Raw genomic sequence first — 143,039 nt, forward strand, 5'->3', positions numbered from 1 at the left:
TCCATCCCGGCATGCAGGCCAGCGTGGGCCCGAGGCTCGCCCGCTCCGCGTGCGCTGGGCTGCGACCCTCTCTTTCCCCCCAAATAAACCCTTTTCTGGGAGGAAACGGCCAGTCGCTATTTTTCCGTGGACAGTTCCGTAAGGACAACGCCGGCGTCACGTGCGGTGGCGGAGCGACCCCGAGGACGGCGCTAGGCACGTGGCAGGCGACACGCGCTCGTTTGTAATGAACGAGCGAACAAGCCCCGCTGCACGTGCCCTTCTGGGGCTTGATTTTTTGGGGGGCGGGGGGAGTGAGACGACTCGGGTCCTCTGGAGGAGAGCGCCGAGGTGGGGGGCGGGCGGCCGACGGTGCCCCGCGATGGGCCCGGTTTCCTGTCCCGGGCGGGGGCTCCTCGTGACACTCTCGGCGGCGGCGGCCCCGCGGGCGCAGGGCGCTGGGCGCCGGGTCGTCGCGGCGCGGGCGGCCGGACCCTCCGCGACGGCGCGGCCGGCGCCGCCCGACGTCACTTCCGACCGGAGCCAAGATGGCGGCGGCGCGGCCGCGGGCGCCGGGGCGGGCGCAGCGGCGGCGGCGGCGCTCGGCGCTCTGAGGCCGGGGGGCGACGGGCGCAGGTGAGCGGCGGCCGGGGCGGGCGGCTCCGGGGCGGCTCCGGGGCGGCGGCGGCGGCGGGCGCGGCGCCGGGACGCCGCTCGCTGCCCACGAGGAGCGCGGCTGGCGGCGGCGGCGGCGGGCGCGCCGGGGCGCGGGAGCGAGGGGCCGGCCAGGCGGACGCGCCCCCTCCGGAGTCCCGGCGCCCGGCGCCGCGGGGGCGCCCCCGGGACGGGCCGCGGCCCCTGCGGCGGCCCGGGGGCCCGCCCCGCGGCGCCCGAGCAGCCCTGCGCGGCCCGGGGCCCGCCGCCGCGCACTCGCGGGCGCCGCTTTGTCGCCGTTGGGGCGCCGCGCGCGGGGCACGCGTGACGGCTGCGGCGCGGCCGCCCGGCCGTCCCCGGGCTGCGGCGGCCCCCGCGGGCTCCCGGCGCCGTTCCGGCGCCCGGCCGCTCGGAGCCTTTTGTGTGCGGACCGAACGCGGCTGCCACCCTCGCCCCCGTAATTTGTGTCCTGCGTCTTTGTGTTTCCCAAGTAGTTTCCGTGCGGTTCCAGCGTGGAAAGCGTCGCCCTCGGTGTTCCTGTCACAGCCCCGCCGGTGCTTTCCGTTTCTGACAGACGTGCGGTTACAGATTGTTTTGCTCCTAAAGAGAGGCGCGAACCAGTTTTTTGATGGTGGTAGCGAGTGAGACACGAAGTAGCCCTGAACAGGTCAGTGTTTATTCCCAGACCGCCACGGTTCCCTCCGACCCGCTCGGGGACCACCGAACCCCTGACCCACGAGTGGCCACGCGTTCTGCCGGGCGGCGACCTGCGGGAGCGAAGCCCACGTTCCCTTCACTGCGCAGAATTTGCCCCCCGAGAGGAGGTTCACGCTGGCCCCTCGTTCTTCATTCCGTGTTGTATGGAGGTTCTGGTTTCATTTCAGAAGTGGAACGCTTTTCGGTGAATCTCACTAGGTCCTTAGACCCCCTTAATCAGACGCTCAACCAGTAGTACCTAGAATGCAACTAAAATATGTCTTTGAAGTGTTGTTTACTACAGGTTTATTGTTAAAAGGAAGCACAGCGTTTCACAGCAAAGAGGAAGCTTTCAGTGATTCTTTTACCTATGATACCAGACTTCGTATCAGTTGGATCCCTTGGTCCAAGTATTGGGAAAATGTAGGCCTTAAAATTTTTTTTACATGTTATGAAATTTGCTGTACAAACATTGAGGAGGAAGTGAGACATATTATCATATGTTCTTCTTCAGCACGGTTCTGTTTTTTGAAATGGCATGCAGCCGCCCCGTTCTCTAGAAGCTTCCTTACAAACACTTTCTTGACTATATTCTTTGATGTATAGAATCTTAGGGTAGCCTCCGAGAGGACATTTAAAGATCATCTTAGTAAAACCTCATTTCAAGCTGTGGAAACTGAGATTGAAATTCACAGTGGGACTAACATTTGTTCACAGCTTCTGGTATTCCAGAGCTTCTTACAAATCTTTTTTTTTTTTTGGTTTGATTTTAATAGTACATTTGAAGTGCTTAGAGAAGTGCCAGGCACATAATAATAACGCTCAGTAAAGGTTCGCTTTTTTTTTTTTTGATTCAGAAGGTGGTTTCTTTAATTGAAAAGTTGGTATGTTCAGATATTTTTTCTCATTTTGTGAACAGTTCCTGAAATAATACATTTTAAATTTGTAACAGTGCATTAGTTTTGTAAGTACATAACATCGCGAGAGATTGTCACTATGGAACAATTAGAAAACAGAGAAAAGCACAGAGAAAGAGTAGAAATCGCCCGTAACCTTCCCACTGCTCAGAGAAACACTGTGATTTGGCAGAAATCCTCCTCGTGTCTCTCATGTGCATGTATTATGTATTTATTCACTTGTATATATTTATATTTTATGCAGGATTGATATATTGTGTATGTTGTTTGTAACCTGTCTACTCTTACAATGTAACCTGTCTTCTCTTAGGATATTGCGAGCATATATCCATGCCGTTAAAATTTCTTCAATATGATTTTAATGGCTACCTTATATGTGAGTGGGCCACAATTTTTATCAATTCCGTGTTGATCAGTAAGGTTTCTATAGCCTGAGATTTTCTTTTCGTTAAGATTTGTTTAAACGGTTCTTCTATTTCGAATTTTAAAGTTCTGTAATTTTTAAGATGTACGGGCATGTAAATGTGTGCCTTCCCTGCCGACGCAGTTATGAGAAGCAGCGCTGAGTTTCAGCTCCCTTTTCTTCGCTTCTCCCTCAGCTGGATCTGTGCGTCGCTTACCTACATCTGCACCATGTTCTTTTGATGATGATTTTAGTTAGAGGTTTCATTTATTCATGGCACTGTTTCTTTAAGCTGCTGATCTCTTTTCAAGTTCCAGATCTGATTTACAAACCTTTTAAGTCTTGTTAAATCACAGACTTTCCGGGATGGAAAGCACCTCAGGTTATTTACTATTTTCATGTCTTCTGACTTGCTTTATATGCTATTTTTAATACACATGCAGGAAAAAAAAAAAAAAAAAAAGCCTGGACTGCCACTTGAAAACAGCACAGTGAGGAGCAGAAAGGGAGTAGGCGGACAGTGGGGGGGGGGGGGGCGGGGCGGGCTGTGAAGCTTGCATGGCGGCGGTATGGGGGGTTTCCAGGTGATGCGGACGTGGCCACTGGTGTTGCTGGCGCGGGCCCAGTGTCCTGCAGATTGCCCGGTGCCCTCAGCTGTTTGGTTAGAGGTCTGGGATAGTATCCTGGCTCTCTCTTTTTGAAGTTAGAAGTTTATAGTTAGAGCCATAAAAATCATCTTTACAGAGTGATCGGAAGATGTGGACTCCATTACTGAAAGCAATACTTAGTTTCTGAGAAAGCAGGGTTTCTTAACCTCGGCGCTATTGACATTTGGGTCTGGGTAGTTCCTTTTCGGGCTCTGTCCTGTACCCAGAATGCTGCTGTTTGTTTAGCAGCATCCCTGGACCGTACCCACGAGATGCCAGTAGCACCTCCCCTGCGTCAGGACGAGTGATTATGTCTCCAGACATTGCCACATATCCCTTTGCGGGGAGGTGGAGGGGGGCAGACAAAATCACCCCCGTTCTCAACCTCTGCATCAAAAGTAGGCTCATCTGACTGTACGGTTGAATCATTGAAACAATTTATGGAATTTCTTTAGTCAAAGAACTTAAGAATTGACTGGTTTACATGAAGTCCATCTTGAAGCTGGGTAAAGTTCCTCCCTGCTTTGGTCTTATAACTTTATTGGTCACTTTCAGCAGTTCTGCTTTGGCGTCCCTTATGTGGCAAGGGATGAAGCAATGTGAGGCAACCTAGGGACTAAAGATGTTTTCATGACACGGGGTCAGCATCCCAAACGTGTTGGTTATATTATGAAATTTAAGTGGATAGAGTCGACGCGCGGCGAATCATTTAAGCTTGTGGTCTAGTATGCTGAATAGCGCAGAAACAACTGTCTTTTCTCCTAGAAAATGAGTCTGTTGAAGCACACCCTTGAAGATTGATCGTAGAAGCCGAACTAGTTTTTCTAATAAAATATCTATCTCCGTGTCTGTGTCTGTGTCTGTCTGTCTGTCTGTCTGTCTCTTTCTCAACAACCAGTTCACAGGCACCAAAAGTGATGACTTTATCTTGAAGAGATAAGACTTACTTATGAAGTGCTGATGTAACTCTAGCTTACTGTTTTATGATGTAAAGATAGCTTATTGAGCTTCGTGACAAACATGCATCACCTTTTCCTGGGTGAAAAAAGTATAAATTGTTACATCTTATTTTTTTGTAAATCTTAAAAGTATAGATAGTTCAGATTGAATTTTAATGTGGCATAAGTACTCTTTAATAAGAACTTACTGACAAATGAAACAAGGAAAGGGGTGTGCTGTTGGACCATTTGGTCATGGGGGTAGCTTTCCGAAGTATAGAATATATATCTGCATAATTTCGCTGGAAGGAATGCATTCATCATTAAATTTGTTTTTTTTTTTTAAAGAGAGTGCCTTTCATTCCCCACCCCCACATCCTTGACATGACACATGAATTAAAGTTATTGTAAGAAGTCAATCTGATTCATTCGGGGTGAATATACTTGTAATGTTTTTCTCAGAACTGTATAGTATTTATTCTTAAGTGTTGGTTCACGTCATGCCGATACTGTGTTTTCATTTATCAGTCCTCTGGAACGTGCAATAAAGGAGGTTTCACTGCATACTTCCATGTTCGCTAGCCATTTTGGTGAAAAGAGCATTTTTTAGCTCTTGCAATAACTCATACGGTAGGCTTTGCTTTGGAAGAGCCCAGTCATGTCTTGGCGCAGGGTGCTTGGCGTGTAGGAGGCAAAGAGCAACTGTTAGTTGGATCCCGGTGGGCCGCCTGTCTGGGAACCGGCAAAGCCTACGGCTTTGACGTGTGCTTCTGAGTAGTTCTACCAAGACTACGTTAAACTCTGGTGGGGGAATTCTGTGGCATTTTCAAATAGTTTAAATGGTGCCATCAGACTCTGAGAAGAATTTTGAGATTCACCAGACATTTCTGCGCTTCATTCAGTATGAATCCTGCATGTAACCCAAGACCTTACAAGACAATATAAATTCAATGTAATTTGGAGTATGAGTATAAAAACGACATTCAGATGTTTCTCAGTTTGTGAAGCTTATTTTAGGGGCTTCGCCGTAACTCTGAAAGACCTAGTTTTAAAGTCCATCTGAAGGCAGGAGTTTTAAAAAGGAGGGCTCTTGGGATGAATCTACATTCTTAATGGTGAAGCTCTGTCACCACTTGTCCGAGGTGGCGGAGCGGGTCCGTTCACCTGTTTATGGAGAGGTGTACTGGGTGGGTAGAATCCGCTGGTAATTCTGCTGAGCCTGACCTGAATGTATGAATAAGCTGTCACAGATCAGCGCGGGGGTAGGTCAGTGATCCTCTGTGCCTCTTCCTGTGCATTAATCGTGGACAGTGATCACTTCTTTCCTTCACTGAGATGTTTTGAGAATGGACAAAAAATGTGCCAACGATTTGAGATACTTCAGATTTTTCAAAAACATTAATAGCCTTTTTTCTTCGGTATTTCTCATAATAGGCATTGAGGGATATTGTTCAGAGACCCTCCCAGGTCACCTCTGGATTCTTAAGGTTTTTGGTCTCCTGCCCCTGCTGAACATGGCGAAGAGCATGACTTTTTTTCTGGTCCCTTCCATGCCTTTCCCAAAGCCAAATCCTTTATTTTCTACTCTTCTCTCTGGCTATTTCTTCCCTTGGTGATTTCCTCCATCCCTAGGCACCTTCTTGAGGCTGAAGACCTCTAAATTTCCATCCCCAGCCTTGGGGGCAGTCTGTGCTCTGGGACCTTTTTTCCCTGTTTGACGGAAGCAGCTTTCCATGTGGATGTCTGGCCTCCCCTCAATGTCTCTGAAATGGACTTCACCACCTTCCATTTAAACACCATCCCTACCTCTGGCTGCTCTACCTTTAAAATATTTTCATTCCTCCAGCCAGTCACATTCCATGTTTCGGGCTCATCTTCACCATCTCCTTTTACCTCCTGCTCAGTTAGTAAACACATTCTGGCCATTCTTCCTCTGCAGTGCTGGTCATGTTTTTGTTTCCTTTGAGACATCATCTGTGGTTCAAGCCCTTACTGCTGTGATTGCAGATTCTGAACTGGCTTGTCTGGCTCTAGCCTTTCTGGTTGCCCCCTCGCCACCTACGTCCTCATTCTTCCCTGTCACTTTGACCTTCCTAAATGTTAGACATTGCTTCGTTTTTGTGGCTCTGTCAGTCTGAAACTCCTTGGGGGTCCGTGTTGCTCATCCCAGGCACCTGCCCGATGGGCAGTCACGAAACCAGGTCTTGCCCTGGCCTTCCGCCCTGTGTGTGTTCGTGGGCTGTGCCTTGAGCTCCTCTTCCGTCTTTCTCTAAAGGCCTAATGGGCTTCTAGAGTGGGTCACAGGGAGGACGGGCGGGGTAATAACTCCCCATACAGCATCTCCTACTCATGGGTTTAAGTTCACATTTTTAACCTGGAACTTAACCCTTTGCTCAGGACTATCCAACTAGTCCCTACTGCTCTGCATAGACCCGCACTTGAATCACACCGGTTTGCCATAGCCAGTAACCAAGAGAGGCTGTCATTTTTTTATCGTAAATGGGGAGGCGTTTGTCTTCACCTTGAAACAAGAACTACAAATAATTTATTTTGAGGAAACGTACTTTCCATTAAAAAATAGAAACTCGTGTATGTACGAGAGCTTCTTAAACTGTAGAGAAATACACCAGCATCGCTCTGCAAACGGAAAGCATTGCTATTTTTAAGTGCGTTTGAGAACAGAAGTAGTGACATATTTAGAGGGTAGACTCCAAAGCTCAGATTTTATTTGAGGGGGAACAGTTGCTCCCTACCAAAATAGCCAATACCTTAATAAACTTGGGAGAAGTCCTATGGAACCTTGAAGTGATGTACATGCCCGGCACCTTAACCAAATACAGTGAGTTGTCACTTTGTCTGGTACAACTTCCAGTTTTGCCTTACGTTGTTCACTTACACATTCAGGAAGCCTCCTGATTGTTTATATGTAGGTTTGTGCAACATGAGTTTTCCTGTGTATTTTATTGTGTAGGAAAAGCCCAGAAAGCTATGAGCAGCCACCTGTAAGGTGGCTATATTAATGCTTAGACAGGCTTTATGTGAGGAAATAAATACCTGAAAGTCAGGATTGTGTGTGATGTTGCTGAAACTTTCATCCCCTTTTTTGGGAAATTCAGAAGTATTTTGCAGGGTTCCTGAATGTCTCTCAATTTTTAATGTTTAATCACAACCGTAACATCTTTATTGGCAGTTCCAGTGGAAAAGCAATAACCAAAGGGTTAACTGAGAATTTATTTTATTTGGGGAATTGTGAAATGTGGCATCTTGCTTTATAAATTTTGTGTTTGAGTTGAAAGCTAGGCATTTGAGCGTTAGGAAAGAATCAATTTAATTTTCCTTTTCTAATGATTTAAAAATTTTACCCACCTAACACATAGGGAAGTGTTAGAAAAGTATTATTTTATAGGAACTTCTTTGATTTTATTGCAATTTTGCAGAATATGCATGAACAGTTGGATGAGTTGTACTTTTCCTAGGAGAAATGGGATTTGTAAGAATAATCCTGAATCTGTAGCACAGTTCTCATCAGAGAGCAAGGAAAGTAAAGCATTTGTATTCCTAACCATTCACCTTTTCATGTGGACTTTTATATCTATATTTTTTTGGCAAATTAGTCTTGAAAATAAGGAAAGGAAATTAACTTTTTGTTTTAATTCAAGAGTATTTTGATCAGATGGAGTTATTTCATCCAGGAAAATTGACAATGATTTTTTTTTGTTTTTAGTACCATGGGAATATCCTAATGTTAGTAAGAATAATGTGCTTTAATTTCTGTAGCGAAACTAGGTATTTCTAATTGTGGGGTTAGACGGAATTATTGTAGAAACTTTATAAACAGAACCTGAAATTAGTGATGTAGTAAATTATATGTTCAGTGCAACATAATGACACAGATGTATAAATTTAATCAAAAGAATAAGGGAGAGCATGTATTAATAGTTATTGATAACATCGGTCAGGTGAATGATAAATAATCAGTGGTTGCTACACATTTATTGCTAAGCTAGCTCTTCATTCATGGATGCTTGGAGCAGTATTTTTTGAAAAATTTCTCTTTAATTTTTTTTTTTTTCCTCAAGTACAGGAGAGATTCTAGGAGAGGAAAAACCCCTAGAATGCTGTAATCTAAATTTAGATTTTTAGTACTTGCCTAGCATATCGATAGCTTTCTTATTTAACATTTTGCCATGGAGTGTAACTTCCACATTTTAACAAAAGCTCTAATCAGCCTCAGTTTTTCATTGGAGCTCTGCAGCTCTAAAGCCATTCATAACAGCACACCCTCTGTTTTTCCCAGTATCGACTTGGAAACTGTCCTCTGCATCTAATTCTCTCACCTCCAGTAAAGTCGCTAAACCCTGCTTCCTTATTTAGGGTTTGTAAGGAAGGGCACTGAATCAGGCCCCAGGGATAAGGAAATTCGGGATTGAAATGGGAGGAATGACTGGTTTATTTGTAAGCTTTCTATTCTCTGTCTCTCCTATCTATACTTTTTAGGTGGGGAAATTCCTCCCTGTTATTCTCTGTTAAACCATTCATTGCCTTTTTGCCTAGGGTTGAGATTGTTCTAGAGGGCAAGACACATGAGCAACCAGTTTGCAGCAGTGAGTTCCCACCCTCTGATTCATCAACTTATTATGGAATCTTTGCTGTATTCTTAGTCTGTCTTTCTCTTTATGCGCATACACACAAACACGCATACATTCACACACACGTGTGATCTCTTTAGTCTTAGAATGATAAACATCAGATTTGATTTTTTGCTTTAGCTTATTCAATGTGGTAATATAGTCTGTCTTTTGAAAGGAAAGCTGGGGCTATATTTTTTAGTGTGAAACTAGATGTTCTAGATGATTACTGAAATCATGTTCGTTACTTTAGAAAAGGAAAATGAATTATTTTTTTATTTAGCAAATTCCTGGCAGATTCAATATTTATGAATTATGTGCTTTTGCTTAATCCAATGAGTAGGTGCTAACTTTTTATATTGATATCTAGAATTTATAGTTTGTAATTTGGTGATTCTATTCTTCTGTTAGGAATTATGTGAGTTTTTTTTTTTTTATAATGAGCACATTAGCTGTGTTCATAAATTAATAAAAACTGCTTTTGAGAAATTGGCATAGTTTAGATTTTTTTTTTTTTTAGACTTTTCAGATAATTCCTCTAGAAGTTTCTGGGTTGCAAGAATCTTTTGATCAGAGTAAGTTCGGTGTTAAACATTGTAAATCTACTTCACTATAATTGTAATCATCTCTATTTTTGTCACAATGCTATTTACCATGAAAGATTTACTTTATGTAGTTTTAGAATATTTATCTGCTATAGGCCATAAATTTTCCAAGACTCCTTCCACAAAATGGTTTTTTTAAAAACTTTTTTCTTTTGCATCTAGTCAATGTTTTCAATGCATTTATGATCTTTTAAATTTTGACACAACCATGTTAGTTCTCTTATTTCTGTTTTACTATTTCTTCATAAGCTATATGTTGCTTCCTGAGTCTGAAAAGTTAGTTTCTTCCGAGTCTTGTGGAGTTTTTTTGAAACTTAAGAAAGCAATTATAAAATAATTAATATTAGTGACCTGTAAATGAATGTTTCAAATTTAGTTATTTTGCCAATAGCCACAGAAGATCTAAACTGATCCAAAAGAATAATTGTAAAATAATATCAGTGACTTATAGGTGAATATGCAAGTTAAATCAAATAATTATTTTCCTAATTCTCACCCCGTCCCTCTCAGACTTAAACTAATCTTAAAGAACCTGCTGTTGCTTTTACTTTGCTTTCATATAGTTTTACACTTTTTACAAGTCTACAAAGGGCAGACATGACAATTCAACCTGTTATATGTGTTAATGTTACTTGGTGTTTGTCTTCAGTTTAATCTACCTTATCGCAGGGGGCAGGTGATAGAGATATGGCTGGGGCTGCAGACTAGTCTGTCCAAGGGCTGGGGTGTCCTGCATATCTCTGTATTTTCTGGTCTCTGGTCCTTCATGTCATCAGATGACAGCAGTTTAACAGTTTTTGAGGTTGTCTTGACACTTTAAAAGACCAATATTTGATTAAAGACCCTGATAATTTTATTGCTGATGTATTCATACTGATCATGTATAATCAAATCATCTTTATGATATTATTTGTAGGGATGATTTGTCTTAGAATTTGGAAACAATATCGTGAAAAGTTAAGTACATCTATATTATTAAAACCTTGGATATGTAAAATTGAGATCAAGCTCTCATTTTTCTAGGAGTATATGCTGTTAGTAAGGAATAGTTGGTGATACAAATTTACATGCTCTGTATTCGTGTACCTGTCTAATGTACTTTATCTGATAAATGTCAACAAGGTGGAATAGGAGGGATATGTAGAAATATTCAGGAAGGTTCGATCAGTCATAGAAATCCAAAAAGGAAACTAAGGCATAAGCCAGGGTCAGAACAGTCCTAGGGATTTTAAGATTTTCAGTATTAACCTTTGGAAAATGAGAGGCACTTAATTAACATTAAAAAAAAATTAGATAGAATTAAGTTTCAGTGATGTGTATAGGAAGATTCTTCTCTGTCTCTACAATGATAGATAGAATTGATAGTTCAAGTTCTCACCTTTGCTCTTGAAGTGTCTGTATTAGTTCATTGGGTATGTAAAAACAGTGCTATTGAAGTCCACACTGAACGTGAAAGTTCCGCGGGATTGCCATGACACTCCCACTGGGGTTTGGCAGTGCTGGAGGAATTTTAATAAGGAAGTTCCATAACTACTTTTAGGGTCTAGAGTTAAGAGGTTCTCAGCTGGGAGGATATTGGGGGAGGGGTGTAGGTATGTTTGCTTGTCACATGTTCAAGATTCATTGAAATAATGAATGGCAGAATAAAATGTTTTCAGTACATTCAGCGCTCTGCATCTGTGAGTTTCCCGCATCTGCGGGTTTCCCACATCTGCACCTGTGATTGAACAGCCGTAGATGAAAGAGATTAAAATAAAAGTCAGGACATGTACTGTGTAGTTAGGTTGTGGCTGACATGTACTGTGTAGTTAGGCTTACGATGATTGCGTCTGTGCTGAACATTCACAGACCTGCTTTTCTTGCCATTATTCCCTAAACAATACAGGATGACAATTATTTGTATAACGTTTACATTGTATTAGGTATTATAATTAATCTAAGGATTTAAAGGATAAGGAGGGATGTGTGTAGGTTCTATGTGACTACACCATTTTACTTATGGGCTTGAGCATCTGTGGATTTTGGTATCTGTAGGGACTCTGTGTGTGTGTGTGTGTCCTGGAACCAATCCTTTGGGAATACAGGGGGATTACTATACTTTAATATTTTTGACATTGGGTTTCAAATGTCAGGGTATCTCAGTTGTTTGAATTGTGCCTGTAAGCTAGCAGCCGCAACTGGGAAGGAAAAGCGAGGGAGAAAAGTGTTAAATAAGAGGGGAAAACAAACGAAAAGCACATGAGAAGAAGAAGGCAGCATCTCAGAAATGGCAGCTCCACCCTTCCGTGTCCTTGAGATAAAAACCCTGGCGTCATCCCTGCCTTCCTCTCATTTTTTTCATACCCAGCATCTCACATGGTCCCAAATCTTGGGGCTCTATTTTTAAAATATATCCAGGACCCAGTTACTTCTCACATCTCTTCTTCCTGGGGCAAGCCACCATCATCTCTTGGAGAGAATGGGGACTTAGCCTCCTAAGACATCCGCTTACCTCCACCCTGCTCCCTTACTGTTTTTTTTTTTTTTTTTTTTTTTTTTTTTTTTTTTTTAACCAAAAAAACCCTAAGTCACATAAGGTCTCTTCTGCCACCTTCAGCCCCCCAGTGGTTTTCTGTCTCTGGATGCAAAAGCAAATAGATATTCTGGTGAACAGTGCTTACCTTGCAAAGCCCTTGTGTATTAACTTGAACATTTGTAAGGACGACTTGTCCTAGAATTTGGAAGCAATATCTTGAAAAGTGCATGTATATTATTAAGTCCTCAGATTTGTAAAGTCAAGATCAAGCTCTTATTTTTCTTAATATCTTAATTTTCTTAATTTGTTAATCTGCCTCCCCCAATTCCCACTCCCACCGTCACACCTTTCCGACATGACCTCTTCCCCTCTCCCTCTCCCTCTCTGTGTGGCCGCCACACTGGTGTCCTTGCCCTTCCTCGGATACCCAGGCGTGCTGGCATTAAGGGTTTCTTTTCTTACTCCATGTCCCCGCTTCCTTCTGATGCTCCTTCCCCATACCGTCCAGGCTTATCGCTCTCCTGACTGTTGTTAGGCAGATGGCCCTTTCCCAAGGAGGCTTTCTCTGACCATGCTGTTGGCTGACAGGCAGACAGAGGGAAAGGCATTGGAACCCCAACTCCTCCCTATCTCCAAAGCGCTTTCACTTTCCACATGCTATACATTTTACTTATTTGTTTATTGCGGGTCTTCTCCCCTAGAGGGCGGGAATCTACCCACTCACTGCTCAGAAACAGTGCTTGACACATAGTAGGTGCTCAGGTGGAGGCAGGAGGAAAAAGTTGGTGAAATACGATTAAGCAGCCATAGCAGAAACCAAAATGATGAGACCATGACCGGGTTACGTTAACCTCCGTGAATTGTGTCTGGTTGGTTGAGGATGCTGGTACTTGCCTTTGTGAAGATTAACTGAGCAGATTTATGCGAAGGTAGCACAATGCGTGCGGGTCTTAGGAGGAGCTGCATTAAAGAGAGTTCCGATGCTGCTGCTGCTGGTTCTCGTGAGAAGAAAACGACAGACCAAAGGAAATGGTAACGCTTTGCAGCTCTTTCCAAAGATCTTTCCTTCCAACATTTGCATTTTACAGCAAGATTTTCTGTTCCGTCCCTCAGAGAGAACTCCCCGTGGTCAGTGTTAGTTAATCCACATACAAAAGCTCAGTGAGAGGCAGGCGAAGGCCCTGACTTTTTATTCACTCGGGGCCTCACACAAGATCCTTCTAGTGGAAGTGTTTGGCAGTCAGAAGGCTTTTGTGGTGGCAGGGTTCAGGTGTGCACACCTCTGGGGCCACCAACCTTGTCGCGGTTTGACACCCAGTTATACATTTGTAGCTTCCTAACGATCTTGAGTTTCATAGAAAAGGATCGATTATGTTCAGTCTAGGATGTATACTAAGGGAAGAACGTACATGTTAAATATATATGAGAAGGAAGCTCAGTGTTAAAATGGAAAGGAACGGATTTCATGGATCGACCTCCAGTTACATGAAATTGTATTTACTTACAAAGAGTTTATATCGGTCTGGCTGGACTGCGCTCTCTAACAAGATGCAAGTTATGGAATACATTCCCTGTGCTGGTTATGAATGAAAGCTAGTTCAGATGACCAGGCCCTAACTTAAATATAACACCGTTGCTAAAGGTGATCAGGTGAGTGTGGTTAAATAGTTCAAGGAAAACTATCGAATGAATTGGAGTAAAATGTCAAAGCACTATTCTTTGTGACATATTGTAGTATGAAGCCTGTCATTAAATTACACATTCCTTGGTTTATGAACAATTAGATCATAAAGTCACAAGATGAGCAGTGTCTTGGGGGTCTCGGAAGGAGAGAACTATTATAAGTTAATGAAAAAATAGGAGAATTATGTTTAATGGTGTGTGTGTGTGTATACATGCTGAAAACATTTAAAATGTTACAGTAGAAGTGCTACATAAAGTCGCATGATTTTCATTTATTATGAATGACTCTACATGGCTGCTAGGATCTATGTTGCAGAAAGATTATCATCTAGAAACAAATATGTCATATGCGCTATAAGAAATGATTTTGTCTTGTTATTTTATTATACTATGAAATTTTAAAGGATTAATTATAGTTTCTTTGAAACAGCTTTTATTAAAACATTTGTATTTTACTACAGGGTTTTTGTTCTGTTCCTCAAAGAGAATTCCCCATGAAAATGTCATTAAATTCACCTGTCTACTTCAGGAACTTGGAAAACAAGATAATATAAAGAGGTCCGATTGGGTTTGTTTTCAACACAGAGTTGATATAAGTTAAAAGGACAATTACATTGCATAATAAGCTGCTCAGCAATGCTTTGTGTTTCTGTGAACAAAGCTAATTTATTTCTTAGGAATGATGCAATTCCAAAGCAAAAATTTGATGTCATTCTAATGAGTCTGTTTTTAATTATAGAGTACAGTGAAGCCCTGGTAAAGATTAGTAGGAAATCTATTTTGTTTAGATAATAAATCTGCGAAGTAAGCTCTTAGTGTAGATTGAAGTTGATCTGGCATGGAGTTTCTTTAGGAATAGCCCTATGAGCAAACTCGACAGTTCTGTATGTGGTTTTAAATCACTGTAAATGTGTAGGCAGGTACATATTACAATTGTCTGTTTTTCTTTTTAGGGCTCATGTAATCAAAGAAGTTTCTTTGTTGTGTGTGTCTTTTCAGAACACAACAGGAATTGAAAATGAATCAGGTGAGTTAAAAAATAAGAATTTATACAAATACATTACTTAGATGTTAGACCAGTTCTTGATTTTTAAAAGGTAGTAACATACACATTCATTCCTCCCAGATTTTCCTTCCTGTTTCTTAATGCCGTTAATGAGTTCATTGCTTTCACAGGGTGCGTTTCGTGAAATGTGCATTTTTTGGTGTGGGTTGGCGCTTCTGTAGGGCCCTGAGTAGAGGGCTCATCTTAGGGACCCTCGTTCAGACTTTTTTTTACCTCTCCCTTGCCACACTCTAGTGTTAATTTTTAATTTTTGTTTCGAAGCTTATTTAGCTTTTATTTTTAATACTTTTTATTTTGTAACTACCCATTGGTTGAACAGAGAAGATTGAAAGTTACTTTAGAGACTGAAACTGATCAAATGGGAAACTTTAAGCATTCTGACCTTAAAAAACCTGTTGATGAAATAGAAACAAGAGGGCAGATATTGAAATGTAAGATACGCTTCTCCTTACAGAAGGGTGTGTATGGGATTACCTGGAGATTAAACCGTTCTGCCATGGGTATTTCTATGGCTCAAGGTGTTCTGAGAAGTAGAACCAGTTATGTGGATTGAACATATTCTAAAGTAGGATTCTTATTTTCTGTTCTTACTATCATTCACTTGCTGTATAGAAATTTATGGGTGTCAAAAACATTCTCTTTTGAAATCTTCAAACACATTTTTAAAAAAATGTGAAGGACAAAACTTAAAAATGTGAAGTCTATAATTTTTAGTGCTTAGCTTAAAGCTACCGGACTTGAAAATATTTTGAATCCCTCATCAACTGAAACCTTGGACACCTTTTTATCATTTACAGGTGCCTCTAATCGAGATCACAAGGCCAGTTTTATTAGGTGGCCAAGTTTAATAAATTCAGTCCTGTGTTGCATTGAGATGTGAAATTTTTGGAATGGATTCTTTGATTTCTTTTCATTACTTCTTTATCAAAAATATGTTTATTTTAACACAGAGGACCGTACGTCATAAAAAAAATGAGTCTGGCGAACACATGGAGCACATGGTTTCTATTTTAAAACTTGCAGATTTACTGACATGCTTTTGAAGGCAAATTATTTTTTAAAATGGTAAAACGGGGGAGGGAAAAGAGAACAATGAATTTTCGTAGTCATTGCTCATCAAAGCCGTGTGAAGATATTTGTCACAGATTTCATTTATTTTCCTACTTTAAGACCGATTCTTAATGCGGACCCAAAGGAACTTGGTTTTCCACTGCTTGAGAACTGTCATTAGAACGGTTGGTCTTGGATCGGCACGATCGCGAACGCTTCCAGAGCAGAATCTGGGTATCGGCGTTGCTGTTACGTCAGTGTTCAGCAGTCGTTTATGTCAGTGGCCACAGCTTCAACCTTGTGCTTAATAATGCTTTAATTCTTATATGGTATTAGGCTAGTAGAATTTTTTTAAAAAATGTACTTAGACCTCTTTGCTGCCTCACACTTTTGCTTTAATATTTTATTTATATCAGACAAACTGGTGTTTAAAGAAAGTCCACATGCCATTCAAAAGAGTTGTGACCATTTTTTGTTTTTGGCTCTTTTACAATTTCATTTTGCTTTTGACATGTTTTAATATCAGATCTGCAGAGGACTGCCTTTGATGCCAAATGCCAAGTATCAATGGAAAAGTGTCCTCTTATATTTTTAATGGTTAGCACATTTCTGATTTGGGTATAATTTAAATGGTCTGGTACTAACGAAACTTTTATTTGTATTATAAAAATTGTCTACTTTTTATGAGTAAAATTTTCAGCATCATTAGTTATATTTTCATTAATTGAGGAATATTGGTTGCATATTTAATCTTGATTATTATGTCGTAACATAAAATCTATGAGTGTTTTTCAGTAGTTGTCCCAGTAATTTTTAAAAATTAATTGTTTCAGGACGTTTTATGTTTTTCTTCGTATTTATTCTTCTCATTTGCACCCAGTGAAAATGAGCAATAAGTACTTGAAAAACTTCAAAATAATTACACAGAATTTAGATTTTTAATTAAATCCCAATGGAGAGTTTAGGGTTAGATTTTTCCCTCTAGGGAACGATCAACACTGCCTTGATGAATTTTAGCTGTCAGATCTGTGTCTTATGATGGGTGTGGTCTCTGCAACAATAGCACAGAATTATTCATTCATGTATACCTGACAGTTGAGTTTTAGGGACTGAGGGATCCTAGGAGTGAGCATACCATGTTGTTCACCAGCTAGCCCTGTAGAGGAAACAAGAGTCCGAAGCCCAAGGCCTCCTGGTATTTTAAGCACTGACTGTTAGGGCAGCATCCTGAACTGCTCGGTGTCGGCAGTGTCTGTCAGGGCTTTCCCTCTAGCCCCAGTCCTGGGCCAGGGAGTCCCCAGGCCCACGTGTTCTTCGTCCTCCTTTCTCTTCCAGTCTGTTCTCCACTCAGCACTTACCCCTTTCTTACTATCTCTTGTCTCCCCAGGTTAGGGCCCCGCTTACTCTGCAGGGGAGCCTTTGCTCCTCCAGCTGAGCCCAGGCCTGGCTGGCAGGCCTCCGCTTCCTCCCCTCACTCTCCATTTTCCTCTTCTCTTCATTTGCAAATCGTAGGTATTCTGTATAAGAAACTGTATATGCAGTAATTCTACATCCATCCTAATTAGCTTTTAAGATGTTCCACTCTCCTTTTTTTCCTAGATTTACTTAGGAGAATCCGGAGCTTTATAAAGGGCTGCCCCATTGAATAAAGGGTTTAGAATGCCTTACGGCAGCTCCTCAGCGTCCTTGCGCTCAGGGACCTCTCATGACAGTGTTGATGGGATGCTTGCTGTAGGAACTTAACTCTTGTTTCCATCAATTAACCTCTGGTAGAATTGATTTTGTTACATGTCGTTTTACGTAAATTGTAGAACCTATTGGTGACATTAGAGAGACTTATACTGTACTTCACAGAACATCCAAGGTGAGCAAAGTTCCATCACATGCTCATAGTAGCTTAAAGTCGGTACGCTAGAGTTTAATGCCACTTCCTTTCTATTGAGTGTTTAAAACAACATGCCAGGCACTTAGTTAAGTATCACAAATACATTTTCTTATTAATTCGGTCTTTCCATCCACTTTAGGAAGTGTAGGTTTTATAACCATTTTATGGAACAAGACATTAAGGCACAGTGTGGTGGCCATGGCTTGTCTCAGTACATACCAGTGTGCGTCTGCTGTTGTATTTGCTCAAGAACCAAGGATGATGGTGGCTTTGTCTCAACTCCCATCACGTCTGTTTGCATTTAATTGGCCAAAGTTAGTCTGTGGCCACATCCTACTTAAAACTTGGGTGGAAGGAGCAGCGTAATCCATAAGGTGCCTGGGAGAAGAGGAGAACTGTAATATTTGGGTACAGCTCCAGCAATTTATTTTCCAGCCTTATGAAATATGATTAACATAACGTGTAAGGCTTACCCTTAATGATGTAATAATTAAGTGGCCTTGATTACTGATTTACCAAGTCACACTTAATTTTTTAAAAAGAATCTTTGTATAACTCAAAAAATGTGACTAACACCTGAAATTTTCTGTTGGTATAGCTGCTTATGATTGCAGCATCTCTACATCCCTAGCAGAAATCTATGGTATTTCTAGTAACAAGTAGCAAAGCAGCTTTGCAATTTAGCCTTCTAAATGTGGTTTACAGTTTTACATGGTAAAATAGCAAAGACAGCTTTTAATCACTTGTTGCAGATTCGACCCTGAGAATTGTGGTCAGCCATCCGCAGTGCCATTATCCTAACTGTTCTCATCCATGCGGCATAGACTGCATCCCAGTGTGTTGTGGATTCTGCAGTGAACCACACAGGCCAGGGCTGTGCTCTGTAACCTACATACTCATAGACTAGACAGTTAAAAAGCGGGAAGGTGTGTATGGCCACGCCACCCTGAACGACCCCGATCCCGTCTGATCTCCAAAGCTGAGCAGAGTCAGGCCTGGTTAGTACTTGGATGGCAGACCACCTAGGAAAACCAGGTGCTTCACGTGTAAAAAACACAAAAATAAGGGGTCGTTAGCTGACAAGGCCCTTGTGATCAGTGAGGTTGACCAAGGGTTGCCTCACCTAAAAAAAAAAAAAAAAAAAAGCAGGAAGGTAATTTCAGATAGTGAAAAGTGCTGTGAGGACAGTGTAACAAGGGAACAGGATAAAGAATGATGGATGAAGGTCGAGGGGCAGGGAGGTTCCCTGGATTATGTGGTCAGAGAAGGCTGATCTAAGGTGATTAATAATATAATAATAGATTAATAATAGAGTTGTTATTAGTAATAATTAATAATGGACTCAAGAAATAACCAAGACCCAGATATATGAGGATCTGGGGAAAGAAAATTCTAGGCAGAGTGAACAAACAGTAAGTGCAGAGACCTTGAGGTGGGGATGAGCTTGCTGGTTCGAGGAACAGAGAGCATGCCCCAGCTGCAGCTTGGCGGATATCCGGGGCTCTGGGACCAGACGAAGTTGGCATGAGAGGCAAGGGCTAGATTTAAAAGTCTTTAAAGGCCCGGGGAAGAAGTTTATGCTTTATCCTAAGTTCAGCGGGAAGCCATTGGACAGTGACATACTTCAATTTCCATTTTAAAAAAGTCACATGCACTGCATCATGGAGACTCTTGAGGGGGCAAGAGCACGGTCATATGTTCACTCCTGAGTCTACATAGTGTATTAGGGCAGTTTCTTGGCTCAGACAGCTTGACGGGCCTGCCAGCTTACTTTTTAATGTGTTTTAGAACTCCTTGACCGCTGCTATTTTCCAGAGACGGCGGGTAAGATTTCCTTGTTCTGCGTCCCCATGTGTTTATTGTTATTGCTGCCTTACTCATTTCTTAACCAAATACAATTTAATGCCATTTCAGTAACAATTTAATGCTATTGAAGGTTGTTTGATTACCCCCACCATTGTTTGCCCCAAGGATAGTACAGAGCCTCGATTGCAAGTTTAAATAAAGAGTCGTTTGTAGAATTTGAGTATTTTAATATTTTTAAATTCTTGGACGTCTTTTGCTGTTAAAAACGATTACTTCAAGACTATTAGTCTTTTGTAGAAATACTATGTATCTTATTTTGACTATACTGTGATATATTCTTAATATTAAGTGGTGTTGCTCGCCAATGTTTGGATTAAATTGGTATTTAAGAAACTAGGCGCTTTAATTAAATCGATGAAATCTGATATAATAATTTATGGTCGTTCTCTGGGCAGAGTGTGTGAAAGTCTATAAATTTAAACAGAATCCCAGGAAAGCTTGTTTGTTCATATAACGAAACAGTAGAAACATCCGTGCGTGCTGCCTGTGTCGGGTGGCGCGTGCTGCCTGACGCGGCGGTGGCCAGTGCGAGCGTTGTGCAGCGTCCGCCGCGCGTCCCCGTGCGGTTCGTCCGCGTGCCTGGGGCAGAGCGGAGGGAGCAGAGCGGGCGGGGAGCTGCGGGGCTCGCTCCGTGCTCATCGTGAGGGCCAGAGCGGACTGCCCGGGCAGACGGGAAACTGTTGGTGGGTTTTGAGCAGAGGAATGTTTGAGTTGAGTTAAAACAAATCGTGATTTAAAAAATAAACCTTTATCCTATGGCGTTGGTATTTTTGTTTTTTTTTTATTTTCTTGCAGCATTAAAGTTTCATTTTAACATGGTTTAAAGAGATGAGTGTAGGATTTATTTTCTTATTTTACTTTCAAAATCAACTTTGAGGTATAATTTGCTTATAGTAAAATGTAGCCATTTGAAGTGTACAGTTCTGAGTTTTGACAAATACCTACACATGTAGCTACCAGCACTGTCAAGATATAGGATATTTCCATCCCCCCAGAAAGCTCTGTCTTGCTGCTCCGCAGTTAATTCTCCCCCAGCCTCTGCCTGAGGCACCCAGAGTGGTTTTCTGTCCCTGTGGCTTGGTTTTTCCTACTCTAGAATTTCACCTAAATGGACCCATATAGTACGTGCTCTTTTGTGTTTGTCTGCTTTTGTTCAGCATAGCGTTTTTGAGATTTATCCATGTTGTTGTGTGTATCGGTAGTTTATTCCTTTTACAGAAAATATTTTATGGGCAATTATCTGACCATCTAGAGAAACCCGTTTATATTTCTAAAGATTTGGTGAAACCCTGGGGCGGATTTCTGTCTTTTATTTTAGATGGCTCCTTCACTTGCTTTCTAATTCTAAAACATCTGTAGTGTAACAAGTCAAAACCACTTCTGCTGTTTTAGCGTGTTAACATAGAATTATAAATATAAATTTGATTTTTCAGACTTAAAAAAGTCTTCCAAGTAAGGTGATTTCCGTTAGGACTTAAACTTCAATTGATAAGTATACTTTAGGAAATTAACATGTTTAATAATGACGCCACCTAAATCTCATTTTGAATCATATATTCTACTAGGTAAATCTGAGACATTGTCTTTCTGAATGAAAATATTAGATTATTTCTGCAATTTGAAAAAAAATATTAGGAACTCGCCTAGCATTTTCTTACATACAGAAGGAACTCTGGCAAGAAGGCTTGCGTTGTCTGTTGCCCTGATGTTGGTGCTTTGGTAGAGAAGAAGGTTGCAGGGTTGTTTAGCTCCGCCTCACTTTTGCTGTCTTGTGATTCACATTCCACCTTCAGTCCTGGCTTTGTCATTCCGGCTCTGTCACCTAGGGCAAGTCACTTGACTTCTTGGTATTTGGTTTTTTCCCTGTTAAATAGGGATACCCACGGTGCCCACTCCATGCGGTTATAGTCAAGAACAAATGAGTTGATAATTGCAAAGCACTAAGGCTAGTGCCTGATACATAGGAAACCCTGTGTGCTGTTGTTATTATATCATCGTTGTTATTTTCAGCCAGTAACTAAGTCTTCATTCTTCCCTATAAAATACCGTTTTACCACTAGACCCACCATCCCTTGTTGGGACTGTTGTAGAAACCTCCTAATTGCTTGCCTCACCAACAGTCTCTCTCTCTCCCCCATCAAACCATTTTCTACATGCCTGGAGTATGGTACTTTGAAAATATGAGGCTGACCATACAGGAAACCAGAAAAGTGGACAGTCATCACGAGTTGTTTGGAATGTCTTCATGGATGAACTGAAGGATTTGAACTTGACCTGGTAGAATGTAGAGGATATCGACTGGCAGAGGAATTGAAGACCAGAAGGACTAGTGGCCTGGGGTTGTTATTAGTTGGAAGCGTGACTCGTGACTGGCCCAGAGGAGTAAGAAGACCTAGTTTAGTGAAGGGAAGTTGAACCAGAGGGTGGTGCCTCTAGGGACCAGGGAGGAACTGTTATGAGTGATATGGGGATTTTTTTTTTGTGATTTCTTCCAGTAGAATTTGTATTTAAAGTAAAGCTGTGGGTAGAACAGAGAACTCCATCTGACTTAAAAGTCTGTAGCTCCACAGCTTGCTGCCTTGGATGAAGATAGTTTGAGATGTTGCAACTCAATTTCACCAATAACAGACTTAGTAGGAGACAGCAAAAATCTCCTTCTCCTGCTCACCCTTACCCCATTTCCACCCTCTATCAGAATCTTCTAGAAAGGGAAAAGGGGTATGGTCAGGCTGAAAGAGCTCTTAGGTATTTAGTTTTCTCTGCTCCCCTTGAAAGTCTCTAAAACTAGTAGAGGAATGACTGGGTCTTATTTAGAAAGTTTTTAAAAAGGGTTTTGAAGCAGATACTTTATAGGAAGATTAATCAGGAAGACGAGGGGTTTGTAGAGTTCGAATATGGAGTAGACCGGGAGCCAGAAAACCTCACCCCACCTTGTCATTCCTCTGCCCCAAGCCTTCTAGTGCTGTCCCGCTGCTCCCCAAAGGCAGTTCAGTCTCTACCTCGGCCTTCGGGGTTCTGCGGGTTCTGGCGGCGCTGCCTCTGCTCTCTCCCTGACCCGGCCACACTGGCGCCTTGAGGTTCCTGAGCACGTCAAGCCCTTTGCCTCCTCAGGCTACGTCTCCAGAATGCCCCTTCTGACCTTTCAGTCCAGATCTCTGTGCTGTCATCTCCAGGACGCTCCCGCCCACCTGCGGAGCTGCCCTGATTACGCGGTGTCTCTTCATCTCTGTGCAGCACGCGCTTTGTGTCACTGGTCTCTGTGGGAACGCCCCGTAAGTCTCCTGCGTTAACCTGAGGCTGCAGGCCGGGCCCTTGGTTGATGCTTTCCTGGGGTAGCTAGCACAGGGGACACTTGTTGGGCATTTATAGGACGAGTGGAGATTGCTGTGTTGTTTCCGGTTTGAAGGACGATGGTGGCAGTGGGAGTTGGAGAAAGGCACCAGGTACAGCAGAGTCGGAACGCCCACCAGCAGCGTTAGACGCGCGACCACTCTGCCGTCCTCGAGCCTTTTCGCAGCCTTTTCGACACGTGCTCCTGGTGCCCTTTCTTCGTGATCATGTCTTCTAGGCCTCGTGCTGCTCCTTTTCTTTCACTCGTAGATAAAAGCATCCTGAGGGCTTTGTCCCAGCTCTTCTCTCAGGCTCTGCTCTCTAGTCCCCTCCGTCCCTTGGACTCAATTACCAGTTGAGGCCATGCACTCTCGCGGCCGTCTGTGCTCCCGCACCTCTTGGCAGTTGACTGCGGGACCCTCGTTTCCTTGTTTGTTCAAAGCGACCACTGCTCTGCGCTAGGCATCCCGTGCCAGGCACCAGGTACTGTGGCGAGTGAAACGACCTGCCCTGCGTGTCTGCGACCTAATCCGGCCAGCCAGGAAGCGCTTCAGAGAGCAGTGCCATGAGATGCAGAGGGAAGTCCACGAGGAGGACCGTGGGGACAGGCTTCCTCTGCGCAGGGCGGAGGCCTGGAACAGAACTGCGCATCGTCCCCTTAGGGTCGCAGCCCCACCGTCCTGAGGCTTAAAAGCTAAGGACGGGAACTATTCTGCTTTTCTTTCTCACCCCCGTAGGAGGCTAGCTGGACGTTGTCGATAAGTTGTTGCCTTTACTATTTTGAAGCCACATATCCCAGTTTATTCTGCCTTATTTTGTTTGTTCTCCTTCAGTGATTATCAGTGAGGTACTTAAAATAAATGATAGTATACCTTTGCGCCTGTTTGAGGGGAGCAGCGCCCGCAGTTGTTCTCACGAAGCAGGGGGTGGGGCGTGAAGGTGAGGCTCCAGCCCTCCTTCCTCGTGCTCCGGGTCGCCTCACCAGTCAGTCTGTCACTAAGAGTCTTGCTTGCTCTCTGCTCCTCAGCCCTGAGATCGGAGGGTAGTCTCTTCGAGTGTAGCAGTTCTCAAGCTTTTTGTTTATGTGGATTGTCTCTTTGGATATTTCCCATATTTACCATGTTAGATAGTGAAAGAAAAATTTTCAACTTTTTTGTCTGGGGATGGGGGTGGGGAAGTAATTGTAGATTCACAAGAAGTTATAATAATAGTACAGAGTCAGGTGTACGCTTCTTCACTCAGCTGTCCCCTGTGGTCACTGTCAAAGCCAGGAAATTGACTTGGTACAGTAGTTAGTTATACCACAGGCCGCCTTCATGAGTCAGGATCTTGAAGCCTAATAGTAAACAATCACACATTCCATGAGCCAGCAGAATGATGGCATCAGAGATCATAGCCTCCCCAAAACTCTCCTTTCTACACCTAAGAGTGAAAATGGCAAATAACATCTTAGCGTTATTACACAAAATAGCTCCGATCTTGCGGACCCCCGAAAGGGACTTCCCAGGTGTCCCTGGACTACAGTGTGAGACCCCACTGGTTTGGTGGTGAAAATGTGGGCTCTGGAGCCTGCCCATGTGGTGTCGTCTTGGCTCCACTGCTTTAAAAGCACGCCTCTGGGGGAAGTGACTGGGCAGGGCTCCTCCGTAGCTTGGGGTTTGAACACCCAGACCAGGAAGTGTGACGATCTGGGTTTGAATCCTGGCTCTGCCACTTGCTAGCTGCGACTGCGGGTCGGTTTCTGTTTCATCTGTATGAAAGGGTCATAAATCACTCAGAGCCAGAGTGGTAGGGATGAAGTGAGGCGGTGCAGGGACAGAGCTGGGAATAGTGTCGGGGTGGCACCCTGCGCTGCCTGCCTTGAGGTGATGCATGGGGAGTGCCTAGCGCAGCTCTTGGCCCACAGGGAGGAACAAATGTCACACTCCCAAAGTTCCCTCCACCCCCAACATGGGAAAGTCATCGTGGGCCAAAGGAAAGGTGTTAGGGGAAGGCAGTTTAAGGATCTCTGAGAGGCTCAGTGGCAAGGTCAAAATTGAAGAATCAAAATACCCCTAAGTGGGCGGGTTGTTAGGCAGCAGGAAAAGGACAGTTCCTCTAGCCAGGGAGCTTCGTGAGGCGGGCCTGGGATCAGCGTTATTAACCAGTGCGTCTTCTCCACCCAGCACAGTGCCAGCCCCAGCGGGCATCAGCATATTAATGATCGAGTGATGGACTGAATGAAGGAGAGACACTTGTGGCCACTTATTGGGGAAAGGAGGGAATATTGACTTTCTTTGTGTGTGAGGCAGGCAGTTGGAGACATGAAATTAATGAGATCAATTAACAGTTAATAACTAAGTAACTTATTAACTTAACTTAAATTTAATACATGCCGTTCCAGATCAGCTCATCGATAAATATTTGGAGACTGCACTTCATTAAGCAGAAATAAAGAGTTCTTATGTTTCCTATTACGTAGTAGGGGAGCATGAAGTCCTTTAACTTCCTTCATACATACTAACTGTGATCAGAGTTTGAAAGCCTTAAAATGGGAGTGTGCCTTTATTCTGGGACAGCAAGGATGGGGCCCTGGGAGAAGGAGCAGCTGGGGTCTGGCCCTGGTGGGTTGCCTTCCACTCGTGTTCTGTGTGGGTCAGCACAGGGTGAAACGTGGCTCGTGAGGCATCACCCCTGCCTCCCTCCGCTTGCCTGCTGTAGACACATTGGTCTTTTTCTCCTGTCTGGCCTCTGAGCGCAGCATGCTTATTCCTCACTCAGCCAGGGTCCTTGCTGCTTCCCTTTCCTGGCACGTTCTCGCTCCATATTGCCATATGATTCTGTTCCCACGCGTGCAGAGGTCTTCCCTGAGCACCCGTCTAAAAGTAGCGCTCTACACCATCTCCATCGCTGTGTCTCCTTCTTGTGCTTGATTTCTTCAAGGCATCAGTAACCACCAGGCATTGTTTACATTTTGTTGGGTTTTGTCTGCCTTCCTCACTGGAGTGACTGACACATCTTTAAGGCAAATGTGATGCCCAAATCATTGTTTGGCCCATAGAAGGGACCCAGAAATATTTTAATAAATTGAGTAGATTTTGCAATTTATCTTAGATAAAATCAATCTAGGAAACATTTTCAGGATCAAATTGTGATTCTTTAGTAAGAACCAAGATGATCCTGTTTAGAATATGATATATTTAATACTATCAGGATATATATAAAAAAGAGATTGTAGTTTATGTGAGAGAGAGAATTTTCTTTTTAAGCATTCTTTTGTTCCAAAGATTTACTTGTAAATTTGTTGAATTGAAAGCACATCATATCTTAAAAAAAAAAAAATACGATTCTTAGTATTGACAAGAAATTTAGGCACACGTGGAAAAATACTTCCTGATATGATATATGATCCTGCTGTTGTTTTATTTGTTTCTATCCCTCCATTTTTCTAAAAAAGATTTAAGTTAGCTTTTAAGAATCATTTATTCAAGTATTTAAGAGAGAAGAAACATGTTATGTGTCCCACTAAGCACTGGGAATGAAACATTGAATAAGGTAGACGCCATCTGCCTTCACTGCAGGCTGACGGGAGGTACATGAAACTCATAATTATACAAATAATTACTTAAAATCGTGATAAGAGCTGTGAAGGAAAGATAAGGAAGAGGGGAGAGCGGTTCTGTGTAGGCAAGCCATTCCACCTTCTCCGTCAAAATGACCGATTTTCTAAAGACGTTCCAGGCAATTTCCAGCCGTGGACGTCGCAGCAGAGACCGCAGCAGGCAGACAGCCGGCGAGTGTCTGGACGGCTTTGTGTGGACTGAGGTCCTCCTAGTTTGGTTGAGTCCTGTTGTAGTGTGAAGGATGCTAAAATGGAAAAGATGCTTTGCTCAGCCAGGTAAATGAGCCCAAATTAAAACGAACGGGTTAGTCGAAAGCAGGTAAGTCAGTGTGTAGGAATTTTCCTTAGTGCCTTTTCCTGTGGCAGCTCTGCTCAGGTCCTTGATATTCACAGATTTTTCACAAATTTTAATACACCTAGTCTCCATCTGATGCTCAAGTTAGAAATTTTCTGTGCAAATGGCCATTTTTGCCTTAGGTACCATCTCCTGCTAACGTTCTGGACGTTTGGAGGTTTGAGGGCAGAGGTTCTTAGATTATATTCCAGCAGAATTTTTTTCAACATGATTGAGATATAATTGACAAATAAAATTAAGGTATTTAAAGTGTATATTGTGGTGGAAATTTGTTACATGTGTACATTGTGAAAGGGTTTCCGCCACACAGTTAATTAACACATCCATCACTCTCTTACTTATTTGGTGAGAACATTTAAGTTCTACTCTCTTAGCAGATTTCGTTTCTGTAATACAGTGTTATCAGCTATAGTCACCATGTTTTACACGCGATCCTCAGGCCTTACCCAGCAGGCTCTTAAGTGGAAACACTACAGTGGTTACAAACTTGGCTCTGGGGTCAGACAGAAAAAGGTTCAAAATGTGGCCGTGAGCACCACTGACAACTTGCTAAGCTTCACTTTACTCCCTTGTGTGCGTGCGTGCGTGTGTGTGCATGTGTGTGCGTGTTGAGGGGGGAGTTTGGGGGCTGTCTGGGTGGAGGCACCCACAGTCCCTGCCTCTTGGTCTGTTCAGAGTGAACTGTCATGCGTGTAAGATGCTTGGTTAGCACAGCGCCTTGCAAGGAGGCCCTGAAGAGGTTCTCTCGGTGCGGCCTGGCTTATGGTTAGTACCGCAACAGTGCCTGAAAGTGTCCCTGTAGGTTAGCTGACATGCCGTGTTTCCACAGCTCCTGGGGAGGCCAAACGGTGTCAAATCCTTTAAAATCTCTGTCTACGTTCCTGTCTGAAAAATGGGGAAAAAACGCCCTCTTATTGTGATAAGTCGCTGAGTGTTGATAGGACTCACAACTCTGGCTGGTACTTGTTAATATTGCTGAATTTATCAGTGTCAAATAATTTATAGCCTAAGGTACCCACTACCAATTTAATACTTTTCCCCCTTTTGGAAAAAAATGTGTTCACATTTCAGATTTCTAGTTTATAGATTAAACTTTAAAAAATGAGGGCACTATATTTAGGAGTGAGAAATTTTCACACTTTAGCTAATTAGAAATACCAGAAGACCATATTCTGGGGCAGTTTTGTTAGTCCCACGTTTTGGGAGGCATGTAACTTGTGCTTGGTGATCTTGTTGGGACCAAGCAAATCAAGTAGGATTGAAGCATTTGTGCTTCAGAAGCATACATTATCTCAGCTTTGCCCTGTCCGGGAAATGAACCCAAATCTTCAGATGCCCCTTTCACACGCTCCAACACAAGGCAGGCCAGGGAGAGCTTCGGGGTGACTTGCTTGTTGCTGTGGGGTTTATTTCTCTTGAAGCAGCCTATTGATATTTAAAAAAATTTTGAAATGCTCTGAGTACTCAAGTTTGGATGATATTCTTTTCTTGGCACAAAGTGTTCTTAAAAACGACAAGAGTTTCATCGTTTTAAGAAAATTAATCTTTTTTAGCTTAGAGTTTACTTTTTTGCCCACATTGGTGTCTTTGAATGTCCTTGAGAAATGTTTCCCTTTGCAGTGAAATAAAATACACTCAGACTACAAAACCCATCATTCTTAGCGGTATCATGTTATATTAGGTCTTAAGGGTGTACGTGGTACTAATTAATAGACACTTGGTTTTCTTTTGATTTAAAAGTTATTTTGAAAATAACAGTCATGCTTTACCAGTTGGTTCAAATCTCCCCTTTTTATTCCCTTTTATACATATCTAATAATAATCTTATTTGTTAAGATGACAGTGAATTTTAGCTAAACTTTGGTTAGTAATTATATAAAATTCTCTGTTACTTAGAGAGTTTGTAATACTGTGGTGACTTTGCTATTTAATTACTTGGTAGACAGTGGCAAATTGCTGTTTCCTGGAAAGGTCGCACTTCCATTGAAGTTCCAGAACAAATAGTGTTCATGGTTGGAATTTTCAAGCCCCTGTCAAGGGGTGTCATTGCTAAAGAATGAAAGCACAGACTGGATGGAGTCCAGTTGGCCGGCATGGCCCTTACAGTATGTGCTGAAAGAGTTCATTTAAGTAGGGAGTGTCGACTTTAAGTTTTTAAGTGTTTTAAAATGCCGATGGTAGCCTTTGACTTAAAAGTAAGCTTAAGCTATGTTTTACTGCCAGATTCTCTGGGAGTTTAAAGCAATATGGTGCCAGGGATTTACATATTTTGCAAATGGCTACAGGTGGCAGGAACAAAATAGATTAACACAAACATGCTTGAAGGTTGCAGTGGTTTCCTTTGGAGACTCATAAACAAGCATCAAAGCGACTCCCGAAATGCTTGACATCACCGTCTTGGTCCGCCTTGCCGGTTTCAGTTTTCAGTTATATTTTTGCATACTTGCTTATTGGACCAGGGAAAAAACAAAACTCTAACTGGTTTTCTTCCTTTTGCTGTGGCCCTTCTGTTTCTTGACTTGCAGAACACTACTGAGTCTGGGGCAGCTGCTGAGACCCTGGCCGAGGTACCGGAACACGTGCTTCGAGGACTTCCGGAGGAAGTGAGGCTTTTCCCATCTGCTGTTGACAAGTCTCGGATTGGTGAGTATTAGGGTTACAGAAGAGACAGGGAAGGGAGAGCAGGCTGCAGCCAGGCTTCCTTTGGGACATTTAAGGTAGGAAGCTCACTATAAAAGCAACAGAGGTACACTCTGACTTAGAAGATTATGTGATATTTATGCCATTTCTAGTCAAGAATCCAGGATGGACAGATTGCGAAGTTAAACCAGAAACATGGGCACACCCACCAGCCATCGTGACTCAGCCTCGACTCAGCCTAAGCGTCCCCCTTCCTGCACATTTCCCCAGGGCTATGCTTCTCACAGAATGCATTGCTGCCTCGCCTCTGATTTCTCTATGACTTGAGTGGGATTATGCTATTACACTTATTTCGTTATTTTGTTCTTTTTTTCACATCTGTCCCTTCCATTGCTCGTGAAGACTTTCATTCTTATTTATCTCTGTGTCCTCAGGACCTGCCATTTTTTGGATCTCAGTAGATATTCTAATGAGTGATTCCTTAAGTGTATCTGAATGCTTTAGGCTGGGATTTCTTGGTGAGCACAAGCCAAGTTTTTGTGTATTTGGTCTTGTTTTTGTGTTCTAATCTTTAGTCAGAGGCTAAGGAAGTAAATTATAAAAATTTAGGCAAGGTACAGTCTTGGAATATATCATGTTTGTGTCCTGTTTCTATTTTTTAAGATGTACTGCAGATATTCCAGTTTATGTGTATATGCGTGTGAATAAATCTTTAAGTGCTTTCTTTTCATTCTCGTTGAAAATTATTCAGTGAGCAATTTGAGTGTGTCAGTTGTATCGTTCACATGAAAGTGGTTTATTTTATAGGCCCACTAGTTGCTATTAGCTGCGTTGTCAAACCAGATTCAGAGCGGACTGACAGAAAAGCGGGATTCTTGCATCCTGGCCTGACAGGACTGGCTGAGGTGCCACGCTCTTTCTGTACTCGAGGAAGCGAGGCCAGAAAATGAGGGAACCTGTCCAGGGGAGTCGTCACTGAGTCACTGCGGGGCACTGGTTCCCTTGACTCGGGGTGGTCTCCTGCCATTCTAGCCACTGCCGCTTCATCTTGTCTGTTTGCCTTATGGTCAGTGCAGAGGAAATAGGAATACCCCTAAGAATACCACAGAGTAGCGTATATCTTGGCTCTTTGAAACTCGGAAAAGTGAGTTGTTTCTGTAGCTAAATTTTCAGGAAACTTAGCAAGAGAGGGAAGGTTTTCACTTTGAGCAAACTTCAAAAATATTTATTTATAAAACTATATTTCTAACTTTTTATAAAAGCAACTCTGTTCATTTGAGACAATTTGAAATGTGTAGGAAAGTAGAAAGAGGAGTTTAAAAGTTATTTATACTTTCGCTACATTCTGGCATTTTTCTTTTTAATCGTGATTGTGCTATTCTCCAAATATTTGTGATTGTATTGTCTGGGTAATTTTACATGTAAAAATTTTAAAAGAGCAAATATAAAACATTCTTTCCTGCTATAAAAAAATAGGTTCTTTACAGGCTATTTGGAAAGTACAGAAGAATATAAAGAGGAAGGAAAAAATCACCACTGAAGACTTAATTTGATTTCACTTAATTTTAGTCGATTCAACGTTAGATTGTCTGCTTTTAGATTGTCTGCTTTTTAACTATTTTATGAAACTGAATTGATGTTAATGCCTTAATCTTTAAAATAAATCACATAAGTTATAAAAATATTGGTTTTATTTTCTAGGTGTCTGGGCCACTAAACCAATTTTAAAAGGCAAAAAGTTTGGGCCATTTGTTGGTGATAAGAAAAAAAGATCTCAGGTTAAGAATAATGTATACATGTGGGAGGTAAGAAAGAATTCTGGTTCTTCATTTATCAGAGTTCTATACATTTTTAAAAAATATCATTCTCTTCTCTTAGGATTTGACATTTTGAAATTAAAGCAACCATTTTAATGTGCTCTTTAAAATAAGAATATTTTTATTAAGGAGAAAATGTACTTCCTTGGATACAGATTGCTGTTTGTATTTGCATTTTGAGACTGCTTGGCCATCCTCAACAATAAATGTCAAATCCACTCTTTATATTGCCTCTTTCAGTGTGTTTGCTTTGCAGCCAAGACTTTGGTCTGTCACTTTACAGGTTTCCAGGGAGACACCCCATGGCGGCTGCAAAATAACACCATTAGAGTCTTCTCTGTACTTTAGAAAGTCATCTCTGTTTTGCTGGAATATTCAGAGTTGAATACATTTAGCACGTGGCATGTTTATGTAGCACTTAGAATTTTTCAGAAGCCTTTCTTTCTGGTCACTCTGTGTTCTCCCAGCAATCCCGGAACACAGAGCAGAGCGTTGGCACACGCCTTACAGAGGTGAAAGGGTCAAGAGCAGACGTGCACTGCTCCTCCCCGTGGGGCCCACGTGTTGACAGTGGTGTCGGTGCAGAACTAGAACCCGCGTCTCCTGCCCAGCAGTGAGACAGAAGTGCCTCATCGGCTCACCTGCGTCCAGATCCTGCCATTAGCGTGGTGACCCTGGGCAGCGTGCTTAACCTCAATTTTAAAATGGAGAGAGTAAAACTTACCTCTTTAGGATAGCTGCGAAGATAAAGTACGGTTTTATTGTTTTCTGGGGAGTTGCACGCTCATTCCGCATCAATTTAGGGGTCTGGGCATGCGCCTCACCTGTGTATAGGACCCCAGTGCTGCGGCTCATTTTTAAAGCGGGTGAAGTGTTTCTGCGGTGAGGGAAAGCATTCCCATCACATTGTCTTAAATTGAATCACATCTGTTTCAGATGTGAACATATTAAAGCCTAAAAATAAAATATGCCTAGGAAATGTCTGGACACTTTCCAACAAGAAGTTCTGTGGCATTTGTGCATTTGAAGTATATTGCTGTTCTCCTCAATGACATAAGCACTGTTTCTTAACTTGAAAATCCCAGAAGTTTATCCTAGTAATTTTGAGCTGCTTTGTGTGTGTGGTTTTGTGTTTTTGTTTTTTTGTTTTTTGTGACTCCCTTGTAATAAATTTAAAGAAAACCCAAGAGGCCTTAGGAAATGAGGATTTACCATGCGAATAATTTACATTATGTTTTTTCACCACTTTTGAAGTAAAAGAGTACCAGAGTTGTAGAAAAACTGTCCAGCCAAGAAAATATTACCCCAAGTGATTACATATTTCTTAACCACGAAATTATGCTCCACGATAAATGACATTTTTTAATTTTTTAGTTTCCCTTGGGAAACTAACAAATCCTCCCTCCCAGGTCAGCACTCGTCGGAGTGAGGATGTCAGGGACCCAGGGGATGCATGCTCTGGTTCTGTGCGCAGGACGTTAAGCTCGAACAAATGCCGTTGATAGCAAACCTGAGTTTATGGTACCTGTTTTACCCAAAACAGTAGTTTGGTGGTGGTGGGCATGTCGTATACATTGTTAGCAGCGCCTTTTGTCCATTAAGCTTCATTTGTATGGAAATTCATATATAATGTGAATTTGTAGTAGCTTGGCGAAAATTGTGATTGGAGCCATGGCATATTAGGGATTTGATTTCTAAACCTGTTAACATTTCATTATTTACTTCAGATGCTTCTAACTTACCATCTACCCCAGTTTGTGAATCCAATGAATCCTTGTTCGTCAGGTTTGAAGATTTAGTGCTTATCAGGGCTGGCTTTTTCTTCCTGTAATTTAAAGGAAAAATCTGGATGTCATTCAGATAGTTCCAGCTACAAAGTATATGTTCCTTACAGAAATTTTTAAGCCTTTTGCTGTGTTAAAAGTGTGTGTATGTGTGTGTGTGTACGTACATATATATAATGTATACATATAGAAGAATTTGGCAAAGTATAGGGTATGTAAATTATAATGTACATATTTCTTATAAAGAAGAAAGTAAGAATCCAGGTAAAATTTCATATTTCCTCATTAATTTATTCCAGCCTTTTCAGACTTACCCTCAGACTTGCATCAGAGGACCTCTTTTTAATGTAATAGAAACTGCTTATCATTAAAATCTCATCTTGGCATTTGTTCTTCTGTTAAAACCCCCTAAAGAAGAGCTTATCTTTTTTAGCAGCCCGTTCTTTTGCCCCAGCTAGAACTCTGTTTTAAAGCTAATCACAGACAAAGTGTTAAATTGTTTTCCTTGAGGCCTGATTGTCTAATGCAGTCTTAAGCTTTCACTGAAAACATTCTATTAAGTGAGAAATTACAGGAGGGGGTAATGCACAAAACAGCCAGGTTCTCCAAAGAGGAGAACATTCTTTGATCAGTTTCTGGCGGGAAGGTGCTAGCCAGCTGAAATGTCGGGCTTCATGTCATACTTGCCTTGACGGCCCCACACATGCTGAGAGCAATCTGCAGTACTCTACAACTGCTTCTGATGAAAGCCTTTCAGAGTCACTTCTGTGGGGCTCAAATTGCTTCTGACGAACGGAACTTTTGAATTGTTGGCATAGGACTTATTTTAACGAGTCTTTTATTTAATAGACTTTATTTTTTAGAGCAGTTTTGAGTTCGCAGCAAAAATTGAGGAGAAAGTACAGAGGGTTCCTACCTAACATCTCCCACTGTCAAGATCCTGACCAGAGTGGAGCTTTTGTTACAATCGATGAACCGACATTGACACATCGTTATCACTTACAGTCCACAGTTTACATGAGTGTTGTACACGCTTAGTGTTGTACCTTTTAGTGAGTTCTTTAAAAATTATAAAGGTAGTACACGTTCATTGCAAAATAATATAAATAATACAGAAGACTATAAACAAGAAAATAAAATCATCTGCAAACTTCTTGGTGAACATTCTTTTAATTCTGTTTCTCAGCCTCTGTTTTCCTTCTGTCTCTCACATACACCGGTGCAGATACCAACACCATATATAGACATTTCATGCAACGGGGAACAAACGACGTGTAATTTGTGACATGCTTTTTTCTTTCAATATCTTTTATGGCCATATCTGTGTCAAATACTTAATCTACATCTCATTTCTTATGCTACTTCGAATTCTGTTGTATCCTTCTACTGCTTAAGCAGTTGGACCCTTAAGTCGTTTTAATTTTTTCATGTTATTAATTATTCAAAGTATGAAACTCATTCTGTATACATATTTGCTAACTTGTCCGCTTATCTTCTTAAGATAAATTGTTAAGTCAGAAGTTATTTTGTATATTTTAATATTTGGTAGATTTTCCTTATCAGTTCTCCAGAAGGGTCGTATTAATTTACATAACCATCAAGAGTACATATTTCTTCCTAGCTTTTTAAAACGCACTATCGTTAATCTTTTAAATAGGTCCCCTATCCCCCCCATTATAGATGACAACTGAGAGTTCACTGCTTCTGTTTGCATGTTATGCATTCACACAACAAATTTTGAGTCAGGAGGATGGAGGGAAGAGTAGAATTGTATTTCAACAAAAATGATAGAGAAATTATATCTGTAATAAGAAGACTAACGTAATTTGTTAAGAAGTGAAAACCTAATCAGTACTGTTATGATTAGATAGTAACAGGTGTGCTTCATAGTTTTTGCTGTCTCACTAATGTCAAATTTTGTCTAAGTTAAAAATGGAGGCAAGAAGGAGCAGAGAAGCCAGCCAGCGCTTCTCCAGGGCCTTTCAAAAAGCCCCCTCAGCCCCTCCTCCTTTCAAGCCTCGGAACCCGAGTCAGTCGCACCCTGAGTCAGTCGCACCTCAGGAAAAGACCTGGAGGACAGGGGACTCCAGCCTGCCCGCTGGTTTTGATAGTCCTGGAGCTAAGAGTGGTTTTACATTTTTAAGTGGTTTAAACAAAAAATCAAATGTTTTGTGACACATGAAAGTTATATGAAATTCAGATCCAGTTCACGAACAAAGTTTTATTGGAACTCAGCAACACTCATTCCTTTACATTTTTTTCTGTGGCTGCTTTGCCCTACAGTGGCAGAGTTGAACAGTTGCAACAGAGACCGTATGGCCTATGAAACTGAAAAGATTTTTTGTCTGGCCCTTCATAGAGGAAGTTTGCCAAGCCCTGATCTCAGTATGTGGAGCAGAGAAGCAATGAGAGTGGGCATGGTGCTGTCCGGTGTCGCAGGTTAACAGTGAAGCTGTGTGGTTGATAGCAGTACAAAGATTTTGAACTTGGTCCTTCAAAGTAGGATAGCTGTAAAGTTGGTTGTCATGGAAACGGCTAGGCCAATCATATTCTCTCAAGAACTTCAGGACAGACGAGGACATTGATGTGCAGAGAATGAAGTGATCTTCCTGAGTAAGTTAACTTGTACTCAGATTGGCAGCTTGGTCTGGTGCCAAAAAAAAAAAAATTCTCTTTGAGAGTTTAATTTTTTCACTGATGTAAGCCCTGTTTGTTAAGCTTTCACCATGTCCTGGGCACTGCCCTAAGTTCTGGAGCACCGATCTTAGCATTTAACGTTTGTGGTGTTGTCTAGACTATTGGCAGTACCTCATGGGTTTGTGTGTGTGTGTGCAATCAGAGAATACTAGCGATGCCCTAACTCTTTCCACAATGAGAAGTCTGAATGCCAAGTGTTCGGTGTCTTAAAGCTGTTAGCCCTGGAGTCAGTTTAGAGCCCAGGTTTCTTGGTTGCCTGTTGAGTGCTCTTCCCACTAGTGGAGCCTAGAGATTTTTACTGTTTTGAGAATCTCTCCAGAAAATATGTAAATGCACATATATACACAAAATTTGGATATGATTTCTAGGGTATTATAGAATTCTTAAACATTCATGCTCCAGAGTTAGAATTTCTATTTTAAGAATGTTGTTATTTTGTTCATTTAGCGGATGTTGATTGGGGGTCTGCTGTGAACCTGTCAACATTTATTAAGCATCTGTTGTTGGGAGATTTTCCAGAAACGTTTGTGTATGAAAATGTGTATGAAACTTAAAGTAATTTCAAAAGAGGGTCAAGGGCCAGTCACTGCGGACCTGGCTTTGCAGGTATGAGAGGCCCAGCTACTTGGTTTTTGAATTTGTAATTTAGAATCACGCGCATGTTGGTATATTTTACCACCTATTAGATTCTCTTTTATTTCCCTTATCCCAGAATCTTCAGGATATTTCAGATACAGTGATGCATTTGAATAGTTCTTAAAAGAAACCCCCAGTTTTCTAAAGCAGTCTGAGGAGTGAAGTGGTTGGTGCCAAGGGTCTATTTTTGCCTGTAGTCACCAGTAAGGTACTTCTCTAGGATGGCAGTTTTACGGTCCTTAACAAGCAGCCCAGGTATCAGGTTCTGTAACTCAAAAACAACTGGAATGGGGACATGCCAGAAAGGTACAGAATATTTTAGGTCGCAGTGTTAATAAAATTCCTAGTAACTTATAAAGTTACAACTCTTATTAAACGTTTTCATAGAAATGCTGCTATACTTAAATAAACTTATTCTTTATTTCTTTATTGTCACTTTTAGTTGAGGATAACAAGTTCCTAGTGTATTTGGCTGCAGATGAGGTGATGTATGTGAAATTACTTAATATAGACGTCACAGGCTCAGTGAATACTAGTTGAACCTGAATGTCCAAGAAAAACACTTGGATTATTATGCAGAAGATAAAAACTTTTTTTGGTAGTTGAGTACTTTTTAAAAGATTAGCAGTGTTCATTTTTGCTTAGAATTTTTTTTCTCTTCTAATGTTAGAGAGTATGGGCTGCATTTTGAACCAAAAAAGTTCGGATATATGCGGGGGAAATCCTGGAATTGACTTCTGAACGCTCTTGTAGTTCTTGAGGAGTAAATGCCCTGCAGGTTGGGCTGCCGAAGTGATCTCTGCACCGTGCCCCACTTTCCCTGTCTGTTCCTGGGAGACAGTGTCTAATTATAGTTCTGTTTGGTTAGACGGGGAAAGTGGAAAACTGTAGATCATAGTGTTGGAAATTCAACCATCCAGACCCCCAGAGAACTGAAGACGAAAAGGAGCCTCAGACAGTATGACAGATTGGAGCCTCCGGACCTTCAGAAGGGCGTCCGTCTTTGTCATTGTGTTTGGAGCCCTGTGTGTGTGTGGGGGGGGGGGGGGGCGGGGCGGGAAGTCTGCAGACCAGCCAGTGGAATGGCTTTGTTACTGTAGGCTCCGACTTTGGGGGCTGGTTTGGGAGAATAAAAGACTTACCTCAGCATGAGGGTGTGTAGTCTGAAGAGGGGTCTTAATTCCAAGGAGTGGTTTCTGTCAAAGTCAGGTTGGTTACTGCAAGCGTTGGTACGCAGTCTCTGTTCGGTCAGTGATAGGGGCAGATAGGAGGTCAGGCCTGGATAACCTGGGGAAGGCTGAGCATGGGAAGGAGGGGTTTGGAAAGAAAATAGAAATGAGGAGTGAGTGAGGGGACCAGGTTTGAATCCCGACTCTGACTGTTAGTGACTTCAGCATTTTGGTAAAATTACCAACCTTCCCTAGTGTCCTCATATGGAAAAGGGGCTTAATAATAGTTCATAGGTCCTTGTAAAGGTCAGAATAACACATAAAGCATCTATCTAGTTCACTGCTTGGCACAAAGGTGTTTCCATTTCTTCACATTTTTTCTCTCCAAATGGGGAATTCCGATTTGAAAATTAACTTGTAAAAATTGTTTCTTAATATGTAGTACATAGTCAGGCACCCCTGCTTTGTTAAATGGGACCGTTTTATATCTTGCATCAGGAAAAAGTATCGATTATATGGAGCTGTTTCTCCTTTGGGTCAAGTCAGCCGAATGTTTCTTGGTCATCATACAGATTTGGAATAGTTTTGTTGCATGTCGTGAGTTTGAGTTAGGGTGGGAGTCTGACTTGCTTTTGCGTCGTCTTTGAGAGGAAGGGATTCTAGGTGGTTCTGCACTGTCTTTGCACTGCCCTAGCCTAATGGTGTTATGGCACTTTTGCAGTCTAGTAATTTGTAGTTACATGAAGCAGAATTTGGCCCCATTTTAAAGATTAGATTCTGTGCGTCAGTCACTGAAATTAATTCTAATTAGAAACCAGAGTTTGGACAACTGAGGTGGGAATCGTTTATAAAAACACATTTTTACCCCACTTCTTAAGTATAAGGTTAGATGCTCAATAAAAATGAGAACGCTAAAGCTACATATTTTTAAAAATGTGTTATGTGTGCTGATGATGGAAGGAGGAGGAAGAGGAGTATTTTAGCTTAGCATTCGGCAGACCTTGGCCCCCTTCATTCGCACTTGGGTTTTCATTCAGAAAACTAGCTTGTTCTCCCCACACACTCACTTCTCTCTCTGAGTTAGAGATTATACTAAATCAGTGGAGAAAAGGGAGAAGATTCAGATAAGGTGAAGAAAAAAATAACCATGAATAATCCCACTTCTCAGAGATAACTGTTATTAACATTTTCACTTATTTAAATTCAAGGGAATTTTTCTCTTCATATATTCATGTTTAAAACAAAGGTGGCATCATATAAGCCATACTTTCTATAAATGGCTTTATTCAGTCATCAGCGTATTATGACTTTTATACCATTGATATTTCTACAATTTCTGATTATCTTTGTTTTCTTCTAGTTATAGAAATAATGTGTGTTTATTGGAAAAAAAATTCTTAAGGAATACAGAAATATCTAACAAAAGTTTACATATAAACCGATTAGTCATTTACAGAGTATTACTTTTTACTGTTTGTTTAATAATCTGCTCTGCGTGTGGATTATCATACTTCCCTAAGCCATGGTGTTTTCCATGTGGGAATGAACTGGAAACAGTCTGGGGAACTACACTCCTGTGTACATCTTTGTTCGTTCATCTTGGTATGATTGCCCGATTATCTCAGAATCAATTCCTACAAATAGATATGCTAGTTAAAGTGGGTGTACATTTTAGGTTTTTTTGGGTCAAGTACTGCTAACTTCTATCTAAAAAAATGATACCAGTTCTCTGATCAGCATTGTTTGCGGGAATATCTGCTTTCTAATCTTGTTTTTCAATTTTTTTTCTTAAGGAAAAATTCTTACCAGTTTGATAGCTGAAATTTATTTAATTTGAAGTTGTTTTTGATTATTGTTAGGTATGTTTAATTTTTTTCTTCAGGAGGTTTTGGCCATGTGAATTACTTGTTTGTACATTTAAAAAAATGGAAATGTTAATCTTTTTCTGTAAACTAAGTATCTTAGTTTAAGCACGATTTAGCAGATGCCTTATTCCCTTTTAAACAAAAGGAGCTGTGTTATACGTAAAGAATTCTCTCAAGTGGAATACCTTGCTATTTGCAAAGGTCTGCCTTGACCTGGGAGTCTGGAGGTTCCCAGCACAGCCTGTACTGTTATCCTCAGGTTGGTGGTAGCCTCCTGATGCCTCTCTCCAGCTGCCTTCTTTAGCTGGGCGATGTTTTCCAGCATCATCTCCATCCTGTCGATGTCTGTAGCTGTGCCAGTATGTGGGCTGGCAGTGAGTGGGGTTACGCCATCCATTGCGATACATCAAACTGGGGCCTTTATCCCTAATTTAATAAAACGTAACTAATAATGGACTGACAGTGTTAAAGGACTAGCTACTTTAGTTTCCTTATTTTATCATGCTGGCATACATGATAAAAATATCTCTTAAACATTTTAAAGTAAAGCAGTTTATAGTATTTTGGTGTGTAAAAGTTCACATTTTGCATTGTGGTGTTTTTTTTTATAACATACCATTTGAGGGCTGCTTGTTCTCTTTGTTTTAAGGGAGAAGTGTGTGCGTGTGTGTGTGTGTGTGTGTGTGTGTCTAAACAGGATGAGTATGACAGGGATTTGAAAAGGAGTCTAATGTGATGTGCATAATCTCTTTAGCATGGTGAAGATAGGTGTTTGAGCGAACAACCTGTTTTTGGATAAACTCACTGGGGTTAATTATAGTGAAAATATTCTCCTTGGCTCTTACAGTGATTAAATAAAGTGAGTACAAAGCACCTTGCCTTATGGTTCCTGTCACATAGTTGGTGCTCATTAAACGATAGCAGTTAAACAGTTGTGTATAATGGTGCCCTTTCACTCATTGCATAGTAGTTTATTGAGAGCCTACTCTTTGCCAGGCACTGGCAAAGGTGTTGGAGGTTCTGCAGTGAATGAAAAGGCTAAAATGCTTTCTCCTCATGGAGCTAATATTCTGGTGTGGGGAGACAGTCACTAAGTCAAATAAGTAAGTAGATTATCTCACATTGTCAAAGAGCATAAGTGCTATGAGGAAAAATAAATTGGGGGTGGCGGCTCGGGCCGCTGATGGGAAGAAGAGGATCTGCGGTTTTAACTAGGGTGGTCAGGGAAGGGACTGACAACTAGAAGTCAAGCAGATCTGGGTTTAAGCCCATCTTTACTACTAGCCAAGTGGGTGACTTAGGGAAAATTATTTAACTTTCGTTCCTCGATTTCCACATAGAGCAAGAAAATGGAAGCATCAAAATTCTTTCTTTTCTTCCTAAAGAGAAATTAAAAGACTGGTCCCTTTCATTTTGTTTTTCACAGGTCTGTCAGGTAGATTCTGTAGTTCTATTGCAGTGCTTAATTTAGGGAAGTAAGACATATATATACATAAACACGCACGCATACATAACACATATATCAAATCTATTCTTGCAAGAAGCTTTTCTTCAGGGAAAGCTTCTTGCAAGAGTAGAGTTGATCTGACCCCTAAAAGAGGGGTTTGGTTTTGGTCTTTTTTTGGAAGAACACTGGTATATCCTATAGTATTTTCCGTAGCACCTCTGTCTGGACAGATGCTCCTGATAAAGAAGAGCTGAGTTTGTAAAAGCATCATAGCCTGTTACCCACTTGGAGTTCACACTGCAGTTCTGCTCAGCCCTGCAGTAAAGGGACCGGGCAGGACTGGGCCCCACGTTCAACTTGCACAACCACCCAGCAAGCTCGGGGCTGGGGCGCTGCCAGTGCACTCTTCCAGTTCTATCTTTAGGGAATAGAGTTGTCACTTGTCTTTGTGTACATATTTGCGAAGCATTTAGAGATCATTAACCGTATTTACTATAGCTCTCTAACTTTAGTAGAAAAAGTTACTCAAACAAGCCCAGATAGGAAAATAACTAATAAGGATTGTACATTTGTATATCTTTTTTCATTTTTTCTTTTTCTTTTCTCTCTTGCTTATTTCTTTTGTTTCTGTGAAATGCTTTATAGAGTACTTGCATATGATAAAAAAAGAATTGTCTTAAAAGTTGCAAGTGGAAACATTTTAAGATACTCCTATTTTAACAAAAGTGTTTTCCTCCTCCCGAGGTTTATTACCCAAATTTGGGGTGGATGTGCATCGATGCCACCGATCCTGAGAAGGGGAACTGGCTGCGATATGTGAATTGGGCTTGCTCAGGAGAAGAACAAAATTTGTTTCCACTGGAAATCAACAGGGCCATATACTATAAAACTTTAAAGGTAAGTGTGTTAGAATTAGTCTTTCGTTAGTTACTCCACATGCATTTTTGCAAATGCTGTCCTTAGTCGTGACTAACAGTAATAACTCTGCCAACTTTGGGAGTATTATATTTGAAAGTGGTTTATCACCACATTGAAAGGTCTGTTTTAAATATATGGTTGCCACGGCTTCGTGTGCGTAAGGGCACTAAAGCAGGAAGAGCGTGTCCAGTAATTACGCACTGCGTCTTTGTAGATACTGATAAGCGTGTGGCAGCTCCTCTCCTCCTGAGCTACAGAGGCATTAGGGACTGTTTGTCGGGCAGATTTATCCAACTGTGAGAAACTGTCAATGGCTACAGCGGTTCTGTGTTAACTGAAAACACGATCCTAGTCTTCGCTGTAACGTAGCCTTGGATCAGCTTTTCTTCTTCCTAACTTTTTTACTGAATGGGAATTAAACAGAATATGTTTCTTCCTTCTGCCGGATTTTTATTTGGAGACATTCGTTGTTGAGTTGAAAAAAAGAGGAAAGCCATGTTTGAGGGTTTGTGGTGAGGTCAGAGGTCACCGAGTACATGCAGAAAAGTTAGCGTTCGGAGGCGTTAAATGTGGCTTCATTTCTGCCAGCCCCTGTCTGTCTCCTTTGTTGTCACATTCTCTTGGAGGAACAATCTACACTCATCATGCGGGGAAGTGTTCTTGGAGGTGGAGTGGCGATGCTTTGGAATTGGAGTAGATTCATTTGCTGAAACTACTATAAGGCAAATTTCTCTCTATTCACTTCTATTAAAAATGTCAGAATGGGTGATAGTTCACGAAAAGTTATCTTTGTGGAGTTGAAAACTCTAGATGAGCAGGCATTTAAGATGATGTTCAGCTTTTGCAGCATTCTGAGTTTGGCATATTTGGTAGCACTAGGACTTCTAGTTTAGTTAGGAAAAAGCTGCTTAAATTTTTTTTCTTTTCTGTATTCTTTCTTTCATCTTTAGCCAATTGGACTGTCCTCTGTATTATAATAGCGTGATTTTCTAGTAGGTATTACCATGAAATTTTGTTACACTAGAATTTGAAATTATATTCAAAATCTGATTCAATAATTCATTCTGTTTCTTAAATGTATTTAAAGTGATAGTTATATCTGGTCAAATCTGTGAGGCAGAACCCTGGCGGAGATGACATGCCAGCGAGGGGATGAATATGACACAGGGAGTGGAGATGAGATGCCAAGGGAGAGCAAACCCGGGGAGGTGTTAGGACACTTCGCAGTTCCTTCATGAAAATGTGTTCTTCTCTAATAGCAAATCTGAGAAACATCGAGAAGCAAGAGAAATGATGTTTGGGAGAGTGGACCTGAAGCCAGACTTCTGGGTGAGGTCCTGGCTTGTTGTGTGACCCTAGGCAAGTCATTGTGACTCTCCTAGCTGTGTGACCTTAGGCAAGTCACTGTTGTGTGCCTCAGTTTCCTTATTTGTACGATACAGATAATTATAGCATCGCCTTCTTAGGGCGATCATGGCAATTTCATAGGTGATTATGGGCAGAGGTCTAGCGCCTAACAAGTGCTAAATAAATGATGGCTGCTGTTTTGGCGAGGCAGCATAGTGTCGTGGTGAGGAGTGGAGGCTGTGGCCGACTGCCTTGTGAGCAGGTTTTGGCTTCTAGATGTGCGAGCACGAGAAGTTACTTAAACGCTGTCTCTTAATTTTCTCAGATATAAAAATGGAGGTAGTAATAAAATTAATATGTACAGTCGTTGTGAAGATTAAAGATGATGTGTATAAAGTCCTGTGAAGTGCTCTGAGGCCAGCCCAGGGATTTAAAGCATTAACTAGCTGTACTGCTGCTGTCCTCGCTACCTGTCTCAGTCTGACCTGACATAGTTGTGATCCTTGCAGACCTCCCTCCGTCCTGCCCTTTGATGTCTGCTCAGGTATGCACGAGACCTTTCAGGTTCCTTACTAGTGATTATCTAACTACAGATTAAGCTTTCTGTGGGTTAGATTTTGTAAATAAATTACACGTTGTATTCTTCTGGGTTCTGTGTCAGTTTCTCAACTATCACCCAGGTAATTGGAAATCTCAACACCAGTTTCATTTATACTGTGATTAGAAACTATTTTAAATTCCTGAAAGTTAACTGGTAGTCTGCCGTCCATTCATTCTTCTCTTCAGTAGTTTGACCAATATAGTCTAGTATGTACCAGATATTCTTCTGCAGTAGTGAACGAAACAGGTAAGGTCTATTTCATTTATATATGTTATTAGTATCAAGTTGAGAAGTATACAGCTCAGTAACATAATCACCTTAATTGCTAACAGTAGCTAGTAAAACTCATTGCTTTTAATCTAGCTACTCACCAGCTCATTAACTGTGTAGAAATTCTTTATTAAATTTGAGGGAAAAACGGATTCTGGTATGTTTTACTTTGTGTATTTTGCAATAACAAAAGAATACCCTCCTAAGTAAAAAGTGTGTGCTGATCCTTTGCCAGCACAGCTAGTACTCTTCAGGAGATTGCAGTGGAATGACCCTGGAAGCTCAAGCTGAGTCTGGGAGGTATCATGAAAGCATTCCATGGGCATCTTGCACTCAGTGTTCTGGTTATGCTGTTTGGGTTAGGAATAAATTGGGAATGCTGTTTTTCCCTTTTCCATGTTCTCTTTCACTTTAGTTTTATGTAAGCCTTTACATATTTCCGTGAACCCTAATCATTTCAATTATTATATGATACCACCATTCCATGAATATGTGACTCACAATAAAAAAATAGAGAAGCAAACTATACATTTGAAACTATAAATTGTTTAAGTAAAAAAAGCCCATTCTTTTCAGCAGAAACAGATTAGCTCATCAGAGTACCGAAAGGCATTTGTAATGGCTATTTTAATTCATAAAAATCTTATATATTGACTCATAAAATCTTTATTTTAACTCATTGAATCTTATATATGTTAGGTTAAGTTTTCTTTGGTTTAGGTTTAACTGACTCAAGAAGGGAAGTAATAATACATTGGTTTAATTATATAAATGCCTAACTATTATTGTGCTGTATAGCTGAAACTAATAAAAAAATTTTGAAAAAATATAATACATTGGTTTAAAGAGAAGAAAATGGCAAGTTTTAGCCATCCTTGGGGGAGCAAAGGAAACAGTGGCTTGTTCTTTCATTTTGAAGAATTTAGAATATTTCAAAATTTGGACTTTATAAACAATTTTGCAGAGAATGAAGCAAAATATTTACTTTCAAGGGTATTATCTAGACTGGCAGGTATGTTGAAGTGAACTATATTGTTTCTAAGCTGACATCTTAGATGGGATTCTCGCTGCTCTTAAAAACAAATGAGCATCCCTCTCCACAACTGTACTGCAGTGCTCAAAACCGGAAAGCTAACACTGACAGTGTTTTATTAGCTAAGCCTGCAGTCCCCAACCTTTTTAGCACCAGGGACCCGTGCTCTGAAGAGAATCTAATGCCTGATGATCTGAGGTGGAGCTGAGGTAGAGCTGAGGCAGAGCTGAGGCAGTCATGGTGGCTCTGGGGAGCAGCTGCAAGTCCAGATGAAGATTTGCTCACTCACCTGCCGCTCACCTCCTGCTGTGCTACCCAGTTCCTAACAGGTCACTGCCCAATACCAGTCCCCAGCCCTAGCCCTGGGTTTTGGGGACCCCTGAGCTAATTGATACACTTTAGTCACATTTTGTCGGTTGTTCCAATCATATCTCTATGGGAATAGAACGCTCAGTTGCATTCAGTGATAATGTCATCCGTCCCTCAGTTTTTGCTTTTAAAACCTTTCAGTTTTGAGAGAACTGGACACTTATTTTGTAGAATGTCTCACAGTTTAGGCTTCTCTTATGTTTTATTATTATTAAATTGTGTTTATGCATTTTGGGCAGAAACCCTAAGAAGTGATGCCATGTTCTCTTCTATACATGGTCAGGAGGCACATAATGTCTATTTGTCTCATGAAGATACCGTTTTTCCCTTTGTAGTTAATCAGTGTTTGATAGGGAGATATTTTGAGACTTTGCAAGTATCCTGTCACTCAAACTTTCACCATGGATGATTCTTGCCTGAATTAGTTATTACTGAGATGATTTTCTAATTCTGTTATTTTTTTCATTGGTTAGTTGGGATCTGCTTTAAGGAAGAGCTTTCCTTCTTACTTATTTACTTGTTCATTCATTCATTTATATCAATATAGACTCACGGATTCTAATTTTATTCAGTGGGTTTTAGGCAGAATTTTACTTGTGTGGATACTCTTGGAACTTTCTGAATTGAAGTCATTGTGAGAGAAACCAATAAGACATTTCCTTAAATTCTATTTAGAAGTATAATCTTCCCACTCAGTATATTTATTCTTGTTCTAGATGTAATCAGTATGATGATGGTATATGGCCTCACTGCTCACATGGCTGTTAAGAATGAATATTTTAGGAGCATAATATATGTGAGGTATTTTTAGGCATTTCCTTTTAAATTTAAGTTGTCATGTAACTCGATGTGTGGTGCAGAGGGCAAAGTGGTGAATTCTTCACGGACCTGAGCAGGTTAGTGGCCGTGCATAGATAATATACTGCCAGGACGCTTATGTGTCCTCTGCCTTAGCCTGTCGGTGATATAATTAGCGGTGACTTATAAATGTGCGGGGGCATATAGTTCTTCCTTATCATGTTTAACTTATTAAAACCTGAACAGTGCACTGGCCATTAGCCTTTAGCAGCACTTCTCTTTCCAAACTACGGGGTTCTAATTGTGCTTTAAATTTCTCGTCAGCTAGATTTCATGGTCAAAATGGTTCCGTATTTTATTCTTCCTTCTGCGTGGGTAGTTGCGAGGCTTTGAACAGTGAGATTCGGCAGCATGGCAGTTTTAAGTTTAAAGCAATCTCTCCTAGTCAGATCCTTAGTGGCCGCGCGGACCCCCAGCAGAGGAGGCGGGCGGGAAGTGAGGTCCTCCCTCCAGCAGAGGGTCCCTTCCCGCGGCCGCCCAACCCTCAGCCGCCGAGGATTTGGGAGCCCTTCCTGCCGGGCTGGCCCCCGGCTCGCGGCCCCGCCCTGCCCCCGCCCCGCCAACAACCGCCGCTCTGATTGGCCCTGCGCCTGTCTCTTCTCTCTCCGCAGCCAATCGCGCCGGGCGAGGAGCTCCTGGTCTGGTACAATGGGGAAGACAACCCCGAGATAGCAGCTGCGATTGAGGAAGAGCGAGCCAGCGCCCGGAGCAAGCGGAGCTCCCCGAAAAGCAGGAAAGGTAGGATCCCGCCGCCGCCCGCTCCCCCGCCGCGCCCGGGCCGGCCGGATCCGGGCTCCGGCGGAGCCCGCGGCTCTCGGTGACCTTTTCGAGACCGGCCGCCTGCCCGCGCTCCGGCCCCCCCGGGCTGCTGCTGAATCACGGCGCCGGACGCCGCTCGGGCTCTTTTCTAACTTGGGGCCGGGAATGCGGGCGTGGAAAAGTGCGCAGACCCCAGTGTCGCCTGAGGGCTGGTTGTCACTTCACTCGCGGACATCAAAAATAGCAGGACTTGCGGGCGGGCGCAGCAGCCGGTCTCGTCGGAGTCGTGCATGCCCGGTATATTCTTAGCTTTTTGTGCTATTTGCCAGCGAACGCGTCATAAAATGTGTTCTGAGAGTGACATTTCCAGGTCCGCCGATTCGGTGGCCTCGTGTCCCGCCGGGACTGTGCGGGTAGGGCCGGGAGTGCTGTGGCCGGTGAGCTCGCGTCCCCCGGAGGGCAGAGAACTGGCCGGGCCGTACACTGTCGCTCCGCCGGGCCGGGCCCTGCCACTACGTGCCCCCCGGCGCCGGGCCGTGCCGCCGCGCCCCTCTCCCGGACGGGCTCTGCCCCTCCAGTCCCCCACCCCACTCCACGCGAGGCCGGGCCCTGCCACTTCGTGTTCCCCACCCCAACTCCCCCCACCCCCAACGTCGGACAGTGCTGCGTCGCGCCTCTTTGCCCCTCTCCTGGACGAGCCCTGCCACTCTTAAACCTCTCCACCCCCAGCCCACTCCACGCGAGGCCAGGCCCTGCCACTTCGGGCTTCCCCGGCGCCGGGCCGGGCCCCGCGCCCCTCTCCCGGACCGGCCCTGCCACTCTAATCCCCCACCCCCACCCCACGCGGGGCCAGGCCGCGCTGCGCACGATTGCAACACTCTCAGGGGTGGGCTAAGGTCTTAGCACACCAGATCTTTCCGAAATTAGGCCATTAACAAAATGGAAGTTGAAGAGCGTGCTGTTTTGTCACTTTTGATTCAACTACAGTAGTTTTATTTTGTTTTATCATGTTTTCAAACCACGGGAAAGCGTACTCAGGCTTACAAAAGAGGGAATAATTTCCGGGTAGGAAAATAGTTTGGTCGGATATATCATATTTCCAGCTGGCATTTTGACACGTTGTTGGGATTTTTTTAATGAAGAATTTTAATGTGAATTCGTGAATCTTTCATAGAGCTCAGTCTGAATATATGCCAAGGCACAATGTGGCAGTTTCTTACTAATATAAAACTTTCTTTTTTGCCTACCTTAATCTAAAGTAAATTTTTGTAGGCATTTGAATTCATGAGTCTGTCCTTTACTTAAAACATTGCAAAGTGAGTTGTGGAAGTCATACTGTAAATAAAATCATAACAGACTTGATTTTCGTAAAATGTAAAAATATTTTAAAATGTAGGCAAAAGGGCTTTTCTGATTTTTCCATTACGTGTTTTTTGTATTTCACAGCCTGAAGAAAATACAACTAATTCAAGGGGCAGTTTGTGGGCCTCTTACTAAATACATGTTCTGTGTTTATTGAACATGATTTTGTGGCTGGTTTAGGTCATTAAATGCTTTGATCATCCTGCATTAGATGATTTGGGTCTAGAAAATTCCCAGGTGTTTTTTCGTTTGTTTTTTATCGTTTTAACTGAGTATTGAGATTTTGTCGACATTAGGCTTTTAATGCATAATTGTTTGCAAACTCTTCACATAATTTAACCTGTTCCTTTATTTATTGTTTATTTTGTTTGTAATTAATGTCACCAGCTTTCTAGGTAAGTTTTGATTTTCAGGGGCTGGAGTTTGAGGAGTAGGGGAAACCTTTACTTTGCAATTAAGCATAACGTATTTAAATATATTCATAGCTTATTGGAAAGTTCACTCTAAGGCTTTTCTGTTTGGCATACTTTGGCCTGCATGTTTAAACATTTTACTTTCTGCTTTTCTTTTTTATTTATCCCTTAATTTTTTTTTAAATCTATTCATTTGGTTGGATTTGGAGAAAAAAACTGAACATAAACTCTCTGTTTTATTAGTCATACGTGCACTTACACATCTTCATTTTTATATCTGCCAAGATTGTTCGGTTTTTATATCGAGTTGAGTAGTTCATAGTTCTTATTATCCTATTATTATTTTTATAACTACTCTGGGCAGAATATAACCCACTAAATCTTAGGTTTTAATTAAAATACTTACGTGAGGCTCACTCTTGGAACTTGTCTGTTTTGAACAGCTTACTGGTAAAGAGTCCTGTTTGAACTTTATGACCTAAAGTTTGGAGAGCTTAAATAATGAGTCAAACCTTTTATGTTTTTAAATTAAATACTCTAGGAAAGCTAATGTGTAGCTTGCAAAGACCTGAAATGGAGAACTTTTTATTTAACTTAGTTCTATTTAGGTCTTATGTGTGACCTCAGACATTTAAATGTCTTTTCAGGCAGTGATGTCAAATAGTAAATCAACATAAATTTCATTCAGTAGCAGTGTTAAAGCATGTCGAAGACATGCAGCTGACAGGTAGATTGACAGTTGACCTACCTTCGTTTCGTTTATGAGGCAGGCAGAAAAAAACAAAGGGCTGGATTCTTCATAGTTCTTGGCCTCGGCTCCTTTGCATGACAGCTGCTCTGCCTACAGCTGTGCAATGCATGTGGTGCCTTTCAGAATTCATCAAATTGCTGGTGGATCATGAGGCATGTTCTGGGTGGTGAAAAGCCCCGATTCCTTTACGTACAGTGGCCTCTTCTCTGTCTCTCATTCATTCATTCCGCTAATGTTCATAAAGCTGCGGTGTGTGGCACGCTGCTAGGTTGTGCAGTGCACTGGTGAGCAAAAAAGCAGCAATAACTCTTCTCATGGTGCCCGTAGTCTAGCGACAAACGTTAAATCAGCGTGTTGCTGATCAGCGCCTAGATCATTGGCATGGAATAAGCTCTCAATAAATATTCGTTGATTGGCAAACAGACTCACAGAGACCTATAATGAAGGAAAAGAACACAGTGCTGTGAGAACACAGTTCATGTTGTCTCTGACCAGGGAGCATGCAGTTCTGCCATGGGCCAAAGATGCACACACATTAGGCCTTTCGAAGTAGAATTTTGGATTCTCAGCTTTGTAATTCATCCTAACTTCTTACATGTCTAAGCAGCCCCAGTCATGAGATCGGGGGGTGGGGGGGAGCGGTTTAGTGTCGAGTGTTTCAGGTAATTTTAATTTGAACCACAAGAAGGTCATATTCTATGAAGTAAAATGGTAAGGACCAAATTTAGAAGTGTTTGCCAGCTTATTCATCGTTGTCCCATTTGTTGGTGTGAGAAATGAGAGATTGATTTGCTTGTTGGCAATAAACAGTGACCGCTGGCAAATGTTCTTTTCAGATGTAGACTATTATAGCAGAATGTGTCGTTTCTCTGCCTTTTCGTGGCTACGTAAAAGCTCTCCTTGAAGTTCTCTTATCTTAAAGAAACAACAGTGGCACTGTACAAATGGGCTTGGTGGAAGGGGCTTAAAACTTGAGACCCCTGGGTTTTTACCAGGTGACTGGGCAAATCATGTCAACTTTCCAGGGTGTAGTTTCCATAGCTTTAAAAGTGGGCGTCATGACATGGAGTGGTCCTTGGGCTCCCTGACCTCACAGGGTTGCTGTCAGGAGCAAGTGGTATAAAACAGGAACAGCTCTGTGCAACGTGTGAGTTCGCGGTAGCCGTAAGTGCCACCAACTGCATGTGGCTGACAGCTACTTACATGTTCCTTGGGGGAGAGCTACTGAGTTTGTGACTCATCAGTCAGTGTTTACGGAGCACCTGTGGGAGCCCAGACGTTCTGGATCTCCGTTCTCCCTTCCCGTGGCAGAGCCTCAGTCAGTGCTGATGGACCTGTATGATAGGCCTCGTTCTAATCTGCTGACTTTCCTGTTCGCAGCAAGTTAGATGGAGGAAATTAGAAGATGTGGCAGCAAGTAGTTCTGTAGCCGATAGCTGGACAGTAAAGAAGACAGAGTTTATAAGAAAACCAGTAGTGAACTATAAAGAGCACAGTTCCTTAGGTCACTCAGCAGGTTTAGGTAATCCTTCGTAAAAGCTGTAAATAGCCCTGAGAGTATCAGCTAATGTATAATGTTTGTCTAGGTGACCTTTAGTTAAATTATAATCACCTTTAAAGGAAATATTTTCTCTGTCTCTGCAAGCAAAATTATTCAAATAAAAAAACCTTGGTACTTTGACGAGCACTCAAGGTTTTTGAAGTTGTACGTGTTTGAAATTCTTCTCCAAAGGTGACAAAAGCTATAGAAATTTATAGTTACTTTAGGAAAGTAAGAGATCCACATGCAAAATCACTTGGTCTGAGGGGTTTAAAAAAATAAGGTGCGAAACTAAAGGACTTGACTTTGAGAGAAAGAAAAGCGAACTCTGGGCGGGGATGACTGGGGAGTTGTTAACTTACACGGGGGTGGCGGTGGCGGGGGGTTGGCGGGATGGCAGTGTTGCAGAGTGGAGAGCAGGGAAGACGAGCCCAAGAGCCTTAAAGATGGCAGGTCCGAGGAGTGAGTGAAGGGAGGGTCCCATCCCGCCTCCTCCACCCATATTTTAATAAATATTTGCTGGTCTGTGTCAGACTCTATTCTGGGTGCCGTAGTTACAGCAGGGAACTAAAACGACCAAGGTTCCCGCTCTCACGAGATCGACATGGAGAGCCAGGGGATGACCAGCCAGCAAGATGAACAGGTCTTGTAACGTTCATAGAGTATGTGTGTGAAGTGTGGCGTGACTATAGATGGCTACCCAGGGGTGGATTTTGGAGGCCGTGACATAAATGACACCCAGGTGGGCCCAGTCAAGGTCTAGGGGCTGAGAGCTCCTGGAAGAGGCTGCTCCACATTTTCAGAGGTACATAGCGAGGGCCACACAGAAACTCGCATGAGTATTTTTGAATTATGAAAATCAATCCTGCAGATAGACATATTGGCCCCTTTTGTCCCCTTTTGTCTGGATTGGTAGGGGTAATTAGAGATGACTAAAAAATCCCGGGGAGGCACTTAGCCTTTTTAATAGCAGCTCAGTGCAGCTCAGGCTAACCGAATGTTTTGGTTGATGTGTGCATGGGGTCCAGGATAGGGAGGGGATGGGCAGGAGCCCTTTGGGAGAGGAGGTGATGCTGCTTTGTGGTCACAAAGTGGAGTACAGTGGGGAGGACCTTTAAGAGGGACAGTGAGGAGGGGAAGAAGGAAAGAGCAGTGCAGGAGGTGGGGGAGAAACAGGGCCACAGGCCACAGCACGGCTAGACGGCAGGTCGAAGCATGCAGCGAGGGGCCCTGATGGAGGCTTAGGGCCTCGTGGCCGGCAGTGTGCAGAGCGAGCCCGCGGCGCCGAGTGGTGCCGAGCACTCCCACATGCGGTCCCTTTGGCCTCTGCTTCCGTGGTGTCCCGGCCATCAACATGGTTTGTACCAGCTCCCGCTGAGGAAGTGGAAACTGAGCAAGGTTGGGTAACTTGTCCAAGCGCTCACCCGTAGTTCTTATTTGCAGGTGCTGGAACAGGGTATGGGCCCTTGGAGGTGGCGGTGTTTTGTGGAACTGTGGCCCCCCACATTACATGCTGTGTGGCTTGCGGGCTTGTCACATTAGACCCGACTGTGCGATGTCCTCGTCCCCTAATGTAGCTCTTGCTGCCTTGCAGCTGAGCGCTGCGTTCCCTGAGCATTGGGTGTCCCATCAGCATGGGCTGGCTGCCAGGCTGGTTGCTCGCTGCTGCTGTGGCCGTGGTCTGTTTCCGAAAGCACAGTACAGTTTGAATATCTTTTCAACAGGAATTGGAATTTTTTAATCTCTAATTTTGCTGCTACTGAATTTAGGTCAATCAGTTGGTCAGTGTTTTTGTTTTGTACCTTGGAGTCTTGCTTATGTTATAACCTCGTTCACAGGGAAATTTATGTGGATTAACTAAAATTTTCTGAAGCATTTTGCAGAATGTTCACTCTTGTTTTAGCGGATGAATTTACAAAAATCCCAGTACATGCCATAGTTGAAAACTGCTTCAAACATTGTAGTTTATTAGTGTATTAGGAAATCCGCTGTGTTCTGTCTATAGGTAGATTGTTACTCTGATTGTCCTGTCCCTGTGTAAATTGGGAGGTGAAACTTGCCTAACACTGAAAAAAAGGTTTGATTGTATTATGTTTTCTAAAAGGTGAAAAAAATTACAAGACCCTTATTGTAGTTAGTTTAGAAGAGTTTAGTTCATTTTTTAAGATTCATTTGTAATTTGTGAGAAAACAATTTACTTTGCTTTCCTTAAATAGGAATTCTAAGTTCTTTTTCTAAATTATGGATTAATTACTGTTTTCATAACTCATTGAGTGTTTCCTTGACAGTTTCCTATGTTTACAGATGAGCTATTACCATATGTGATCTTAAATGTTCACAGGAGAATTACCGAGAGGAGGGCATAGTTTTACATGTGGACTGGCCTCTGAAGAACTGAGCAATTGGATAAAGACTCCAAGAACAGCATTACATGGGTTAAAAAGTGATAGACATTTCTTTCAGTTACAAGTTGTGCAGAGTGGAGAGTTGCAGTCTCTCGGGTAGTAGACTAAGATAGAACTCTAACTGTTCAGATTTTACATGCTTACAAAGTTCTAAAGTTTGGCTTTATTAATATTAATACTTTGGTTGATAAAATTTAGGGAAGCTGAATGACATGGAGAAGGAAGTTATTTGAAAGCACAACTATTGTTCCTCAAAGTGAAAAAGATAAACACTGAAAGCAGCCTTTTTTTTTTTTTTTTACCAGATTAATCCAGTGGCAGATCTGTACATCATGTCATTGTTTTGAAACACTGTTTTCTGTTGATGGTGGCCATGACAGAAAATACTTGTTTCTTTAGCTTGTTTTGCAAGTGCCTAGCCCTGTGCTTGGTGCTCCATATACAGATGGTCCCTGACTTATGGGATCTGATGTTAAGATTTTTTGATTTACAATGGTGTGAATGCGGTATGTATTCAGTAGAAACTGGCTAATCTAAGCTATGATGATCACTAGGTTAAATAACATTATCAGTTAAACAATATATTTAACTTACTGTAGGTTTATTAGGATGTACCCCGTTGTGAGTTGAGGAGCTAAACCTGCCAATAAGCCCCGCAAAGCAGGGGTTGTTATCCACCTTTGCAGACAAGGAAACATGCTCAGAGGGGCCATGTGGTTTGCAAAAGTTTACCCAGCTACTAAATACTTGGCTCCAACTTGCCTAAATCGTTTTTATTTCTAATGTTTCTAAGTAGGACAGTTATAGTGAATAAGTAGTGATGTTTTATAAGGCTTTGCCAATTAGCCAGGATGAATTTTCACTATTTACTTTAGAATTGCCCACTTTAATCCTAGATAATAAGGCAGTATAGCGTGATTAAATGAAGTCTTTGGAATTGGAGAGCTCTGTTATGGTGAGAATTGATGCCTTCAGTTACTCTTGCTTCAGGGGTTTATGGATTGAATAGATTTATTGTAGTCCTTTGAGTACCTCAGATAGTTTTTACAAACACTAACAAATTACTTTATCCCCTGCTGTCTGTTGTCAGGTGCTTTTTTTTTTTTTTTTAAACACATATTTGTCATATTGGGCTTTTTAGGAATATTTCATTTCTCTTAAGTTGTACATTATTTTTGAAATCTATTGAGAAAGCCCAAGAGCGGAGTGAGGTGCCCTGCGCCTCCCTCTGTCATGCGGCTGGCGGGGGGCGTGAGTGTGCCCTGGCAGAGCCGCCTCGTTTTGTCTTACTGATGATTTCAAAAAGCACGGGTGTTGAGCTTCCTCCTCTGCCCCAGAGTGCTTTTGTTGAGAATGACTGGTCAAATGTTTAGCACAACTGAATAAAATAAAATTTTTAAAATTTTTGCTAAGCCGAATGTTATGGAGCATGAACATGTTTATACTAACATACACTCTAAAAATTAAATCTAGAAACTGTAAATGCAATTCCTATTTGTGGATATAATTGAGTTAAATTGTACTTATTAGTTTCTTTCACTGTCTTATGATGTGATACCAATAAAAGATAGGATTTCTTTTTTTTTAATCTTTTTTTCTTTTTTTCAAGTCAGATGCTCGTGGTGGGTGGGAGGAGAGCTTTTTATTTTTTTCTTTTTCCTTTAAGAGGAACTCATTTGAACTGTTTGAAGCAGTAGCTCCTTAAGAGGTTTTGTTTGCTGATAAAGCTGTTCCTATCCCAGCATCTTGGCTCATTCCTTAGGAAAAGCATAAAAGGAAGCAAGAACAAGAAAGGAGTTGCCCTAACCTGTCCCTGTGCACTCTCGAATTTTCCTGATGCGAGCCAGGGGTTGATTTATTAATTGTATTTATCTCACAATACTGTCTTTAGAATATGTGTGTGTCAATAACATTTTTTAAAAACTTCTAGAATTTGTGGCAAAATGTAAAAGCTTCTACCTAAATCAAGTACAGAGAGCATTTAGTTGTTCCTTGAAGATTCAGTTAAATCCTTAACACCCCACCCCCAATGCCTCAGGCACACTAGGTAGATAGACAAAAGAAAAGGACTGTTTAGTAATCTGTGTTTTCATTTTTCACATTTCTTAGGCAATTGCCTTTCTGTTCTACCCTTTTCTCTAAAAATTAGGAAGCAGTAACTTTGTTTAAAAGATTGAAACTTGGTAGATGTATTAAGAAAAAGTCCTGAAGGATTATGGGTAAGAGACTAGAAAATTTTCAGCATTCTGTAGCATTTATTGTAGCTATTTCCTTTTACCATTTTTATAGTCATGATCCTGAAATTTAAAAATATTTTTTGATGGAAGTTTTAATAATCTGGTAAAGGTTGTATAGTTATTTTAAATGTTCTGTATTAACGTATTTATTTTTAATATACAAAGAATATGTGAATGGTTTCAGAGGCAAGAAATTTATTCTGATGATAAAATAAATACAGTATGTGTGTGTTATATAAAAATACTAGTTTCTAAAATAAGATTATGACATCTAAAAACATTGCTAATTTGATACTTTCAGAACTTTCACTTTTATATGCTTTTCTTAGTTTAATCAGTGAAACCTAATTTCACCCTTAATGAATTAGGTGTATGTTGCCAGTTATATATAGTTGCAGAAGATTATCTTTGCTTTTGTTAAAAAGAAAAGCAGTAAATACAATTTAGGTTAAAATCCCACCCCCCTTTTATTTCTGTTTACAGAGATAAACAGTCATTCCTCTTGTACTGAGAATCCTAACTCTTGATTTAGTCTTTCGTAGGTTTCCTAAGACATCACATGCCACAAAAATGAAGGCAAACTGGTTTGTTTGCCGGTGTTTCGAACCCCTAAACCGAACCATGTACAGTGTCTGAAATTGCATTACTGATTAGAATGGGCAACAGTGCGATTTCTGTGCCTTTTGTTATTCTTTCCACCGTTTGGCGTCTTCATTTCAGTTTTCATTCTCTTGCCAGTTTGAGGGGTAGAATTGCCTTTCTGGTTCTTTTGGCTATGTTTTTTGTTTTTAACATATGAGTTTATCAGAACCTGTTTTTCGTGGAATAAAGCAGACTGCTGTCTTCACGCAGAATGTGAGATCTGTGTGAGGAAGGGCTCCCCTGCCTTCCGCCTCCTGTCTCGGGACCTTCGCCGTGAGCATGATAATTCGGCATCAGTGGAGACGTAGGTCTTCTATTCATCTTTACCAGGTTTATGCTGCAGGTAGCATGTGCTGGTTAGTTGCAGTCTTAATCTTTACACATGGAATAATGTCTATTTATACACCATAGATTGTAATTTTGGTAGGATTTACAGTGGGGTTGAAATTACAGGTTCCCTTTCTCTGGTGTCAGATGCAACTAGTAAAAAGGAGTAACTATCAATAGTCTCACTCTTGGTTGGAACTTTGAACAAGGGCTTAAGATTCCAAATTTGTTTGTTTTAGTTTTATTAGCTCTGTATATTATGGGAAGTATCTTGTTTTTTTTTTTGTTAGATGTGATCATAGGAATATTTAATAATGATCAAATTTGAGTGTTAACCTTAATAACTACCTATTTGCAGTTTTTATTCCATCAAAATGATAAATTCAGGAGTTCAGGATGGAAAATAATGTAAATCACTATATGCCAAGGTAAATTAAATTCATGGTAGCATTAGAATGTAGAAAATAATCAAGAAAAGGTGTTGCTTAACTATTTCGGACTCTCTTCCTTTGTAGAGAGATACAGAGTCCTCCAGATCTCTTGGACGGTTGTCAGAAAGTACATGGAATTGCTAAACGGAAGGACTGTTGTAGTCTCCCACCCCCAACCCCAACTTCAGTTTCCGTGCTAAAGCACATTAAAAACAAACCACCACCCAAAGTTTTTATTAGTGGGGTGGAGGTATGTTCAGGCTTCACTGTTGCTTCTGTATTAAATATAACAGGATCAGTACTTTGCAAAGATAACTTGTTTATAATGAGCTTAAAGCGTGTGTGTATGTTGGGTGGAGCAGAGAAGGAAAAAATTGCTGACCCAGCTGTACCTTTGAGTGCTGGGAACTGTATGATATGTGGACTTTATTGTGGCATGCTAGAACATACCCTTGGGATTACAAGGCCAGATCCAGATCCCAGTTTTACCAGTTAGTAGCAGTGTGACTTTGGATGGATAACTCCATGTGTTTCGATCTTCAGTTTACCTGTCTGTAAAATGGGTTAAGACCTACCTTGTAGCGTCGCTGTGAGCCTTGAGCCTCATCAGGATGTATGGCACACCGACCTTCGTCCATTCCATTGCCATTAGTGGGCACTGGCAAAATTAGCTCTGCAGTAACTCTGCCTGTCCTTTAACTGACCATGGCACTTCTGGAAAAAAAAAAAAAATGAAAGAACAGTTTTAACATATTCTAACATGTCCTTTTAAAATTCATATATTTGCTTTGACGACATGGGGTGAATGAAGTAGATTGCACATTAGGTGAGAGTAAAGCTCTTTGGATTTGTTGCTGGACACATGTCATGGCACTAGAGGAGAATTCCTCACATGGAGACCTGCTTCTTTGTAAATGCTGTCTATCCAAACTAGGACACCGGTGGTTATATAGGTTGGTAGATTAGATAACTCTTGGAATTTGATTTGTTGCATGGGCCTGGGCAGAAGTAGATATGTTTCTCAATTTGCTTGCTGCCCAGATGAAGTGTTTACTGTTTTCTTCCTGTTCTCTTATCTTGACATGGTCCGCACCACTCATGGCTTTATGAATGTCAGGTGACATTCTGGATGAATTTTGAATGTGTTTCCTCAGATGTTACATTATCAGACAGCCTTGAAAGTGACTATATGGGAGCAGTGTCTGTGCTGTGTACGACAGATGAAATCTGTCAGTTTACATTCATCTGGATGTGAAAATCAGGTTAAAACCAAAGTGTGAAAGGCAACATCTTGGGAGAAGTTACTAATTAAGTCGATGTCAATTTTAAGGAAATGAATGTCCTGATTATCTGTGCAACATTTTTATTGAGCAGCCTGGGGAGTTGGAAGTTTTTCAGGGATCACGCAGGAGTACTGTGATCCATACGTGTTTGCATGAACTCACAGCTTTGTGATAACAGGAGGTCTCTGAGCCCCCAGATTTTGTGTTTAAGTTTGTGACTTCCTGGGGAGAGGAGCCTCAGGTGTTACCTGGTTTTCAAAGGAGTCTGCGGTTTCTTCCCACAAGATTAGGAACCACTAAAGCATGAACTAGTATGTTTAATTTTTAAAATTAAGTAGAGACAGCAGCAGCAATACCATCAGTGGGGTTACAGGCTTAAAAAAATGAAATAGCCTCACTTCTGTTAGAGCATCAAGATGTATATTGATGGGATGTTGGTGGGCGTTTGCCAGAATTCTGTTTTCTCTCAGTTAAACTTCTGTCCTCATTGGATTGTACATTTCCATAATGATATCTGGGTGGGATTGTGTGAAACGATGTAGAACAAATGAACAAAACAAATGGGCGAATTCAGAATTGTTAGTGGAAGCAGAATGTTATTGTCTTCCTAAGAAGGAGCATATGCTGACAATTTAGACTTGTAGGCGTGGAGTGTCTGTAGTTTGTTTAGTAAAATCTGTGGCTAATCCCTACACTTGGATCCCTTTACTGGGTCTCTGTCGGGCACTGTGCACATGATCTTGTCATGATCTCATTTTCTCCTCCCCACGACAAGTAGTTATCACCAGTGTGTATCACAGTTAACTCCCATCTGCCCTGAACAGGATAATTTCTCACTAATCCAACTATGGCCCAAGGCTGCGCAATAAAGTTTGGTTTTGTGAATTTCCGTTTTGTGGGCTTCTGGTCTCTGAGGGCCTAGTTTGTTCAGAGTGACTCCCCAACGGGAGAGGAGAGCCCCGTCCAGGAGTGTCTCGTTTTTGTCAGTGTCAGCGCTTCGCAGGGAGGACGTGTGACCCTGGGGACGCAGGAAGCTTTGGGGAGCAAGTGGATCGAGTGTCTGGATTGAGAGTGAGACCCTTTCTTGCAGTATGGGCACTGGCCTGGGAGACAGCTGGGTTTTAAGCCCTAGTCTTTTGTGAGGCCTCCCTTCCTGGGGGTATAATTGTACCCCCGTGTTGGCGAAAGAGAAGCAGCAACGCCGGACAGCATGGGGTAGCCCTTGGAGGCCAGCGCCGGGTAAGAGTCAGTGTTTCTAAAAGGCTGCGCTCTCAGTGAGAGCGCAGGGCCCCAGCAGCCCCCAGGTGCCTGCCACTCCGCCGCCCCGCCCCCACTCCCTCTCCATATCACTCTGTGCTTCTCTCCCTCCCTCTACCCTCCTGCCTGCTTTCTTCCTTCCTCCCCTCCCCTTCTAAAAAATTGTAAAAGAAGTACAGATTCTCTGGAACATTTTTTTCCACTCAAAATTTGCTTCTTACTGACATCAGTAGGGCCTTTCCTCAGAAGGGCTTGCTTTTCCCAAAGTTAGACGTATGACTTCCAGTTTTAAATTCCTTTGGGGCAGATATCTTTGTAGTAAAATATATGAATTCTGTATAGCTCTTAAAGTGCCTTGTAGATGAGCACCCAAGAAAAATTATCAGAAGACTTCTACTTCATCATTATTCCAGAAACCTTGCAAAGTATGTAGAGGGGAAAAAAATGTAATCTATCAAAAATAGTGAGTTTGAGCTAAACTAGTCTGATAAAGGCTAGTACATTCAAGAATGACATGTGTTATTAAATTGGCCAGCAGGAGTTTGTTTTTAGGTGAAGCTACATTAAAAACAAACAAACCTACCTGGAATTGAGTTTAAATGTAATCTTTGATTTAAAAAGTAATTTCTCTATGAGAAGAGTACATCTGAGATTCTTCTATTTTTCTCTAGTCTGAAAGACGGCCTTGACAGTTTGCAGTCTGTCAGCGTAGGCGACTTGGGCTAGCCTGTGCGCGTGCGTGAATTTGTGCTAGCTTCTGCACCTGTGTCAGCCTGGGGTGGGCCAGGCTCTTTCCCCTGGAGCAGTGAGTGATGTGTGTGCATTCATGATTTTCGATAGACAAATCTGCAGGTGGAAAGGGGCTGGAGGAAGATGGAGGTCTTGGACAGAAGGGAGTGAGATCACTTAGCAATAGTCATAGAGTCTTAAAACTTATCCCGTAAAAGTGAAAATGTTTCATTTTGTGTCAGATCCAAGGGATTAGATAGTTAAATGTATCCGTAAATTCTCTTGTTTTTATAAAGGAATTTCTTAAACCTTTACCAAAATGTAGTATATTCTAATGCCATTGTCTAGTTTTTGCATTTTAGGAGAAGCAAAATAAAAGCTTGGGTGAACAGTACTCGGGATGATCGCAGTTGACTGCCAAAAAAAAATTGACCGTCGCGTCTACCTGGGAGGCACTCACCGTGATCGTTTAGATTTCTGATTTAAATAATGATGGGTATAATAACCGAGTGCAGTGAAACAAGCAAAAGAATAGGAGGTGTGTGGCTGTTCAAAAGGAAGAGACAAATTAATTTTTTGTTCAAAGTAGTGTAATGCATAAGAAAAGAGTTGAATACAGCTAACAGTGGTAATTAGAATGTTTAAGCAGCTCAGACTGTTAATGCAATGTCTGTTATGAATATTTTAAATCCTTATAACTCTGTGTCTGTTGTAGATTTGGTGTTTCTGGGGATAGTACTTCTTTCTGGACACTTACACTGGGGCGTACAGGTAGGAGGTGGATGGAAAACAGAAACAGTGTGTTCAGTACGACTTTTTGTGCAAACAAAGGAGAAAGTCAAGGCCTTTTTCAGAGTGTACTTTTATAAAAATTACATAAGCTAATCTCAGCCAAAAGAAACACTTTCAATTGTGTCATTAATTTTGCTTTTGTAAATATATTTTTAAATCTTTCATTTATTTTTTACATAATGTAACCAAATGTTCATAGAAAATACAAAAAGATAGGGAAACAGGTATTATCCCCTCATCATTTTCTCATCAGTAGAAGCCACCTACCAACATCTCAATGTAGATCTGCTCAGCGTATATTAATGGATAAACCATAGACAGATTTTATTAGTTACTGCTATGATTTGACCAGTGTTCCTGTGAGCATTTCTGTAAACAAACGTAAAGAATGAATTTTAAGTGTTGCAATTGTATCTTGACTCAGATTTATGTATAGATTTTATTTCATTGAAAATATTTTTAACCTAAATTTTGTAGTTAATTCATTAGGATATAGTATTGTAAAATTTTTCATGGGCTTTGAGAGGGGCAAAACAACTTTGCTTTTTGCTGAGACTAACCAATTCTCAAGGGTATGGCCGTCTCCTCTGTTTCAGGAGGTTGCCAGGCACTTGAAACACACCACTTCCCTGCTCAGCTCCCAGTCCTGGTGTATTTGTCCACAGGGGACTGATACCTGAACTTGAATTAAGTTCTTTACTTTGTAGTCACTAATTCACTTTTTATGGAAGGTTTTCAGACTTCAGATATATTTTTTCTCCTTTAAAATAAAGGTACTGAACATCCATGAGAAGAATTCTAGAAATTAAGCTCTAGAAATGAAAATAATTATAAAACAGAAGAGGTTAGGAGCTTGTTTAAATTTCAGAAGTATTTAATAAGTCTCTGAAGTTATTCTGTTTATGCCTCAAGATTTTTGGGGTTATAAGAATGTAAGGAAATTTAATTATTTCTTAATTCGAATTTACTAAAGTTTATTTCTAGTACTTGGAATTATCCAGTCAGAGCCACTAAAAGCCTTCTTTAGAGAAATGAAAAGCTCCCTTCAGATAGGATCTTTGCCGTTCTGCCGTCATCCTGACGTTTGGAGGTTTGGGAGCCAGAGCCTCCGTGGCGCAAAGGCTGTGCACCCCGCTGGCGGGACCCAAGCATTCCAGGAATTTAGGCTGTGATCTGCAGCACCGAAGGATCCAGAACTTTTCCATTGTTTCTGTTGGAAGCGAAGTCTAGAGTCCTGTTTTAATACCATGCACAACTTAAAACCAGAAAGGTTTTATTTTTATAATTTGCCTCTAGGTTACAGACAGCTCTTGGTGAATTTAACTACGAAAACTATTTGAAATTATGCCCAACAAGCCTAACAGAATGTTTTTACATTTCAGAGTTATTTTACTTGTAAAAGAAATCTGTAGAAAATGCGTAGCCTGTTACTTTCATGAGAACCAACCGTAAGAGCATCTCACTACTTCGCATTTCTCTCTTTCAAGCACATGGGCCGACGGGCTGAGTCCCCACGCGGCGTGCTCGCTCGCTGACCTCACCCTGGCCAGTCGTAGGGGCCGCTCTCCATCATCCGGTAACACGTCCCCGCGTGCAGCGCTTCGACCTTGGGGAAGCATTTTCGATCGTGGCTTCTGAGGCACCGTTCGCATCGGTCCTGCTGCCTCAGGTTCCCCCATTGTCCTGTCAGTGGCTTTTGACGGCTTCGGGGTACCCGAGTCTTTATTTTCTTTTTTTAAAAGCGTACGTTAAGGATATCAAAATGGCCTGTTAATTCCTTGTGGAAGACTTCGTTTTATATTTCCGTTTCCAGCTTCTTCTCTCTCTCTACTCATCCCGCCAGCTGTAGAGTGTTAAACCCTGGTGCTGACATTAGTGCCCTGCTGGCCTTCTTTCAGGAAAATCACACCCTTGCCTTTCAAAAATGCAGAAATATGTATAATGGCTAAAGATGTTCGTGATGACGTTCTCAGACTTGCCTGAAATGCAGAAGGCACTGTTAGCTCCCTTTTAAGGGTGGATTAGAACCCAGAAAGTGTCATTAACAAGGATGCTTGAACACGATGACTAGAATAATGAATTGGATGGGAATACAAGTCCCAGTTTTGTTACAAACTTGCTGTGACATTTTATGCAATTTGTATAATGAGATGGAGCTCAGAGAGGTGTGTTTGAGATGCTGCCTAAGACCATCTTTAAGGTTTCTCCAGCTCTAATTCTTAGGCTTCTTCTCTCTTAGCTTTTAACGTAACCCCTTAGTTCTGTTATTACTCTGCGTTTGCTTGATTCTCTAAGATACGTACCCCAGCTTAGCTGAGTATTTTGTTGAAGCGTTTCTTCAACCTCGTATGAAGGCGTGCTTCCACACTTCTGACTCCTGTGAGGGGCCCTCCCATTTCGGGGCAGGAAGAAGAGGAGGTTCTAGGTGATAGTCGTGAGGCAGGAGGGAGTAATTTAAAGACCCATCGTTCTGTCAAAACATGAAGGAGAAACTTGGGACAAATGAAGGCAGAAGAAATCCGGCATTCTGTAACTACGTGATCAGAGGTAACTGTGGGCCGTGGAGCTGCAGGAGAGTGGAGAGGGTGAAAGTCTACGTGCCAGGATCAAGGGCTGGACGGAGAGCTGAGGGGTTGCGGGCCCAGGCGCACCTGCCCTTGGGGAGTCAGCGTCTGACCTGTTCAGGACAGACCATGTCTGTCGTCCATGATCTTTCATGGTACGGTTGTGGGCAGCTCTCACAGATGGGGGCTCACCCGGTTTGGAATCAGCTGTGTGTCTGAGTGAGGTGGTGAGCTCCCCAGAGATCAGGTGGACCTGCTGCTGTGCGTCGATACTGAATTCCGTTTTCATACTTCACAGTTGGCAGCTCCCCAGTGAGGAGGCGGAAGAGTTGCCTGTGCTTCTCACTTTAATTCATTTAAATCACCAAATGCATGAGCCTTCACTGCTGTGATGAATTTTTTATGTGACTCGAGCAAGCCTTCTAGAATTTTGCATTCTCTCTGATGTGTGAACATTTTTAAGTGAAACATTATTCTCAAGAATTTTCTAGTGTTAGTCCACCTTACTTGAAGAGAACACTGTCCAGAGCTTACTCATGAGCTGCTTTAGGCAATTTTGGTTTTGTACCTCAAATCCCATGCACCAGAAGTATGATGCTACCCGTCGTCTTCAAAAAGTGGGCATTACCGCTGTCGATGTCTTCGGATGGTAGCTGTTTCACTAGGAAATCCAGTTTTATTAATATTTAATGGTGAATCATATTTGCTCAGATTGGGGTTCTGCCCTTTTGACTGATACTTGTTTATGGCATAAGATAAAATTGAAATAGAAAAAAACCCCTGCATTTCAGTGTGATTCTTCCCTTTCTATACATGCAGTGGAGGTCCGCGCCGCTTTCATTTGCCCTTGAAACTGAGTGGCAGTGGCTGTAAAGTGCTTCGTAAAGAAGATGTTCTTCTTATGCCATTATTGGTCTTAAGAAATAAATGTAGAAAGAGCACTTACAGCATCATCATCCTCAGGGTTTAATTCTGACTTCAAAACTAATTTAGTTGCGTGACCTCAGGCAGCTGACGTCACATCTGTGGTCCTTGGTGACTCTAAAATGAGAAGCATGGATGGGACTTTTGGACCTTCTGGTAGAGTGGCACTTAAGTGATGAGAGCGTCAGGTTTACAACTTGGGCATGGCACAGGTCTGAGAGTAAGTATACCACGTCCTACCCCAGTTAATACAAAGATGAATTTTTTTTTTTTTTGGCAAGAACCTTATCGCAGTAGATAACTGCTGTTTTCCTTCTGCTCCATTCAGTTTCTTCATCTTATATGTGTATTTCTTTTCCTTATATGCATACAGTTTTGTCCTGTCCTTCATTACATCTTTTGTCATTGTTTCCATTTCACTTTCCTTGTGTTTCATTCCTGTATCTTTCTTGTTTAGAGCAAGCGGAGCACGCAGCTGGCAGTAGCCTCTGTGTAGGACCCTTCAGGAACCTGATGGTAAGTGCACACGTGTGCTTACCAGGCTCCCAGCGGGCTCTGCGGGACCAGCTCTCGAGGCACCTCCTGCCTCACAGACAGAAGCTAACGAGTCCCCTCCTCCCTTTGCAAAAGACATTCAGGTTATTTTTGATTATAGGTTTGTTTTTGTTTTTGTTTTTGTTTTTCTTTTAATATGATTACATATAGAAGAGAAACCCAAGTATCAGGAAAAAAATATACCGATTTAAGGGAATGTAGCAAGTTCCACCACCTGTTATTGTAGTATTTGGCTTTGTGAGTGACACCAAGCATATGTAAGTGTGAGTCAGGACACCCAGGTTCTAATTTCTGTCCAGTCATAGACTGAGTAGTCTCTGCAGGTCCCTGATCTTCAGTTTCTCTTGCAAAATAACAAGTAGGACACATGATTCTAGTAACTCCTTTACCTCTAGTCTGTGGTTCAAGTGGGAAGTTGCTTGAGTGGTAGATGGTTCTGAGAAAATCATTTCACGTATCATATAATCTCAGTTGAACGATAATTAGGTATTCATGATAGACGCATTTCAGTCATAAACTAAGTATCACTGTTCACCAAAAGGTACTGCGGAGGTAAATTTTATTTCATTTTTTTTAGTTTTTAGTACTTGGTTTACTAGTGTTTTCAGATACTTCTCAATTTTTAAATAAACAGAAAGACTGCAGAGCCCCATATGTCTTTAGTGAGCCATATTGTATTGGCCTAGCTCAGTGGTTCTTAATCTGGGGGGCCCTCACCTCCCACCCCAGCGGGACCTTTGGCCACGCCTGGAGACTTTTGCTTGTCACGAGTTGAAGGATGGCCATGCCACCAGCATCTAGTGGGTGGGATCAGGGATGCTGCTGAACATCTCCGGTACCCGGGACCGCCCCCGACAGCGCGCGACCTGGCCCTCGCGTCACTTGTGCTGCGATTGAGGCGTCCTGGGGTCCGGCCTGTAGCAGCCTGTGGCGGGCTATTCTCGTTAGCCCTCTGAATAGGACGCAGATGTCCCCACAGCAAGTGGCTTCTCTGCCCAGGGAATCAAGGTTTCCTGGTTGTGGTTTTGAAAAGAGAGCACCCTGTGGTGGGGGTGGGGATGGGGTGGGCACTTCTTACCGGTTAAGTAGGGTGAGTCCAAAAATAGGCATTTGACATTCAGTATCAGCTAGGTGTTCTAGTACTCCGGGAGTAAACTTCAGATAGCACTCTTACCTTTTAGATAGTTACGTGATACCATTCTGAGTGGTATTGTTAAAGTTGTATTTCACTTTATTATAAACCTAGAAATCTCTCTTAATATTCTATTTTACACAGAGACCAGCTTGAGAGGTTGCACAAAATCTTTGAAATGCTTTTGCAAGGGGTTGCATCGATATTTATTTCTATTACGTTTTTATTGTGTGATTTTTTAAATTGTAAGGTTTATGTATAAGTGGCAAGGTCTGGACCGCACCTCCATGTTTGTGATTTTTGAAAGCTCATAGCTATTAAGAGGTTGATAAGTAAGGGTCATACTCCTTGGCCTGTTAGGGGCACATGAGATGGTGCTGATGTTTTATAACATGTTTTGATCCAGGGAAAAGCTTTTCTGAGTGTTAACTTTTGAGTCAGGCTCTGAGGGCAGCAGGAGCCTTTTACAGGGGTCTCCTGAGTCACGGACTGCAGGTCTGGAGTGATTACCTGAGTCACCAGTCACTGGCGTTTGCATCCTTGGTCCTGGTAATCTGATATGGACGGGGCCCACACACTGGGAGCGCATGTGTCATAGTGAGGATAAGAAGACTGGTTGAAAGGATAAGAATCCACATTCCCTTAAGCACAACTGGATTCCGCAGGAGCCTTTGTCATCATCAGATTTAGGCTGAGTGCTGTTGACAGAGAGAGAAAGACTTCAAACAGGAGGTGACTTCTTGTAGTGTGACGTGTTTTTATGGCCTTGCCCCTTCCAGAGGGGACAGGTTTTTATAATACTCACACCTGGATCGACCGTACCATGAAGACTTGGCTCTGTTCCCACCAGGATGTGGTTCCACTGAAGTCAGGTTGTATCCTGAGTTCCATTTTAGCTGTTTTGGAAATGAACGGATTGATGTGTTATCAGAGATTTATCTCGAGTGAACTCTTAAATAGTTGCAGAAAGCTTCTGTTTCCTTATAGGCTGAAGATTTAGGGATTTAAAATGGTATTTTAGAATTGCATTTTAAGGCTAACATTAAATAGCTAATTATTAAGTATTTTATACTTTTTTTTTCTTGTTGCATCTCTTGAATATTAAAATCTGGTGTTTTGGGGGCTTAATATTTGCTTTGTATTGTAATTGATGTTTCTATTTTTAATTATGATTTTTACAGTGTTGATATTTTATATCTCTGACCTCAGTTTTCATCTGTTATCTATATTTTAGTTAATTATGCTGCTCTGTAGTAATTCTCTGTTGGGGAGAATACCATTTTCCAGAAGCTGCGAGTGGTTTCTAGTGTGTCCTTTTACTAATTCAGAGCTAAAGGTGGCAAGAGCCTTGCTCAGAAAGAGGAAGGACAGCCCTGCCCTGGGAGCCGTTTGAGGCCTGGTTGAGGAGAGCCTTGCAGAAAGAGAAGGGAATTGTTGGGGGAATGTGACTGGGAACCCATTCGGAATCAGAAAACTGAAAAACAAAAGGTACCGTACAGAGGAAACTTAGAATTTAAAAAATGGCAAAGAAGAGTCACAAACTCTGGTTGAAGTCCGAAGAGACTGAGCTTCTACGCCTTCAGCAGTAACTTCGGTGGAGAATCGTTGGTCTTTATCAAGCCTCTGCTCCAGCTTGTCAGAAATGGGCTGCATTTTCCTGTTATCTTCTGGACCATGCTGTCACTTGGGATGCGGCTAGTGTTTCCTGGATTCCATCCTCTGATTGTTAATGAGATATTGAAGTCTTTAGACCGCGAGTTGAGTCCCTTAGGACCCTCAGAGTGCTGTGTCGGCTGACAGTGAATTATTCATAATTACCTGCATTTGATATTTGAACCATTGTGCGTGTGTACTCCTTGAATTCAGTGGAATCTCTGCTTCTGCTATTTGACTTTGAGAATTATGGATTTATATCTTAACTAAAAGGGCTTCAAGTTATACCATATTGTTTTTCGCTAATGTGCTTCTTATAAATAACCAGACGTTTGCCAGTCTCTGTTATGGTGTGGTGTTGAAACTCAGTGCTGTTACCTAATTTTCCTTCGACATCAACATCATTAACTTTTCTAGAATATATTATCTATTGGTTGAATAACTTATAGCTATTATCCATAGAACTACAGGATTTATGGATTTCTTTTTTTTTCTCTGACACGATTTAAAAGTACTCGTATTAATCATTTATTCCTTTCTTTAGGAATAAAGTGATAGTTGCCTAGAAATAGACAGTTTGCTGTGGTTGGATCAGTAATTGTCTCCTTCAGGAATTCAGGATGATAGTGAGTGAGTGAGTGAGTGAATGGCTAAATACATACATACATACGTACGTACATACATACTGTGTTTCAGGGAAGAAAAAACCCCAGGAAAATAAAAACAAAGGAAACAAAACTGAAGACATACAGCTGAAGACAAGTGAGCCAGATTCCACCTCTGCAAATATGAGAGATTCTGCGGAAGGTAAGCTTGGGTATTGAGCTTGTAGGATTTGGGTATGTATCACCAGTTACTTTAACTTTATATGTCCTTGGAGTGTCCTTCTGAGAATCATCCAAGAACTACAAAGGGTTAAATGGCCAAAAGGTTGCCTACATTTACTGAGATGTACTAAGCCTTCCACATCCAACCTCCCCTTCAAAGAATTATTAAAGACCTTCCTTGTTAAAAATGGAAGTATTCCCTGGGTAAAATAAAATGAAATGTTCTATACGTGCGTTTATAAATAATTTATAAAGTTCAAAACCATCAAAAGAAATCTATGTTGACAGAAGTCAGACTGGCAGAGGCTGAGGTGGCTTCTGGGATATAGCACTAGCCTACCACCGATCTGTGGGGTGGGCATGTCGGTGTATTTTACCTTGTAAACATTTTATCTTGCTCTTTACTTATGATTTATACACCAGGTATGTTTTGCCCTTCGGTTAAAAAAATTACTTAAAATATGAAAAACTGTTGATTTTATATATCAGAATGAAAAGCTTTAAATTCGTATTTTATCTCTTTGAGTTTCTCCCCATAAAACTTTTTCTTTATGGTACCTTCTGAGGGTCAATCAGTATGGCCCTCTGTGACGTAGGAACTCAGGAGCGGATGTAGAGCTAACCGGAAAGGCAGATTGCTCAGTGCTCCTCATAGTTGAGCCACCATTTTGAGACTGTTGCTCTTAGCAGGGAGGGAGCTGTGTCTTAATTTGCTACGTGGCCAGTTTATGCAGAGACCGGAACTTGCTCAAGAGTTGTTCATAGTGACCCAAACAGGCGAATTTTAAAATGTTGGCTTGTGACTCTTTCAAGAAACAACTGAAGAGAAAAAAAACCAACAAAATATTTTGGATGCCTTTTAAGCTATTTTATTAACACTGTTTGTGGTGATGACATTCGTAAAGGCTTATAATTTCCTGTGGCATTGTAAGAACAGACAAGTTTACTTCCCAGAGCCTTATGAAACTAAGCTCTGCCTGCCAGTAGCAGATTTGCTAAGACATTTGTTGGAACAACAGCAACAAAAATGCTAGAGAACTTCACGACCTTTCAGTACATAATTTAAAAAGAAATCGAACAACACGTCTTCCCTTCAAAAATTCAAGTTATTTTTTCCTGATACAACATCAGGTCTCCTGAGAAAAGATGCTAGTGTTTACCTGTTTGTGGATTAGCTGGTCATAGTGCAGTGTGGTGTTGGCTTCTCCTGAGTATTCTGGATCCTGAGCAGACAGTCCAGATCCTCCCTTGTGTCCCCCAGACCATCCTTTAGGTTTAAAAACGCAAGCCCTGGTCAAGCATGCGCACACGCCCCGCATGGGCCTTACTGGCCAGTAGAGCTGTGCATGTCTTAGGTCCTGTTTCTTTGGACAGTTTTTAATCCGGAATTATCAGCCACAGATTTTGACTAAAAATGGACACTCAAAAGAAGTTTCTGAGCTTTAGAGGTGTTATTTTCATTTTCTCTTGTTTCATTTCACCTTTTTTTTTTTTAGCAACATGCTGGGTCTTTGTTGAAAATGTATTTGAACAAGGAGTTAGTGCCTGATTTGAAATATATTACCATCATCAAGTGACTGGTTTCCCATTTTGTGGAAAACTCATGGAATTTATGAAATTTGGAGGAGAGAAAGCTGGTTTCTATTTAAAGGCAGAGACCTCATTGCTAGTAAATGTAGCAGCAAATGGGTAAAAGTGAGACTGATATTCCTAGGAAACAGCAAGATGGCTAGGACTGAATAATTGAGTTGGGACATATTAATGGCTTGCATTTGCAGAGCTTGGGACGTGTTAGCCCCTCCCTCTCCCCTGTATCCAGATCTCTAACAGGCCTCTTCTGTCTTGATAGTCTGGCCACTTCGTCTGCCTATACTGCTTCTTTTCATTTCCACCTCTTAGTGTAGGCAGCCATCCCTCTCTCCTGATACCACTGCATCAGTGTTGGCCCTCTGCCTCTGGTAATGCCCTCTTCCCAGTCCCTAATCCACGTCACAGCCACATTTCCCAAGTGGACTCTCCCGCTTTAACATACCTAATGGGTCCCCATTACCCCCAGGTAAGTCCACACTAATTCACAGTGTGCTACATGTCTCGATTCCCCTTGCTAATTTTCCTTATCTGTCCATTGATCTTCAGGTTTAGCCTGCTCTGTCCTCTAAGGAGCCTTCCGCAATTAACTAAGCCACATTAGCTGTTCCTGTGTGTGCATCTGTAGCATGTACTTCACAAGCATCATCATTTATGATAGTCGTGTTGCCTGCTTGCTTGTAGGCAGCTCTTACTAGAGTCACACCCTCTAAGGATAAGGATCTTGACAGTCTTGTTTGTCTAGTAGTAGTATATATAGTAAATATTTGTCCAGTAAATGGGGGAAGAGTCAGTTAACAGAACCAGGAGAAGTCACAGTAGCTCCGCCTCCCCTCAGAGCCTTTTTTAACTCTTCAGGGGTGTACAGTAAAAGGGAACTAATTCCACAGAGACTAAGGTGGTACTGTAGAGAAAGCGGCATTGTGGGCTTTTCCTGTCAGCATCACAGGTGCTCTGCCAGCTCCTGTCTTAGCGTTTCCTGCTATCCCATGTTCTCTTCCAGCCACGACTCCATTTCTCTGGTTTTCTTTAAAACTGCACTTGGAAGAGTTGCTTCCATTCTCTTAGGAACTCCTTTAGGCATTTGTCCCCACTGCTCCACTGAAACTGTTGTCACGGATCACCATGGCTCCACCTCGGTAAATGGAATGTTCAGTTCTTAGTCCTCATCTTAGCCCATCAGCAGTTCTGGACACAGCTGATCGCTCCGTCCTTGAAACTTTCTTTACTTACCCAGAGAGCCAGCATTCTTTGCTCTCCGGATAGCTCACTGCCATTCCTCCAGCCCCTTAAGTACTAGAGTCACCTGGGGGGCAGTCTTCCAGCCTCTCTTCTGTCTGCATTCTCTCTCCAGGTGACCTCATCCAGTTCCATGCTCCAAATACCATTTCTGGTCTGAGGACTTATATATTTCTGGGCTCAGCCTCTTTGTTGAACTTGAGTTGTATGTAACTAACTACTTAACATCTTTATTTGGATATCTGTTGGGTACCTCAGAGTTTAGCACATCCAGAATGAACTCTGGCTTTTCCTTCATGCGCACACACACACAGACCAAACCTGCTCTTCCCTCAGCCTTCTGCCATTCAGTAAACAGGGTCATTGCAGCTGCTGCAGGGTCCTTCTTGGCGCCTCTCACCCCAGCCAGTCAGCAAGAACATCTTGCTAGCTCCTCTCCAGAATGTATCCAGAGTCTGACCGCTTTGCACCCCCCCGCCTCCCACCCCCAATGCAGCAAGGCTCCCGCCAGCCCTTTTCCTGGGAGATGCAGCTCTTGGTTTCCCTACCCCCACCCTTGTCTCCCTGGAGTGTTCTGTTGTCTTTGTAGCAGCTGGAGAGCTTCTCTTTAATGTAAAAGTTAGGTATTTTGTATTTCTCTGTTAGAACGTTCTGGTAGTTCCACTCAAAGTAAAGGCCAACAGCCTACAAATTCCTGTGTGATCTGGCCTCTGCTTACCTCTTTGATCTCATCTCCTGCTCCACCCTCCCTCCAGTCCCTCCCCCCACCCATAGCCTTTCCAGCTTCCTTGCTATTCCTTGAACACATCTAGCAAGTTCTTGACTCAGAGCTTATATATTCACTGTTTCCTCTGGAGGGCTTCCCTCCCCAAGATCTTTGTGTGACTCACTTTCTTTAGGTCTCTGCTCAGTTGTCACCCTGCTGGCGAGACCTTCCCTGTCTACTGTATGCCTCAGGTGGACCTAGGCTGGGTTTCTTCTGGGCCTTGGGACTCAGAAGTGACTTCAGATTCCTTTTTCCCTTGAGGCATTCCTGAGCTCTTAGTAGTTCTATCAGGCTTGGAAGCAAGGATCTCTGAAATTTCTTTTACTTGAAAAAATTTGGACCACGTGATTCTAGAAAGTGTTCTACCTTCAAAATACATAGTTTTAATCAGGAAGGAGGGAGAGAATCATTCCACTCAAGACAGACTACTAATCTAACCCGGTAATGTACTTAGCAATTTTCTTGTCTCATTTTGGAATCATGAGAAATCAGAATTGACAACTAGGCTCCAGAAATTCCGTATGGGCCACTTCAACACAATATCAAGCACAATAATTTCTGTAGTAATTGTATTTTGTAGTTAAAAATGCACTTATGTACGTGTGGCTAAACACAGAGAAGAATTGGAGCTCCACACGCTCTGTTCACACGTCTCCTCACTGCCCAGCGTGCCGCCTGGTACACAGCAGGCACTCTGTAAATGCTTGTGAATGAAGGAGACGGATTCGACTCCAATGCAGCTTCATAAATGGGAGTGTGGAGCTCTTAGTAATCATTGTCGCCTTTACACATTTTAAGGAATAAGAGAAATAACTCGAACAATAAGAAGTGATCATAAAGTGGCTAGTTTTTGCCCTCACCTCCATGCCTCTGCTTGCCTGTGCTTTCTAGGTTCCAAAGAAGAGGACGAGAAGACTTCAGCTTCAGCAGCTGAGCCGACAGCCGCTCTTCAGGAGGTGGTCAGTCCGGGTGTTCTTCCAGAGCCAGTAATCCCTCCCCCTGCCTGCGAGCCACAGACAGAACCAGACGAGAAGCTAGAAGCAGCCAAGTGTGAGGCCAATGACTTGGAGGAGGAGGAGGAGGAAGGGGAAGATGAGGAGGAGGAGGAGGAGTTGGAAGAAGAAGGGGAAGAAGAAACCGACCTGCCCAATGACGGTTCTGTGACAGAGCCGGAAATGCGGTGTGATGAGAAGCTAGATGACTTGTTAGAAGAACCAAAAAATACTTCAAAAGAAACTCTCGAAGATTCTCCAGAGGTAATACCTGTTATCAAAATCCCCAAAACTAAAGAAGAGGCCAATGGCGATGTATTTGAAACATTTATGTTTCCATGTCAGCATTGCGAAAGGAAGTTTACGACCAAGCAGGGGCTTGAGCGTCACATGCATATCCACATCTCCACAGTCAACCACGCTTTCAAATGTAAGTACTGCGGGAAGGCCTTTGGCACACAGATAAACAGGAGGAGGCACGAGCGTCGCCACGAGGCGGGGCTAAAGCGAAAGCCCAGCCTGGCACTGCAGCCGTCAGAGGACCCAGCGGACGGCAGAGGCCCCGCAGACGGCGTCACTCCAAAAGAGGACTTGAATCCTCCCTTTCTCGGGCAAGACTGTCTGGTCCTGAATTCAGAGAAGGCTTCCCAAGAAACAGTAAGCTCTTCTGTTGTGGAAGAGAATGGCGAGGTTAAAGAGCTTCATCCGTGCAAATACTGTAAAAAGGTTTTCGGAACCCACACGAACATGAGGCGGCATCAGCGTCGAGTTCACGAGCGGCATCTGATTCCCAAGGGGGTGCGACGGAAGGGGGCCCTGGAGGGGCCGCAGCCTCCCGCGGAGCAGAGCCGCCCGGCCCAGAGTGTCTACGTCCCAAGCACAGAACCAGAGGAGGAGGGCGAGGCAGATGACGTGTACATCATGGATATTTCTAGCAATATCTCTGAAAACTTAAATTACTATATCGATGGTAAAATTCAGACCAGCAGCAGCACTAGTAACTGTGACGTGATTGAGATGGAATCCAGTTCGGCAGACTTGTTTGGTATAAATTGTCTGCTAACTCCCGTTACAGTGGAAATTACTCAAAATATAAAGACCACACAGGTCTCCATCACAGATGATCTTCCTAAAGAGCCTTCCAGCAGCACAAACAGTGAGTCCAAAAAACGGAGAACTGCCAGTCCTCCCGTGTTACCCAGAATCAAAGCCGAGGCGGAGTCTGACCCCGCGGCGCCCTCGTGCTCCCTGAGTCTGCCTCTCAGCATAGCAACCACAGAGGCGGTGCCCTTCCACAAAGAGAAGAGTGTGTACCTGTCACCGAAGCTCAAACAGCTCCTTCAGACGCAGGACAAACTGACGACTGCTGCGGGGATGCTGGCGACGGAGATCCCCAAGTTGGGGCCTGTGTGCGTGTCCGCGCCCGCGTCCATGCTGCCCGTGACCTCCAGCCGGTTCAAGCGGCGGACCAGCTCCCCTCTCAGCTCCCCGCAGCACAGTCCTGCCCTTCGAGACTTTGGAAAGCAAAGTGACGGTAAAGCCGTGTGGACCGAGGCAGTCCTGAGTTCCAAAAAGCCCAAATTAGAAAGTCATAGCAACTCCCCGGTGTGGAGTTTGTCCGGGAGGGACGAGAGAGAAACTGCGAGCCCGCCAGGCTTTGACGAGTACAAGGTGTCTAAAGACTGGGCCGCCAGCTCCACTTTCAGCAACGTGTGCAACCAGCAGCCACTGGATTTGTCCAGCGGTGTCAAACAGAAGGCCGAGGGTGCAGGCAAGGCTCCGGTCCAGTGGGAATCCGTGTTAGACCTCAGCGTGCATAAAAAGCCCGGTAGTGACTCCGAAGGCAAGGAATTCAAAGACGGGAGCTTGGCGCAGCCAGCCTGCAGTGCTGTGAAGAAGAAGAAGCCGACCACCTGCATGCTGCAGAAGGTTCTTCTCAATGAGTACAACGGCCTCGACGCGCCCGGAGAGGAGGCTCCGGCCAGCGCCGGGAGCCCGAGCCCTTGTAAAGCCCCCCATCCCCAGCCAGACGCCGCCCTTCGTCCGGAGTCTGATTTGCCTGCCTCTGCTGTTGAGTCCTCGCCTGATGCTTCTCCTTCCTCTCCTGCCCTCCAGACGCCCTCCCTTTCTTCCCGGCAGCTGCCTCCACTCTTGATCCCAACACACCCCTCGTCCCCTCCGCCCTGCCCCCCTGTGTTAACCGTTGCCACCCCGCCCCCTCCACTCCTGCCCACCATACCTCTTCCACCTCCCTCTTCCGGGCCATGTCCCTCCCCACTCTCAAATGCTGCTGCCCAGTCCCCACTTCCAGTTCTTTCCCCCACAGTGTCTCCCTCGCCATCTCCCATCCCCCCCGTGGAGCCTCTTGTGTCTGCTGCCTCACCGGGACCCCCCACGCTGTCTTCATCATCCGCCTCTTCCTCGTCTTCATCTTCGTTCTCTTCGTCGTCTTCCTCCTCTTCCCCTTCGCCACCTCCTCTCTCAGCAGTATCGTCCGTCGTTTCCTCTGGGGATAACCTGGAAGCTTCTCTCCCCGTGATATCTTTCAAACAGGAGGAATTAGAGAAGGAAGATCTGAAACCCAAGGAAGAGTCCCAGTCCGCAGTTGAACAGGATGTCGTTCAGGAAGCATTCAACAAAAACTTTGTCTGCAATGTCTGTGAATCACCTTTTCTTTCCATTAAAGATCTAACCAAACATTTATCTATTCATGCTGAAGAATGGCCCTTCAAATGTGAATTTTGTGTGCAGCTTTTTAAGGCTAAAACTGATTTGTCAGAACACCGCTTTTTGCTTCACGGAGTTGGAAATATCTTCGTGTGTTCAGTTTGTAAAAAAGAATTTGCTTTTTTGTGCAATTTGCAGCAACACCAGCGAGATCTCCACCCAGATAAGGTGTGCACACACCACGAGTTTGAAAGCGGCACCCTGAGGCCGCAGAACTTCACAGACCCCAGCAAGGCCCGTGCAGAGCACATGCAGAGTTTGCCAGAAGATCCTTTAGAAACGTCGAAAGAGGAAGAGGAGTTAAATGATTCCTCCGAAGAGCTTTACACAACCATAAAAATAATGGCTTCTGGAATAAAGACGAAAGATCCAGATGTTCGGTTGGGTCTCAATCAACATTATCCAAGCTTTAAGCCACCTCCATTTCAGTACCATCACCGAAACCCCATGGGTATCGGAGCGACGGCCACGAATTTCACAACACACAATATTCCACAGACTTTTACCACTGCCATTCGCTGCACAAAGTGTGGAAAAGGTGTCGACAACATGCCTGAGTTACACAAACACATCCTGGCATGTGCTTCTGCTAGTGACAAGAAGAGGTATACTCCTAAGAAAAATCCAGTGCCGTTGAAACAAACTGTACAGCCCAAAAATGGCGTGGTGGTTTTAGATAACGCTGGGAAAAATGCCTTCCGACGAATGGGTCAGCCCAAAAGACTGAACTTCAGCGTTGAGCTCAGCAAAATGTCGCCGAATAAACTCAAATTAAATGCATTGAAGAAGAAAAATCAGCTTGTCCAGAGAGCAATCCTTCAGAAAAACAGGTCCGCGAAGCAGAAGGCCGACCTAAAAAACGCGTCGGAGTCCTCGCACATCTGCCCGTACTGCAACAGAGAGTTCACGTACATTGGAAGCCTGAATAAACACGCCGCTTTCAGCTGTCCCAAAAAACCGCTTTCTCCTTCCAAAAAAAAAGTTTCCCACTCATCCAAGAAAGGTGGACACTCATCATCTGCAAGTAGTGACAGAAATAGTAGCAGCCACCGCAGACGGACCGCGGATGCAGAGATTAAAATGCAGAGCATGCAGGCTCCTCTGGGCAAGACCAGAGCTCGCAGCTCGGGCCCCACGCAGGGCCCACTGCCCTCCTCGTCCTTCAGGTCCAAGCAGAATGTCAAGTTTTCAGCTTCCGTTAAGGCCAAAAAACCAGGCTCCTCTTTAAGGAACTCGAGCCCGATAAGGATGGCCAGAATAACTCAGGTCGAGGGGAAAAAACCCAAAGCTGTGGCCAAGAATCATTCTGCTCAGCTCTCGGGCAAGACGAACCGGAGCCTGCACGTGAGGGTACAGAAGAGCAAAGCTGTCTTACAAAGCAAGTCCGCTCTGGCCAGTAAGAAAAGAACAGACCGGTTCAGTGTAAAATCTAGAGAGCGGAGTGGGGGGCCGATCACCCGAAGCCTCCAGCTGGCAGCTGCTGCCGACCCGAATGAGAGCAGGAGGGAGGACAGCAGTGGCAAGCAGGAGCTGAAGGACGTCAGGTAAGCCGAGTCTCCCAGGGCCAGCCGGATCCAGAGCTCACGAGCAGGGGGGCGGGGAGGATGGTCGGGAGAAAACGACGTGTTTGCCCGATGGCTTTTTAAATTTTCTTGTATAATTCTGACATAAGCATTTAAAGGAAATGGCTGGTGCTTAAGTAGTACACGTGTGAAGAAGGGGTCACTGCTCTGGCTGCTGCCGAGATGGATACTTAGCTCTTTGTCTCACGTAGGCCTGACAAAGTGTGCCGTTTCTCTTAGGGCCAGTTGCGAATTGAATCTGAAACCATGAAAAGCTCTCAAAAGTACCCTGTTAGGAAAAGATGAAATTCCCTTAAACGTTCTTCATATCTTGAGTAATATCTCACTGTTACTTGTATTACCTCTGGATCATAGAGCATTTCTTCTGTTAAAATGAATCACTGATTCATTAAAACCACCTTGCAATCTCGTTTAACGTTTCTGCGACTCAAGTGTAGTTATAGTAATTGAGAATGCTTCTTTCGCTCATGTCTTTTTCTACTGTTTTCATTTTAAAAACCTACGTCATTGGTTAAAACAAAACACACCGTGTTCAGGGCAAAATGCCTCACGCCGCCCACTTCCTCCTGTCTCCAGGCTTCGGGTGAAAAACAGGCCAGATCCCAAAAGAGAAGCAGCTAGGTGAGAGCTTAGGACCGCAGTGAGGCCAGACCCTCCAGGCACGTGTCGAAACGTCAGCCTGGCTCGTCAGTGCCTTTGTTTCCCCAGTCACGATACAAGAACCCATCTGAGATCTGAGGTGATTCTGCGGTTTGATTCTGTGTTCTCCCTGTGTTAAGAACTGTTCTCTGTGACGGGTTAAAAACATAGGGCAATAGTTACATTTGTTACATTGACTTCTTAAACTTTCTAAGTTACTTAACCAGAGTTGATGTACATTCTTGGAATTCCTGCTGTTTCCCAAATAGTGCCTACAGGTCAGTCCTGTGAAATATCATCATCAGATAGTGAGCTGCCTGACTCTGGGCTTTCTTGGCTATAATAACCTTTATTGTCTGAAAATTTCTTTGGTGTTTCAGGCAAACAGAGTTAGCATTAACTGGGAGTGGGGAGGGGGGGTGGAATGCCATTTTGGGGAGGTCGTGAGGACCCAAAAAGTGCTGTTATCACTGCACAGCTGATGAGATGCAGTGGTGGGGGCCTCAAGTCATGGCTAAAGCAAGACGGAGAGAAGGCTCGTTAGGCGAGGCCGATGGGAATGATTTAATGTTGGAATGAAGGGTCACATTTTTAAGCTACTTCACAAATGTACTAAACCCTAAGTTACTCTAGATCTCATCCAGCATCTGCCTGCGGGCATGGCATATGCGTGCACAGCACCTTGGGGTCAGCCCTGGGGAAAGTGAGCCTGCGTGTGGCAGTTTACCTGTGGACCTGTTTGTACTCGGCCTGTGTTCTAAAGTTCCACAATAGGATGTCCTGGGACTGAGCCCTTTTCAAAGTTAAAGAATCAGAATATGCCATCATTTTCACACACTGAACTGGAAAACATCTCCCAGGTGGTCGGTGCTGTAGAATGCATCGTGTGTATCCTCTTTAGTCTCCAGGATTTGAAAAAATCCCTCTTTTCCTAGTGTATCCCATTTATATAGTTTAAGGTTAAAGTTGATGTGAAAAATGAAGATACTGTAAAGAAAAGTTCTGAGTGCCTGTAAATTTATGAAGTTCACTCAGGAAGCGTCTCCCTCACGTGGTGCTTTTTCAAGAACCCGTAAGATCACAGAGGACCAAAGTGCCTAATAAAATTGTGTCTCCGGTTTTTGCCCCAGTTCGTTTTACTTCTTTTGCTCTGTTTGATAGTTAGCTGAGGGTTCCATTGCTGGAAGGAAGTGTGGCCTAAAAGCTAGCACGGAAGAGACGAGACGACAGTGCCGTCTGCCTGGGAGGTGGCGGCCCCTCTGCCGTCACCGGGCTGCGCTGTGCACACCTCAGGAGGGCGTGTGTCTTAACATGGGGCCGCTCGCAAGGGACCATAATCTGTGAAGTTTGGGGGGAATTAAAATAAATGCTTAACGGGACTTCCTACCTGGATTGTCTGGACGCGAGAGCGGGCATTTCCTCAGGGCGTTAGTGGTGGTCTTGGCACCTTCCTCGCAGTGCCTTAGGTATGAAGTCAGGGCTCCTGAGCTCAGGCCTGGGGACGTGAGGGCTCCCAGAGATCGGGGCTCATCCCCGGCACACGCTATCGCGTTACACGGGTCAGGAGTTGTTTTAACCACCATCATCTTCCCTTTCAATATGTTTCTCCTTGCCATTTTATTCAGGGGGATTTCATGGCTCACGTTCAGAAACACTGGCTTTCTCTCTGTGTTCAGTGACTTTGCTTTACTTTCTCCATCGTGTAGTCAAGGACTTGGCACAGGGCCGGCTGTACACCCTTTTCCTGTGTCCTTCATTGTAACAACCTGTGATTACGAGCTAGTCCCCCAGCACTCAGACACTTGCCATGGGAAGCTCGTTTGGGGTTCTTTTTCAAGTATATGCTTGCAGTCAGCCGTGTGAGTAAAGTTAAGCATTTCGGAGTTTTCCATTGAACACAGAGGGCTCAGCAGAATTTGCCAGTTGGAGCACAAGCCATCGTGCTGATCACGGTGTCAAAAAGACACGTGCTCCAAGTCCTTTTCTCAGAACAAAGCAGCAAAGGAGGCCAGGCCTGCCACGCGACTTGCGTCTCCGGCTGCAGCCCTTGCTGCCACGTCCCCGGTCCGAGTGCATTCAGATCTGTTGTCGCGGAGGCCTCCTTTCTGTGGGCTGTAAGACGAAAAGACACGGAGAGACGTTTCCACCCCCTCTTGCCCGTCTTTGGTTTTGTAAATCCCAAGCTGTTTTTACATTCTCTGATGTTCCTTTTAGAGCAACTCTTAGTCCCGTGTTCCCATTGCAGCCAGTCAAAACACCTAAAGATGGAAAAGCAAAATGAAATTCTAGACCAGATTTCCCCCATTCACCATGAATTGATTAAAAAAATAAAATGACGGATGTCGGTTTCTCACGGCCCATCTCGGCCACGCCGCTCCGGACAGGGCCGCGGCCTCCCGTGCGCGTGGCTCTCGAATGAGACGCCCGCGTGCCTGCGCATCTTCAGTCGTTTTGTTGCTGTCCTGATAACATTTGTCACGTGGTCTGCTCACCTTTTCTTTAACGTGGTCAATTCATGTAAGGTTATGTTACGTTGTCATTTATCTTCAGTTTTCTTATTTTCTAGGAACTTCCTGTAGAAAAGCCCCCCAAACAAAACAAACCTTAATTGACTAAATAAAGGTAATGCATGCTCAACTTAGGATAAGCACTACGACAAAGGATACGAAATCTACCAAGCTTGCAAGACCAGTCGAAGCTGACTCAGGCCCTAACACAGCTGATTGCCGGCAGGCCTCTTGTTGCTCTGGTTAGAGTAAGGCAGCCGCTGCTTCGCCGGCGCCCGACTCGTGTGCTGGGCCCCTGGGTGATTGAAATGCAAGAGGGCGCCGTAGGACGGGCTAGACGAACTGGCTCGTCGTCACGGGACTGATAACTCAGATCTGAGTGTGGCCCTGGTTTTTGGCACATGGCAGAGGAAGGAATGATTTGAACTTAACCTTGCAAAGCAAGTTCTCTGTCTTACCAGTAGTCGTTTGTAGATTTCAGGGAATGACGAATTCTAATGCACTCGTTTTAAAGATGTTTTGGTCACACACCAGCTCTTGATGCCTTTCTTTTAAATGAATTATAGACAGAGAGGCATTTAGCTTCTCTCTCAGCCTGCTTTTTTATCACTAGCAGATTGCCAGCATGATGGAGAGGAACCCAGATTGGATATGGACTCCTTTTTTATGCCTCTTCCAGTGTCGTGTTTACATATCCGAGTGGACAGCCTCTCAAAAAATTATCTGGCACTAATTTATAACTATTATATTATCAGAGACTATGTAGCAATATATCAGTGCCCAGGATGCATCACAGGCCTGTGTAGACGGATGTCTGCACGTGAGTATAACTGAATTTACGTACCAGGTTTTACACTTCGGTCTCTAATAGAGATTTAAAAACTACAAATTGGCCTCTTCCTGAGTGTATTGTCTCTCCATGCATTATATGCGTCCCCCTAATTAATGACTGAGTTGGTGGAAAATGGCTAGGTTTTATTCATGTGTTTTTGTTGTTGTTGTTCTCAACTTTAAAAGTAATCTACCTCTTAAAATTTGTAGTTTAATGTTTGGTGAATTTGTGCCACTTTAACCCTTTCACTATCATTCCCATTTTGTTACATTTCTGTTCTGGGGACTTTTATGTTGAAATATTGTATAAAGCATTTGTAGCAGTTTAAAAATAAACTATTTAAAATTATTTAAATTGTTTTGGATGCTTCAATTGTATTATGTGATTCACATTTTGCATTTTTGTTTGAGTTGTTAATCTGGAGAGTGTTCTTGTATTGAAGTTTGCTGTTAGTTTTATTGTTTCTGTTGGAGAGTGATGATAAAAGACTATTCTAATGAAAACATTAAAATTTATGATTTGACGCACAAAAGGGGTTGTCCGTTGATTTTAACCAATGTAGCCTTTTAAGAGAGAAAGAGGTTAATTGTAGATAGACAAGCTAAGAGCGCTATTTGCTATTTATCCCCTTTCAGCATGAAGTAAATCATTTGAGCTTGTCAGATACACAAAAGTTTTTTTTATGCTATTGCTAGCAAGCACTTAATAACTAGGGGGGAATTCTAATGATACCATTTTATATAATTGTAACCAATAAAAACTTTGTAAAATCTCGTGAAAGGACTGCATTTTGTATGTCATTGGGAGGAGTTAAGGGCAAAAAATGAAGGCGCACGTAGGAAGGGCCCAGCCCGGACGCCTGGTGCGCAGTGTTGGGTCCTCGCAGATGACCTTTTTCACTGGCATTAACTGAACATTTGTTAGTTCGGCATTGCTCTACTGCCATTTAGAGTAGGCTCGTGGGCAGATGTGCTAAGCAGCACCTCAGGAGTGAATTAAAGGTTCGCACGTGAGGTCTCCGCTGCTGTGCTTCCTGACGATTGACTCCAATTTGGGGGTTTTTGTTGTTAAGGGTCCCCAAAGAATGAAACAAGTAGTAACATCCGTACTTTTCTATGGGGTTGCCCTTTTTTTCCTGAGATTAGAAATGGTCGAATGTCAGCAGTTTCATGAAGTCCAGCGTGATGGCACTTGTCGTTCTCATACCTTCTTTGTATCAGTGTCATTCCTCTGATCGGCCTCTCCTGGTGAAAAGCCCTCATTTCTGGCTTAGGATAATATTCCCATGTGAAAAACACCCCGCAGGGAGGAGAAGGAGGAGGGGTCTGAAGGCGGAAGAGGCGGCAGTGAGAGGCGCCTGGAGCTAGGAAGTGGCTTTCGGTATCACTCACATTAAATGCTCTACTGAAGAGCGCTGAACATGCACAGCACCCGCGTGCGTGGGAGAGAACACTGCTCCGGGAAGACGGGGGGTTCCATCTTGGCCCGTCCGCTCGCTGCCAGCCTCCCCTTCCTGCCGGCAGTGAACGGACTGCTGACGAGTGCCTTGGGGCCCTCTGTGTCCCCGCCATTGGCCTAGCCTTGGGCAAGCCATTTTGCTTTCTGGATCGTAGTTCCTAGTCTGCCACAGGTGGCAATGGACTAGGTGGTGTCTGCACTGGCCTTCTGGAAGGAGGTCTCCTTTTGGTCGTGGATGCGGACATTTTCTCATGGGACCGAAGGAGCCAGGGCAAGGCCTGTCTCACGTCCCCGGTTCTTACAGCAGGACCCGAGCATAGCAGCACTCAGGTGTTCACTCGGCGGAGGAGTCCCCGAGAAGTCACGGAACTGCCATCTTGCCGGGAACGAGAGGCCCCATTTTGGTTGCTTTTATGTGCTTTATGGAGTCAAAACATCGTAAAGAATTTAAAAACGAATAATTTTAGCCTCATGTCCCTGCTGCTCTTCAGAAGCATCTGTCACAGTGTTTCCGATCATGAACCTCGCTGTAGGTTGGCTATTTTAATTTGGTGGTTACGAGTACTCTTTCTAGCAAGCTGTTTTACAGGGTCACATTAATTTATCGAGTGCCTGCTGTGTACTAGAATGTCTTCATCGGTGGCCAAAAATCCCCACCCTTACAGAACTTTAATTTGCACGGTAGCTTTTCCCCGTTTTTTGTCCTTCATATTCAAAACCTACTTTGTCACAATCCCTCTGAAGGCTGGGTGGTCAGGAAGATGCTTCTAGCTTAATATTTGAGTGTGACTATCTAGTCAACTGCTGACTTTTAATACTTGTGTTAAAGTGACTACTAAAATTATGGCTCATTTAATGCCTTTTATGTATTGCGTGGATTTGATTTGATATCAAACCTCACTTTGAATAGATTGACTTAAAGCCATAAGAAGACGCATAAAGGGCGATTTACCTTGCAAGTGGACTAGCGTGCAGGCGGGTGAGAAGAAGGTTACCTTGAACATAAAGACCACATTTGAAGTACCGCAAAGACCAGGCTGTCGTGTGTCGGGGCCCAGCAGGCCATGGCCTCTTTCCTTCCTGGTGGCACCAACCCTGCTGCTGTCGCTCTGGGGTCTGATCTCTCGACTGATGTCCTGTCCTGGTAAAGCACTATCGAAGGTGTACTCCAGAGAGAGGATCGTGGACAGGCCACTCCGAAGGGCTTGGGAAAGGTGGCAGAGCTTGAGCTGACCTGTCGGTGTCGGCACTGTCGCCGGATGCCAGGCACTGGCTGGCAAAAGACGAGAGCCATGCCCTGCCTTCTCGCTTGGTGGTTCTCAGACTCAACCCAGAGAGGAGGCCAGGCTGCCAGCTCCAGGGTCCTCCAGCCAACCTTGTAAATGAGGCTCGTTCAGGGGCGGGGCCTGCGTAGTCTGTAGTTTAGATTTCACAGGGAATTTCAGTGCACGCTGAAGAATTTCCGATTTTTTGTGGGAGAAATTATGCGCCAAGCTCTTAACTGCTAAAGTACGCGTGGGTTCTGATCTGAGCCTCTCAGTGCCTCCCATTTAATCCTTACAGGCACTCTCATGGTCCTTGTTTTTCCAAAGGTTCTGGGCTCCTGTAGGGGCTGGGGGGCAAAGGGCTGTTCTGAAGCCGCTAGTCCTGAGCCGTGTGCCATGGAAAAGTATTAGTGTACGTGACGGAAGGAGGAGGTGAGGCCTCGAGACTCCAGCCGGCTCGTGCAGGTTCTTTCAAGGCCAGGGCCCCTCTGTCCTGGTGCCTTGACCTTTTCTTGGGACTTTGCCTATGAGATGCTCCAGGGCCTTAAACTTACACAGTGTATGGGATTTTAAAGAAAACAAAGAAACTGGATCCAGATTGGTGGGGATGATGACATGCGTATCACTGTGAGAATTCTAGACAAAATATCAGTGTCAGACAGTTGGGACAGAACGAGGTGTGAGTGGGTGCAGTGCAGGGGAGAGCAGTAAGACCGCTCGGCGGGGGATGGGTTTAGGCTCTGTGTCCCGGCCTCGCCGTTGGGGACCGCGGGGCCACCATCCCAGCCCCCTCCTCACCTCCAGCCGCACGGTGCACTTCAGTGCTGCGGGCTTGGGCTGCTTCCTTTCCGAGTGGTGTTGGAAACCATCTGGTGAGCTCTCAGGAAAATCCAGCGTAGCTCCCGAGTGCTTTTCTGTGTGCAAGGTACTGAGCTCAGCGTTTCCCACACGACTCTCGTCACTAACGCCCTGAGGTTGGTTGGCATCATTTACAGATGATCAGATGGACTCTTGGGGAGTTCAGAAGTCACACAGTGCTCAGGTGACAAGCTGGGGTTTGAACTGCCTCCCCTCCGCTCCTGTCAGTAGTTGTTTTTTTAAGGTTCATTTCCTTTTAATGTAAAAGCCTCTTCTCTACGAGCTTTTCCTACAATAGGAAGAGTCATCGCCTCACTGTAGAGGGAGCTGCTCTTGGGCACAATCAGTCTCACTCTTAGTGTGGGGTGCTTCTGCCCCTCCCAGGCCTTTCACACATTCTGAGTAGAAAACAAAACCCTCTTTAATGGAAATCAAGCTCCTCATAACTATGTTCTACGGTTTTTGAAAATGGTTCCAAAGAGGACTGGGGTCATGGGTAGTGTCCTCGGGTGTCACTTGAGAACTTTGACCTTTTGGGCATTAGCCCCAAAATAGTTGATCTGGGCTTACCTTCCCCACCTTAGCAAATAGGGAGTTATGTGCAAAACAGAAGGTTAAGTTTCTGCCAATACTGTTAATTGTAAAGTATAGGATTAGAGACAGGAGGGCGCGCGGAGGTCTTATTTACTTTCTAGATTAAGAATAAGAATTGGGAAAACCATCGTGACTGCATTAAGTTACTTGGAGTTGCAAAATTCACATTCTGTTGTGAGCCATTAAAACGCGCTTGGAAGTACTTTTATGGGAATTAACTTGGTATAAACTGTTGGGGTTAATAGGATTTGTTATATGTTTCCATAGTCTGTCTCACTTGGACCAGCTAGATTTCTTTTTGACTGTCTTATAGAAAGTGACCCAAGTTCAAGTGACTGTTCAGAGAATATAAAAGATTTTACGGAAGAAGTTGGTGCCTAAATGTGCTTTCCCACGTCCAGCCTATAAACCAGGGTGAGAAGCCAGACAAAAGAACCCAGGGGTTTGACATTCCTTGATGGGTGCTCTGTGAGTGACCCAGTGAGGTGGGGGAGAGAATCGGGGTGTCTTCAGTGATGACGGCTACAGAGGGATTCTAAAGCCCAGGTTTCTGTTCCGAGTCAGAACGTATTTAAGAATATTTCCATGGTGATGTTTGAACAGCCTGCTGCAGTCTGGAGTTCTGCTTAGAGAACCACGGAGTCAGCATTACATCTAAATGTCAGTTTTAAATAGGAATCATTAAAAAAAAAAAAAAGACCTGGAATTTGTTGTACAGGTAAGTTCACGACCAAAGAGGATTTAGATCTCAGGATACAGTTGTGGCAATTTGAAACTTAAAAATAGAATTTCAATTTAAAATAATTGCATTTGTCCTCATATTTAATAATTGCCAAAAACTATAATATTTTAACATTGGGATGAAGTTATTTAAAACTCACATGGATTCAATTTTCCTTGCAGTAACATTCTCTTCTCACTTGCTTTTTATAATCACACCCGATCCCTGCCAACCCAGCCCAAGCTTGGGAGCAGACTCAGATGGCTTCTATTTCCAAACTAATATCGGACCCGAGAAGTCAGGCACATTCTCCAGGACCGATTCGGTTGGTCAGCCACTCAGAAAACATCTGTAACGGTCAAGCTGGGTCGCGACGGTGTCGGGCCGTAGAACTGGCGGCCTCTGTCCCGTGCCTCGGGACTCGCAGAGGACCCTGGGACGCAGCCGGCCCTGCTGAGGGAGCCGAGGGCGCTGTTGCGAGCCCGTGCACGTCTCGCCCCTGCTGCTGGCCTCCCACCGCCGCAGGGAAGCGCTGTCCTCCTCATTTCGAGTCTGGGAGGCAGCGTCACTTGACTCCTGTCCCTCAGCCGTCCGTGAGAGCCTCAGGCCCAGCCATCTGGCTTGAGCCGTGTTCTTAAAGGCGGTGTGCAACCGCCTAATTCACTGTGTCCCCCACATGCCTCGTGCTGATGGCATGCACGAAGATGGGGTATCGCATAGCCCGTGTGGAGCTTCAGGCCAGGGTGGCCGCCACGTCCCACAGAAAGGAGCTGGAAGTTCAGCATTTCCTGAAGGCCTCTGGCCTTCCATGAAAGGGGGCGGGGGGCGAGGGGCAGTACGGGCCAGGCTGGCCTGGTCTGCAGGTTTTGCTGTGGTTTCCTCTCAGGCGGTGGAGTGTAGGTAAGCGCGGTGCCTCTGGTCCCAGAGCTGCTGATTGCCGTCACCTCCAGGAAGCCTTCCCTGACTATCCACTGGGAAATAATTGCCTTTGTCCCTCTCTATCTCTTTGCCCTTCTGTTCCTGGGGGAACTTTGCTCTTCTATTCGTTCTGTTGCCGATGTCACGTTTGTTCGCTGAGTCCCTCTCCTGGGGTCAGAGTTCTCTCGGGCAGGCTGTCGTGTTCACTGGTGCATCTATCTCTAGCATCTGCTACAGTGCCTGGCATGCATAGCTGCTCAATAAATACCTGTAATTGAATAAAATATTTGAATCCTCGCTTCGTCACTCACTCACTAGCTCAGTAACCTTCACCTCTCTGAGCCCGTTTGCCTCTCTGTAAAATGGTAACACTCTGACCACAGTGTGGTCGTGAAGACAACAGGTCGGCCTGTGAGGACCGCAGACGCTGCCCGCTGTAGAAACTGCTTCATAAATGTTAGCCACCATCGTTATCACTGAAAGACGTCCTCTTGCGGCTCAATTTAAATCTGATCCAAAGTGGCTTCTGCTCACAGCCGACCTGCCACACGTGTGATTTCGTGACAGCACAGGCTGCAGTAGCCGGAACGTCCCTTCGTCTCCCGCCTCTGCTCAGAGAGGGCCGCGTGGCGCCTGGTTCTCAGCGCCAGCGACCCCCGCGGCTTTTGCTGAGTCTCGGCTGGGGCTCTGCTGCTTGCAGACAGATGGTAGCTGCTCCCTTTCGAGGTCAGACGCTCCCAGCCTCCAGAACCAAAGAGCACGAGCTGCGAAACGGGCAGTCACGTGTCAAGTCAGGATGGGAAAAAAGATGATTCGTTTTATTCCATCAACCCTCCACATAACTTTTTCTTGGTTTTCAATTTCGAAGCCCAAATGTGCATTTTAAAAGGTTCAGAAGAAACCATTTCATTAGCTCTATGAAACCATGGGAACTTAACCAAGGAACCCAATTCATCGAAATGATAATCTAAGAACATCATTGATATTTTAAAGTGGTCGCTAGCCGCCTTTTTCGGGGCTTTATGTATAACCTCGTTCAATCATTTTTAATTGAAATAAATACTTTTATGTTCTCCCATTTCACGGATGGGAAAACAGGCACGGAGACGGCGAGCACTGTGCTCGAGGTCCCAGCGAGTAAGCGGAATGAGGAAGCGAGTGCAGGGCGCGGCCCCCCCCATCGGTGGGAGCCTGTGCCTGCTCCCGGTCCGGATCCGGGAGGGAGCCCCTGCCCTGGCCCGGCGGCGGCGTCCTGCCAGCGGCCTCTCCTTTAAGGAGCGGGAGACACAGCTGCGGGGAGACACAGCTGCGGGCGAGCGCGCGCCTGCCGCGTGGACGGGAAGCACCGGCTGACGCAAAGGGCCCGAAACATGAGGCAGGGGAGCACGTGCCTCGGCCCTTCCCGGCCCAGGTCCGATTTGGTCTGTTCTGGGGACAGCAGACTGTGAGGTCCCGGCCAGTCCTGGAGTGGTGCCTCTGCGGGCAACGTGCCCCACGCAGCTCTGTTAGGAACAGACGTAGGTCCACACGCTGATGCACCCAGAGAATTAAACCCTGCTCCCTAGTGGCAACTCTTTCTCTTCCTGTTTTTATAGACGTCTTTAAAAAGCCTCAGCGGGCCAGCAGGTTTCCACGTATGCGTGGGGAGCCGCTGCCTGGGTTCAGAGGCAGGGGTCACGCTCAGTGTCACGGGGGCCAGTGCCTGGTGTGTCTGCCTTGGATGCAGGAAGGCTCTGTAGCCACAGGTGCACGCTGTCTGGGGTCTAACATACCTGCCACTTCTTTTTAAAAATGCACTTTCCTTAAAGGCTCAGAGGAACCATTCGTACTTTGTTGTGGAGAAATGATGCCCTCGGAGGTAAATCGGACATGCAGGATCCAGGTGCTCGAGACGAGACTTAAAACAGTTTTCAGAAGGACGTTCTCGCCGTCTCCTTTTTCATCTGTTATGTATGGATTTTGTCTGCACTCCCCGGCCTCCCTCAGAGAGGTTTCTGTTAATTAATATTCTGTGGGCCAGGAAGCTAGAGAGTGGTCCTGTTGACGTCTGCGTAGATAACAAGGCAGGTGGGGTCTGAGAACTCCGAGGACCTCGTAAGCAGAGAGGACCCCGATGGCAGAGCAGGGATTGGGCGGCGCGGTTTGCTTATTCGTTAAAAATGTGCCTCGGCTCTTGGTTCTTTGCTGGTAAGTGACGTTGCTGGACAAATGACCTCTAGATAGGGGAGCGTTAAGTAACAAACACATAGACTGCTGTTTTCTTTTAAGTTCCTGAAACCCACATGAGTTCGGTAAACAGTTTGTGGAGAGAACGAAAGAGAAGTTTGGGCAAAGGGCGCGCGGCCTGTGCCTCCGTGCAGGCCAGCTGCCCCGGGCGGCCCCTTAGTTCTCAAACAGCAGTGTTCTCTGTACCCCGTGCCTCCGTCCTTGAGTCTAGGCTGAGAATACATATTTTATTTGGTGCCAGGTGCTAACAGGTGGTGCATTCCGTCTCCTTACTGTAGCAGAAGCTGACACATCTGCCCGTTGGCGTTTTTTTTTTTTTTCCTAATTCAGAATATTACTCCAGAATTTCTTAGACTCTCTCTGATCAGTGCGTAGCTTTATAGGTGTTTCACGTCTCCCCTTCTCGACTCACATGTCGGCTCCTTTACATTTTAGGAGAGTTCAGTGAAAACAAGTTCACGTTCGCGTGCCCTCACGCAGGCGCCAACCGTCCCGATGCCCTCGGCGAACTGGTGTCCAACGCGGCGGTGGACGAGCGCGCCCTGTTTTTTCACTTCACGGCAATCGATGCTGTCTTTCTGTTCCTCAAAACTATTTACAAGACTTACAGATGCCGCACATTCGTGCCAGCTAACAGGGGTTCGATCGAGGGAATGCCCCGGGCAGGTGCTCGGGCGAGGGGGACAGTGTTTCGTGGGTCCAGCCCCCGCTGTCCTCTCGTTCATTCCCGCATGAGGCAGTGCGTTGCGTCCTGAGTCCCCAGACGTCTCCCCAAGGTGTTCACCTCGTGGATCGGCTGCGTCAGAAGCCACCTTGGGAGGCTTAGTAAACAGTCCACAGCTGCTACACGGTCACCTCTGGGCGTGGGCCTCTGCGATCTTCATTTTTATCAGCTTCTCAAGTGAGTCTGACCCAGACGTCAGAGTTCTCCATTGGGTCTTAGAAAGAAAGAAAAAAATGATAATAAAGTGACATGCTATCACCCCACCTCATTCAATTTGCTCCCAGTTTTCATTTTAAATGATTTTCCTTTGCGTACTAACAGTCTCTTGGATACATTTATAGCATTTTTCCATTCTCAGAACACTTCGCTTGTATGTCTTCTTCATCCTAATAGCCCCTCTGCGCCAGGTGGGCCGGGGGGCTTCCGTTAGGGACGCTTCCAAGGGTCAGGGGCCAGGTGACATTGAAGCGGCCGTGCCCCGCCCACTGTTGTTCTTCGCGTAGCTTTCTGAGGGGGCTGTGTGACCTTTGGTCATTAACTGGGACAGGCTCGGTGTCGCACAGGGTCCTGCCCATGTGTATTCACCGCCCCGCCCCACACCTACCACAGCACCTGGCACACGGAAGGTACGTACGTAAGTCAGAATTCGTGGGATCAAAAGAAAAAAAAAAAAAGCACTCCATGCGGTGACCTAGTTATCTGGCCCTGACTCAGGACTTTGGCTTATAATGTGAGCTTTGGGGCAATTAATTGTTGGCAACTGAATCAAGAGCGTCACTTGGATAAGTAAATGCTCAGTTAAGATCAGGTTGAAATACACAGTCCTCAAAGGTAAGAACGGGGAACGAAAGCCAGTCAGTAAACTATAGAGACCAGAAGGAAACTGCGCTCTGGAAGTCCAGTGTGGCTCATTAACTCAAAGTTACGGGGGAGACTGATTCTATTCCCCACTCCCCAGTCTACAGCGGTCTGCGCACAGGCCGCCTGTGGCTGTCACGCAGCCAGACCCTGAACTTCCTGAGGCAGATACTCGCATTGTTAAATCTTTTCCCCCGACGTTTTACTGTGAACATGGGGCCATCCTCCCTCTGTCACCAGCTTTAATCCCTGACCTCTCCTAAGGGGTCCGCGTCTCGTGGGGCCTCCGGAGTACAGAGCACGGGCTGACTTTCCTCGTCTTCTTGCTCAGAGTAACGACCGCCTTCCTCTTAGAGCTCACTCGCCGGTTGGTCTCATGGTGTCAGTGGGCTGGACGGGGCCGTGCGGAACCAGGTGCCCCTCACACTGGTCTGCGGCCCAGAGTCAGGCTCGTGAGTCAGAGCTGCTGCGTCGCGTGACCCCGCCGACCAGGCACGGCGGTGCGGGGGCCCTCGGCGAGCAAGGCACCGCGGCCGCCCGCGGCACGTCGCCACGGCCTGTCCAGCTAGCAGTGGCCTGTGTGAGAAGCCTGCAGAGTCCAGGGCCGGGGGCCGGGGGCACGGCGCTCCCAGGGATCTTTCTGAACTTTAAAAGTCAGAGCCCCCACTGTCGCGGAAGGGACCGAAGGTCAGTGGTTCTCGTGTGGCCGTTATTAACGGATGACCCTCATTCCGCCGGAAGGCGTCCTGGGGACGCTCGCGGGGACAGCCCATGCAGTCCGGTCCCAGCAGCCGGCAAGTTCAACGCGCCCAGGGGTCGTTGGTATTTGTCATATTTATTATCGTCCTTGTGCGACTCAATTAAATAGCATCCAAACCGACGAAATGTGAGCATTTATGAAAAACAAGTTGAACGCTTGGGAAGGCTCGGAGTCGTCTGCGTCAAAACTGCCGTCCAGTTAGGTGTGGGTGAGAAACCATGAAAAATTCGCCCGACGGCAGAGGGAGGGTTTTGCAGGCAGATCGCATTCATGAGTGGCTCAGGGTCTCGCCCCACTTTAAACAATACCTGGAAATCAGAGACGATGCCTTCTGGGTGGGATTCAGTCGGGCAGGAGTGCGCAGATCCTGGCCCTTCATCCGTTCATTCATTCATCTACTCATTCATTCAATAAAGCATGTAGGGCCGACACCTGCTGTTACGTGCCAGCCGCTGTTCTAGGAGTTTGCCGCGAACCAAATTAACAGAAGTGACCACCTTCCTGGAACTTCCGTCCCGGCGAGGGGAGACAGACGATAACCTAGCAAAGAACCACATAGGTGGTGAGTGCTGGGGAGGGAAGCGAGAAAGGGGAGGGAGGATAGAGAGTCCCGGGGTGGAAACGGGGGCCACCGTTTCAAAGGTCGAGGCCAGAGACAGCCTGACGCAAGAAGGGACGCTTAAGCAGAGACTCGGCGGCGAGGCAGCGAGCCCGAGGAAAGCGCTGGGCCAAGGGGCTAAGCAGCCAGTGTGAAGGTCTGAGGCGGAGGCTTCCCAGGCGTACTCAAGGAGCAGAGAGGCGGCCGGCATGGCGGGGGGGAGCCAGGCAGGGAAGGGACCAGCGGTCAGTTTATACTGGCCGGTGCAGCCGTCGTCCAGGCATTTTGAGGGGAGGAGTTAATGTGGCGTGACTTGCCTTTGGAAAGAAACACTTTCTGTTAAGAATGGATTGAAGTAAGAGTAGGATACAGAGCAGGAAGCGAACGAGTGACCCAGAGCGGGCGGCGGCTGCACTGGGGTGTGGCAGTGGACGTGGCTGGCGGGCAGCAGTGCGACGACTCTGGGTGCGTTTTGGAGGTAGAGCCCCCGGATCTGGTGGGGGAGGGGACAAGGGTTGGACGAGAGCGAGAAGCGTGGCGGTGTTTTGTTTTGTTTCTTTTTGCCTCCATCTCCAGAGGGCTGGATGGCGTTGCTATTGAGTGATGAGGCGTAGACTGTAGTCGGAGCCGGTTTTGGGGGGGGGCATGTGTCCTGGGGGTTCAGTTAGGTGCGTATTAAGTTGGAGGCGCCATTCGGCATTTAGGGGGAGATGTGGGAGGGGTCACGGAATATACAGATTTGGGATTCAGAGACAGGACTCGGCTGGAAATAAAGTGAGGAACCCTCAGAGTCCAGGTGACGTTTACAGCTAAGAGATTGGAGCCCCTGAAGGAATGAGTAGAGAAGCCCCCTAAGAACTGAAGTGGGGTGGGGGTGGGCTGTGCTGGTGTCGTGAGGTGGGAGAGATTTGGAAGAACCTCAGAACGTTCTGGGCCCGCGGGTGCAGGGGGAGCTGCGGTGACCCCAGGCGGAGGTGGTGGTGGGGGTCCCGATGGGCCTTCGCGTGCGGGAGGCCCCTCGTTCTGGGCCCGAGGGTGCAGGGGGAACCGCGGTGGCTGTGTGGCCCAGCCGGCTTTGGGGACCGCATTCCAGAAGGTCTCACCTGCCACACGCAGGAAGAGGTGGACGCAGGGCGTGGCAGGCAGGGGTCTTAACTCAGCCATGGGCAGCCGGGCGGGGAGCGTGGAAGGGCCCGTGGGACTGGCGGGGACCGGGAGCCCTGGAGAGCGTGTCCTGGAAATGCCAGCTCCTCCCCTCCCCTTCTCTGCCCTCCTTGACTGGACACTCCTTCCCCCTGCCCTCTGGACCCTGACCCCAATCCCTCACCGCCCCTCCTCTCTTGGACTCACTTCCTTCAGGGATTTCTCTTGGCCTCGTCTTAGAAGCTGCTGTTACCGGCCACCAGCACCCAGTAGGCTGCTACATGCCAGGGTCATGGTCAGTGGTTCTGTCTCGTCTTCCTCGACCCGTCGGCGACTCTGGACACTGTTAATCCTCCCTCCTCCTTGGCCGCCCTGGACACCGCCCTGGTCAGCTTTCTCTCGGCACCGATTGCCCCCCAGCCGCATGTCCCATCCCCACTGCCCGGCCCCCCCTGTCCCCTGCGCACCCACCCAGTCCACCCAGGTGCGACGGATTCCAAACTTGCCAGTGTGGCATTTTCACCGCCCACTGGGGTTCGCTGTTGGGTGTCCAACAAACACTTCAAACTTAATCCTCCCACACCTGATCCGCAGCGCAGCCAAGTCGGCCTCCTGCCATTTCCCCCGGCCCCGTTAAACGGAAACCATCAGGCCCCAGAGTCGATCGAGACCCCAGTGAATTTCTCACCCCGCTGCCCCGGCCCCGGCCCCGACACCCAGTTCTTCAGCAGATCCCGTGAGCACCGCCTCAAAAACGGATCCCAGTCCAGCCACTCCTCAGGGCTCCACCTGCTCAGCTGGCCCCGAGGCCCAAGCGGCCACCATCTCTCCCCTGCGTGATGGTAGTCGCCTCCCGACTGGTCTCCTTGGTTCCATTCTTGTCGTCCTATGGTCTGCGCCCAGTGCAGTGGTCATGTCAGGCCCAGAAAGACAACTTGGCTCCCAGCTCACTCAGAGACGCGCACCCCCCCCCACCCCCGCCTCCCCGCCGCCCGATCTTCCCTCTGACATTCCAGACAAGTTTCACCTCAGGGCCTTGCGCGTGCCGTTCGCGCCGCCCAGAGCACACAAGGCCCAGGTACCCAAGCGGACCGGACCCCTCGCCCACCTCCTTGGGGGGCTTGGCTCCCCTGCTTCTGTGAGGTCTTCCTCCTCCACTTTGCAGCCCCGCCCGCCTCCGGCACGCGCGTCCAGGCTCCGTCCTCTGCCTCTTTCCTCTCCCTGCTCATCACTGGTCTGACCTGCACGTGCTCAGGTGATCACTTTCTGTCTCTGCTAGGACAGCCTGGGAAGGCGGGGCCGTGGCCCTGTCCTCCCAGCTGCATCTCCCGCACTGACAGGGTGCCGAGTGACAGTAACCGCTCATGTGGGGGGAGGGGAGGCTGCATTTAACAACTCTGAGAAGAACTAGGTCAGGAGGCTCCCAAGAGGCTCCCAGGAGGCGGCATCGGCCTCCGTACCTGGCATGGCGAGGAATTGGGGGCAGTCCTCTTCTCTGTCACATCCCCTGCAGTCTGATCAGGGAGCTGTCCCTCGTGTTAACAAAGTTCTTCGTGGACCATGACAAGGTAGCTGAGCATCTTTTTATCCAAATTGGCTTTGGATTTCTCTACGCATGGCCTCTTCATGTCATTAAAGTATCTGTTCAATGACTGGATAGGCTTTGCCCATTTTTATTTAGTTTTTGTTCTTTTGTTGTTGTTACTTCATGTCCCTGGGAAGGCCCTGGAACTGAGAGGCTCAGGTGTGTGGCCGCCACTCTGTGATGTCATCTTGTCCCCAACTCCTCAAAGCCCAGGGACTGGAGGTGAGGGAGCCCCCTTCCCTTGTGACCCATTAGCTCGTGGAGACGCCCCAGGCAGACGAAGCACGGAGGTCCGATCCTTCCGCGGCCTTTGCCCACCCCCCTCCCCCCGCCAGAGCTTGAGCAGGAAACGTCCCCTCCCGGAAGCCTTCTGTGTTATATCATCTTCTCCCCGACCTTGGCCTTCAGGCCCGCTCCTTCAGGTTAGTCGCTCGTGTATAGCCAGCGTCTCTGGATGCCTCCTTTACCAGAAACCACGGGGAGCAGAACGAGAATGTGGTCGCCCGGGACCCCGGAGCCCCGCGTCTCAGCCTCGGGCTGGCTTCGCCCTCCCTCCGAATCGGCATTTTCCCCTCCTGGGCGACACTCAGTCACGTGCACACTCTGCAAGGTGAAGAAATCTGTGCGTCTTCGTCACTAAAGCTTCCTTAGCAGAGCACCTGGCAGGTAGTAGTCGCCCTACTGCGTGCTGGGCGACGGCCTGGGTGCTGGGAACACGTGGGTGACAAGAAGCTTCTGATGGAGCCGGTACACAAACCACCAAGTAGACCCAAAGTACGCTGATGGGGATGAATACAGTGGGGGACATGGTTTAAGACCCCCAGCGGGTGCCTGAAACCACAGATAGTACCAAACCCTGTTTTTCCCTACCCGCACATACCCTACGATGAAGTTTAATTTACAAATGAGGCACAGTAAGGGATTAACCACAGTAATCAATAAAATAGAACAACGGTAACAACATACTGCTTTAGAAGTTATGTGAATGTGGTTTCTGCCTCAAAATACCTTGTTGTACTGTTCACAGAGCATGGATGTTCTGGACAAGGGGCGAGTCACGTCCTGGGTGGGATGAGGCGGGAGATTTCATCCTGCGACTCCCAACCGTGCACGTTCCAAGCTTACGAGTTGTTTATTTCCGGAATTTCCTGTTTAATATTTTTGGCCCATGGTTGACTTGCAGGTAACAAAACCCCCGGGTGGTGGGGAGGTGGCCGTTGTAAAACGGACTGGAGACTGAGAGTTTTGGGGAGGCTGTTTGCAAAGAGGAGCTGGGGGAGGCTCACTGAGGAGGAGGAGCTTGGGGGGGGGACTTAAGGGGGGGGGCGAGCCCCTCCATCTGGGGGCGGCCCCAGGCAGGGAACGGCAGGCGCCAAGCCCCAGATTCGGGAGTGGACCGCGGGAGCGAACGGCTGAATGAGAGAATGGATGTCACCTCCAGGGCCAGGAGCAGATCAGCTCTTCCCGTTTGGCGCCTTCAGACCCTCGAGGGTTCTGACAATTGAGAAATGACCATCCCAAGGAGACGATGCCCTGGAGGCCACCACTGGTGAGCCCTCGCCCGAGTGGGGCCCGAGCCGGGTGTGCTAGAGACGGTCTCTCGCGTAACTCCTCCCCGCCTGCCCAGACCCGGGGAGGGACTGGACAGCATGGGAGGCCCCGCTGTGCTGTAAAAGTCCGTGCGTTTTTGTTCCATGCAAGTGAAGTTTCCAGGAAGCTGAAGAGTAGAGAGCGTTCTGTAAGTGGACGGAGAACTCTGAGCAAAGCCTGGGTGGAACAGACCTCTCCCAACCCCACCCACCATGGTTATAAAAAATAAACACCACTGTGTATGAAGCTCTTATAAAAGTAATGCTAGGTTCCCATGCTTTGAAAAAACAAGAAAAAAACAAAAAAAAACCACAGTCGATGCCGTTCTTGTCCAGCCCCTTCTTGGTGTCTTGGATTTTGAATTACGAGTGTTGTCCATCACACCGAGTGTTGTCCCACCGGGTTTCCGGAGGGATGTCCCAGGGGGCCTGTCGGGTTTGTCTTCTGGTCCCCACTCTGGATGGGCCAGGTTTCCCGTGTTTGAGAAGCCCATGCAGTGGGGGTATCTTGGCGTCTAGAATCCCTCATTTCCTCAGGCAGTAAGTTGGAGGGTCTGCTATTCACTCACTCAAAACTAGGTTGCTAAGGTTACGGTGATGCGCAGACCCCACCCCGCCCCGCAGGCATGGGGTAGGGGAGGAGGCCGGCATTCATCAGCATTCCTGGGACAACGGGAACCCACACTGCAGGGGTGCGTGCCAAGAGCGCCCCGGAAACGGCTCCAGAGCAGCAGTTCTCAAACCTGGCCCCACGCTGGACCAGGTGCCACCCCGAGATGCCGGTGTCACGGGTGTGTCATGCAGCCTGGGGCCTTCCTGGGTGAATCTAGTGAGGAGCAGGCTGAGGCCCACCAGGATGAGTGGATGGGCTGAGAGAAGCCCGGGCAGCCGGGGTGACAAGCGCCGAAGGGAGTGAGACAGGGCTGGGGCGGTCAGCTGGCCAGGTTACGTGTGTTACAAACGTGGCCCCCATCTGGGCGCCCGGATGGACGGTTGCAGCCGGGGGCATGCCTCCACCCGATTTACTGATGTTTGGGAAGAGGCAGGCCAGTCTTCTGTGTAACAGGTGGGAGGGGACCCAGCGTGGGATGGGGGGGGATGCCTGTGAGGGGCGTGACAGCCTTACAGGAAACCAGCGGGGGTCCAAGCAGACGGAGCCACAGGGTGGTGGCCATGGGCCACTCTGAGGCTCCGTGTCGTCACACTGCTAGAAGCGTCCCACAGGTGCCGACTTCCTCTCAGAAGCCGAAGCGCTCTCACGTCCTGGTCCCTCGGCTCTAGCCAGCCCCACTCTGCACCGTCAGGACACAGGGGTTGCCTCCGCTTTACAGACGGGGGCACCGAGTGTCGGAGGCCGGGGTCACACGGCCAGTGAGGGTATGAGGATGGGAACTTGCTCTCAGGTCTGTAGTGGCCATGCTGCCTCCCCCGGGGTTCTGACTTCTCGGCATGGGTCACACGCCCAGCAACCTTCATGCAGCAAGACCACCCCCACCTCCCATCAGCCCCCGACAACTGCCACAATCCAGACGTCGTGCAGATAGGTATTGGGGTGCCAGCATGTGCTGTGTGAAGCGCTTTCTCTAAATTTAATCATCACAATAACCCTTTGAAATTGCTATTGCCATTTGGCAGATGGTAAAACCGGAGCTCAGAGGTCCGCGACGTACCGAGGTCCCACAGCTAGTGAGTGGGAACCAAGAATCGCGAGGTCTTTGCGAGTTCGCCGCTGCTGTGCTGAGGACTGGGGACATTGTGTCTGGGTCCTCAGCACCTAACATCTTAGCTCCAGGTGGCCACTGGGCTCTTAAGAGTTCTCTGACCAGAGACAGGTTTTTCCTGATCCAGGAAGGAGACTGTCCTGCTGGCCATCACTGCCCCGGTCCTAACAGGAGACACCCGGGTGGTGACGTGCTGGCCCCCTCACCAAATCGTAGCCCGTGGAGCCGAAACGCCAGGGCTTTGCTGTCCCAGGACAGTCTTCTCATCTGCCTGAGCCTCAGTTTCCACATCTGTGAAATGGGTATAAAAGTGCTTGTTCTTCCTGCTTCCTGGGCTGCCGGGGGACTGCAGACAACAGCTGAGAAGGTGCGTGGGAGTCACGGGGGCTATGTATGTGCCTGTCAGTGGGTGGCGCCCTCCCCTGCACCAGGCTGAGGGCCAGGGAGAGGCTCGGCTGTGAGTGCTCTGCCCAGGTAGATGCCTGGGGTCGCGGAGAAAGCAAGTTCCCTGGTGGAAATGGCTGTGGCTGAGGGAGCTCAAGGGAAGCAGAAAAACGCCCCAGAGCCAGGAGGGCTGGGAAGTCAGCAGGTGCCATCTTTGATTCGGGTTTTGCACGTTTAATAGATGCGCGGTGATGGTAACAGGAAGAAGCTGGAAATTAGCGCGGAGGGCCTGCCTGTGTCCAGGGCTGCCGCTCGTCCTGCATGCTGCCGGGGACATTTGCTCAGAGAGGGTACAGTGTCAGAGAGGGTACAGTGTCAGGGGACCTGTGGTGCTCCAGGACTGTCCCACAGTCCCCAACAGCACAGAGGTGTGCAAGTCTTCCACGTTGTCAGGCAGCCTCACAGCCGGCTGTCCCCTCCTGTAGCTGGCCGAGGGACTGTGCTCACGCCAGGGCGGTCAGCCCACAGACCGCTTCCTGGGCCTCATAACCCCCGTGTGTCTTGGTGGCCCATGTGGGGCACAGGCCTGCCACTGAGCACTGAGCTTTGGGCCTGTTTTCTGTTTTGAATCTTTCTCAGGTGATAGAATGAGCTGACCCCTGACCTGGATCACATGGCCTCGAGGGAGACATTCACACAGGGGCAGCCCCAGCCTTGACTGACAGCCAGGCGGCCAGGGGGCTCTCCTTTGTGAAAGGAGCAGGTCCCTGCGTCTCATCGGAGGCTTCTCTCCGGCACCTTCATTAGCCTTCGTTAGCCGTTTGCCTGTTTACATGTTAATGCATTTTAATAGGTACATAATTAATAGGTACCTACAGACTTGTCAAGTCTGGCACTGCGAACATTTTGAGTTGGATCACTCTTTCTCGTGGGTGTGTCGTGGGTGTATTGGGAGGTGTTTACCAGCACCCCCAGCCTCACCCTCTAAATGCCAGGAACGTCCTCCCTGCCCTCAGATAAGACGCCTAAAACGGGCTCCAGGCACGGCCAGTGTCCTGGTTGAGAACCACTATCCTAAATCCTGCCTCAGCTTGGAGACGGGCCCTGTTCCCATCCCCTGCTCCCTTGGGCAGAGCTGGCTCCCAACCAACACCTGGAGCAGGTGAACTATCGGGAAGTTCTTGCCCACCTCACCTCCCACCCCTCCTGACTTGAGGTCCTGCTCACTTCCATTCTGCTATCTAGAAGGGCCGACTTGGGACCTGGGACAAGTCACCATGCCCCCATGCCCCCAGCTGTAAATTAGGGACATACACAGTACTCGCCTTGGAAGGGGGTATGAAGAGTAAGGCAGTTGATCTCTGTAAAGTACTAAGCACACTTCCGGGCATGTAGCAAGTGCCACATGTATCATTCCTATTCAACAAATAATTGTTTTGGTTGTTGCAAGCTGGGGGCGCAGCGGAACAGGAGAGGCCCTGGGGCTCTCACGGCATCCTGTGGTTGCACCTCAGTTTAACGAATGCTGTGACGGGGAAGTGAGAGGGGCAGAGGAGCTGGCAGGAAGGACACCTCGCCCAAGGATTAAAGAAGGAAGGCTTCCTGGAGGAGGTGGTATCCCAGCCAGGACCTGAAAGATGAGTATGAGTTAGCTGGGTGAAGGAAGAGGAAGAAAAACAGTCTGGGTTACTCATATTAAAAAAAAAAAAAAATTATATATATATGTATGTATGTATATATATATATATATATATATATATATATATATATATATATATATATATATTCCTGAGAAAAAATCCAATTTAATAGGCTGTAGTAGCAAATAGGGTCAAACTATGTCACAGGATTCGGGTTCATAGGCCCTCTGTGGTCTTCAGCATCAAAGTGTGGACAGAGGCACAGTGAGGCCAGGGCAGAGGTCTAGTGTCGAGTTATCACCCTGGAGGGCACTGGGCCCACCCTCCACTCCCCACCACAGGCGACGGATGTGACTTGGTGCTAGGCACCTCCTCGGGCCCTTGGAGGGAACAGTTCAGCTAGAGGTCCCCAGGATGGCCCCGCTCAGCTCGGCATCTCAGAAGCTTGGCTGGTGGAAGCCCCGTGGCCTGGGGGCGGGGAGGGGGGGCGGGGGGATGGAGGGGCCGGGGGCGGGGAGGGGGCGGATGGAGTCTGTGGAGCTGTGGAGCGCATGCGGGTTAGAGCTCCAATGCCCTTGGCCTCAGGGGCCGGGAGAGGCGGGGCCGGCACAGGCGGTGCGGCACCTGGGCCTCCCAGGCGCTGCCTGGGGCACCGCCGGGCCCCCAGTGATGGTGTGTGTATTTCCCCTCTGCCCAGCTACAGTCTCCGCCTGGCGACCCGATGCCCCGCGTCGGCCGCCCCGTACGTCACCAGGCAGTGCAGGAGTGTCAAGGCCGCGGCGGCAGTTCAGCTCCAAGGACCGCTCTCCAAAGAGTAGAAGCTTCATCTGCTTCCCGACAGGTACGACGAGGAGGGTGGAGTAAGTTCCGGCACCATCCGGTGGCTCTGGGGGAAGAGGGGCCCGGGCTGGGGTCTTGGGGTGGGCTGGGAAGGAGAGGAGGGGGTGGGCGTGATGGCGCGTGGAGCCCCACCAGTGTGCCAGGTGGGGCGCGGGCCTTCCTGCAGGAGGGCGCACAGCGGTCCAGAGGGTGGACCCTGGACCTCCGGGACCACCTGGGCTCGGATCCCAGTCCTGCCACTTACTGGCTGGGGGATCTCAACAAGTTACTCAATCCCTCCGAGCCTCAGTCTCCACGTCTATAAAATGGGGACAATGGTAGTGCCTACTTCATAGGACTGTGAGCATTACAAGGGGCAAATGTACGCAAAGCACTTGGAACAAGCCTGGCACTTAGTAAGCACTAGGCGAGTGTGAGCCATCCTTGTAATAATAATGATAATAGTGCTCAATGCTCACACTGAGACCTGGGCTTTAAGCAAGAATGGGCCGAATTCTGCAACTTTGGGGTCTTTTGTGTGGTGCCTTCCTCTCTTCCACTCACCCTCCCAACCCGATAGCCCACTCACTCCCTTCCTCAGCCGTTAGAATTTCTGGGCGTGGCCTTATTTCTGTGGGGGTCGGGAAGAGGCATGAAAATCGAGCCCGCCTCCCCCTGAGAGTGCTGTCTGTGGCGGGGACTGAGCCCGCCCCTCGGGAGCCGGCTCCTGAGGTGGGACGTGCCGCGGAGCTGGGCCGCTGTGGAGCAACGTCGGAATGGACACTAGAGGGCACAGAACTGGAGGGTCCTGGCCACCCTCCCTCCCCTCCCGTTTTACAGAAGGGAAAATCGGGGCTCCCGTGCCAGCAGCTCTCTTTCTAGCCCCACCAAGAGCGCTGTGGTTAAGCGCACGCTTTCTGGAGACGAATCCTGGCTCCAGTAATCCCGGCAGGTGTTTCTCCGTGTTTCAAGTTGCCCACCTGTACAACGAGTGTATTGTAAGGAAGGCGCAGGTGGGCTAGTCCGTGAAAAATGCTCAGGAACGTGCCTGGTATGTAGTGAGCCTTCCATAAATCAGCGCTACTACTGTTACTAGTCTCACCGCGTTATTCTATTCTTGTTATTATTGTCAGTAGTAATATTAATAGCAGCTATTAGTAGTAATCACGATGATGGCCAGGTCCACCAGGTGAGAGGACTGAACTCCTGAACCCCGATTCCAGGCTTGCGTTCAACCCAGTGCAGCAAACATCATCAAGTGCTCGCTCGTGCCGGGCTCTGCGCCAAGTACTGCAAGCGGGGTTCCCACAGGGGACGCCGGGGGCTGAGCCATTCCCCCTCGACAGAAAGCGTGCACCACACACAAGGCTCCGCAGTGCGCTCGACCCGAGTTAAGTCCCACCTCTGCCACGTGGCATCAGCCTGACCGCATAAAAGTCACTTCTTCTCTCTGAGCCGCCATTTCTTCCATGCAAACTGGGGACCTGTGTCACCTGCCACCAGGGTCGTGAGCATTAGAATGAAATCTGGTGACAGCGTAACTACTTTGGAAAACTGTTCTGACGGTGTTGACTGAAGCCGGACACCCCAGGACCCGGCGGCTCCCCTGCTAGAGGTCCACTCGGCAGACGTGCGTGCCCGTGTGCACCAGAAAACACAGTGTTCCTATGTCATACCTAGACGCATGGCATTCCACTCGGCGTAAATATGTGCTCATTTCTCAGTCACGCACGACAATGTCCTAGTGGCATTTCTCATGATGGCCCCAAGCCGCGCACCGGCGGCGGACTAGGCAGGTTAAGGTGGCACGATCCTGCCACAGAACCCTGGAGCAGGGAGATGGAAAGACTTAACACCGCGTGCTCGGGACGGACAAATCTCGGACACAGTCGGCAGAAGGCGCCGGACACAAGGGAGAGGCGCCGACTGCTTCCATTCGTTTAAGTTATAAAGCGGATAGCGTCAGTCCGTAGGGACGGAGGTCAGGGTGGTGGTCATTCCGGGGGTGAGTGGCTATCCCGCCGGGGCCCTCGGCGGGGGGCCGACGGGAACGTGGCCCTGACCCGCTTCCTGGGCCCGGCGCTGGCTACACGGCTGTGCTCCCCCCGCGTGTGGCGCGCGCGTCATCAGTGGCCGAAGTGCCAGGCGTAAGTGGGGTGCTGCTCGGGGCGCGCCGCGCCGCCGCCGATGTTACCGTCCTTGCGTTTTCTTTTTGTCTCCGCAGGACCGGAAGTCCGGGAGTCAGTGCAGCCCGAGGGACTGGCCTTCTGCCCCGTGGGGGGACGATCCTCTTCCAGTTCCAGGAGCCTGCGAGGGGAAGGGAAGGAGAGAGTGCGTGTGTGCGCGCGTGAGTGAGTGAGTGTGCGCGCACGTGTGCGTGCGCGCAGTCTTCGGACGAGCGTCCTGAACCCCAGGGAGGCGGGGAGGCAGCTGGTTCCACACACCGGGTGACGTAGGAGCAGCCCCCCCGGGACCGCGCTCTGCAGCTCGCCTTCCTGTGGGGCTGGGGCCTCCCCTACTATGCAATTTTTAAAGAGCTCCTTGATCCTGCTTTTTTTGCTTCTCGAGTTGTCCTTTGCCATGGTGGGGACCTTAGTCTGGCCCAGGGGTCAGCCCCAGTCCCGTCTGAGGAAGGCCTCCTGGAGGAGGCCATACTCCCCTTCCGACCACCCCACGGCCCACCTCCCTCGCCCCCCAGCACCTCTGGGAATCAGTAGCGTGTAGACACGGAGCCTCGCCGAACCCCGCCTTGGCCTGCACAGTCCGAGCTGCTGGCTCCAGAGTCACTTCCAGATTCGAAGTTGTTCTCAGTCCAAGTGGATCTGGGAGAAAACCCTCGTCCCTGTTTATAGATCGGGGTCCTCCTGTGGGAGAGGCAGGGCATGGGACCTCGTGGATGGGGGGTCAGGGGGGCCGTGTCCCATGTGCTCCTTTGCCTCGCTCGGTGGGACCATCAACACTCTCATCCGAGCTTCTCCAAGAGACACGAACAAACAAATTGGGAAATGAAAAATAATGTGGAGGATTAAAAAGCACATCGGGGGAAGAAAAAGACATTTCCAGAAGCCATCGATGGCGTGCCAGGGAATGACGGAGGCGGCCCCTGCTCCCCGGTGGGACAGCCTGCGCCTCAGAGAAACGGGGCAGCTGAGCGAGGAGTTGGGGCCCAGTTCAGTGAGGGTCTTGGGTGTCGTGCCTTTGGGGCAGGCCCTAGACGAGGGTGTCCGAGGTCACTCTGGCGCTGTTTCCTCGGCCCCGTGTTCAGTGGTGATACATCCAACCCCAAGTGGAAGGGAGGGGACTTGGAAGAATACAAGTGGTCACACACAAATAAAGGGACTTTTTTTTTTCAGGGCTACTATGGTTGAATTTGCAACTCTGTAAATATGTACGTAGACACTTTTAAAAGCACGTATTTATGTCCCTGACTGTAAATGCCCCATTTTTAAAGTTTTATAACTTGTGTTATTTAATTACTGAGTCGACCGGTTGCAGTGTGGGCTCTGAAAATGGTCCAGGAGAAAGTTGTCGTGAGATCCTCACATGGGCAGAAAAGGGCTGACCGTTGGCCTTCGCCACAGTTGTCCTGTTTCCCATCCAGCTAAAGACCGTTGTTCATTTTAAATTTTCATAAACTGGAAGGAATCCTTTTGCCCACTCCTGAAATTAACCCTCCCAAGCATGAAAATCTGTGGCTGTTCCTTATCCCAACAACATGATTTTGTCCTATAAATGTCAGCACTCATGAACTGTACCCAGCCTCTCAATTCTTAAGGGTTTTCCCCTCTCGGCAGCGAGGAAGCCCTATGAACCCAAAACTTCAAAAGTCACCTTCAGCCAATGGCAAATTCTGGAAATGTTTGGGGTGTGGGGTTTGGGGTGCATGTGCAAATGTGCTGGTCAGCTTTCAACACTGAGACCGTCGGGAAAACGGCCACGAGTGTTCCAGTCAAGAAAAGGGGGCGTGGTTTTATAAAGAAGGGTGTTTCCTGGCCCGTGGTGGCTTTGGAGTGTGGGTTTGGATCTCGGGAGAGGACAGTTCTGTATCTGCCATGTGAAGAAAATTAACAATAAAAGTGTGACGTGCGATTGTAAGGAGCCACCGTGGGACTGATAGTTTGGCTTTTGTGTTTTGTCTTCCATTCTGGTGATTTCCGTGTCACGGGGGGCGGGGGGTGGTGGTAGTGGGCTAGGGTGTGGGGGCCCAGAGGGCTCCATTCCAGCAATGAGGCAGAGCTAAAGTTTGGGGGAAGCTCCCTGCGGAAATATTTTACCTGGTGGGCAAGGTTACTCTGAAGTGATTTACTTCAAATCACTCACTCCTGCCAGGAGTAAGTTAGAGAGGCCGCCTGAGGCCGCAAATACATTTTCTTTAAACAGCGTTATTGAGAGCTAATTCGCGCGCCGTACGATTTCCCCGTTTAAGCGTCTGCCTCCATGGCGTTTAGCTTACAGAGTGGTGCAGCCGTCCCAGCTGTCAGCCTTAGCATGGTCTCATCCCATTTCTCATCCCTGTGTCTCCCCAAGTCCCCGGACTTTCGCTCCACCCCAGACGCGTGGTCAGAGCAGATGTGCAGAATGAAAAGTACGGGCTCAGGGGTCACCTGCCTGGGTTAGATGCCTGCTTTGCTCCCTAATGGCTGTGTGCCCTTGGTCACTGACCTCAGCTTGATTCCTCGTCTATACAGAGGGATGGTCACTGTACCTCTGTTCTAGTGAAGACGTAAATTAGCTACCATTTTGTCTCCTTCAGGTGAGTTCACTTACCTGCCTCTGGGATCACCTGTAGCTGATTGTTGAACCAGAGATTCTTGGCCCCCAGGCCCACATCCACTGAATCAGAACCCCCCGAGGGTGGGTCTGGGCCACCCATGTTTGTCAACCAGCTCTGCCTGTCCCACTGAGTTTAATGTCCACTAAGGTGGAGGAGTGTGGCTATAGAAATGACTAGAAATTTACGTTCCTGGCCCGAGCCAGACCACCGGGGCCCCGTGGGTGAGCCAAGTGCTCCCGCTTAAGGCTGATTAGGGTGAAAAGGAAGCTTGAGGCCACAGAGCCGCTTGGCTGAGGGATTGGGGAGTGCGTCTCTGAGCTCCCTGCCCCGAAGAGGGAGGCCTGGGCCCCCTCAGGGGAGAAGCAAAGGCAGAAAAGCAGTGGTCTGGGGTGGGGTGTTGGGGTGTCCAGTTCCCTGTGGGTGCTGAGGGTGTACGTTCACTAGGCCAGGGGACTGGAAGCACCTGAATGCCCCAAATACTTTGCTTGCCACAGCTCAGCTGAGAAGATGAGCTGCTGCCCCCCAGCTGGAAGGGACCTGCGCTCCCAGGGGGTGACGTGGCCTGGGGTCCACGTGACCCCTTCCTTACAAAAGGCTGGCGGGGTCGGGCATGAAGCGCCCAGCACAGCGGGAACCGGAACCTGCAGCCCGGATGGAGTACAAAGTAAGTCTCTCGCTTCTCCTCCTCATCTGCCCTCCTAATCAACAGCAGGACAGGTAAGGGGCAGGTTTGCTGGCAAGGCAAGGTCATTCCTGGTTACATGACTTCCCGTCAGCAGGGCCTGGGGGCCCCCGAGAGTCAGCACTTGCACAGGGCGGAAAATGTTGTACCCTAAACTCCTTGCTTGTCTCCCCCCAGCTCTGGTCCTGGCGGGTTACGATGCCGTGTGTGGCTCTGGGCTGTGCGAATGTCTCTGAATTCCGTCATGTCGCTCTAAGAAACCTCCAAGGGCTTCCGGTTTTCTGGTTTAGGAGCCTGTCTGGCCCCAGCCTCACCTGGCATGGCCTCCCAACCCCGCCGTCTCTGTTCTGCCCGTAGCAGTTGTCTTTCTGTACCTGGGCGACACAAGCTCTCTCTGCCACAGGGCCTTTGCGTGAACTAATCCCTTAGCCTGCAGTGACTTTCCTCCCAATAGCTACATGGCTCTCAGTCTGAGTGTTGTCTCCTCGGCCTCCTTCCTTGACCACTCAGTCTAAAGTGGCCTCCTGGTCGCCTGTCACTTGGCCTTATTTACTTATTTACTTATTAGAAAGTCTTGTTAGATTTTCCAGCTCCTCAGTTCCTCTAGAATGTCAGGCCCCTCAGAGCAGAGGGACCCCATCTGTCTGTTCCCATGCTGGCTTCGGTGTCCATTACCCAGGAGGCCCTCAGGAGTCACCGAGGGAAGCACGGAGAGGCATCCTGGGGAAAATGTGACCCCAGATGAATGCTTGACAAGTGGGAATCAAATGCAGCTGTGAGAAAATGTCTGGTTGGCAGCTTCCAAGCTGGGTGGAAATGAGAGGGGCTTTCAGTAAGATCTTGAGGCATTACTGTCCAGGTAAATTGTTTTTCTTCCCAAGTGAAGGCCAAAAGGTATTGGCTAGCTTCATCACCTGGGGTTCTAAAGATTGCACTGCGTAAATCAGTTACAGTAAAGAATTTGCTTCCAGTCGGGATGGATGCCAGCAGCCTGTGAGGGTTAGAGACGACAGGATGTCAAGGGATAGCGATGTGATTTATTGTTGAAGGTCCTGGACGCACCTCCGTCCTTGTCCCTTTGGCTTTCTCACAGGTACAACAGGAGGGTTACAGGGACTAGCGCAAGGAATAAGAAGGCCCTGAGTTATACACGCCCCAATCCCTTGAAGGGCCTCTTACAGGATATCGATTAATTCTGGGAAGAGGTTTTGAAGTGTCAATTTGAATCTTAATAAGAGGGACTCCATGAATTCTGCCAATATCAGTCGAAGATTTTGCCCATAAAGAAGATGGCAGTTGGTCTAATAGAGATAATCGCTCTCAGATTCAGCTGCTATACCCATCAAAAGAGGAATGAGAGACATTGAAAGGCCATTTAATTCACCTAATGGGCCGTTCTGTCGGTTACCATCTAACATTATTAACCCCCTTTCTCGGGCAAAGGATATTCCAGCATGATACTTGACTAGGAAGTTTTGGCCAAATAAACGGGTAGGAGCAGAAGAACTAAGGAGAAAACAATGTGTGTCTCTTACGGGGCCTAAGCCAAGAAGAGTAGGTTCAGAGGCACGAGCCTTTCGAGGTTTATTTGAAGTCCCCGCTACGAGAACTGTGGTTACACTGGGACTGTTTCATGACGTGGGGTTGAGCGCCGAGAGTAGCGCCTGTGTCAGGGAGAGCAGAAGCAGCGATTCGAAGAGAAATGTCTCCAAGCCGATTTCAGAGGAAATATTGGGAAAAGCCCGCGTAGCTCCTGGGAGGCCCACCACTGGGGACGAAGCCTCGGGAAGGCTGGTTAGAAGGCCGAGAACACCTGAAACGCTTCGACTACAGCAATCCCTTCTCCAGTGTCCCGGCTCTTGGCAAAAATGGCAAGTGTGGAGCCTTTCTGTCTCGCGTAGGGCCTCTCATTTGCAAAGGCCGGAAATTAAAAATCGTGGCAATCTTATTTCTAGGTGACTCATCTAGAATACAGGCACGTCGATTGGCCTAATTAACCAAATCGAGGGCAGACGCGGTCTTCTGTTCCATGCTGGTCCTCCCAACTAGGGGAGAAAGAGCTCTGTTCAGCCCCTTAACAAAGAATCAAGCTACCGAGTGGAGCCTACATCTGAAGGGAGACCAGCATTTTCCTTAAAAATGCCCCGAAGTCTGTCATAACAGGCATGAACAGATTCATCAGACTTTCGTGATTTTGCTCCCATCAATGGGCTTTGGGAAAGAAAGCCTCAGAAATCGCTTGGTGTAATTTTCAAGCCAGTGTTCTAGCTTCTTCCCCCAAAATTGGAGGTTTGCTTTTGTAAGTCCCTTTCCGGATACTCCCATCTGGCGATTCTCATCCATCGTGGAGCCGGGCCTTCACCAACTAACGCGCAACTCAGCTGACATCGATCAGAAAATCCAGGCTGATGGGCCAGAATAAAAATAAGAAATTCCTCAGCAAACTTGCCAGAATCCTCATGTACTTCAGGGAATTTCTTTACAATGGCTTGTCATGCCGCTTCAGTCAAGGGGACAGATGAAGCTTGGGGTCAGTTAGGGTCCCCGAAGGGTTTAATTTTAAATGGGAACATAGCGATCAGTTCCGAGGAAGAAAAAGGAGAGGATTCAAGGGAAAATGGCAGTTGGGGGGGGGGGAATGGCAGGTAAGGAAGGTGGCAGAGGAAGGCAAGTTGTCCTCGAAGGTGGAGCCGGAGGCAGGGGGGTGGAGCAGGCGGGGCAGGAGCAGAACAGAGCTGCAGAGGAAGGGCACGCGGCTTCGGATGCCCCTTTTTTTAAAAAAAAAAGTTTCAGTAGCCTGTTAATTTCAAGACTTTTTTCCCAAGGGGGTAACTTCAGATTCTTGGTCTCATCTGCAACCCTCAAAATACCCTTCAAAATAGGCATTCCACTCAGCTTTACCAGTTTTCGCGTTGTTATGGTCTAATGCGGTTTTAAGAAAAGTACGTTTGGGAATCTCGAAAGTTCCCCCAACGTGGCCAATGATTTTCTGAATGGCTTGTAGTCATATCTGTCCATCTAGTGAAATAGGCGCATGGACATTGTCCCCCGCTTTTAACCACCTGTTCCGCCAGTGTCCCTGGCAGAGGAGGGTCGGTCTTAAAATATTTGGATAGCTGAGATCCCATTTTTTTTTTTTTTTTAAGAGACTTTTCTCTACAGCAAAAGCCCAATTAACAACAGCGGGAGCAGCCTGCAGGTCAGACACCAGTCAGCCTCACTCTAGGACCAGGCCGAAGGCTAAAAGCCAGTCCTCGCAAAGTAACAGAGCGCAGGGGGTCCAGTTAGAGGCTGAGCTGGGTGGCTCACCCTTCAAGGGAACAGCACAGCCTAACACTCGGCCAAACCGACTAATTTTAGTAGATGGTAACCTCTGTCTCCCAAGGACTCCAGGTGAAAGCCAGTTTGGTCTCACAAGGACAACCCATTTCCGAAGAAGTTGAGTGAACGTCAAATCCAGTACTCAGACAACAGACACATAGACAAACAAGGCTTTTTAAACAACCACCACAACAAATAACTCTAAACGAGAATTCCTGGCTATAATCCAGAGAGCTTCAAAATGCAGAGCGAAGAAGGTTTGGTTCGTCAAGACTTGCCCTAAGCTTCGGATCGGAGCACAAGCCATGAGCCCATCGGCTCCGCGTGAGCTGCCGACACATGGTCGCTCACCTGCCCTGAAGCTGACAGGGTTCTTCTTCTCTGGATTCTGGATGAGTCCCCAAAGGTTGACTGACAATAATAACGACTAGGTGTTTTGTCGTCAAAAAAGGATTTATTTGGGGAAAAAGAGAAGGTCGCAACCCAGGGCACACCAACGTGGCAAGCTACAGCACCACACTCTGGCCTGCGTGCCGTGATGGAGGGGTATTGATGTAAGAGGAAAGGAAGTTAATGGAAGGGAAAGTTAGAACCACAGAGCTTTATTATAAACATTAAACAGGGTTCTTCCTGTGTGGTTCTCGCCATCACATAGAGCGCCAGAGCTTCCCCAAACCCTGGCTCCTTCCACAGGCCCTCCCGACTGACTGACTGACTGACTGACGACTGACTGCGTTTGCTTAAAGTTCTAGTTCGTCTTTGTCACTGTGTAGGGGTCTCTGTGTGAGGACTATTTTAGCGGCTAGGGGTGGGATGGGGGTTGGGGAGGGAGAAGGGGGCGTTTTATTTTAAATGCCTCTGTTTCAGAGGAAGGGTTGCCGGATAAGATCCAGCATGCCCAGCTATATTTGAATTTCAATGAGTGATTTTTTTTTTTTTAAAGTACAAGTCTCAAATATTACATGGGGTGTACTTATACTGACAAATTATTGTAGATCTGAAATGGAAATGTAATTGAGTGTCCTGTATTTTTATTTGCTAAATCTGGCAGCCCTATTCAGAGGGCTGAGCCCCTCCGCGATGCCGTTCTCGAATCCTCGAGGAGGTCTTGCCGGGTTCCAGCTGGTCACTCTGAGCGCTTGTCAGCCAGCCCTGGCCCTCAGCCCAGTAGCCGGGGCAGAGGCGCTCCCTGCTCTTAATTACAGCTCATGCTGTGGATGGGAAGGTCACCGAATGTCAAGTGGGGCCCTGAGGACGCTGAAGAGTGTTCAAGTGGCTCTTGAAACTTGCCTACATCTTGGCATCTTGGGGTTGTGGCTCTGACTTTTGCTTGATGCATCAGATTTAACAAAAAGAAAAAAAAGAATGAGAGAGAGATTCACCTTGTCTTTCTTGCCATCCGATGTGAAAGATTCATGTTGCAAAACGCCATCACTTTGGGGCCAGGAAGGGCTCCTCCAGCTGTGGGTCCCCTTGACCTTTCCCAGGGCCATGCTGGGCGAGCCCTTCCAAACCAGCTGTCAGGTGGCCCACGTCTGCTCTATCTTACCCAGGTGCCACTGAGTGATGCTGGCAGACCTGAAGCACAGAGCAGAGGGAAGGCAGGGGCATGCGGCTCATGGACGCTCACCAAGGGGCCCAGGGAGGGTGGCCTGCTGTATGGGCCATCCATCCTGGGACTGCTGCATGACCTTGGGAAGTTATTGACCCTCCTCAAGCCTCAGTTTCCTCATCTGTAGAGTGGGGATTGTCATAGTCCCTTCCTCATAGAGTTGTTGGGAAAATTAAGTTGATCGTTACATCGGAAGCGCTTGGAACGGTGCCCGGCTCGCGGTGTGGCTGTGTGAGTCACCGTGTCCCGCATACTGGGCTTTTAAACACGAAGAGTCTCATCACTTCACGTGCCCTTTAATGAGGGCGGGTGTTTGTTGCGGGACATGCGATAGCCACTTCTAAGCTTTCACACGGACCCTGGACATCTCGTGCTGCTTTGCTCGCGGCATGATTGCCTACCGTGGAAACGGTATTGAAGTGCAATCCGGTCACACGTCACCTAACGATGGGACCTGTTCTGAGAAGTGCATCGTGTGACCGTCACCTGGGGTACTCACACACCCCTCGATGGTCTAGTTTCCCACACACCTAGGGCCTGCGGTGTGGCCCGTTGCTCCTGGGCTGCAAACCTGCACAGCACGTCCCTTGTACGAATAACACGATATTAAATCAAGCACCGAGAAAACGACCCCGTCGAGGGGCGTGGTAAACGTGAATTGCACGAGGCTGGTTCAGGGCAAACGTTATAAGTAGGTGGGGTACACGCTCGACGGTAAAAACGCGCAGTGCAGTACACAGATAAACCGGTGACGCGGTTGTCTGGCATCGCTACCGAGTGTCGCGGGCTGTGCGTAACTGCACGCGCTGCGCTGTTCCACGCCCGGCGGCACCGCGAACACGTCACGCACCGCGACATGACGCTCCGACGTTACGTCCAGCTCCATGTTCGTCTTCTGGGACCTCCGTTGCGCATTCGGTCGGGCCGTTGACCGGCTACATCCCTAGGTGACAGGAATTTCAGCTCCGTTTTGATCTTGTGGGACCACCGTCGCGTATTTGGTCCGTCGTTGACCAAGAAGCCGTTCCACGGCGCGTGGCTGTGGTGGGGACCCTGCCGACCGCCGCCCAGGACGGGCTGCGGCCGAGCCTGACGGGAACCCCGCAGAGGTAGGTCCCGGGGAGGAGGAGGCGGCCTCAGAGAGGACGCAGGGCTTCAAGGTTGCAAACGGTGATCCAAGCCACCAGTCTGTTCTTGAAGGTCCAAGCGGAACGTGTCCTGTCCCCAAGTCCCCATGGGGTATCCTCCAATTGCTGCGAATGTCCGAGGCTCTTCCCTGGCTTCCCAAGGCTCTGTGGGTTGCCTGACGCCACCCAAGGTCCCCGCGCCCAGCCCCTCTAAGGCAGGGGATGCTACGGGACTCCTGAGAATGTCCGAGAGCAGGGCCCCCCTGGCACAGGGCGTGGGCCAGCTGCCCTGGGGTCTGTCGCCAGCTCGGTTGTGCAGTCTCGTGGAATTTACGTCTTTACTGAAGTGCCCTCGCTTGGTCTCCTCCAGACGGGTCCCTGGAGAGGGGCACGGGGAGAGCTTTATGCAGAGGGCTGACACAGGCCACATTCTCCCTGGTGACCGCAGGGCTCCATGGCACCTCCCCAGCCAGGTGTCCCGGGTGGGCTTATCTGGACCTGGCTCTGTGCACATTTTCTCCGTGGACCTACTGCTGCTTCCGAAGGTCTAGTAACGATCTCCAGGCTCAGCAGAGAGCAGAGTCCAAGGTCGGGGCAGGGGAATGTGGGAAGAAAGGCAGCCAGCAGGACGTGCTGTCAGTGTGACGGAAGAGCCACACCTTGCGTGGCCAAGCCAGAGGGCTCGTTCTGTTCCAGCCTTCCTCCCTCTTCCCCAAACGCATGCCCACTGCCTGGGGAAACGTTTCCAGGTGTGCTGTCCCTCACTCGACTGCGCCGGGCCAGTGGTTGGGAGAGGACGTCCGGTTTTACCTCTCCTGCCAACGAGACGTACCCGAGCTCGCTAACAGCTCCTGAGGCTCCATCCCCTCCTGATGGGAGGCCTGTCCTCTTCGGAACACCGTCCCTCTGTAGTGACCGTCGTCAATCCACACAGGAGCAGCCATGGTGGGTGGAGCCCTGGTCTTCATAAGAGGAAGTGGGTTTTTTTTCACAGGGCGCGAAGTTCTGGGATCATGCGTGCAGGAAGGAAGGGATGTGATGAGTGACGGGAAGGGCATAATCGCCCCCAAATGCTTAAGATGTTTTGCCCCAGAAGAGGACCCCAGGTGTGGCTTTGCAGCAGAGCTAGGACCTCTGGCAAAGAAGATGCAAGAGAACAGACTTGCCTAATGTGAAGCCTTGCTTGCCTTTCAATCTAAAAAATATGCCCGTGACTGTGTCTTTGCGATGGACCAGCCACAACACTGAGCTTGTCCACATTGAAGTCAGCGCCATCACATGGCCACCTGTGGCTAGGACCAGTCCCTGACTGGCTGTAGAATGCCGGGTGGAGCTGGGGCTACCAGGCCTTTCTCCCCGGACCCCCCAGGAGCAACGGGGGAAGACCAAATGGCCGCTTTACACTTTTTTTCATACTTTCATGGGTTTTCGTTTGTAATCAGGCGCATTGAGCATACTTTAGCATGCTCGTTACGAATGCATCTTATATTTGGATGCATTTAACCCTCCGAAAAGCAGAGAGTTCCCCTTGTGAGGGCCTGTGTTCCCCACCAGCTGGACAAGTGAGAAGGGTCGGATGGCCTGGTGGGACCTGATCAGGGAGCAGGAGACATCCCTTCTGAGCCGAGGAAGGACCTTGAGGGCGGGAAGGCTGTTCCTGCAGTGCTCGCAGAGGGAGACTGTGCTCCCGGTCAAGGTCTAGGTCATCCTCCCCAGACCTTGGTAGACCTAAGGGTCCTAGAAAATTGTCATAGCGAGCTGAACGGCCCCCACTCGTGAGGGGGCGCGCCTGGAATCTCATCCTGAGGCTCCGTCCTGGGGCGTGTTTGTGGCTGTACCTGCTCATCACCGCCGGTGGAGGCGGCGCCTCCCTCACGACGGGGGGTGAGGGAGGGTTCGGGGGAGGCTGCGGTGATTCTCTGCTGGCGGAACCGCTGTCACTGCCGTTCCCAGTGGTGTCCCCGCCTACGTGGTGTTCGTGGCTCTCCTCAGTGCTCGCTCCAGTCTTCCCGGTTATTTGCACCCCTACGTGGCAATACACCGATACCCCTCGTACCCCAGCCTGCCCTGGTGCCCCCCGCCCCCTTCCCTGCTGGGGGAGGCTCCGTGCCGACAGCAGCAGAGCTGTTGAGATCTGGGTCTAATCCTGGCTCTGCCCGTGTGATCTGGTAACCTCTCCGGGTGTGACTTTTCCTGTCTAGTGTGTGTGTGCGTGCGCGCGTGTGCGTGTGTGTCGGGGGTTCCGAGACGTGAGAGAAAGCCTGTGAAAGATGCACGTTGGCACAGGCCACACAGTGAGCCTTCCATGGGTGCAGGGCACCGGGGGAACCTAATCTGCTATTACTGGCACAAGGTCCTCTTCTGATGTTTTGTGGGCACCTTCTGGGTTGTGTGAGTCTGCTCAGGCTGCCATAACAAAACACCACAGACTGGGCGGCTTAAACAACTAATTAATTTTGTCACAGTTCTGGAGGCTCGAAGTCCAAGGTCAAGGTGCTGGCAGGGCTGGTTTCTCCTGAGGCCTCTCTCCTTGGCATGCAGATGCCTGTCTGCTCTCTGTCTCTCCCTCATATGGCCTTTTCTCTGTGCACCCAAACCCCTTGTGACCCCATTTAGCTTAAACTACTTCTTTAAGGCCCTACCTCCAAATACACTTTCTAAGGTGAACCAGGAGCTAGGACTTCAACATATGAGTTTGGGGAGTTGGGGGGGGGGGAGGACACAATTCAGTCCGTAACATGAATGTTCTGATATTTTTCCATCCACTTGACGTTTCAAAGGCGGTCCACGGAAGAGACGGCTGAGTCTGTAGTAGGCGTGGGCCTTGGGATGGGTACAGGAAGCTGGTCTGAGTCTGCTTCACTAAAGGCATCAAACAGCCCCTTCCGGCGCTCCCCAAAGGCACGTTGCCATTTTTACGGTTGGTGACCTTCCTCGAAGTTCTGGAACCCTGACAGCTTTTAGCTTTGTGACGTCCCACTATGCACATATCAGTCAGGCGGGGCTGTTTATGCTGCAGTAACAAACAGAATCTTAGTTGCTGATAATAAGTGCTTATTTTTTGCTCACACTGTTTGTGATGGGTGATTGGCTGGGAACACTTTCCCCATATTTACTAACTCCTGGGATGAGACAGACAGAACAACTGCTATCCTTATTTTTTTTAACGATTATAAATCAAGTACAGATACAAAAAAAAAAAAAAAAACACCAAACAAATACACCCCTTGGTGAATTATATAAAGTAAACTCCTAACTCCCACCCAAAACAGGACTGGGACTTGGCCAGTCGCCAGTCCCGGCTGCCCTCTTTCCCTCCAAAAGTAACCACTGTCCTGACTTTTGTAACAATTGCTTTCTTTCTTTTTTGTTTGTTTGTTTTTTTGTTTCCTATTTTGCGATTAATTGTAAATTCACATGGAGTCATAAGAAATCGAACCACGATCCCGGGCCCATTGCCCAGCTCCCCCGCCGTGGTAACTGCGGTGCGGGACCACAGCCCAGATGTCGACGTAGGAGAGGTCAGGAGAGGTCGAGATGCAGGAGGAGGCCACACGTCGCCCTTATATTGCCACACCAACTTCTGTCCCTCCCCTTCTCCTGAACCCTCGACAGCCACCAACCTGTTCTCTGTCTCTCTAACTCTGTAATTTCAAGAATGTTACATAAATGGAATCGTACCATGCGTAACCTTTTGGGTTTGGCTCCTTTACGCTCAGCGTAATTCTCTGGAGAGCCGTCCAGGCTGCCAGACGGATCAACACTTGGCTGCTTTTTACCGCTCAGCGTGGTCCACAGTGTGGATGGGCCACCGTCAGCCGCTCACCCGTTGACAGGCGTCTGGGCTGTTTTCAGTTTGGGCCGTGGTGATGAGGAAAGCTGCTATAGACTCCTGTGTATGTATTTGTGCGGACGTAGTTTTTGTTTTTGTGCGGTAAATTCTTGGGAGTGCAATTGTTGAATTGTGTGCCTAGTTTTGTTCTGTGTTGCTTTAGGTTTAAGAAATTGCCAAAATTTTCTGAAAGGGCTGAACTATGAGTGATCCTTTCTCTGCATCCTTGACAGCATTTGGTGTTGTCTATATTTTTTATTTTAGCCATTGTGGTTCTAATTTCCTTTTTTCTGATGGCTAATGGGGCAAATGTTTTCATGGGCTTATTGGCCATCTGCATATCCTCTTGGGTGAAATCTCTGCTCATGCCATTCACCCATGTTCTAATTGCATTGTTTATTTTCTACTATTGAGTTGCGAGAGTTCTTTATATGTTCTAGACAATAGTCCTTTGTATAGTATGTGGTTTGCAAATATTTTCTTCCGGTCTGCAGCTTGTCTTTTTGTTCTTTTAACAGGGCTTTTTCACAACACAAACTTTTTAAAAATTATTATTTTGATGAAGTTCAGTGTACCAATTTATCCTTTTATGGATCATGTTTTTAGTGTCACGTTTAATAACTTTTTACCTAGTCCTAGATCCCTAAGAGTTTCTCCCATGTTTCTTTTATAAAAGTTTCATAGTTTTATGTTTTACATTTAATCTGGTGAACCATTTTGAGTTCAATTTTGTGTAATGTTTGAGATGTAGGTCAAGGGTTTTTTCTTTCTTTCTTACGAATATCCACTTATCTCAGCATCATTTGTGAAAAAGGCTATGTTTCCCCCATTGAATTGCTTTTGAATCTTATCAAAAATCAGCTGGGCTTATTTGTGTGAGTGGGACTATTTCTGGATTCTCTATTCTGTTTCATTGATCTATGTTCTAACTTTTCCTGCCGCCTTATGGTAATTGACTGATAGTATCACGTAGTCTTGATTATTGTAGCTGTGTAATAAGTCTTGAAACCAGGTAGACTAATTCCTCCACCTCCATTTTTTTCCTTCAAAATTTTTTAGCTATTTTGCTTCTTTTGCTTTTTAATATAGTTTTAAAATCATTTTAGAAATTTCAAATAATCTCTATATAAACAAGAAATCTGCTGGGGCTTTGATAGGAATTGTGTTAAAAACTATACATCAATCTGGAGAGAACTGACATTTTTACTTTGTTGAATCTTCCAATCATGAACATAATCTCTCTCTCCATTTATTTAGATATTCTGTTATTTCTTTTATCTATGTTGTATTGTTTTTAGCATAAAAGCCTTGAACATGGTCAACTAGATTTTACCTAAATATTCTATTTTTTGAATGATCGAAATGGTGTATTTTGAACTTCGATGCTCATGTGTTCCTTGCAAGTATAAGAAAATACAATTAGTTTCGTGTGTAGATCTTATAACTTAGGACTTTGATGAAATCACTTAGTAGTTCTAAGAGTTTTTGGTAAATTCCTTGGGATTTTTTTTGTATAGACAATTATGTCATCTTCAGATAGGGACAGTTTCATGTCTTCTTGTCTGTTCTGCATGCCTTTTATTTTTCCTTGTGTAGTATTGGTTTTAATTATGTTTTAAATACTTAGTAGAATTCTCGAGTGAGACCAGCTGGGCCTGGACATTTCTTTTTGGGGAATTTTTGTGTTATGACTTCAATTTCCTTAATAGTTAAGGGTTTAAACTATCTATTTTAAATTGGGAGGGTGGTGGTAATTTATATTTTTAGATGAATCAGTTTCTTAAAGTCGTCAAATGTATGTGTATATAGTTGTTTATAGTAGTCCTTTATTATTCTTGATCCCGTTTCAGTCCTGATCCTTTTCCTAGTTGTTTCTTTGTCAGGCTTGCTGGAAGTATATCAATTTTACCAACCTTTTCAAAGAGCCAGCTCTTTATTTCACTGATGTCCCATATCATGTTTCCGCTTTCAATTTCATTGACTTCTGACCTTTAGCGTCTCCTTCCTCCTGCTTGCACTGGGTTTCTTTTGCTCTTCTTTTACAAGGTTCTTGAGGTGGGAGCTTAGATTATGGAGCTGAGACTTCCTCTTTTCTAACGCGTGCAGATTGTGCTATAAATTTCCCTCTCGTTGTTAGTCGTGTCCTAGAAATTTTGCTCTTCCGTGTTTTCATTTTCATTCAGTTTAATGTATTTTTGATTTCTCTTGAGACTTCCTCCTTGACCCACGAGTTATTTAGAAATGTGTTGCTTAGTTTCCAAGCCGTTGGAGATGCTCCTGCTCTCTTCTTGTATTGATTTCTAGTTCGAGTTCATTCGGTCAGAGAATAACCTGTGTGCTTTCAATCTTTTAAATTTGTCGAGGTTTATTTTTTCCAATTTTATGGAGATATGCCATTGACATCTACCACTGGATGAGTTTCAGGTATACAACATGATGATTATGTGTATGATCACCATAATCGGGTTACGTAACATCCATTACTTCACACGGTTGGAATATTTTTTCTTGTGGTGAGAGCTTTTAAGATCTACCCTTAGCAACTTTCAAATATACAACCGTGTTGTTAACTATAGTCACCATGTTGTACATTATGTCTCCAGGACTTATTTATCCTACAGCTGAAGGAAACAAAATTATTAAAATTATGGAAGTTTGTACTTTTTTTGACCCCTGACCTCAGCAACCACTGATTTATTCTGTTCCTATGAGTTCTGTTTTGTTTTTTAAGATTTTTTACGTAACTAAGATTATACATTATTTGTCTTCTTCTGCCTGACTTGTTTCACTTAGCATAATGCCCTCAAGGTCCAAGGTTGTTGCAAATGTCAGGATTTCCTTTTTTATGGCCTAATATATTCCACCGTTTATATAATATATTCATACATATATATGTATGTTTATGTAATACACACACACACACACACACATATATGTATGCATGTATATGTATTCCACATTTTCTTTATGCATTTATCCGGCAAAGGATGCTTAGGTTGTTTCCATGTCTCGACTATTGTAAATAATGCTGTACTAAGTGTGGGGGTGCAGATATCTTTTTAAGATAATAATTTTGTTTCCTTCAGTTTTTGTGCGGAAGGAGCAGTGCTAGATCATATGGTAGTTCTATTTTCCGTTTTTGGAGGAACCTCTACGCTATTTTTTCCGTAGCGTCTGCATCAATTAACATTCTCATCAATAGTCCGCGAGGGTTCCCTCCTCTCCACGTCTTTGCTGTCATTCATTATTTTTGGTCTTTTTGGTAACAGCCATTCGAGCAGGTGCAAGGCAGTACCTCAAGTGTCTGTTGCTTGATCATGCATATTGTTGCTTGATGTTATTCTGATTTTTATATTTTTTTAAAAAAAGAAGTTTTTGGGATCTTCTCTTTATCCTCGATGTTCAGAAACTTCACAGTGTGACTAGGTATGGCTCCCTTTTTCATTCGGTATATTTTGTGGGTACTCTGTTGGGAGTTTGAAACCTCTGTTTCTTCTATTTTTAAAAAATATTATAAAAATAAATATTTCTTTTCTCTTTCCAGAACTTCTATTGTTTCAATGTTTAGCTCCTGAATTGATCTTCTAATTTTCGTCATTTTTAAAAATCTCAATTCTTTATATTTTTGTGAGATGTTCTTAGTACGACTGCTTGTCTTATTGTTACTACCCCCACTGCAGGCGCTTGGCACTGCCTCCAGAGTTGGTGGGCATTTCGCCTTCTATCATGTCTTTCTTTGGCCCCTGTGAGTTTCTATCTTTAAAATATATATATATATGTGTGTGTGTGTGTATATATATATATATATATATATATATATATATATATATATGTAATTCTATTAGAGTTTTGGGAAGGCAGTTGACCCTTGTAGAATCGGGGCGGGGGGCGCTGAACCCCCCCGCAGTGGAAAATCCACGTAAGACTTTTGATCCTAGTCACTGCGTCACATCCGAGGATTCAACCAACTTCCAATTGAAACCAATGTTTTCGATCTGCGGTTGGGAATCTGAAAATACTGTTCTCCATCTGCAGCGGGTCGAATCCGCAGAGGTGAAACACGTGAGTGCAAAGGGCCGGCCGCGGGTGTGAGAACAAATGCACGTGCAGGTGGACTCGCACAGTTCAAGCCCGCGCCGTCCAAGGATGCCCTGGACTGCTTCCAAAAGAAGCACTTCATCCTGAAAGGGATTCCAACCTGAGTCCATGAGTAAAGATGCCTTGGAAAACTAAGGCTCAGGAATGGCAGGTGTTTCCCAGTGGCAGCTTTGCACCGTGCCTGGTGTGTGATACCAAGCGACATGTCATCTCTGTGGAGAAGGCATCACTTCCTGTTAGAGAAGAGTAAAAGGAGGGTGAGGATTGATCTGGGAGAGAGAAAAGATGAGTCAAGTGTGGGTTAGGAAATGCTACTTTTCCCAGGTTTTGCATTTTCCAGGTAGGTCCCCGGGAGCCTGTTTCTAGCATAGGGTGTAATAGATGTCTGGAGTCCTGTTTGCATGTGACATTAGTTTTTGTGTGCCGTAGCGACATAAACATACGTTCATTCCAGAGGTAACCGGAGGATATAGCCCTGTCTGTGCTTGGAGTCTATAGGGAGAAAAATGGCTTCATCATTTTTTTAAAGGGTGAACCTCCATGACGAGCACTGGACCTTAGCACTTTTTGTCAGCTCAGTATCCAAGCCCCCTTCTTAACAATATCTCGATGCTCTGAGTAACTTGTACTACACGTGGGTCATTTAGTGAGGACAAGTCAAGTCTGTTGTTTACATTCCGTTCAGCAGCTGAAGGGACAGGTCCTTCTTCTCACCATCCCAGCACAGCCTAGGGGTGGGCGAGGCACCCACGCTCTGCCCATCACGCGCCCTTGTCTGAGACTTTGAATTCTGAGAGAATGATGAAATGCCAGAAAACAGTGGTTGGCAGTCATGCATCTCAGCTGTTGCTCCCTGACCAGGTACTTGTGCCTCGATTATGGTTTCAGTAGTTTTTACTTTCAAGGCCTTGGAGTTGTCTTAGATGCTCTGATATCGCTTAGAGTTTTGGTTGCAAGCTGCAGAACTAACTGGCTTTCTGGAGTGAGAGCAAGGTATCTATTGGAAGGATACGGAAACAAGACCTTGATGGGAGGCTGGAGGACCACGCTTGGAATGTGGGTTCGGACTAAGATTGTTCTGGAGTGTGAAGAAAGAGGAAGCAAGGAGATCACATTTAGTGGAACAAATTTGCGGCTGCTAATACATGCTACTACGTTATGGGGTTACCCCCACATAGCTGCTGGAATTATCCCTAATTGTCCTTTGGTCTCTACCACTCTCTCCAGATTCAAAGTCTCAGTTGGGAGGGTGAGGCTTGCCAAACCTGGGTCACGTGCCTGCCCACTGATTACCAAGAACGGGGAGAGAAGAAGAAAGACCCCTCTTTTTGGCTTCCATAGCTTAAGTGAAGTCACTAATACTACACGTGATGAGACTTGCTCTAGAATAAGAAAAGAAATTGGATTTTAGACAGCCAAAATGGGCAAGCCCACCATGCTACTGATTCCCCACTCTTATATGGGTTGTTCAAACTCCCAGATTTTCCCCATAGTTCTCTTTGTTTAGTGGCCAGAATCCTGTGTCTGTGCTCAAAGATCCCTAACTGAATTATGTCCCATTGCTCCCATATGAATTCTGTTGATTGGCGCATCCTTTAAGTTTAGGAATCTTGATGTCTAGACTCCTAATTTGTTCTTGTCCCATCGGCTTAATTGTAATGCTTAGGCGAAAGAATAACCTATATATCGTTTGCTGAAAGAAGTTTAGTGAGGAGTGGCCATGAAGGACATTTGTCATGCTCTTGGCCCAGGAGCTAGCTCTCTGTATTGCAGTTTAAGAATTGAGGCTTGGATATGGGGCTGTGGAATGAGTCAGCGTGGGCAATCTGTTCTGATTTGGCATGTTCAAGCTTGAGTACTTTTCATCAAGGAGTTCATTACAGTGGGGGCGGGGAGGCAATTTCGCAGTGAAAATGAGCACAGAACACTTTGCCCACTACTCTGATTCCATTAAGGAGACTGTGCCAGCTCTGGGGGACCAGAGATCTCTGAAGCTGTGTATAAAATATTCTTGCACACGTGCGCTTACGTCCTGGGGCAGAGGGTCCAAGGTTTCCAGGACCTCACAGGGGTCTACAATAAGCCAAAAGTTTGAGTCACTGACTTGTTTCTTAAATTCTGAGCTTCTTGAAAATGACTTTTTAGATATTGGTGATGACTACATGTCTGTGAATTTACTAAAAACCCTGGAATTGTATACTTTAAATGGGTGAATTGTGTGGTAATCGAATTATCTCTCAAAAAAGCTCTTCAAAACAGACCCTTTAGTACTTAATCTATTTGTAAGCTGGGGACTGTCTGAACAATGGGCTCATCGTGGGTCTTCAATGAATTCAGGTGTCATTGAGCTTGTTTGTATGTAACTGCCTGTTCTTAGGTAATGTTTTGGCTCTAGATACACCCAACTACAATATGTTTGTGGTGCCGAGTGAGTTATTTGGCCTCTAATCTTGGTACGGAGGACCATGTTTAATTCCATGGTGGGTAAAAGCCAGTGCTTATTTCGTTTATTGCCTTATAAATTGTGGTCGTTATCGTAATGGGAGAAGACAGAGCACAGTGAGGGTTTAGCCAAGTTCTCTCACTTTAATGACCTGTAATTCCCTCCAACTGGTACTTTGTACTCTGTTCAGTGATTAAGTATTAAGAGATCATTGAGGGTTATTTGAGGGGAAGTGCTAAGTGGCAATGTTGGGACTCTTGGGCTAAAATCGAAGCCAAAGCAGAAGGAAAATGAATCTAAGACCCACTTGAGGTCCCACAGAATGCATCAGGAAGTAAGGAGGTCAACGCAGAAAGCATGATGTAAGAACAACTCTGCTGCACCTGGCATGTAGTCAGCGTAATGTAAGTCTGCGTCCAGCTCCTGCTTAACTCTCGGGTGGCTTCTCATCACAGGTGCGGAGATCTGTGCTCATTGCCACCACACAGGCGGCCCTCGGGCCCTGCTTTTGGATTAGGGTCACGTCCCCATGTGGATGTAGGATGGATGTGGCCCACCCTCATCAAGTACGACTTCAACTTTAATACATCTGTAAAGACCCTGTGTCCAAATAACGTCACGATCACAGGTTCTGAGTGGACGTCAGTTTTGGGGGGTCAGGGGGCTGTCGTTCAGCTCAGTGTGTGAGCTCCCCCGTCAAATGTTCCCACCTCACTGAATAGCTCATGCATCCTCTCACTCGCCTGCTCTACAAGCCTGGAAGTCATTCTAACACTATTTCTTCACCGCCTTTCATTCTGTTTCTGACACACGTCCCACCCGTATCTGTCTCCCTTTCTCCTTCCCAGCCACCAAGGCCCAAGCTGCCACCCTCTGAGTAAGAAGGGCAGCCCCACGGGCCTCCTTGCTCCCCCCGTCGTGCTGCCGTGGCCAGCCTCTCATCTGTCGGTATCTCTTTGAAACTTAAATCAGGACACTCCTTGGCCTAAACCCTTTCCAAGGCCGCCCACTGTGCATAAGAGAAAACCCCACAGACTGATGCACCACGGGCCTCCGAGTGGTCAGGCTGCTGCCCCTTTCCCCATGTCGCCCAGTGTCCCGGCCACAGTGTGTGCACAAGGCCCTGTCAATGAGCGGCTGTTCATTTTTCCCTTGCTCATCTCTCTTCTGTCAATCTAATTTGCTGGGCCCCAATCAGTGAACCTAAGATAGGTAGAGAGGAGAAAATATTTTCTTCCTGTACACCTGGAAGCTGAAATGACCTGTCGGAGTGTCTCACATTTGGCCAGAATGGCCAGGCCTTCATATGTCCACTGGCATCGGTCACACCCCAGAAGGATGTGACCTTGGGCTTCTTCACAGTGCAGGCCATCTTGCAGGGTGTGACGCATACCAGCATTGGGGGCAGCTGGTCCTTCCTAGAAGGGGGCGGGGCTTGAGGTTCCACCACTGGACTCCCCTTCTTTCTTTTGGTGGGTAGTTCGTAAACCTACAACATATCTGTAAAGGGGGATCATCATTTCAAGGATAATCTGGGTGACCAGCTGTATTGTCCCAAGCTTTTAGACGAATGTATCCCTAAAGGCTGGAGGCCATCTCCTCTGTGTGGCAGAGGGCTGTGACGCAGGTTGCAGACCAGGACTTTCAAGACAGGCAACTTAAAGGGGATAGTTTGCGGTTTAGGGGCTGCTTAGTCTGAATGCAGAGCTGAGCCTCCCTGGTTAGCAGGATGAATAGAAAAGGAACGTGCGGGCAACACACAGCTGAGTTTCTCCCCAGTACGTTCTAGCTGCCCTGTGGATTAATCTTCTGAAAACTCCCACCCACTCCCACCTCCAGAATAGCTTAGAAGGTCATTCTGACCCAGGAGATCAAAGGTCACCTTTATCAGGGCTCAGCAAGCTTGCCCTGCACATCCACACTGTAAGGGTACGGATGTTCTTTAGGCTGCCTGGCATTTGAAAAAATGAGAGCGCCAAAAAGAAAAAGAAAAAAAAAAGGAGTGCTCCATTTCTTCCCCGTTGTGACCAGCCACCACGAAGCTCTTCCCAGGGGCCAGGCTGTGTGCCATGCTTTGAATGGCTTATTTCATGTAACCCTCACCACCCCGTGAGGTAGGATGTACCCACCGTGTGTAGGAGAAAGTCACGGACTGGAAAAGTTACCTGAATCGCCCAGGGCTAGACAAAGAGCAAGCAGAAGTAGGGGAATTCCATCCAGGTCCAAGTCTATGGCTTTTAAACACTGCGGCCACCCCACTGTGGTCTGTGTGCTTTCTTGGCGGCTTTAGCTGGGAGAGGGCGTGAGCAGCTGATGGTGGTCACCGGGTGCCATGGATGAGCAATTAAGCCACCAAATGTTGGTCCATGGGTCAAATATGACTTACAGCTCTGGAGCTAATCATTTTTTACATTTTTTAAGTGGCTGGAAAAAAATCGAAAGGAGATCAATACTTTCCGATGCCTGAAAATTAAGTGAAACTCAAATCCCAGCATCTATAAATAAAGTTTTATTGGAATACAGTCACATCCCCTTGGTTCCATGTTCTCTGTGGCTGCTTTCGCCCTGTGACAGCAGAGATGAGTAGCTATGACAGAGACTCTATCTATAGCTTGCAGAGCCTAAAACATTTATTATCCAGCCCTTTGCAGAAAACCTTTGCCAATGTTTGATGTAGATAAAGATAGCGCTTGCTCTTCCAGATAACAATGACTTCCTAAGCTCTTCTGGGAGGTGAGAGGAAATTGGATGGTTTTCAGAGAGCAGAGCAACTGGACAACGAGATACAAAGCCAGATCACTTAAATTATATATGTGCTTATCTGCATTGTTCTGGAACATTCTTTGCAGTCACAATGCACTTGCTCTTCAGTGGTCCTGGTGACCCATGGTACTGTTCATATCCTGGAAAGCTGTAATTGGGTGCCTGGAACCCTAGTCATAGCTTTCCGTATAAGACTTGAAGGGGTCGAGAGTATGCGCTCTCAAAATGTGCCGCTTTGACACAAAGATTATTCTGAGCTGAAGGCAGTTGAGAAGAAGCAGACACAAGAAAAAACACTCTGCCCTTTCCTCTCTGTAATTCTTTGCCACTGGGGGCAACTCTTGGTTCTTTTTGGCGTGGAGTCGGCACCAGAGGACTCTACCTAACAAACCTTACTAAAACAACCCTTACCTTCCATTAGCTTTCCCCCATGTGTTTACCTTCCCACTGTTTGCTGCCCCCAAAAGCCTAACCCCCTTTTCTTTTGTATTTTCATTTCTCCATAAGTTGTCCTTTTTTAAGATGCTGGATAAGCCTCAAGTTCTCACCCACCCGTTGGGCTAGTCGGCACTGCGTGTCTCCCATGTGTTTGTGTGCTACATGTGGCGGTGAACTTGTCTTTTCTCTTGGTAATCTGTCTCGTGTCAGTCTAATTTGCAGATCGCCAGCTGGAGAACCTTGGCAGGTAGAGGGAAGGGTTCTCTCCTCGCCCCCACAGACACCAGACAGATAACTTAGATGGAAGGGCGGGGCACTGAGTTTTCCCTTGTACGCCTCAGTCATGCCGTAGGGAAACATTAGGAGGGCGAGCACATCCCGACAAGAAAGACACTTGCTATTCACTGCACATCGACCGTGCTTCATGTTTAACCTGGTGTTTAAGCCCGAACAGTCTGGAGGGGAAAACGACATAATCTTCTTCTAAAGATAATCGGGGGGTACACACTCAGACCCACTTACTTCTTGAGCGTCTGCTCAGATGCCAGGTACAATGCTGTGGATACCGAGACTAGTCGCCAACTCTGTGCCGTGGAGTTACCCCTAACGCACGCCGAGGTTGGCGTCCAGATTCAGAGCCGTGGGCCTGGGAGCCCAGCTCGTTTCTCCTTCATCGCGTTCGTCTGCCAGCGCTCGCATCCCCGAGCAGCTTCATTGCTACGTGCTGCGTGTCAGATCGACAGCTCTCGACACGACCGATCAAAACAGCACTGCTCAGTGATCAGCGCAAGGAGTCTCCACTCGATGAGCCAGTGGGCGGCGGCCATGCGTTGGGCCCTTTGAGAGGCAAAGAGGCTGTGAAGGCGAGTGCCAGCCGTGTTGCTGCAGAGTGACAGGCGGGCAGTTAGAGGCTTGTGAGTGGCAGCAGCCGACTCTGGCTGACCTCAGCCAGAGGCAGTGCGCTGGGGCTCTAGGGCGGTCCCCAGGACCAGAGGAGGAGCGGCTCCAGTGGTGCCAGGAGCAGGAACTAGAGACCAATTGGGACAAACTGGTTCTCACCATTTTTCTCAGCTTGGTCAATACCAGGTAGCCACGACACGAGGGTGTGACTTATCTCTCGTCCTCTCTGCTCCTTTGGCTAGAAGTGGACAGGACTCCGGAGTGAATGCCCACCCACCAAGGCTGTGTACAGTGGGGGAGGGGACCTCCCAAAGGACTCTGAGTTTCTCTTACTGGAAGAAGAAGGGGTAACCGCTTTGGGGCAAGTGAAAACCAGGGTCCCTACGTGCCATGAACTATGAGTGTAGAGGAAGACGTCCAACCCAGCCCCAGACATCAGGGAGATTTCTTGGAGGAAGGAACAAGTCAGCTGAGACAGAATAACAAGCCCACCACCACAGACAAAGGGGATTGCAGGTGCAAAGGCCCAGAGACAGGGACTGTTCTCATCTACCAAATAATGGCTCTTCCCTGTTGGTGTCTGGCACTGACAGGTCATTTTGCCCAAGGACTTGTGCTTTTAAAGACCAGTGCTCTCCCTAGGTCCCCCTGCCCACCCCCTGGAGGGCTTGAGCTTCCCGAGGTCAGCTGAACATCACAGCCAACCTCAGGCCAGGATTCCCTCCTCCCCAGGCTGTCTGCAGGGTTAGGTAGAATCGCGGGCCTCCCGCACTGAGGGCTGACAGGAAGAAGAATGCCGCCGCAGCCCTGAGCATGTCCATCATTCCACTCTGGCTGCAGCGGGGGCGGCCTCCGGTCACGAGCTGCCTGCTCCGATCTGCACTGGCGTTAGTCACAAATCGTGGCTTGACGTTTATCGCAGCTGTGGCCCGCGGGTATCGATTATTTAGGAGGAGGAATGGAGCCGAGATGGCCGCACAGCTGCCTTGTTAAAATCCGCTCTCGTGGCGTGGTATCCAGGCGGGACTCGGGGCACAAACCTGGACTGGGACGAGGCAAAAAGCACGGTTCAGCTCAGATCTTGTTTGCATCTCGGTGGAAAGCGAGCCGCTTTATTCACCACCTTCGATTAACCAACTCCTCTTTATTCATGTGAAAAATCCAGTCACCCAGGGGCTCCCTGGAAGGAATTATTGGTTTTTTTCTTTTTGCCTCTTAGACTCAATTGCTTCTGTATCGCGTTCGTTGGGCTAATGAAAGTCCATCGCATGTCTCTGCTTGCTGTGCTCGGCTGAATTAGCGCTTCACCTGTAAACTGTTTTTTCTGATTAAGCTGATGAGTTTGTTTCCTCCTCCCTGCCCCCTCCCCCCACATGACGTCGTTTCTTCCATGCTCATGACCTTGGGGGCTGTGGGGGAGGAGTCTGGGTCTTTGCATTCAAGGACCACTTGGCCATTCTGTCACCTCCCAAAATTCGGATGGAGCCAGCCCAGAGATGCAGACAAGACCTGCTGTGGCACCAAGTCCAGGGTGGGCAGAAGCCCGGTGAACGCCTGCAGCCGACGTGCTAAATGGCCCCCGTGACCTAGAGCGGCCGTGTCCTGCAGCCACACGTGGGAGGCAGACAGGCCCCAGCTTGCGCAGGACTGTAGGCCGAGCTCGGCCAGACCCTGGACCAGCTACCGGCGCCCTCCGACATAGCCGACCCTGCAAAACGAGAGGATCACACTGGATGAGTGGGTGTCTGCTCGGGCTGCCGGGACAGAAAACCACAGACTAGGGGGCTTAAACAACAGATTTATTTTCTCGCAGTTCTAGAGGCCAGGTGTCCAAGGTCAAGGTGTCAGCAGGGTTGGTTTCCGTGAGCCCTTTCTTCCCGGCTCACTGAAGGCCGCCTTCTCGCTGTGTCCTCACATGGCTTCTCTGGTGTCTCTTGTAAGGATACCAATTCTATTGAATTAGGGCCCCACCCTTATGACATCGTTTAACCTTCAGGACCTCCTCAAAAGCCTTATCTTCAAATGCAGTCGCATTGGGGTTAGGGCTTCAATATGTGATGCGGGGGGACACAATTCGATTCATAACAAGGAGAAACTTGCAAGCCAAAAAGTGGGCGTGGGAGGCTGCACACGTCCCTGTGGGGGTAGCCATTACTGGCGAGGAGAGAGGCTGTTCTTCCAGCTACACAGTTACCCCCACCCCATTCCTACCAGAAAAGTCCCCGCCATAAAGAGCCGCTGGCACTGACAGTGTGCCTGCCTTTCAGTGTGTTGAGTTGTACAGACTCGACTGGTTGCCCTCACTCCCTCTCCTTTGCTGGGAGGGGTGTCCACTCAGGGCCATACTGTGACTTATAAGTCCTAGGCACTTTTGCCTTCGGGGAGTGGGGACCCTCCCTCTGTAAAAGCATTTAAAATTTATATTTATATAAATGACAGTTGAAGCTTATCTCTCACGTATTGTGAGAGGTGAAACACTTTCGTGGGTCCTTAAAAGTATCGTTGGCTCTAGGTCCTGTGTTTACTCTGCTTAATGGATTAGTCGGCCCTGCGCCCACACCTCACCCGCCTTCTTCGGGGAAGGATGACCTTCTAGCCAGCTCTGCAGAGGAGTCTAGCATGGGAGAAACCACTTCTGTTCCTGGGGATCTTAGCCATGTGTGCTGTCCGGCCAGAGAGATGCAAAGGCACGTTTCCTAGCAAGCTCCCAGAAACAGTTTCATTTCTCTTAGTAGCATACATGTGGGAGAAACAGCCCTTCTCCTGGCCTTTCTCACGCCTGTCCGTGGCAGCCGTTTTGTGATCATGAGGCAGCGCTGACTCACTGAGGGTGGCAGATGGAACGGGCAAAGGGACCGGGGTCCCGGACGATGTCGTCGAGCGGCGGGGTTCCTCCAGCGTGTGAGTGTGTGAGGCACGCCACAGGCGCACACTGCAGGACGGGAGGCTTACACAGCATTGACTGCCTCACGGTTTTGGAGGCTGGCGATCGCGAGCAAGGTTTCAGCAGGCTCGGTGGGTTCTTAGGGCTGCGAGGGAGCCTCTGTGCCTCGCTCCTCATTCCTAGGGGTTTGCTGGCGACCGTTGGTGTCCCTGGCCCGTAGAAGTGTCACTTTGATCTCTGTCTACATGGTGTTCTCTCTGGGAGCCCAGCTGTGTTCAAATGTCTCCTTTTTATTGGTCACCAGTTGCAGCAGATTAGGGCCTACCTTAGTGACCTCACCTTACACTTCATTACCTCTGTATAGCCTTGTCTCCTAATTGGGTCACATGCTGAGGTACTGAGTGTCAGAACTGTAACATATGAACTTCCAGGGTGGGGAGGACACAGTCCTGCCCATAACAACCTACCTCGAGGCCAGTTATGTGATGACGAGTCTCCTCCCTGTTCAGGCCTCGTGAGCTGGGCGGTCGTTACCTGCGGTCCACCTGAGTCGCTATAGGCGCTTTCAGTAGGGCTGCCTGCTCTGACCTCTGGCGACACGGGTTTCCCTGCTCTCGGCCGGGCCCTGCTGAGAACTGCACTGCTTTGTGTCCTGGTTGCTGGGGCTGGAGGCCCCGCCCGAGTGGCCTTGGGGTCGAGAAGAAACAAAAGGGAAACCATACCGATGTCCAGGGAATGCCTGGCCCTTTCTCCACGGCTGTCAAACCCTCCTTGTCCTTGAGGCCCGGGTCGGAGTGGCTCCTCTCACTGTGTCCCCTAAGAGTCGTGTTTATAACATGATTATGGTACTTGGTGGCATCATGGTGTTGTGGGGGAAGAAGTCTTGCTTTGAATTCTGGCGCCCACGCCTGATGTGTGCTTAGTTAAAATGTATGCTGGGTGGACACCGCGTGTCCTGCTGGTCTCAGGGCACATCAGGCTCAGGGCCAAGTGGGTCCAGAGCAGTGGCATTGGGGCGAGAAGCGTGACTTTAGGGCCTGGGCGTAGAACCTAGATTGGACTCTGAGCTCCTCCCCGATTAGCTGTGAAAACATGGGCAAGATACCATTTTTCCGAATCTATTTTTCTCAGGTGTAAGATGGGAATAAAATTAGTTTCACCTGGCATGGTCGGTGAGGCTTAGATGAGATCGTGCATGGGAAGGGCTTGATTCTGGGCTCGGTACCAAGTGTTCCAATGTAGGCATTACAGGCGGAGGAAAGGTGGTCAGGTTTAGAAGTCGCTGCCCTGGGTTTGAACCTGGCCTCTGTCCCCGACTCACTAGTTTTATGAGACTGGATCATGCTTTAGCTTTCCCATCTGTAAAATGGAGCCGAAATACCTTCTTGCAGAGTTGTTGAGAATATTAGTGCTAATGTTACGAAAGGCCCATAGATGAATTCTCCTATAGCCGATGTGTTATACTTGGGTCAACATCTGTTAGGTAGGGAACGGGGGGTGGGGGTGGGGGGTGTATTAGTTTCTTTTTTGCTGTTGTAATAAACGACTGCAAACTTAGTAATTTAAAACAACACAGTTGTTCCCTTACAGTTCTGGAGGACAGAAGTTTAAAATAGTTTTACTGGGCTAGAGTCAAAGTGTCAGCAGGTCTGGTGCCTTCTAGAGACTCTGCGGGGAGAGGTCATTTCCTTGCCTTTTTCAGTGTCTAGTGGCTACCATGGTCCTTGGCTGGTGGCCCCTTCCTTCATCATCAGAGCACATCACGCCGATCTCTGCTTGTCACTAATTACATTACCTTCTATCCTCATAAAAACATTGTGCCCACCTGGAGAATCTGATAGTGTCAGCAGGATCCTTAATATAATCACATGTGCAAAGTTTTTTTTTTGGCATATACGGTAACACGTTCACAGGGCCCAGAGATCAGGACATGGAGATGTTGTGGGGGGCCATCCTTCATCCTCTCTTTCCCCAGAGGGTTAGACTGTCCACTGTGTTGATCTGTTTTGTCATGCGATGGCTACTTTTCTGCTCATTTCTGTTTCTGGCATAGAAGTAATTCTTTCCTGTGCCTGGAGGTGGCGTGGAGGTGGGAAGTGGCGTCCGAACGCGCTAAAGCAGTGGTCCATGGATCAGCATCACCTGAGAGCTCGTTAGAAATGCAGATTCTCAGACCTCCTGCATTAGGAACTCAGGGATCCTGCGACCCTGCCTTCATGTTTATAGTTTGATCTTGCCTTCATCGTGACGTTTTCTTTTTGCATTCACCTTGATTTTTTTTTTTTTTTTAAAAAAAGCACAATAACATATGATTTGTCCTGCTTACATTTTTTTTTTTTTGGCATTCATTTTGATTTTTAAAAAATAGCACAATAAGATATGATTTGTCCTGCTTACTGAGTTTTTTGGTGCCTCCTTAACGTTTGCGCCCGAGGCAAGTGCCTCACCTGCCTCACCTAGTTCTGGCCCTGGAGAAGACAAAGGTCCTCACATCTCACATCAAGATCTGAGTCCGCACTGGAGGTCTGGGTCCCACGTGATGAGAGATAGCGCCTCAGGCAGTGCTATCGGGACTGGGCGCCGAGGGCCAGGAGGAGTTAACTCAGTGCGAAAGGGGTGGGAGAGGCAGGCGCAGGGAGCAGCAGGCGCAAACGCTTGATGTCTGGAGGAGACAGAGAAAATAGGAAGCGTCAGAAGGAACTTGTCCCTTGACAAGTGTTTCGCAAGCCCCTGCAGCAAGCCCTGGGGTCTCTTGGCCTTTAACGATTCAAAATTGCAACCCGCAGAGTGCCTTGGGAGAGCCGGAGAGAGGCCACTGGAAGAAAGGTTAGGCCCCTGCATGCCCGGGTGAGGCTGCCTGCTGCAGCGTGCCCCAGGCAGTCTTTCTCCCAGAAACGGTATTCGGCATCCAGCAAAAAAAAGACAGGGAAGGTACAGGAGGCCAACACAAAAGAAGCCTTTAGCATGAGTCTCTATGTCAGCGCTAATGGCAGGAGCTGCCGTGTAGAAAGTAAGAGGACACAGGTCCCCCGTTTTCATGACAAGGTTGGCACTGCGACTCTGAGCTCGGAGAAGCCTCGCTTCACATTTCGAGGTTTCTCTAGCCAGTGAGTTCCGAGTCCCAGGCTCGCTTGTGACCTTACGTCCCAGTTGGCGTAGAACCAATATAATTGTTCATAGCTCCCCCTTTCACCTTCAAGTACCCCAGTTTGGGCAAGAGATGACTTGATCACCGTAGCAGGGATGCTGACCTGAGGAAACCAAACCCAGACTGGATGCACCCTCGCCCCCACCCCCACCCCCAGGTCCTTAGAGAAGTCCTCCCTAGCAAACACACACACACACACACACACACACACACACACACACACAGCCCAGCTCACCAAATCTCACGGTGTGCCCGTTTGTCCCTTAATATTCGAGGGCCTGCCCAAGCTGGGGACTTTTCTAAAAACCAGGCAAAAAGACTTCCAAGGAACTGATATTGGAGTTTTTGTTGCACTCAGGAAAGAGCGTGGGTAGAACGAGGGGACACACGGCCATCAGCGAGATGGGGTGGTGTCCACTTTCATCCCGCAGCTCACTTCTCAAATGTTACGCTTTTTTCAAGCAATAATGGTTGACAGTCGAAATCCTTCCCAGCGAAGCTACGATGTTGCCCCAACTCTCTGATTATTTAAAAAATAACAACCGTACAGCTTAGTTCCAGGCAGTCTGAAGTAAACATAGACGTCCCCTCAGTTCCACCAGTCAGGATGAGAGTTGTCAAGATTGACGTGTGTCCATCCAGGCTTTCAAAAGCGGTGTTTATTAAAGTCTGACAGCAGCAACAGCGCAGAATCTCCGCTGAAGCCGCTGTGCTGAGAGAACATCGCAAGCCCCCGGGAGCCCCGCCGGGGTCCTGCTGGTCACCCTTGCCCCTCCCCCCTAAAGCCGACCCCTGTCCTGACCCCTTAACCCCGACGATTAGACGAAAGTCCACGCGGCGAGACTAAATGGAAGCACCTGTGTGTCTTACAGCTCTGGCTTTCGACCTTGGAACTCATCCGTCCTGCATGTCCTTTGTCCACTTTTGTTCCTGCGTGTGCTTCGTTGTGTGAATACACTCATTTATCTCGTTCTGCTGCTGGAAATCTGGGCTCGCGGTTTGGGGCCATTGTGAGTGACAGAGGCTCCCGTGAACACTCTGTGACATGCTGGTGTGCATGTGCACGCATTTCGGACGTGTGCTGGGTCAGAGCAGGGGGATGGTCGACTTCAGTGTGACCCCAGACACTCTTCTGAAGCGGTCACGCTGCCACCACGAGTGTACGAGAGTTCCTTTGCCAGCACTTGGGGTTGTCGGCCTTACATTTTGGCCCTCGTGGTGGATGTGTGTGAGTATTTCCCCGTGGTTTCGGTCTGCTTTTCCTATTTGAAACACACCCTTTCATGAAGCGCTTGTCTAACTCTCGTCTGTGTTTTAACTGAGGTCTTCGGTTCCCTGCTTTGAGGGAGTTCTTTCTACACAGAGTAGAACTCTTTCCTTGGCTAGAGGTAATACAAATTTCTTTATCAAGAAACAGTACTGACGAGTGTAAAGGGAAGCCACAGAACGGGGAAGGGTCTGAATTCCGATGTCTAATTATCAATCTTTCCCTTTATGCTTAGCGCTCTTTGCACTTTTTTTTTCCCTTTAGGTTCACTTCGTCTGATAGTAACAGATATGCTAGCTTTCTTTTCAGTTCCTTTTGCTCCTTCTTTGATATCTTTTGGATTGATAACTTTTATATTCATCTTCCCCCTTCATAGGCCTGATGATTGCGTACTCTTTTACTGTACTCTCACTGTTACACTGGAGAGCACAACATGCTTTCTTAACTTATCGAGGTCTGACATAAATGAATACTCATTCTTTCCTGGGCAATGCAAGGATCTTAGAACGTTCTATTTATCCTGTCTCCATTTCCGAGCTATTTTTACTCTGAATTTTATTTCTATCTATCTATACTTTAAATTCTATAGCACATTATTGATCTATTAATATCTAATAAATTAATCATAACTGTTAATAGTTATAAATTCGCATGATTGTACGTTGATGTTATCGATATTAATTTATATTTAATTCAGATTTAGCTATAATTAGCCTTTTGACTGCTCTTCATTTCTTCCTGCATCTCTGAGCTTCCATCTGGGGTGACTTTTCTTCTCCCTGAAGAAACTCCCCATAGTGTTTTTTTGGACCGGATCCACTGGTGATAAATTTTCCTAGATTTCATTAGTCTGAAGATGTCTTTATTTCATCTTCGTTCCTGACGGGCGTTTTCAATGGGTATAGAATTCTATGTGGCGATTATTTTCTTCCAGGCCTTCGAGGTTATCATCCATTACCTTCTGGTTTCCCTGGCTGGGGTTGCAGTCAGATGTCGATCTCCGATGCACCTGTGAAGGGAACTGCTCTGTCCTCACCCCACCTGCAGCTGCTGTGAAGTCTTTCTCTTTTACTGGTTTTCTGTGTACTACTATGATGCGCCGAAGTGTAACTTTATTTTTATTCATTCTGCTTAGTGCTCATTGAGCTTTTTAAATCTTATCTGTGTGAGATACTATCAGTGGTCTCCTGAAGGTGCCTCCACTCCATTTTTTCTTTTCTCTCTCTCTGAGATGACGATTAAAAGTATGTCAGACCTTTTAACCGAATCCCTGTGTCTCATTCTTTCTTCTATCTGTCTCTCTTTGCTTCATTCTGACTTTCTTTTGTTTTTCCAGCTCGCTAATTTTTTCTACCTGTTCTAGTACCAATTTGGTTACCTACTTATTCAATATAGTAACTTCTATAGTTTCTAAGTCTCCGCCAAAATTCTTTACCTTGTTCCATTTCCCTGAACATGTTAAGCAACTTGTTATAGTCTGTACCTGACACTGTTGTCTGGATTACCTCTGGTTCTTTTTTTTTTTTTTTTCCCTTCTCTCATTTTGATCATGATATCTTTATTATGTCTCGTTATTTTTCTCAAACCTACAGAAAAGCTGCAAGAATAGTACAAAAGACTTATCCCTCACATGCCATTTGAGACTGTGTTGCAGACACAATGTTTCATTACTCCCAAATATTTTAAAGTGCATTCCCTACACATCAAAGACATTCTCCCATTTGACCACAGAACAGCCATCACACTCAAGGAATTAACATCGATCCATCGTTACCATACAATCCACAGATTCAAGTTTTATTGGAATAAGTGAGGACCATGGGTTGCTTTGGGTTGTCCCCTTTCTTTGCTTGCTTTCAATCAGAAATATTCCTCAAATTTTTTAAAGCTTTTATGACCTTGCCACTATTGAAGATTACAGGATTGTTATTTTGTAGGACGTTCCTCAGTTTGGGTGTCTCTGATTTCCTCCTGATTAGATTTATGTACTGGAGTTTCGTTAGGGATATTACAGAAGTTATGATGAGTTCATCTTATCGCACCCTAGTCAATAATACATGATTTTAATTTACTCTATTACTGATGATGTTAACTTTGGCCGTTTAAGATGACGTCTTAATCAGATTTTCTACTGTAAAGTCACTCCTTTTTCTCCTTGTAATTAATGCGTATTTTTTAGGGACATAGTTTAAGAGCATAAGTCTGCTGTTTCTCATCAAACTTTCATCTGCTAGTTGTGTCATTCATTGATGTTTCTTGTCTGACTTATAACTTCGAATAGTTGTAAAATGGCAGTTTCCCAACTACGCCATTTTGAATACACACATTGGTTGGCATTCTGCTATAAAGAAGAGCTTTCTTTCTAACCCGTATACTAATATATTTACTGATGTATGCATGTAAGCCGATGTGTATGTATACCTTTATCCATCCACCCAGCTATCTACACCCGCCCCCCATCCATAGGGTCTCATATGTTCCTGTTCAGTGGGTTAAATTAATTGTTATCATTTTTTATGCTCAAATGATCTTCGACTTGGCCAGTGGGAGCCTCTTGAAGCTGGTTTCTGTGTCTTCCTGGAAAGTCTCCATCCATCTCTGAGCATTCCCTTACTTTCTGGCTGAATAAGATGTCAAGTTCTTCTTGTATTTTCCTTGCTTCACTCCTGGAACCAACCAGCTCTGGTTCCTTTCAGGACAGAATGGAATTTGGAACCTAGAGCTCGATTGTTCTGAGCTCTCCTCGCGGCCAGGGTGTCCCTGCTCCCAGCCTTTCCAGATGGACAGAGTTAGGGAATAGAGTGTGTGTATACTGCCGCACGACACACACACACACACACACACACACACACATCTAAGTCTAGATTTATTTCACGTATGCATAACTGTGAGTTCGCACCAATACTTAACAATTCTTATGTAACACCAAACATTTCTTTCATTCTAGCTTTTCCCTCTTCTCTGCGAGAAGTTGAACTCCCCACTATCTTTAATATGTTTATTTACTTGCTTAATCCTCCCCTGTGGACAACCAGTCTCCTGTTGCTGCTCCATGTGGACGCCTCCCTTACTCCCCGTGGGCTCTGACCCTCTTGCCTTCCCTCCTTACCTTACAGATGCCCTCTCACCTTGTTTGGGTTTTGACTGAGCACTGGGGTTCACCACTCATACCTTGGGCAAGGATTTCTATCTGTCTTGTCTCATCTTTTGGATTGAATTGAATTATTCAGAAAGATAATATGGAAAATAGATACCTGGTTATTTTTGATTCCATGTCGTAAAGTATCTATAAAATTATAGAAATAATTTGAGAACTAGGATTAATTAAATTAAGACTTGTTCCTCCAGACAAACATTATATTTATGTCTACAGATTCTGTTGCGACAAAATAAAAGGACAATATTATCTCTTTCTGGCTTAGACTTATCAGTGACTCTAGTGAAAGAAAGGGTTACCCTTCTAAATGAGTCTGTTTGGAAAGTTAATGAAGCTCCTTTTGAGCCAATTTCTACTTTAGCCTTTGATACTGTCAAGGTTACTCAGATACCTTAATACCTAGTATTGTATCAGGACATACTTATATAACAAGTGTCCTATGATTCCATTCACATGGAAGTCGAGAAAGGGACATTTATAGAGACAGGAAGATCAGTAGTTGCTTTGGTGAAGGGGAAATAGGTGTGTAGACAGGTGGTAGCTAAAGTGTATAGGTTTCTTTTTGGGGTGAGGAAAATGTTCTGATGTTGATGGTGCCCACGGTCATACATATTTGTTCACACACTAAGAGCCTTTGAATTATACACTTTAAATGGGCGACTGGTATGGCCTGCGAATTATATCCCGGCAAAGCTATTTAACAGTTTTGTAAAAATGAAGATAGTTATTGTGGTTTGCTGAGAACCTTGAATCCACATGGAAACCTTTGGGATGAGCCAACAGCACAATTATTCAGTGGAATCGGTAGTAGCTAGCCACAAAGCAGACAACGAGCGGAACCGTTCACCTCGTAGATCACCTGTTAATGTGGCATAATTTTCTGGCTGTGTGATCTTGGGCTAAGTACTTGCCTTACCTCATCTGGAAAGGAGGCATGTTAGTATCTGTCATGAAACTAGAGTGTCCGCGGAGCGCACAGTATGGCTCATGGTACTTCGTGGTCTTTTGCCGAGATCTGAAGTGTCACGAAACGAGTTGCTCTGAGCTTCATGTTTGGTTTTCTGAAATGCCCTCTGCTTTGCCTCTACCTGTCTGTAATGCCTGGCCGTGGTACTCTGCACCTTTGGGGAGCTGTGGGTAATAATAGCTGATGGGCTGAGCCCAATCAGTCAGAGAATTGGCTCTTAGCTCCTCTGCGAGTGTGAGTCTGAGCAAAGTCAAGGCAGGTCTGTGGGACAGCTCAGCTTAAAGTCGTTAGGACTGAAAACATACCAGGGGAGAGCTTAAAAATATAGATATGACCATTGATTTGAAGTAGAGGAAATTTATATCCTTCCCAATCTAAAGAGCCCTGAGTGGGCTTTAAAACCTTTTCAGTATAACACAGCACTTAGACTAGCCTCGCCCAGATGACTTGCTTGTGCCAACATCCAACCCTCAGCCTAATCTTTCCCTTCTATGATGCAGATCCCGCGTATCTATCTACTCAGATCCCGGCTGTAATACTCCCTCTCTTAACGGGTTCCCTTAAGGCACTAGCCCTCACCTACATTGGAATGGCAAGAACTTTGATGACCCATAATTCACAGGGCGGCATGTGTTCCCACTTGTCTGGCTCTCATTCTTTGTGTCTATCATGTATATCGAGATCACCTGTTGCTTCCCCCTCTGTCTCCTCATTCCTCCCTCTGCCACTTTTCGCGCCCATCCCTATGCCATCTCCCTGTGGGCAGCATGGTGTCGGGCATCACATAGAGCTTTAAAAAATGATCTTCATCAGCACAGATGTAAGGAGAGTCAGGTAAATCAGTTAATGTCTTCTCTAGTGTGGTTTTCTCTTGACCTTTATCTTTGGAGATGTTTTTTGATACCTGACTGCATCTCTGTGAGGAACAGGCTGCATTGTGAAGGAATGCAGGAGGGCAGGTATCCCATAGAAGGAAGTGTCTGTTGTTGTAGCTGACTGCTAGCATGAGACATGCAAACTCAACACCGACGAATCTGATTTGTCTCGAAAGATTTGGAATCCAGACTTCATAAAATGTTGGCCACTAACTCTAAAACAGGGGTTCCCAACTCCTGGGCTGTGGATGAGTACCTGTCAGTGGCCTGTTAGGAACCGGGCTGCACAGCAGGAGGTGAGCGGCGGGCAAGGGAGAGAAGCTTCGTCTGTATCTGTAGCTGCTCTCCAGTGCTGGCATCACCGCCTCAGCTCCACCTCGGATCATCAGGCATTAGAGTCTCAGAGGAGCACCAATCCCTGGTGCCAAAAAGGTTGAGGACCGCTGCTCTAAAATGTTAGCATTGATGGCATGGTGTGAGGGAGTCAACAGAACGAGAGGGCAAGAACGGGCCCATGTGTGCCAATTATGACAATGGGGCCGCAGCGAGGAAAGGATGGATTGGGAAAAGAGGGTTTTGGGAAAACTGGTCCACAATTTTACAAGACGACAAAGTCAGATCTTACCTTTTACCAGGTATAAAAGTAGATTTCGGATGGGCAAGGACTAAGTGAGAACGGTGTCAGTGTAAAGAAGGCTCTCTCTGCAGCCCGGGAGTAGAGAAGGATTTTTTAAGCAAGATCCTTGAAACAGACTATAAGTCAAAACAGCAATGAACTTGGCATTAAAGTGAAGCATTTCTAGTCAAGAAAAGACACCATGGGCTGATGTCAGTCGGTGGCTGTTTGGGAGAAGACAATGGCACAGTCTCAATGATTATCCAGCAAAATCAAAACAGCAGGAGTCAGAAACCAGAAAAATAAGGGGGAAAATGTGCAAAGGCTGTGAGCGGGAGATTTCCTGTTCATAGAGGCGATCCCAATCATTAATAAGCTTTTCAAGGAGCGCTCAGCTTACTAGTGATCAAGGGAAGCCCAATAAAAACAGCAAACTATAACTTTACACCTAACAGAGAGCCCAGCTTTCTAATTTTTGCCAACAAGTTACTGGCAGAGATGTGAGACAGCGGGAACCCACGCGTGGTCCCCGGGAGAGCAGGAACTGGCGTGGCCACTATGAGGCAGTACCTGGCCGTGTCGAAGGCAGTCAGGTGTGCATAGCTGTTTGAATCATTCCACTCCCAGGTAGGTATGTAGCCCCGGAGATTCTGGCACAGCTTCACGCCTCCCAGTTCATGCCACGCATTCTGGTGTAATTATGAAGAGCGGTTCCCTTCTTTCGCCCTCCAAGTGTCCTGACGTGGGTGATACGTTGATGACCGACCATTAGGTGGCATCATAATGGTGTCGTTGACAGAAGCAGCGCACAGGAGGTGACGCAGGTGCCTGGTGCCAAGGGGGCAGACAGAGTGAGATGCTGTAGGTTGGGTACGTGCCACGCCATGGAGCCGTGAGATGGGTGTAAAGAGAAGGGGAAAATAAAAAACCCCGCCGTTTTCTAAACAAAGTCATCTGTAGGTCGAGTTAGTGTATAAAGGTTTACCTTGACTTTATTTTTTTTTTAAGGTAATTTTTTTAGAGCAGTTTTATACTAACACATGCCCAGCCCCTCCCCCATAGTTAACATCCCCCCCAGGTGGCATATTTGTTAAGCCCATGAATCTGAATCTGCGCTGACATCATCATCACCCAAAGTCCATAGTTCACAGGAGGGTCCACACTCCGTGGTGTGCATTCTTTGGGTTTGGACAAATGCATAATGACATGTATCCAGCATCATAGTCTCACACAGAGAATTTTTACTGCCCTAAAAATCTTCTATGCTCCCCCCATTCATCCCTCCCTTCCCCATAACCCACCTTAGGTTTTTCGATGGCAGCGTAATCGTCCATTGGTAGGATGTGTTAAAGCCTACACAGTGGGAAGCCGAACCATTTCCTGTCCCCGTGAGGTTTCCGCAGTTACCAAGAGCTCTGGTCTTCTCCCCACGTTAGTCCTTGACGGTCTCAGACCTTAGTTGTCAGGGAGAGTGGCCTCTGGTGTCCTATAATTTCATGACTTGGGAGGAAACTTGTTCCACGCAAGAAAAGCGATACTCATAGTTCAAGCTATTTTAAACCATTAACAAGAAGTAGACTTCATTTGACTCTGGGCAGTATTTCAAGACTTCCCCTGCCTTGCTCTAAGTACCTCGGGTAACCCAACGGACATCACTAAGCTGTCTGTCCTGCGAGCAAAGAGCTCGAATGGGAAAGGCTTGTGTTCGAGATCCTTTCTGGCCCACAAGTCAGTTGGAACTTGGCCTTCAGTATCTCAAATACCAAAGAGGCAAATGGCCCGTCAACCCAAGTCCTCACGAGGAAACATACGGGAGCTTCGACTGCCGCCTCTGTGCTGGGTCCCAGTCTCTCTGGGGGGTGCGCTGCTGTCAGCATCCTGCCAAGGCTGCAGCCAGATCCCCAACAAAAGTAACCCAGCATGCCGGTGCAGATGCTGCGGGGCCTCTCTCCGCAGTTAGCACCTTTGCGATCAGCAGATGGGATGGCAAAATAAAGATGCGGCACCCGCGGAAACAGCTGTCGTATCATCATGGTGGGGAAGGCTTCTCCCTCCCCACTTGCCGGAGGGACTACCCCTTCCACCTGGAGCAGGGGTGGGTCTGCTCCGGCAAGGCGAAGCGCCCAGGCCGTCTCTGTGCCGTGGACGATGTGTGGCATTTTGCCACTCCTCCCTTTTCGATCTTTGATCTGTGGCTGGCACTCTTCTCTCCTCTGTCTGGCACTGCCTGAGCTGTGGGCATGAAGAGGTTACAGCAGCCAGCAGCCTGCTGGGCTGAGTTAGCGCTTCCCTCTGCATCTAGAACATCTCCAAGGAAAGGCCCTTTTGCATCACGGAAAAAGGGGTGGCAGTGCGGGCTGGGGGGTTCCCTGCTGCAGTAAGTCCCAGCAGGGGCTCTTTGACCATGTCTCATTCCCCTCCCCACAGCCCGGCGAGAAGGCGGAGGCAGGACGAGGAAGGCTCTGGGCTGGAGTGAAGGATGAACCGCGGACATCTCGCGTGCGGAGCTGCAGAGTGCGCGCTGCGCTTGCCGGCTGCTCAGAGGCTGGG

General features: G+C 46.2%; 1 protein-coding gene across 8 annotated transcripts; it reads left to right on the forward strand.

The window, feature by feature from the left end:
* Positions 1-556: 556 nt before the first annotated feature.
* PRDM2 (PR/SET domain 2) lies at positions 557-105,692 on the forward strand. 8 transcript variants are annotated; one of them, XM_016149470.2, is made up of 10 exons: positions 557-615; positions 1,128-1,300; positions 29,344-29,461; positions 31,160-31,263; positions 41,618-41,770; positions 46,881-47,007; positions 68,722-68,832; positions 73,336-77,707; positions 101,464-101,607; positions 103,810-105,692. In XM_016149470.2, the coding sequence occupies exons 2-9, from the start codon at positions 1,262-1,264 to the stop codon at positions 101,582-101,584; spliced, it is 5,145 nt and encodes a 1,714-aa protein (XP_016004956.2). In that variant the 5' UTR covers positions 557-615; positions 1,128-1,261; the 3' UTR covers positions 101,585-101,607; positions 103,810-105,692. The 8 variants fall into 8 exon arrangements, with proteins under 8 accessions (XP_016004956.2, XP_016004957.2, XP_016004959.2 ...); XM_016149471.2 differs by having other exon boundaries at positions 578-615; positions 1,125-1,300; XM_016149473.2 differs by lacking the exon at positions 557-615 and adding an exon at positions 14,619-14,692 and having other exon boundaries at positions 1,049-1,300.
* The last annotated feature ends 37,347 nt before the right edge of the window (positions 105,693-143,039 follow it).

The sequence above is a fragment of the Rousettus aegyptiacus genome, unplaced genomic scaffold, assembly GCF_014176215.1.
Source record: "Rousettus aegyptiacus isolate mRouAeg1 unplaced genomic scaffold, mRouAeg1.p scaffold_m13_p_1, whole genome shotgun sequence".
NCBI classification, from domain to species: Eukaryota; Metazoa; Chordata; class Mammalia; order Chiroptera; family Pteropodidae; genus Rousettus; species Rousettus aegyptiacus.

Bases quoted from the DNA above. Each gene is read 5' to 3' on its own strand.
- PRDM2 (XM_016149470.2), top strand. From the start codon at position 1,262: ATGGTGGTAGCGAGTGAGACACGAAGTAGCCCTGAACAG. The intron at 29,462-31,159 runs GTGAGTATTAGG...TTTATTTTCTAG, and splicing joins TGTTGACAAGTCTCGGATTG to GTGTCTGGGCCACTAAACCA. The intron at 77,708-101,463 runs GTAAGCCGAGTC...CCCTCTGCCCAG, and splicing joins CAGGAGCTGAAGGACGTCAG to CTACAGTCTCCGCCTGGCGA.